Source organism: Zingiber officinale, chromosome 8A (genome assembly GCF_018446385.1).
Source record: "Zingiber officinale cultivar Zhangliang chromosome 8A, Zo_v1.1, whole genome shotgun sequence".
Taxonomy (NCBI): Eukaryota; Viridiplantae; Streptophyta; class Magnoliopsida; order Zingiberales; family Zingiberaceae; genus Zingiber; species Zingiber officinale.
The window spans coordinates 12330220-12462571 of NC_056000.1; the positions used below are offsets into that span (position 1 = coordinate 12330220).

General features: G+C 41.0%; 8 protein-coding genes, 3 long non-coding RNA genes and 1 other non-coding gene across 13 annotated transcripts; 5 read left to right on the top strand and 7 right to left on the bottom strand.

Moving 5' to 3' along the window:
- Nucleotides 1-12174: 12174 nt before the first annotated feature.
- On the bottom strand, nucleotides 12175-13365 carry LOC122008025. Its single transcript, XR_006119166.1, has 3 exons — nucleotides 13318-13365; nucleotides 12473-12586; nucleotides 12175-12280 (listed from the first exon to the last, which is right to left on the bottom strand). It is a non-coding gene; the product is annotated as an uncharacterized LOC122008025 (long non-coding RNA).
- Nucleotides 13366-62392: 49027 nt separating this feature from the next.
- On the top strand, nucleotides 62393-63015 carry LOC122011762. The gene is made up of 3 exons (XR_006120027.1): nucleotides 62393-62445; nucleotides 62540-62626; nucleotides 62734-63015. It is a non-coding gene; the product is annotated as an uncharacterized LOC122011762 (long non-coding RNA).
- Nucleotides 63016-64874: 1859 nt separating this feature from the next.
- LOC122011727 lies at nucleotides 64875-66558 on the top strand. The gene is made up of 5 exons (XR_006120016.1): nucleotides 64875-64906; nucleotides 65018-65134; nucleotides 65265-65429; nucleotides 65560-65615; nucleotides 66504-66558. It is a non-coding gene; the product is annotated as an uncharacterized LOC122011727 (long non-coding RNA).
- A 9987-nt stretch (nucleotides 66559-76545) lies between these two features.
- On the top strand, nucleotides 76546-76854 carry LOC122010522 (zinc finger protein 7-like). The gene has a single exon (XM_042567054.1). It carries the CDS (start codon nucleotides 76546-76548, stop codon nucleotides 76852-76854), a length of 309 nt encoding a protein of 102 aa, XP_042422988.1.
- Nucleotides 76855-77601: 747 nt separating this feature from the next.
- Nucleotides 77602-84619, bottom strand: LOC122012499 (26S proteasome regulatory subunit 4 homolog). Of its 2 annotated transcripts, none has more exons than XM_042569066.1 (7): nucleotides 84033-84619; nucleotides 82028-82273; nucleotides 81090-81259; nucleotides 80777-80993; nucleotides 80525-80665; nucleotides 78862-78970; nucleotides 77602-77799 (listed from the first exon to the last, which is right to left on the bottom strand). In XM_042569066.1, exons 1-6 carry the CDS (start codon nucleotides 84510-84512, stop codon nucleotides 78887-78889), a joined length of 1338 nt encoding a protein of 445 aa, XP_042425000.1. In that variant the 5' UTR covers nucleotides 84513-84619; the 3' UTR covers nucleotides 77602-77799; nucleotides 78862-78886. The 2 variants fall into 2 exon arrangements, with proteins under 2 accessions (XP_042425000.1, XP_042425001.1); XM_042569067.1 differs by having other exon boundaries at nucleotides 77602-77813.
- A 488-nt stretch (nucleotides 84620-85107) lies between these two features.
- LOC122012500 (ubiquitin-NEDD8-like protein RUB2) lies at nucleotides 85108-87417 on the bottom strand. Its single transcript, XM_042569068.1, has 3 exons — nucleotides 87262-87417; nucleotides 86467-86726; nucleotides 85108-85366 (listed from the first exon to the last, which is right to left on the bottom strand). Exons 1-3 carry the CDS (start codon nucleotides 87352-87354, stop codon nucleotides 85255-85257), a joined length of 465 nt encoding a protein of 154 aa, XP_042425002.1. The 5' UTR covers nucleotides 87355-87417; the 3' UTR covers nucleotides 85108-85254.
- A 602-nt stretch (nucleotides 87418-88019) lies between these two features.
- TRNAI-AAU lies at nucleotides 88020-88093 on the bottom strand. Its single transcript has one exon. It is a non-coding gene; the product is annotated as a tRNA-Ile (tRNA).
- A 100-nt stretch (nucleotides 88094-88193) lies between these two features.
- Nucleotides 88194-90934, top strand: LOC122012501 (60S ribosomal protein L23-like). Its single transcript, XM_042569069.1, has 4 exons — nucleotides 88194-88338; nucleotides 88416-88700; nucleotides 90377-90418; nucleotides 90642-90934. The coding sequence occupies exons 1-4, from the start codon at nucleotides 88206-88208 to the stop codon at nucleotides 90722-90724; spliced, it is 543 nt and encodes a 180-aa protein (XP_042425003.1). The 5' UTR covers nucleotides 88194-88205; the 3' UTR covers nucleotides 90725-90934.
- Nucleotides 90935-98172: 7238 nt separating this feature from the next.
- On the top strand, nucleotides 98173-98970 carry LOC122012504 (molybdopterin synthase catalytic subunit-like). The gene has a single exon (XM_042569072.1). It carries the CDS (start codon nucleotides 98257-98259, stop codon nucleotides 98776-98778), a length of 522 nt encoding a protein of 173 aa, XP_042425006.1. The 5' UTR covers nucleotides 98173-98256; the 3' UTR covers nucleotides 98779-98970.
- A 150-nt stretch (nucleotides 98971-99120) lies between these two features.
- On the bottom strand, nucleotides 99121-104648 carry LOC122012503 (ethylene-responsive transcription factor 3-like). Its single transcript, XM_042569071.1, has 2 exons — nucleotides 103669-104648; nucleotides 99121-99515 (listed from the first exon to the last, which is right to left on the bottom strand). Exon 1 carries the CDS (start codon nucleotides 104339-104341, stop codon nucleotides 103685-103687), a length of 657 nt encoding a protein of 218 aa, XP_042425005.1. The 5' UTR covers nucleotides 104342-104648; the 3' UTR covers nucleotides 99121-99515; nucleotides 103669-103684.
- Nucleotides 104649-105418: 770 nt separating this feature from the next.
- LOC122012502 (protein trichome birefringence-like 19) lies at nucleotides 105419-107011 on the bottom strand. The gene is made up of 2 exons (XM_042569070.1): nucleotides 106411-107011; nucleotides 105419-106334 (listed from the first exon to the last, which is right to left on the bottom strand). Exons 1-2 carry the CDS (start codon nucleotides 106999-107001, stop codon nucleotides 105510-105512), a joined length of 1416 nt encoding a protein of 471 aa, XP_042425004.1. The 5' UTR covers nucleotides 107002-107011; the 3' UTR covers nucleotides 105419-105509.
- Nucleotides 107012-108296: 1285 nt separating this feature from the next.
- Nucleotides 108297-108883, bottom strand: LOC122012508 (dehydrin Xero 1-like). The gene is made up of 2 exons (XM_042569074.1): nucleotides 108664-108883; nucleotides 108297-108582 (listed from the first exon to the last, which is right to left on the bottom strand). Exons 1-2 carry the CDS (start codon nucleotides 108841-108843, stop codon nucleotides 108385-108387), a joined length of 378 nt encoding a protein of 125 aa, XP_042425008.1. The 5' UTR covers nucleotides 108844-108883; the 3' UTR covers nucleotides 108297-108384.
- Between the last annotated feature and the right edge of the window lie 23469 nt (nucleotides 108884-132352).

Genomic DNA, 132352 nt, shown 5'->3' on the forward strand with positions numbered 1-132352 from the left:
TAAACAATCGCTCCCCCTTCACCTATGCTCCCCCTCGAGCTAGGATTTCTTGCAAAGGTGTATAGGTTTTCCACTTAAACCTAAAATTCTCCCCCTTTGCCATACATCAAAAAGAGCTTCAACAATATCCCAATTGTTGAAAACATGTCATCCAAATTGACCCTAAACTCATGTATTTATCTCCCATGGATCTCATACATTTAAACGAGTTGACACGGTCAAGAACAACGTTGAAAAACACGTTTAGGCTGGTATCAGTCGACTGCCCTAAGTGCCAGTCGACTGCCCCCTTCGACAGAACCTTACAGAAACATTCTGTAGTCGAAATCTACTGTTACCAGTCGACTGGTCTTGGCACCAGTCGACTGACCTCATAAAAATGAGCTTACAGAGACATTCTGTGCTCAAAAACACTGTTACCAGTCGACTGGTATCTGCACCAGTCGACTGGCACCCTATTTCTGAAAAAATCAGCCTTTTCTGACCAACTTCAGAAATGCACCAGAAATTCTACAGACCTCCAAAAAATCTCAAATTTTGTGGAGAGGTCTATTTTAACCTTGTCTACTTGGGGAAAAAATATATAAAAATATATTTATCACAGATCCTAAGATTGATACAAAATTCAAAACTAGCTAAATTGTTCAATTGAACCTTGGCCTAAAGTCCTAGTTTTGGCTTCCTCTTGATGTATCTGCCCATACTAAACCACAATACTTTCCTAGCATGGGTTTATATGGCATCTATATATAAAAAACTAATTTTCATGCAATATGAACCCAATTCATATTTCCATGCATAAAACTTAACTCAATTGTGCCAACCAAGTATAGTAGAGACTCAAATCTATCTCTAATCCCTTTGGCACATCTTGGTTCACTTAAAATCATTTACCATATGTCCCAAAGACTCTTTGAGCTCCCCCTTGAGCTCTTAATCTTATCCACCTCCCTAGGTGACTCATTTACTATGACTAGGCCATTTTGGTGCATCTCAGGTGACACTTGGCCTACAAGACTCACCTTCTTAACCTTAGACACCTTGTCTTTGGGAATTTCTTCTTGTCCTTAATCTTGGACACCTTATCCTTGCTATAATTATATGCTACCCTAGCATATTCCTTCTTATTGGCCTTGGATGACTCTCCGTTGTCCTTGGTAACACCTCTCATACCAATGTCATGTGCTACCTTAACACTTGACCTCCTTTTGGTCTTAGAAAAGATTTTTATGTTTCCAAAGCGTAACTCCCCCTAAAAATATGGTCAAACTTTCATCATTGCACCAACAATGACTTGGGGTTCCTAAATAATTAGGAAAACCAAAACTTGAAGTTTTGAGGTTCAAAATTCAATAATGAAACTAAACCTCAACCGAAACTTCACTTTGATTTTTCTTAACCAATCCATACTTGTTTTCATCATGAAAACTCATGTAAACATTATTTAGGGTATACTTTATCAGGGAAAAATAGTTTTCTATGAAAATACTTCCTATTTTCAAAGATTGACACAAATTTGAAAACTCTTGAAAACTTTAATGTTTTCTCCTAATTTGTATCTAACTTTCCAATGATGATTACTATCAAAAGATAGTCTTCACCAAGGTTTTTCAAAAGTATTTTGAAATCTTTTTCAAAACCAATATCCAACCACGTTCTTTGGACTCAATGCACATGACTTGTACATTAGCTTTCCCAATGATTGGAAGACACATAACTATGTGTTTTGATGAACCTAAAACTTAACAAGATGCACTAGATCAACATCTTGAGTTTAGTTCACCATCTTAACATCTCACTTGTATCTAACATGTATTAAAACACATACAAGTCACCTTATAGTTCTTTGTGAGATGTATATTTGGTCTTGCCCTAAACTAAGGGATCATGCATATCTATCTAGGCATTATGAAACTTGTGATCATCCACCTAGGATGTCATTTGTTATAATCCCACTTGTTGGGATATTTACCATTCTTAATAAATGACTTTTGTTCTTAATTACAAGGAAATTAAAATAATACATGATGTTTTATGGCATACATCAAAATAAGTAATTTTTAAAAGAAAAACATGCTATAACTACATGATGTATGTATGACATGATATTTTTGTGTTTTTCATAATAAAGATGAATGAAAAAAAAGGATATGATGTCATGACATATGATAGGCAAACAAAACATGACAAATTAGTATACATAAGATACCTAGATTACCTATCTAAATGTCCTTAAACCTAGCTAACTCAAAATTTAACTCTAGATTGCCCATGATTTCTCATGAAAATGCCAAAACCCCAACTTGGCATTTCTTATCCTTTTCTAAATGTGTCAATTTAAATTAAGTTCAAATCGTCAACGTTTGACACATTTTACTCTTCCAAAGAGTAAACATTTTACATTAGGACCTAGATTTCTCTTAAATCACTAAGAAGATACCAAAATCCCAACTTGGTATTTCTTATGATTCTCCAAATTGTGCCAATTTAATTCAAAGATAGTTCCTTAAGATTTGGCACATGTTACTCTCTCCAAGAGTGATAATTTGGATTAAGGTTTACATTTCCCTTAATTCCATAATAAAATGTCGAATTCCAAATTTGGCATTACTTTTGCTTCTCTCAAGTGTGTCAATTTAAATTAGATTCAACTCCTCAAACTTTGACACATTTTACTCTTTCAAAGAGTAACACTTATCATCCTTTTCATTTTCAAAGGTTAACAATAACCTTGAAAATACTCTCAAGTGTCAACTTTAATAAGGTTAGGTTAACTACCCTTCCAATTTGAGTTGACACTCTCTAAACCCATGTAAGGTCTAGAGAATATGCTCCTAGGAACTCAAAACCTATTGGTGCTCCTTGGATGCTCTAGGTACTCACTAGGGATGACTTCCATAGATACCTTCCTAAGGACCTTTCTAGGCTTCTTAGAAGCCTTGGTCACTTCCACTAGGTCACTTCTAGGGCTAACTCCCCTTGTAACCTTATTTGTGACTTTGTTTGGCCTTTTTGGAGCCTTAGTCACCTTTACTAAGTCAACTCTAGGGATGACCTCCCTTGTGACCTTCTTTGTGACATTATTAGACTTCTTGGAAGTCTTAGTCACATTGGTCTTTGCAAAAGTACTCTTAGGGACAACTTCCCTTGTACTTTTAGCTTGACCACTAAACCTAGGGTTGGTTCCATAACTATATGGAACCCTATGAAAGGAAGTCACATCCTTCTTGGCTTTAGGTTTGTATCCCAAACCTATATAGCCATTGGATGGCTCTTGTCTAGCTTTTCCTAGGTTATGCTCATTTTGACCCCTAAGAATATTTTCCATTCTTGCTAGGGTTCTTTCTAAATTATCAAGTCTTGACCTCAAGACTTGGTTTTCCATCATTGAATCCATAGACTTGAATTTTTCTTGACCCCTATGAGCATTTCTATATCTAGACATATATCTATAATCCTTAGAGTTATTGCCTAAATTGTTATTTACCTTCCTAGCCTTAGGTGTGATAAATCTAGCATGAGGAGGGATATATTTATCCTTAGATTTATCATGCATTCTATTTTCATGATAAATAGCATTATAACGATTTAAATTTGAACTAGCATTCAAGTTAGGGTTTACCTCCCTTACCCTTGAAGCTCTCTTCTTCTCCCACTTCTTCAAGTGCACCAATTTCTTGAGCTCTCCTCTCCTTGGACACTTTGTGTGGTAGTGACCCCACTCACCACATGTAAAGCACCTAATGTGCTTCTTCTCCTCCTTCTTCTTCTTCCTACAACTCACATTAGTTTCTAAATTAACTTTAGTGAGTTTAGGGTTTACCTCCTTTACCTTCTTGAGTGAAGGACACCTACTCTTGTAGTGCCCCATCTTACCACACTCAAAGCATTTGATGTGGTCCTTTGTGCTCTTCTTGGTAGTTGAGGTGGAGGGTTGAGCTTCCAAGATCTCCTCTTTCTTGGATTGCTCTTCTTCCTCTTCACTTGAAGATGTCGATGATTCCACTTCTTCCTCCCTTGAAGATGTGGATGATACCTCCTCATCTTCCTTCTCCTCCTCGGATGTTGACCTTATGTCAACATCGGATTGGTCCTTCTCTTCTTGGACCAATGAGCCCTTCTCCTTGGACTCCTCTACTCCTTGGAATTGTGACGGGTCTTCATGATAGGCAATGATCTTTTTCCAAAGATCACATGCACTTGTGCATTCACCTACACTCACAATGATATTAGAAGGTAGTAAATTATGCAAAATTCTCGTTACCTCCTTGTCCGCCTCCGATTGCTCTCGTTGCTCTTCGGTCCAATGCCGAGGTCGGAGGCGTTTACCCTTCTTGTCCGTAGGAGCTTCAAATGGGTCACTCAAGACAACCCATTGATTCCAATTCATTTGGAACCATGTCTCCAACCGCTTCCTCCAATAATTGAAGTCTTCTTTGTCATACGGAGGTGGAATTCGGATATCCCATCCGAGCGGTCCTTTGGACTCCATCTTCTTCTTCCTCTAGCTTCTTGCTCTCTTGGCGGTTAGTCCGTAGAAGAGCGACCTCGCTCTGATACCAATTGTTGGAGGATCGGTGGCCGCTAGAGGGGGGGGGGGTGAATAGCGTCTCACCCAAATCGATGGCTTCCTACGTATTTGTTAGTGCGCAAGCGGAATAATACAATACAAATTACGAATACAAAAGCTAAAGATAAAGAAAAGAACAAGCAAACCAATGCACGTCGATGTAACGTGGTTCGGAGATGATGCTCCTACTCTACGGCTGTCCGTAAGGTGGACGATCCCTCAATCCGTCGGTGGATTAGTCCCCGGAAACTCCGGCTAGCTCAAACCGCTCCTTGTGGGTGGAGAAACCTCACCACAACTTCAACCAAGAACACTTGGACACAAGAGATCCTTGAGCACTTTGGTGACTACTAATTAGGCTTTAACCAAGTCTAATTTCGTCACCTTGGCCGGCCATACCAAGCTCCTTCTTAGAGCTTGGAACAAATCAGAACCTGATTTGCCCGTTACCAGTTGGCTGGTCCTTCCACCAGTCGACTGGTGCCAGCCCAACGGCTCTCTCAACGGTTATGCTATAGTGCATCAGTCGACTGATCCATCACCAGTCGACTGCTACAGTGTGCTACAGTAACTGCTACCGTGCGCTACAGTAACTGCTACAGTGCCGCTACAGTAAAATCCTAAAACTAGGATTTTACTCCGAGTACAATCTCTCATGCACTCGTACCCTCACCCTTATGACTCATTTGACGCTTTCTTTGCAGCTTTGACCTCTTGCCTTCAAGCCTACTTCCTTTGGCTCTCGTCCCTCGGATGCATCCAAGCCCGCGGCTTGTCCCCAATGCCATCCTTCGCGTATGCCTCGAAGTCATTTCCCTCGGCCCTTGTCCTCGCTGCCTTGTCCACGGTCCCTCGGATGCTCCATCCTTCACCGGACCCGAAGCCGTCAACCTGAGTCACATGTGTCACCTGTAGTCCTGCACAACTCAAGTACACATATCAAATAACGAGGGTAATCCTAACTTAAACCCTTTGCCCAAACACCAAAACACATGGTCCCGCGGACCATTGGGATTGCTCCAACAGGGTTTGCCGCCACTAATTTCGCCAACTATAACTAAGTTCCCAAAATCATCAATCGACTGCCCTCTTGTGGAGATTCGACCGGTACATTCCAACGACTCTATACCAGTCGACTGGTAAAAGTACCAGTCGACTGCTCCACACTGACAAAGAGAACAAAAATATTCTGTTCGCTCCCAGTTGACTATCAAATCGACTACACCAGTTGATTGATAAAATCACTAGTCGACTGGTACTCGAGTACACTTCACTCAGCACTCGGACCCTCACCCTTACGACTCATTTGACGCTTCTTTCACAGCCTCGACCTCTTGCCTTCAAGCCTACTTCCTTTGGCTCTCGTCCCTCAGATGCATTCAAGCCCGCGGCTCGTCCCCAATGTCATTCTTCGCGTATGCCTCGAAGTCGCTTCCCTCGGCCCTTGTCCTTGCTGCCTTGTCCACGATCCCTCGGATGCTCCATCCTTCACTGGACCCGAAGCCGTCAATCTGAGTCACATGTGTATCCTGCAAACCTGCACACTCACATAGACTTATCAAATACAAGGGTGAACCTAACTTAAACCATTTGCCCAAACACCAAAACACATGGTCGCACGGACCATTGGGATTGTTCCAACAATCTCTCCCTTTTTGATGTTTGGCAATACGTTTAAGTTAGGGAAAATAAATAGCAAATAAACATGCTAAAAACAATGGACTTATGATGGTAAGGCTACACACTTACACTTACACCGGCGAAAGACTTACGTTGGCAAGGCTACACACTTGGACTTACACTGCCGAAAGGAAAAACAATGCAACATGCATTTGAACCTATCCCAAGGTTCCCCCTACACCTATACTCCCCATTGAGCTAGGATTTTTACCACAGGGCTTTTTAAGAACCTATCACTATCACAAGCCCCCCCCCCCACACACACACAAAGGCACTAAGGTTCTCTCCCTTTCTCCAATAATATCCTAATTGCTGAAAACTTATCATCCAAGCTGACCCTAAACTCGTGTATTAATCCCTCATGGATTTCACACACTTACATGAGCTGACCCGGTCTCAAACCAATGTTGAAAATAAATTCAGACTAGCATCAGTCGACTGCCCTTATCGAAATCAACACACAGAACCATTCTGTGCTCGATACACACTGTTAACAGTCGATTGACACACTATTTTCAGTCTATCCTACATTCTGAATCCAATTTCAGAAATGCGCCAATAATTCCACATGCATCCAAAAATTTCTAAATTTTGTGGAGAGGTCTGTTTTATCCATGTCTACTTGGAAAAAATACATTCAAAAATGTATCTATCATAATCCCAAGATTGACACAAAACTCAAAACTAGCTAAATTGTTCAATTGAACCTTAACCTAAAGTTTTAGTTTTGTCTTCCTCTTGATGTATTTACTCATACTAACCTACAATGCATCCCTAGCATTGATTTATATGACATTTATACATCAAAAACCAATTATCATGCTATATGACCCCAATGTCATATTTCTAAGCATGAAACATATTCCAATTGTGTCGATTCCCTAGGTTTGAGACTTAAGTCTGTCTCCAAACCGCTTGACACATTCCATGACCCAACCTAAACTCCCAAGTAGTACCCACCTGAGATCCATTTTTCATGGGTCCCAACTTGACTCTTAGAGCTCCCCCTAGAGCTCTTAATTTTAGCCACCTCCCTAGGTGACTCATCCACAATTGCTAGGCCACATCGGTGCATCTCCAGTAACACTTGGCCTACAAAGCTAACATTCTTAACCTTAGACATCTTATCCTTAGTTAACTTCTTCTTATCATTAAATGGCTTTCCCTTGTCATTTATTGACTTCTCCTTGCTATAGTCATATGCAACCCTCACATAAGACTTTCCCTTAGCATTGGAGACACTAGATCGGTATCCTAAACCCGATCTATCATTGTTGGGTCTTTAACTACCCAACACCATACCTAAACCCTTAGATCCAACATTGAGGTGGCGTTTGGTTCTCTCTTAGGAATGGGAATGGGAATGAGTATCATAGTATTGTGGAATGAGAATGAGTATGAGTTTGGGTATCATTCCTAAAAATAATGTTTAGTTAGTTGAATATTTTCAATTGGAATGAACTTAAATTGCCTTTTTTACTCTTGGAGGAAAATAAGAGAAAAAATTAGATGGAAGATAAAGTTGAATGTGAGAGAAACATATGATGAGAGAGAATGATCAAAGAGAAAGTGTGATGAGAGAGAAAGTGTGATGGGAAAAAATGAAGAGAGGAAAAGTGTGATGAGAGAGAAAGTGTGATGGGAAAAAATGAAGAGAGGGAAAGTGTGATGAGAGAAAATAAGGAGAGAGAGCGTGATAGGAGAGATTGAGAAGAGAAAAAGTATGATGAGAGAGAAAGTGTGTTGAGAGAGAAAGAGTGATGGGAAAAATGAAGAGAGAGAAAATATGATGAGAGAAAATGAGAGATTGAGAAGAGAAAGTATGATGAGAAAATGTGATGAGAGAGAAAGTGTGATAGGAAAAAATGAAGAGAGGGAAAGTGTGATGAGAGAAAATGAGGAGAGAGAGTGTGATGGAAGAGAATGAAGAGAGAGAAAGTGTGATGAGAGAAAATATGAAGAGAGAATATGGTAAAAGAGATTGAGGAGAGAGAAAGTATGATGAGAAATGAGGAGAGAATGAAGAGAGAGAAAATAATGAGAGAGTGTGTGTGTGATGAGAGAGAATATAGAGAGAAAATGGTAGAGAATGTGTAATGAGAGAGAATGAGGAGAGAGTGTGATGGAAGAGAATGAAGAAAGAGAAAGTGTGATGAGATAAAATATGGAGAGAGGGTATGGTAAGAGAGATTGAAGAGAGAGAAAGAATGATGAGAGAGAAAGTACGATGAAAAAGTGAGAAGAGAATGAAGAGAGAGAAAAATGAGAGAGAGTGTGTGTGATGAGAGAGAATATAGAGAGAAAATAGTAGAGAATGTGTGATGAGAGAGAATGAAGAGAGAGGAAGTATGATGAGAGGGAGAGAGTGAAATGAAAAAAAATGAACAAATATACTAAGGGTATTTTCGTCTAAAACTTAATTTTTATTCTCATTCCATCAAAACCCAAGGGAGGGGGTGGGTTTCATCCATACCCAAATTTTTGGGTTTCATTCCAAAATCTTGATTCTATTCCCATCAACCAAACACAAGGTTTGGGAATGAATCCATTCCCTCATTCCCAAACCTCTAAACCAAACGTCACCTGAATCTTTCTAGGGTTTTCTCCAATTTATCAAGCTTTACCTTCAAAACTTGATTTTCCCTTTATAGGTTCCTAAACCTAGAGTCAACATGTCCACCATGGACATTCCTAGACCTACGCATTTTTTTAGGCATATGTCTTCCCTTCTTTGGATTTTTGCCTAGATTCTCCTTAGGTCTATCATTTCTAGCTTTATCATGAATTGGTCTCCTAGGGTTATAATATACATTTACCCTATTTCTATCATGATATCTAAAGTCAAAATTTTTCATTGCTACATAATGATTATCATTATTTTTCCTAGCATGCATGGAGGAATTTAAATTTGACTTCAAATTTAAACTAGGGTTTACCTTACCCTTTACCTTTGGAGCTCCCCCTTGACATGAGCCTCCATTCTTCCTCCACTTCTCCTCCTTCTTCAAATGCACCAACTTCTTGATTTCTTTCTTCTTTGGGCATTTAGTGTGGTAATGACCCCGTTCACCACACGTGAAGCACACTATGTGCTTCTTCTCCTTCTTCTTCCTACAACTCAAATTAGATTCAAAATGAATTGAATTGAGTTTAGGAGATTCCTCTTTCCTATCCAATGAACATCTACTGTTGTAGTGCCCCTTTTCATTGCACCCAAAGCATATTATGTGGTCTTTTAACTTTGCACTACAACAAAAACTGCAAACGACAACGGATATTATCCGTTGTCGTAGGGTAAAAAAAACCGTTGTAACTGAGGGTGTTGTAGAATGTATTGCCCTACGACAACGATTTTGAATCCGTTGTCTTTGTAGGCATTTGACAACGATTTTTATCCGTTGTTGTTTATATGCTCAAAATTTGGCTACGAAGGATACGACAACGTTTTAAAACCGTTGTGGTAGATAATTTCAACAACAGAAATAAACCGTTATGGTAGATATGTTTTACAACAGATATAAATTGTTGTGGTAGATAATATTTGACATGTTTTGTTTTTTTAACAACAGTTTTAATATATTTTACAACGGATAAAATCATTGTCTTTTATCACTTTTTACAAAAAAAATTCGTTGTGGTTTACCTAGTTTTTACAACATTTTTACCTGTTGTCTTTAATGTTCATTAATACCAAATAACCTATCTTATTTTACTATAAGCAAACCACCAATACAAAACTAAATATTTACTACATTAAATCCAAAATAAACATCCATATATAATTCATCTTGTAGCCACATATACAAAAATATACAAAATGAGTTGTTACTCATCAAAATACACATGTTTTCCATTACTCTCCATATACACTAAATCACATGTTTTCCCTTTGCTGTTCTCCATATGGATTTTAATTTACAAAATAGCAAGGCAAGCTACATCTAATAAAGCTCACTTCTTGCATCAAAAAAACTCAAACCGCCTCACGAATTGGCAGACCTGCAAGAGAAAAATAAACAATGCTAATAAGTAAAAATAGAGAACTCAGACTTTTGCTAGGGAAGTTCTGATGCCTGAGGAACCTATCAAGATGTCATCTATGTCTCTCTTAAAATATAACAGAAAAGAGAATTGTAATAACTGCATGAACTGTAACCAGAGAAAACAAGAAGGTTTCTTCTCTTCTCATCCAAAATTAGTATAGTATCATTTTCTAAGTACTTAAGAAAGAAAATATCAAAATGTAGTAGCATTTAATAGACGTATAATCAGTAACAAAATTGTTAAACTATTCTTGGAACTCAAAAATTACCATCCTCCTTGTTTCCACTCTCCCCATCCCAATTTGGATCGAACTCAAAGCCACACAAGCGAATCTTTTTCTCTTCTCCTTTGTCTGGATAGAGAGAGTTGGCTTTCAACTCCCTGGAACCAGAACCTTGTGCTACCACACTAGTTTCCATTTCTTCAGTAGGGATATTGGATGAAGAGTCAATGTTGGATCAAACTCATCCTTATACTAAGCTGACATGACTTTTCTCATCAGTAAATTAATGTTTCTCCACAGCAAATGCATTGCTAGAGTCAATCAAAGGAAAAAAAAAATCAAAATACAAAGAGCATCACCAAGTGGAAGTTTCAGTGTTTCAATAAACAAAGTGGAAAAATACTAATAACAAAAGGAGGACAAGATTAGTACCACTTAACAGAAAATCCAACTTTGTTTGCAAATAAATGTGAGAATAAGAGAGCATATCACTTGAAATCTTAAAAGGTGGAAAGCTAGAGATGCATTTGTGTAGCTCCACAACTTTATCCTACCAATTCAATATAAAACAAAAATGGGAAAGAAACTTGTTTTTTGCTTACCATGCTTAACATCTTGAAGCACTGGTCTACTACGACAGGTTGATTGGCCTCGTACCTAGTAAAGTTAGAGAAATAATAGTACTTATGCAGCTATTTGCATAATCACACACATGAGTGTGAATCAAAGAGGAAAAGAAGTATGAATATTATAAATGCAGATGATAAGAGAGTGACTTAAAGGTACACAACCTAATTTTGGTCGAAAAAAAGAGAGAATATAATGAGTGGGTAGTGATGTAAGTAAGTATTAACAATGTTGATAATATCATAAAATATCTTCTTTAGAACCAAAAGCAAAGGATTGCCTATGAGTTAGTTGCTAAGCTCTATGATAGACAAAGACAAGCCAATGAATAAGAGTTGAACAGAAAATTTTCAAGAATATTAAACTCGATTGTTAAATGTATGTTAAATGTATTCATGGATATTAAACTCACAAAGGGACAACCAACTTCAGTATGTTAAATGTATTCATGGAGCGCTATATTTAAAGCAATATTTCAAGATAGCTAATTATCATAGTACAGTTTCATGAGTTCATCTTCAGTAACTTTCATTTAGGTCAAAGACTATTCAAGCACCCTAAGAGATGACCAATGAGGCCCAACTATAACAAGCAGATGTACAGACTAGGTAGAGTTCAATGTGTTACAGCTCAGGCAATTAAAGAAGGCAGAAGTTGCAACCAACATAAGGATAAACTACAGTAGCTTCAGTGCTTCACTCATAATATTTATGGGAAAGATAGCAGGTGATGTAGATTTATAGAGATGCAAGCTGGAAATGATTAGCTTATTTCGTTGTATTCTTACAGTACTGAGTGAGAGGGCAGGAAACCTGTGGACCATCTCCCGTGTTCTAATTACCTCTTCTAACAGAACACCTGTGACAAAAATCTTCCATGAGTTACAAGAAGATAATTCAGGTCAAACTTCAAATGATTAGGTATTCTATTATTGAGGTGGATATATGCTTGCTCTCTGTTTGCTTTAATGGGGATCCAACCAATGCCCCTCATTATCCTAAAAACCTGCAAAAGTACCATGGTTCTGCATATATTAGTTGATACTTTGCTAGAATTTGAGATTAGTTAAAAGAGCACACATGAGTATCCACTGGGAAATCATCTTGCTGAAGCTTGAACATTAGAATACACGCTACCTGGCATGTAGAAAGTGATTAAAACATGATTGATAAATAAGGACCGTTTTGATTACACAGAATAGAACAATAACAAATTCGATGAACTTGAGCTCACAAAGTTACAAGATTTGTAGTTACAAAATGACATGCTTAGGCCATCAACGATTTTCCTAATTGCTTTGTTCTTTGTGTCAGCAACATAAATGTTACCCTTGCTATCGACTGTGAGCCCTGTTGGATGGTTCATCCTTGCTTCACGTGGTTTGCCATCAACATGACCGCTCCAACCTTTAGCTGAACCAGCAACAAGCTTAGGCCTGTTGTCTATCCAAAAAATTCACAGTGGAAGTCAGTGATAATATCAAAGAGATTTAGTTATTCAACAAACCACAATAAGAGCGCATTTAGAACAATCATATTCAAGAATGTATCTGGAACAAATGCTTAAAAGATTAACTAAATTAAAAGATTAAAAATACAATGTCATATTCAAAGTGCCAACATCAGCATAGAAATTCTGGAATCAAACACATCGTGTTACTTATTAGTAGTTATCTTCTTTGGCCCCTTTCTAATGGAAGACAATCACAAAATTGGATCGTCATGGTATCAGAACAGTGAAACCATCATCACCAACCAGCAACTATTGCTGATATTTTTCAGAACAACTTAGGCTGCTCCTCTAGACCATCACTTGGCTTCACATCTAGTAACTTTAAGACCACTCAAATATTCCACTGTCAAGATATCAATCTCATATCAGACAAAATCAAACAAGTATCAGTCATAAGTCCCTGGGACTAATAGATTCAGTAATTATTTTACAGAAACCATTTAACATCTTTAATTTATATTCACATCAATAGAAAGTTTGAATGGCTACTTAGAGCATTGAACATGGATATTGAGGAGATAGATGAAGAGTCTAAGCATTAAAATCCTTATGAAATTGCACATTGTAGGCCTCATTCATGGTGTTTCATGTGGTATCATTGGTTATATTTGTGTCATGCAAATGGACACTTCGATCTTTATGAGAGGATAAACACACTCACATTTAGACAAGGGCAAAGAAACCTTGTAGATGTTACTGTTCTTGGAATCCAATACCAGAAGCTCCCCTCCCGGCGTGACTTCGACCGAGAACGGCTCGATTCCATGCTTACTCCCATCAGAAACAGTCTCGATGTCGTATCCACTCTCAATCCTCACAATCGAGGGGCTCAAGATCGTTGATTAATCCAAAACACCAAATCAACTAAACAAAAAGAAGAGAGAGAGAGAGAAATCAATCTTCGAGTCTTACCAATCCTTGAATCCAATGTCGCCGACCAAAGCCGCCGCAGAAGGGCAGAAAAGAGGTTGAAGAACAACATGCTTACTAGCCCTAAAAAAAAAAGTAAAACAGAACGATCAAAGCTCAACAGGGAACCCATGAAACCCACAACCTCTCCCCTCCCTCACACTCGTGCACACACACACAAACATCAAAATCCGCGCTCACTAGCTAGGGATGCAGCAGATATGCAACAAAACACCGAGAAAAATAGGAACGAAAGGAGCAACACCACCATCTTCTTCCACCTCATCACTTCCGATTCACCCTGTACCTTGACCTTATGATGGATGTGGTTTGTTTGGTCAGATGCAACTATTCGATTCTGACAGGAAGAAGAAAGCGAGCCATGGGAGGTGCTCGCTTCGTCGTGGAGGAAGATCCAGCGATCGACAGGATGGTGTGAAGAGATTGTATGAGGAGAGGAAAGAAAAATGACTTAGGTTTGAGAGCGCGAAGGGGAAAAGAAGGCGCCGAAAAGATTTGCAGAGAGAGGGAAAGCAAAACTGCGAGGGGGAAATGACGAAACGAGTAAAGTCAAAGACAACGGTTTTATTAAAACCGTTGTCGTAGACGCTAAAAAAGCGCTTAAAGACAACGGATTCAGAAAACCGTTGTAAAAAGTGTTGTTGATTCAAAAAGAAATCACTCAATGACAACAGTTTTCCCAAAACCGTTGTCTTTTATATTTAATGGGGAGTTCAAAGACAACGGTTTTGGCAAAAACCGTTGTCTTTGAGCAAATACGCAACGCTTTCTCTTAAAACCGTTGTCGTAGGGGTGTTGTCTTTTAACATTTTTGTTGTAGTGTTGCTTCGGTGGAGGTGTTCACTAGGTTGACCTCCAAGACCTCTTCTTCATCCATCTTGGATTCTTCTTCAACCCTTGAGGATGTTGATGATGCTTCATCTTCCTCATCCACACTTGTGGATGACCTTTCTTCATCCTTCTCCTCCTCGGAAGTTGAGCATGAATCAACTTCCGGTTGCTCCTCCTCTACTTGAGCCACATCTTCCTTTTCTTCGGATTTTCTTTCTTCTTGTGTAGCCATGAGTTCTTTCCCTAGGACTTTCTTCAATTTGCTCCACAATTCATGGACATTATTGTATTCACCTACATCACTTAACACGTTAAAAGGCAAAATATCTACCAAAATTGATATTACCTTATCGTTTGCCTTTGACCATGTGGTTTGCTCTTCCGTCCAATGTCGTGGTCGGAGCTTCTTCCCTTTCTTGTCATTCGGGACTTCGAACGGCTCCTTGATCACCATCATGGTGTCCCAATCTATATCAAAAAACACCTCCATCTTCATCATCCAATACGTGATGTCTCATAAGCCTCCGTCTTCAAACTTCGGCGGTTCAATCAAGCTGGTCATCTTCTCGCATTTGCTCTTCTCTGCGATTAGTCCGATGAAGTGTGACCTCGGCTCTGATATCACTTGTTGGGGATCATTGGCCGGCTTGAAGGGGGGTTGGATAGACAACCCCCTAAATAATCGCTTCCTACACTATTGTTAGCTTGCACAGCGGAATAATACAAAAACAAACAAGCTAAACACTAAAAGAAAGAAAAACAAGCAAACCGCTAACACGTTCGTTTAACGTGGTTCAGAGATTAGGGCTCCTACTACACGGCTGTCCGTAAGGTGGGTGATCCCTATCCGTCGGTGAATTAGCCCCCGACAAACTCCGACTATCTCAAGTCGCTCCTTGTGGGTGGAGAAATCTCACCACAACACTCACAAACACTTGAGAACTAGTAGACTACTAATTAAGGTTTACCACCACTAATTGCATCAACTATAACCAAGCTCCCAAGGCTTGGTTATATAGGCCACGAGTTGAAAACCCCGCCTATCAATCGACTGCCAAAACCAACAGTCGACTGCCCTTTTGTAGAGATTCGATTGTTACATCCCAACGGCTCTATACCAGTCGACTGGTAAAAATACTAGTCGACTGCTCCACACTGGTTGAGCGAACAAAAATATTCTGTTCACTCCCAGTCGACTACACCAGTCGACTGATGAAACTACCAGTTGACTGGTACCCAAGTACACTTCACTCAGCACTCGGACCCTCACCCTTACGACTCATTTGATGCTTCTTTCGCAGCCTCAACCTCTTGCCTTCAAGCCTACTTCCTTTGGCTCTTGCCCCTCGGATGCATTCAAGCCCACGGCTCGTCCCCAATGTCATCCTTCGCGTATGCCTCGAAGTCGCTTCCCTCGGCCCTTGTCCTTGCTGCCTTGTCCACGGCCCCTCGGATGGTCCATCCTTCATCGGACCCGAAGCCGTCAACCTGAGTCACATGTGTATCCTGCAAACCTGCACACTCACATACACATATCAAATACAAGGGTGAACCTAACTTAAACCATTTGCCCAAACATCAAAACACATGGTCTCACGGACCATTGAGATTGCTCCAACACTATTTTGTGAACTTGAACTCCATGAACAGACTAACTCAAAATAGGTCGAGAAAGGAATTGCCTTTTTTGTAGGTTCCTCTAAAGACAAGTCAAGTACCAAACCTGAACCTGAAGGTGAGTTTGACCAAGACTCAGAAAATGAAGAATACCTGGTGAATTTGGTAAGAAAAATGTTCACCAGGAGAAAGAAGAACTTCATCAGAAATGACCTACAGAAGATCAACTCCACTACCGATCCTAACAACAAAAACGTGACCTGCTTTAGATGCAACAAGAAGGGGCACTACAAGAACATGTTGGGACCGAAATGTAGCTAGAGGGGGGGGGGGGGGGGGGGGAATAGCTCGTCGCGTGCTAGGTGGTCGGCGTTGCTTGTTTCTTCAAAGATGTGCAGCGGAAATACAAGAAACAACTATAACAACGCTAACAAATGAATTTTACTTGGTATTCACCTCACAAGAGGTGACTAGTCTAAGGATCCACGCACACACACACACACCTCCACTAATAAACACTCCTTTTCGATAACTACCAAAAGCGGAGAAGCCCTACGAGACTCTCAATACAGAAAGAAAGGAAAGGGAACAAAAATATAAGCAAAGCTTACAATGAATACAAGAAACCCTAACCCTAGTTTTCTTCTTCTTGCTTTTGACCCGTCTCTTGACTTGGAAGAACCTCCAAGAACCTTCAAGAACTGGCGATCTGGAGCTTAGAGAGAGCTATGGAGTTCCTGTCGAGGATATGGAGTGAATCGTGCATCATCTACAGAAGGAATCGCACACCTGCAGCCTTTATCCGCGCTAACGGTCGGATCCCGATCGATTGGATTGCTCCCAATCGATCGGGGAGGCTTTGGATCGATCGGTCGATCGATCCAGAACGCCTCTATGCTCTGTGGGAAATGTCTGGATCGATCGGCCAATCGATCCAGCCTTTATCGCGTAAAAACGCGCCACCCCAATCGATCCACCGATCGATTGGGGTCTCTGGATCAATCCACTGATCGATCCAGAGGCGTTCTGTGCGCTCTGCGACTTGCCCACTCGAGGCTTGTCACGGGGATCTTCCCAATCGATCGACCAATCGATTGGGCATCAGCCAATCGATCGGCTGATTGATCCAGACTTGGTTTTTGCCCAAAGCGAAGTCCCAAGCCTCCAAACCAACATCCGGTCAATCCATGACCTGTTGGTTCATCATGCCTAGCATCTGGTCACCCTTGACCTGCTAGGACCCTCTCACCAAGTGTCCAGTCAATCCCTTTGACTCACTTGGGCTTTTCCTCATAGTGCCAAGTATCCGGTCACTCCCTTGACCTACTTGGACTTTTCCCTTCTTGCCAAGTATCCGGTCAATCACTTTGACCCACTTGGACTTTTCTTCCTCGTGCCAAGTATCCGGTCAATTCCTTTGACCTACTTAGACTTTCACCAGATGTCTGGTCAACCTTGACCCATCTGGATTTCCCCGTGCCTGACTTCACTCACCAGGACTTCCCTTTTGCCTAGCTTCACTCACTAGGATTTCTCTTCTGGCTGGCTTCACTCACCAAGACTTCTCTTCTGCCTGACTTCACTCACCAGGTATTTCACTTCTGCCTGACTTCACTCGCCAGGTCTTTCACTTCTGCCTGGCTTCACTCACCAGGTCTTTCACCTAGCTTCACTCACTAGAATTTTCCTTCTGCCTGGCTTCACTCACCAGGTCTTTCACCTAGCTTCACTCATTAGAATTTTCCTTCTGCCTGGCTTCACTCACCAAGACTTTCACTTGGATTCACTCACCAAGATTTTCATATTGCCTAGCTTCACTCACTAGGACTTTTCATCTGCCTGGCTTCACTCACTAGGACTTCCACCTGGCTTCACTCACCAGGATTTTCTTCTGCCTAACATTCCAGTTAGGACTTTCCCAGTCAAGTATCCGGTCAACCTTGACCTACTTGACTCTTCTACAACCAAACTGATCAAGCCCTGATCAGTGGAGAATTTCCCCACATGAACAACTGTACCTGCATTGTTCATGTGTTGTCTGCATGTATTGGCAAACATCGAAACCATGACCAAGACTCAAGCTTGGTCAACCAGGTCAACCTTGACCTGAGGGATATTGCTCCAACAATCTCCCCCCCCCCTTTTGATGTTTGACAATACCTTTAAGTTAGGCTAGTCTCATAGCCTCAAACCCCTTCATGCCACTAGGTAATGAAGACGTAAGTTAAACCCTACATTCTCTCCCTACGAAGGCAAACTCCCTCTTAGATAATGAAGGCCTAACTTAAACCCTTTCATTCTCCCCCTATTAGCACACATCACAAACATTCCCCATCTTTGGGCACACATCAAAACAAACTCTCCCCCTGAAGAGTTACTCACCGTTGTTCACAACTTCACTCGTTGTGATCAACTCGATAATGAAAGTCCCATACCTTTCATTTTCCTCTAACCCTACATTCTTCCCCCAATGTAGGCAAATGCCCAACCTTGAGCATTTTTAACTTAAACAATGGAGATATCCACTCTCCATTATGAACAAATGCTCAACCTTGAGCATTTCTATGACAGAAGGTTAACCACCTTCCAAGGTGTATGAAAAATAATTTTCATGTCCTTAAAGAGTAACTCCCCCTAAAGACATGGTCGTACCTTCTTTCATTGCACCAACAATGACTTGGAATCCCTAAACATTTAGGAAACCCAAATTTAGAAGTTTTGAGGTTCAAAAATTCAATATTGAAACCAAACCTCAACCTAAACTTCAATTTAGTCTTCCTCAACCAATCCATCCTTATTTTCAACATGAAAACACCCTTTTTATGTATACAAATATATTTTGATGGGTTTGGAATGGTTACCTAGACTAACCATGGTTCAAAAATACTGAAATCAGGCTTTCCCAGCCAAAATCAGCAGCTTCGATCGATTGGAGTTGGGTCCCAATTGATCGGACCATGCTGAATTGATCCACTGATCGATTCAGGAGGGCTGGATCGATCAGTGGATCGATCCAGGAAGCTTCTATTCGCGAGAAGCTTGCTCTCAATCGATCTCCCGATCGATTGAGACCCTTCAATCGATCGGATGATCGATTGAGGTCTGATAGTTGCTGAAATTTCATTTCAGTCAACTTCAGAAACCCCTAGAAAATTCTACAAAATTCTAAAAATTATAAAAATTCGTGTAGACATTTCTTAGGGTATATACTATCAAGGAAAAATAATTTTCTAAGAAAATATATCAAATTTTTAAAGATTGACACAAACTTGAAAACTTGTAAAAACTTTAGTGTTTTCTTCAAGTTTGTGTTCAACCATTCAATGATGATTACTATCAAAAGATAGCCTTCATCAAGGTTTTCTAAAGTATATTTAAAATCATTTTCAAAACCAATATCCCACCATGTTCCTTGGGCTTAATGCACATGACTTGTACATTAGCTTTCCCAATGATGGGAAAACACATAACTATGTGTTTTGATGAATTTAAAACTCAAAAGAATGCACTAAATCAACATCTTGAGTTTTATTCATCATCCTAACATCTCACTTGTATCTAATGTGCACTAAACACATACAAGTCACCTTATGGATCTTTGTGAGATGTAGATTTTGATTTTGCCCTAATTTAGGGATCATGCATCTCTACCTAGGCATTTTAGAGGTAATGAGCATCCACCTATGATGTTACTTGTTAATACTTGTTGATAAATATCATTTGTCCTTAATTTTAAGGAATTAAAGTTAATGCATGATATGTTATCACATACATAAAAAAGAAATAGCTTTCAAAAGAAAGATTCCTATAACTACATGATGTATGTATGTCATGACATGATATTTTTTTTTGTACTTTTCATAGTAAGTCATGAATGCAAAATACAAAACTAAATATGATGTCATGACATATAGTGAGCAAACAATCATGGCAAGATTTAGCATAAATAAAATACCTAGATTACCTATCTAAGTGTCCTTAACCCTTAGCTAACTTAAAAATTTAAGTCCTAGATTGCCTACTATTTCCCAAGAAAATGTCAAAAATCAAATTTGACATTTCTTTTGATTTTCCTAATTTGTGCCAATTTAAATTAAGCATATTCCTCAAATTTTAGCACAATTTACTCTTTTAAAAAGTAATCAATAAAGTTAAGGCTTAAATTTGCCTTTAACTTCCTAAGAACATACCAAAATCCCAACTTGGTAGTTCTTATGATTTCCCAATTTGTGTCACTTAAAATATCTTCCAATTTATCAAATTGTGACACATTTTACTCTTATGAGAGTAAATAAACATCTCCTCATTTTCAAAGGTTAACAATAACCTTGAAAATGGTCCTTGAGTGTCAACTTCATCAAAGTTGGGTTAACTACCCTTCTAATCGGAGTTGACACTCTCTAACCCATCTATGGGGTAGAGAAGATGCTCCTAGGAACCCAAAACCTATTGGAGCTCCTTGGATGCTCTAGGTATTCACTAGGGATAACTTCCCTAGATACCTTCCTAGTGACCTTGTTTGGCTTCTTAGAAGTCTTGGTCACTTTCACTAGGTCAACCCTATGGATTGCTTCCCTTGTGACATTCTTTGTGACTTTATTAGACTTCTTAGAAGTCTTAGTCATGTTTGTTGTTGCAAAGATACTTCTAGGGATAACTTCCCTTGTATCCTTGACTTGACCTCTAGACTTAGGGTTGATTCCATAGTTATATGGAACCCTATGGTAAGAGATTTTATCTTTCTTAGCCTTAGGTTTGTATCCCAAACCTCTATGTCCCTTGGATGACCTTTGTTGTCCTAAACCTAGATTTTGCTCATTTTGCCCTTTAAGGATATTTTCCATCCTTTTTAGGGTCTTTTCTAGTTTGTCAAGTCTTGACCTCAAGACTTGATTTTCCATCACTAAATCCTTAGTTTTTGGTTTTCCATTAAGTCCATGAGCATTTTTGTTTCTAGACTTATAGTTATTGACCTTAGTGTTCTTGCCTAGATTTTTATCTACATTCCTAGCCCTAGGTGTAGTGGTTTTAGCATGTAGAGCCATATGGTTTTCATTAATGTCTCCATGCTTCCTATTCTTATGGTAAATAGCATTAAAATGATATAAGTTAGAACTAGCATATTTTTTACCATAATTTAAAGGGGTAGGCTCAATAAAAGTTACCTTTCTTTTTACCTTGGAGGCTCCCCCTTGAACTGAGCTTCCTCCTTGAGCCTTGACCACCTTCTTCCCCTTAGAGCATTGACTTCGATAATGCCCTCTTTGTTGACACAAGAAGCACACAATGTGCTCCTTGCTCTTCTTCGTTGTGGGAGATGGTCTCCTTGGGCTTCTCCTTGCCCTTGGGTGCCACTTGGCCCTTTTTCTTGGCCAAGTTAGGATATTTGCTCTTGTAATGCCCATTCTCCCTACACTCAAAACATATAATATGATTTTTATTATTAATTGAAATACTTTTACCTTCACATGTAGGGATGACACTTGGTCCTCTATGGGATGTGGATGTAGTGGCTTCCTCTTGATCTGATAGTAATGCTCCTCCAATAGATTTGTCTTGACTTGTGGAGGTGGAAGCTTCTTCATCCTCTTCTCTTCTTGACCCGGATGTGGAGACTTCTCCTTCTTCTTGACCCGGTGTCACCAAAAATTGCTCCCCCTCAATCCTAGAGGTGGAGGCTTCATCATCTTGTACATGGAACAAGGAGTATGCTCCCTCCTTGTTCCCTTCATTGCATTCCCTCGAAGATGAAGCTTCTTCTTGGACTTCTTCTTCGGAAGTTGAGCATCTCTTCTTCCTTCTGCCTGGCTTCACTCACCAGGTCTTTCACCTAGCTTCACTCACTAGGATTTTCCTTCTGCCTGGCTTCACTCACCAGGACTTTCACTTGGCTTCACTCACCAAGATTTTCATACTGCATAGCTTCACTCACTAGGACTTTTCATCTGCCTGACTTCACTAACCAGGACTTCCACCTGGCTTCACTCACCAGGATTTTCTTCTGCCTAACATTCCAGTTAGGACTTTCCCAGTCAAGTATCCGGTCAACCTTGACCTACTTGACTCTTCTACAACCAAACTGATCAAGCCCTGATCAGTGGAGAATTTCCCCACATGAACAACTACACATGCATTGTTCATGTGTTGTCTGCATGTATTGGCAAACATCGAAACCATGACCAAGACTCAAGCTTGGTCAACCAGGTCAACCTTGACCTAAGGAATATTGCTCCAATAGAACAAATGCCCAAAGCTGAAGAATGACAAAACCAAGAAGAAAACACTCAAGGCGACGTGGGATAAACCATCTTCGGATGAATCGAACGCCAAAGAATAGAAGCACCGAAGTTACTTTGCACTGATGGCCTGTAAATTACAATCAGAAAACGAATCAAAAGAAGGGTCTTAACCCGAATCGAGCCATGAGTCCGTACTCGTTTCCGAAGGTTCCGATGAGGTATACCTTAATTTAAGAATTTTTTTTTTTAAAATCATTACATGCTTAAATAAAAAATTATTCGAAAATGAAAATCAAAATAAAATGCTCCTTGAGGAAAATCAACATCTCAAGGAATAGATCGAAAATTCTAATCCAAATCAAGTTGTAAAACTTGAGGAGGAAAACTCAACATTAAAAATTGAAATTAATAAACTTAAAGAGTTGTTAGAAAATTTTACAACTAGATCTGAAAAATTGGATCTAATCCTTAAAAATAAAAAAGTTGTATACAACAAATCTGGGCTTGGATACAAGTCTAGTTCAACAAATAAATCATTCATATCACTCGTAACTCAAAATAAAATACAAACTAAAGCTTGAGTTCCAAAAGCTTGCCTAACCACGCAAGTAGGAATTAACCAATACTATATACCCCAAAACAAAATATATTATGTAAAATCAAATAACCCAAATCAAAATCTAAAACATAAAACTAAATCAACTAAACCAAAGACAAATCATAGAAAGAATTACAGAATCAACCCAAACCCAAATTATCATCAAGTCTATTATAATTACAAAAGTAACCGACATAAACCCAAAACCAAAACTTAAGAAATCCAGATCAATAATTCAGGGGAGGCTCCAAATTAGTTGACACATCCAAAAATAACCTACCCGGCAGGGTAATTAGGATTAGAGTAAAAAAGGATAAAAGTTTAACTTAACCTACGGTACTGGTAAAGTTTTGGATGATAGTAGGTTAGGGAAGCTCTGTCTATGCATGTCTAGGAAGATATGACTTCGACCAAGTGCATTTGGCTTAGTAGAACTAACTGAAGCTACCCCTTACGAATCATAACTAGTTAAACTAAGGTTTTGTACTAAGTTCAGTAGATGTGACTATTTGGAAAATCTCAAAAACATGGTTACTCTAATGATGTCCAGGTAACTCACCATAGCCCAGAAGATGATCGAAAGAATGTCTGTTTATTGAACCCAAAACTAAACCTGAATTTAACATAAAGTTAAACCAAACTCTGAAATTGAACTTAACTCATCTTATAAAATTACAGGATTTCCTAATTGAAAACATAGATCGGGTAAGATGACTAAGAACTTAAAAATTAAATTAAACTTAAAATTTAAAATTAAATTAAACTTAAAATCAAAAATTAAATTAAACTTAAAGTTTAAAATTAAATTAAACTTTAACTTTACTTAACTTAATCTAAAACTTAAATTAAAATTAAAAGTTAACTTAACTAAATTAACTTAAAATTAAAATTAACTTAGATTGACTTAAATTAACTTAAAATTAAAATTAACTTAAAATTAAAATAAACTTAAAATTAGTTTCAAATTCAAATTAAATCAAACTTAAATTAAATTTACTTAAACTTAAAATTAACTAAATTAAATTAACTTAAATTTAATTTAAAATTAAAATTAACTTAAAATAAGACTAATTTTAACTTCTACCTGTGGTAGAAAACTAAGTGAATATTGGATAGTAGTTGCTCCAAACACATGACTGGGGATCACACCAAGTTCACTCAATTAACCTACAAAAGATTAGGAACAGTTGCCTTTGGAAACAACGACAAATTCAAAGTAATTGGGATAGGTAATATTGAACTCAAAACTGATTTCATTGTTAAGAAAGTATTACTTGTTGAAAAACTCAAATACAACCTTCTTAGTATAAGTCAATTGTGTGATTCTGGATATAAGGTTAGGTTTCTTACCTTTGAATATTTAATTAAGCACTTAGATAACCCCACTATAAGCCTAAAAGGGTTTAGAAAGGATAATATCTATGCAATTAACCTAACCTCTTCCTTACTTAAGTGTTACTTAACACAAAAAAAAGAAACCTGGTTATGACATAGAAAAATATTACACATAAATTTTAGAAATCTAAGTAAATTAAATGGATTAGTAAGAGGTCTACTAAAATTACCTAACTTAGACTCAACAATCTGTAATGCTTGTCAACAAGGAAAATAAACAAAATCTTCTCACAAATCAATTAATCAACTTTAAACATATTCAATACTAGAACTATTGCACTTATACCTATTGGATTACCATGGGTCAAATCAATAAATGGAAGCCTATATTACCTAATAATAATAGATGACTACTCTAGATTCACCTGGGTAAAATTTTAAAAAAATAAAGATGAAACATTTAAAATCTTTACTAATTTTTACAAACAAGTTGAAAATGAAAAGGACCTAAAAATTAAAAGAATTAGAAGTGACAACGGAGGTGAATTTAAAAATCATAACTTTAACCAATTTTGCCTTGAAAATTGTTACCATCACGAATATTCATGTCCTAAAATATCTCAACAAAATGGAATAGTAGAAAGATAGAATAGAGCCCTACTTGAAGCCTATAGGACAATGCTAAATGAGTATAACCTACCAAAATACTTTTGGGTAGAAGCTGTTAGCACAACCTGCTATGTACAAAACCGAACTACAATAAATAAAACTCATAATAAAACTTTATTTGAAATATATTATAACAAACAACCTAATATTAAATAATTTAAAGTATTTGGATGTCCAACCTATATACTAAATACAAGAGAACACTTAAGAAAATTTGCATCAAAAATAGAAAATAGGATCTTTGTAGAATACTCATTAAACAGTAGAGGTTATAGAATCTATAATAAAATTACACTAAGAATTGAAGAAACCTCAAATGTAAAATTTGAAGAGTCCAACCAAAACTTAGAACAAACCCAGATTCAACCAATTGATTTTGTTCAAAGTAACACTAGTCAAGGGGGAGCCAGTAAAAATCTAAGTCAAGAAGAAGAAGATCAACCTCAAATGAATAAACCTACTAGAACCATAAGAGTCAACCCAAATCATCCAATTGACTAAATAATTGGTGACTCAGACCTAAGAGTTCAAACTAGATCATCCTTCAGAAACTTAAGTCAGATATCCCTAATCTCAAAAATTGAACCCAAAATAATAGCTAAATCTTTACTTGACTTAGACTGGATCATAGCTATGCAAGAAGAGTTAGCCCAATTTGAGAGAAACGAAGTATGAGACTTAGTACCACCAGCTAAAAATAAAAAAATAATAGAAATAAAATGGGTATTCAAAAATAAATTAAGTGAAAATGGAGAGATTATTAAAAACAAGGCTAGACTAATCGCTAAAGGGTTTAGTCAAGTAGAGGAACTTGACTATGATGAAACATATACCCCAGTAGTCAGACTAGAGTCCATTAGAATACTACTTAGCTATACATCCCATAAAGGATTTAAACTTTATCAAATGGATCTAAAATCTACCTTTTTAAATGGGCTAATAAAAGAGGAAGTTTATGTTGGTCGGCCACCTAGGTTTGAGAGTTTAGATCATCCTGACCATGTATTTAAACTTAAGAATGCCTTATATGGTCTTAAATAAGTACCTAGGGTATGGTATGAAAGGTTAACCTCTTACCTAATTTCTAAAGGGTTCAACCAAGAATAAATTGACCCAACTCTATTTGTCAAATCAATCAACCAAGATATTTTTATAGCTCAAATATATGTAGATAATATAATCTTTAGGTCAACCAATTTAGAATTTTTATAAGAATTTATTACCCTAATGGAACAAGAATTTGAAATGAGCTTAGTAGGTAAACTAACTTATTTTTTAGGGTTACAAATTAAATAAACAAATGAAGGCAATTACATTTATCAACAAAAATATATTAAGGAATTACTTAAAAATTTTAAAATAGAAAATACTAAAGAAATAAAGACACATATGGCAAATAACACAATCTTAGATTATGACCCAAATGAAAAATTAGTTGACCTAAAATACTATAGGAGTACCATAGGTACCCTTCTATACTTAATTGTAAGTCGACCTGGTATTTTATTTGCAATTAGTATGTGTGCTAGATACCAAACTTGTGCTAAAGAATCACATTTGACTAACGTCAAAAGAATTTTTAGATATCTCAAAGGAACATTAAATGTAGGAATCTGGTATCCTAGAACACTCAATTTTGAACTCATAGGCTACTCTGACTCATACTATGCCAGCTGTAAACTGGACCGTAAAAGTACAATTGGTGGGTGTCAGCTACTTGGCTAATCACTTGTCAGCTAGTTTAGTAGGAAGCAACACTGTGTTGCCTTATCTACTATTGAGACAGAATATATAGATATAGAAGAATGTGTTGTCCAATTATTATGGATGATGCACACTTTAAAAGACATCAATTTAAACTTTACAAATACAAAAGTACTAATTGATAATGTCAGTTTAATTAATTTAACCAAAAATTTTGTACATCATTCAAGAACTAAACACATCGAAATTAGACATCACTTTATCAGAGATCATGTCACTAACAGTGACATTGAACTCAAATACATTGAGTCCAAGTCAAACCTAGCTAACATATTCACTAACCCCTCCTTGAAAGTGAATTTAGTAACTTGCGTCAACAATTAGGAATGTGCTTAATAGACTATGACTCTTAATTTCAAAATTACTTTAAAAAATTATTCTTTAAAATTCTAGGATAAAATTCTTTATTTATTTTTCTCAAAATTTCCATTATTTTTAGAAATTTCAAAATTATTTTTAGCGTTAGTATAAATTAAACCATTAGAAAGCATGCTTCTATAGATCTAGGACTTGAGCATCTCACCAATACACTAGGACTACCTTATTTGTGTATTGCTAAACTTAGAAAGGAGTGAGATGCATAGACAGATTACTTGGACTTAAGATGCTTATATCAGTGCATCAATATAAGTCTGGGCATTAAATACCAAACTAACAGTAATCAGATTAAGTTTTTTTAGCTTAGTCAAACACTAACTAGATAAATTAACTTAACCTGACTAACCAAGTGAAAATTACTATTTTCTGATAGTTAGTAAGTAACTAATGGTTAGACAGTTAAGAATATTTTTTAGTTATCTATTTTGAAATAATGTCTGGTTCAGGGGGAGGATTAATAACTTAGATATTGTTTTGAAAATTTGTAAAGTTTCTAAACCCTTCAACTTTATCACCCTTAGTGTTTTTAAATGATAGCTTTGTAAATCAGTTTGACCACTATTTAAGTTTTTGAAATATTATTTTAAAAGACATTTAAAAAAACAAATTTCAAATGTTTTCAAAAGTTATCTTAAAAAAAAACCTAGCTATTTTAAAAATATTTCTTGTTTTTTTTTGAATTTTCTAACCTTAAGTTATTTTTGCAAAAAAAAATTTCTTTTGAAAACCTTATGAATAATTAGTAGATTTTGAAAATAATTTCAATTTTTCTAATCTTTAAAGTCATTTTACAAAAATTTAGAATTATCAAATTTTTGTATCTTTTGGAAATCTTATATTTTAAAAATTGTGTAGATTTAGAAAATAATTTCAAAGTCACCTTATTTTTGAAAATCCTGATGATATGGGTTATAAGGAGTGGAGTCCGTGTAATAATGTGAAAGGGGATATAAAGAGAAGAAAGAGGAAGTAAGGAGGTTCGGTCACAACAAATGCACTCGGTAAGCAAATCTTGGTTGTCCACTTTGGACAGGCTGGGATAAAAATAACAGAGCACATGATATAAATAGGTATATGAGACCGGACAAATCCATATGGGTGGAGTACTAGCAAGTGCACCTACGCCCAACAAGGAAGTCTTGATCAAGCAGGAAATATCGACCGAGAATGTAAGTTTGGTCGAGAGTATAAGCCAGATCGAACTATAACAAACGAAGGATTAGCGCGTGTTGATACGCTCGGTAGTAGACGGACGACCGAGCATAAATATAAGCTAAGTTAAAATAACAGAGGGTCAATAAACCTAGGAGTACTTAGCAAGCAAAGCTCCGCTGAGTTTAAAGATGTACATCCCTAAGCAATCTCTATAGTCGGTCTAGCAAAGACCGATTACCTGTCATAAGGCACAACATGACTTGATAGGCAAAACCCGCGCGAGCATAAACATAATACAAACATATTTCGCTCGGTAGTAGAATCCTGGTCGAGCGTATACATGTCTCGTTCGGCAAACCGAGACGGTTAGAAGGGGTTCGACTCGGAAACATCTGGTCAGACATAGATATGACACGTCCAGTAGTATAAGTTCGGTCAAGCGTATACATGACTCGTTTGGCAATAGAATCTCGGACGATCAAGCAGACATACGAACCGAGACAAGCAGGAGGGACCCGGCTTAACATGCTCTGTAGAATAAGCCCGATCGAGCATACTCATAACTCGTACGGTAATATAATCACGGGTGATCAAGCCGACATACAAACTAAGGTTGTCAGGAGAGACCCGGCTTAACATGCTCGGTAGAATAAGCCCGATCGAGCATACACATAACTCATACTGTAATGTGATCTCGGGCGATCAAGCCGACATACAAATCAAGGTTGTTAGAAGGAACCCAACTCGAAAATATTCGGTCGAACATAGGCACAATACGCTCGATAATATAATCCCGAGCGGATATACCAATACGCACCTTTATGAGGCTATTAGTGTGACATCGACCCGGCAAAATCTGACCAGACATAAAGACACTCGCATTCATTAAGTCTCATAAACATAGCCAGTAAGGAGTAATATAACTAAATATAAGTGATGTATGGATAATATACAATCATATGACAATTTGGCGGGAAACGACTCCTAGAAACTTCTGTAGGTATGCTAGACTGCAAAGAAGGTATATCTGGAGTACGAAAAAGATTTCTTAAACTATTATTGCAAGTACTTATGCCATCTCATAACAAACTCTAACAAACCGGAGTCCACTTCATGACTAAGAAAGTTATATGAAGTGGTATAAAAAGGAGAATCCTCTCAGTTGGCTAGGTACGCGCACAACACCACCACTGAAACTCTAGTTCCATTCCAGTTCACTATACTTCTTCTTCTTCCTGCTTGGAACAGAGAGGACTGACTTAAGCACTGGAGGGCCTAGCCAGAGATTCCCACCCCGGTCTTAGGTCACTGACGTTTTGTCGGTTGGCTTCATAGTGCGCAAGAGGTGATAGCATCTGCAGGGGCATTGATCCGTGGACTCCCTTTGACGCATTATTCTCATTCGCTGGAGTCTCTGCTCTGGATCAGCTTTGGGTTTCTCCGATTCAGTTTTGACTCGCTGCTCTTGCTGCTAGGAGGTATTCTTGATTGGATTTCTTTGGGATCTACTTTGGTTTTCTCAGATCCATTATTATTCGTTTTCCTTGGGAGTTGTTGCCTATCCTTTCTCCAGAGTGTTCATGTCCCCATCTCTTCATCGTATCAAGCTTTCAGACAGGATCACCTAACATAAAGTTTTTACTTTTAAAAATCACTTTCCAAGTTGTCTTTAAAGATTCTCTTCATGTTAATTAACTTATTTTCTAAAGCTATTTTCAACTCCCCCAAGTAACCCTAAAAATTTTCTATTGTCGAAGTTTTTTTGGTTACTTTACTTAGCAAATTTTTTCCATGTATTGTCTATTCCTATTTTTTTGATGAATGTCAAAGGGGGAGAGTTCGGTGGATTAAGTTAGCAAAATACCAAGCATAACATCAAAACAAGACTAACTTAAAAATCATGTCATTTATTTTTGCATTTTATTTTTTTCTAACCTAACCCAAGTTGTCATTGCATCAAAAAGGGGAAGATTATTGGTGTAGGTTACACTAACAGTCTAACTCAGGTTTTGATGAATGACAAAGTAAGTTAAGTTAGATTTAAAGTGATCTAATGATTTAATTAAGTGTGCAGGAGAAGTCCAGATAGGTCAACGGGCTGACCGAATATCTGGTAAAAAATTCAGCTAGGTTGACGGGTTGATTGGATAGCTGGTATGAAGCCCAGATAGGTCGATGGGCAGACCAGATATCTAGCACGAAGTCCAACTTGATTAATGGGCTGATTGGATAGCTGACATGAAGTTCAGACAGGTCGACGGGTTGATATGATGTCTGGCAAAGCGGTAAGTTAAGGTAAGTCACTGGAGGAGAGTGACTTGGTGAGGACGCATTCCCCATTTGAGGGAACAATAAGCGTCAATCCAACTTAGATCCATTTGAAAATTCTAAGTTAAGATCTTGACTAGATTCTGGTCTCGAGGAAACAATATCTAATTACTACCCTTGACTATAATTGTACTAACACTTATTTTGTAGGGTAGGATAAGTTTTATTATCTCGAACTAACTTTATTTTGTAGGAAATAAAAGCAACTGGAAAAGTTGATCCGGGCACCTGGAGTGATCTGGGTGCCCGGAAGCGGTCTGGGCACCTGAAATGCCCAAAATCGATTTTCTCACCAGCTTGGAGCGTGTTGATTGGATGGCTAATATCATGATACAGGCGCCCAAAACTTTCTATATAAGAAGCCTTCCACCAGGAGCAAAAATAACAACTTCTCTCTGCAACTGCTTTCTTGTGCGCTGCTCCAAAGACGCTCCTACGACGCTGTAAAGCTTCTCCGACAACCTGTGACTCAGTTTTTATTTTCCTTATTGTCGGTAACTTTACTTTTCTTGTACTTACTGTGTAACACTTTTGTAAACTATTAGTGGATTACCCAACGAAAGTATTCTCACGTGCGGGCCTTGGAATAAGAGTCGACGAAAGCTCCGAACCAAGTAAAACTTAGCGTGTTAGTATTATTTTTGGTATTACTTTCCGCTGCATACTTTGACTTGATAATGATTTTTCAACGATCGCTATTCACCCCCTCCCCTCTAGCGTTCTTTTCAATCCAATAGGTACTATTGCTATAACTCTATTACTATAATACTCTACTATTTCATATCAAATTATTTAAGGGGAGGGCCCCCCCCCCCCCCCCTTCTGGAGCCTCCCCTGACCTTGAGGCTACCATGCATTATCCTTTATGATACGACAAATAGGGTACGATCCTCAAAGTGGGGGCCGAAGTCAATAAGGTCAGTTAATGTGGCGGTCAAAGTTAAGGAGATGTTAACACTCAGGGATAGCACGGTAGTATGACTCAACCAGCATGGTCCAGTCGATTGGATTGTGAGTCCCCCGACTTGATAGAACCAGTTGCCATATTAGTGTCATTCGGAGCTGAGTCCTCTTGGTTTGATCAGATATGATAGACGTACGGCCCGACTGGACTCCTTGGCCCAACAAAGACTGAGCCCTCAAGGTGGTCAACATTCTTTAGTAGCCTCGACCCCTGTCCGAGAACAAGGGCCGACTAGACTCCTTGGTCGAGCAGAGATCGAGTCCTCAAGGAGGCCGAGTCCTCAAGATGGTCAATATCCCTTAGATGACTCGACTCCATCTGATAACAAGGTATGAGTGGACGTTATAGGGGATTTAGTCGGCCTACTATCAAAGCGTATTTAGGGTTTACCAACCCAATGATCTAATATTCCTTTTTAACATTATGTATAACGATTGTCAGAGAATCAAGAGAATATTTCCTGTGCAATCCGTACGAAGGAAGCTTCTACCCTGCAAAGCATAAAAATGGTGGGTCTATTTTATGAAAGTTGTCATAATGCTAGAATAGTCGGTCCTTTTTTAAAAATGCATCAATATTCATGCGCAGAGAAAAATTAGCACTATATAAAGGGTCTCCCCTAAAGGCGTGGGTACATAAAATTATGCACTTGGATCTCATTGCTAATTTTTACTATTTGTTGCATTCCATTTTCCTCCTGATCACTTGCTTGAGTTGAGCATCGAAGTGCCTATCCTAAGAACCCCTCCTTGTCTCAGTTGCTAACATTTTTTCCCCTCTATATTCTTTTTTTTTTGACACACAGGATCACTCAGCGCCATCTTCCTCCAACCCAAAGTCTTTTCACAGTCAACGTCGAAGCCACCTAGCAAGCTGTCTGTCTTCTCCAATTTCAAACAGGATCAAATTTGACACCATCTGTGAAAACTTCACCTGAATCTGAAACGCAAAGATGGAAGAAGCTAAACGATTCACAATACTTTCTTTATCACAAGAGGACTTGGAGTTACTTGTAGCTACCAGAGCATAAAAGTTGGTGCAATAATAGCAAGCAATAGCCAAATATCCTTTGTTGAACGACCCAGCTATATCGATGGCAAGCCCGTACACCAAGCGAGGGACCTGAGTGGAAGGGCTAACTAGGCTCCCATCGGTTCCTCCTCCTCTAGTCGGCTTCATGCAGGCACCTGCACAACCGATTAACCTTCAGCCCATGTCCTCATCCCCGCTTGCATATCACAAAGTGTTGTTTGGCATGCCCTTCAATGATATGGGTTGAGCGGAGAGGCCCCAAGGATCAACTTTTGGAGATACATCCGCTCAGGATAATCAGAAGGGGAAAGCTCTAATGCCAGTAGCTCACCTGAGTAGATAAGTATATCATTCTCCTTGGAAATATTGGAAGATAAATTGTCAAGCCAGTTCTGACCGTTGGCGATCAAGGAGTATGGAGGAGAAACTGACTTGGAGGACTATCTGCTAAATTTGAAAATGCAGCTACCCTTCACCAATACACGGATGACATCAAGTGCTGAGTGTTCTTAACTACCCTGTCTCGCTCTGCACAAAGATGGTTTAACTGGCTTCCGACCAACTCCATTTGCTGCTTCAAGGATTTTCGTAAGGCGTTCCTCCACCACTTCACCAGCAGCCAAAGGTACCACAAGACCACACTAAGTTTACTTTTCCTCAAGAAAGGGCTTAAGGAGACACTGAGGGCATATATTAAATAGTTCAACCAAGTGGTTATAGACATCTCTTTAGTCACTGTAGAAATTTTGGTGAGTGCTTTTTTCCAAGAGCTCACAGATGGAGATTTCTTTCAGTCCCTAATCAAGAAGACCCATATGAATTTTGACAATCTATTAAAAAGGGTGACCAAGTGTATCAACATGGAGGAGGCTTAGTCCACTCAGAAGAAGGAGGTAGCTACACTAGTTCCTATCACTACCTCAAAATGCCAAGCTCCTCTTCCTCCTCTTCCACACAAAGAACCCTGATCGGGCCCCCTGCCGCATTCTCACGAGCAAAGGCCAAACATGGTCCAACATGTGGAGACCGATCGAGTCCTGTTTGTCGAGCCCCATCAATGGGTCCAGGGATTTTATATTTAGCACCGAACCATAACCCAAAGCACTCAGGAGTGTTATAGGTACAATCAGGGGAGGTGTTGAACAACCAACCAAGAGTTTCAGATGCTATTGTGGTCTCCAAATAGACCACATAGAAGAGACATCCGAGATGTCAATCAACCCTGGCAAGTACCCCAACACCGAGAAGATAGAGCTCGACCCTTGTCCGAGTCGAGCCCCTTCGTCAAGAAGAAAACCACATAAATGCCGCTCGAGGGGACATAGATATGATAGTGGGTAGTCCGACCGACGACGATTTCAACCTAGCCAGAAAGTCACACATTCGTTGACTGGAAATTTACGTAATTGGATGTAGCCAAGAGCAGGCATATGGGTCGAAAATCAGCTTTGATCCTAAGGACCTAGAACGGGTGGAAGTACCGCACAATGATACCTTGATCATTAAGGCTATTATAGCTAACTATAATATATATCGTACTTTTGTGGATACTGGAAACTCTGTCAATATCATATTGAAAAAGGCGTTCGATCAATTGTAAATAGAGAAGTGTGAACTTCAACCCATGACAACACCCCTGTATGGATTCATCGGCAACAAAGTGCAATAGATCGGACAAATTCGATCGGCTATCTCTTTGCAGGAGGAGCCCCTGATGAGGACCCACCGATCGACTTTCATTATGGTGGATGTGCCCTTAGCCTACAACATGATTTTGACTAACTGGTGCTAAATGAGTTCTGAGTAGTTGTCTCCCCCTTCTACCAGAAGATTAAGTTCCTGGTCAATGACTCGGTGGGAGAGGTGAAGCGGGACCAACTAGTAGCACGCGAGTGCTAGGTGGATATAATCAAAACCAAATCTCATACAGCTCTGAAGATCTAATGATTGGAGGTGAATGTCATTCATGAAACCTCCCAATACTAATTTATGAAGAGAAGGAAGAGGTACAGATCCAGCCGAGCCAATCGAAGGCCACCACTCAAATAACAATCGACCTAAGCCCAGAATTCAAGGTTAATATAATTGTGTCTAACGTGTAATAATGACGTGTTTGCCTGGACGCCTTAGGAGATCACTGGCATCTCACCAAGTGTTATGGAACATGTGCTCCATGTCCTCCTAGCCACTCAACCTATCAAGCAAAAGAAGAGAGGCTTTGGAGCCAAGTAAAACAAGATCATCCAAGTGAAGGTTGATAAACTGCTGAAAGTCGGGTACATTCAGGAGGTTCAGTTCCCGAGCTAATTAGCCAACGTAATCCTAGTATCCAAACTCGAGAACAAATAGCGCATTTGTGTGGACTTTAAGGTGTTAGTCCCTTGGCGGTTGGCTAGAGGGGGTGAATAGGATGCACAATAAAAATAGAAAAAAAATACCTTTCTCGACTTTATAGTTTAATAATTAACACTTGCATACAAGAAATAAGAAACTAAAAAGAAAGGAAGAGGCACAAAGGTTTACTTGTTATAATCTGGAAGGTTGTTAATCCAAGGAAGATGTAAAGTTCACAAGTGTCTCCTTTAGACAGAGAAGTCTCTTACAATAGTTAAAGCACTCAAAATGCAAAGCTAAACTCAAAGGAAATCAATTACAAGTGTTCTACTTTACTACTGGGATAAGGGTTGTATTTATAGCCCTAGTCGAGGCACCTGGAAAAGTTCCAGGCGCCTCTAAGGGGATAAAACTTTATCCCCATCGCAACGGATCGCGACGAACGTGATCTGGATGAAATTCATAGTTTGGGCACCTAGACTCAGTCCGAGTGCCTGGACCTAAGTTAACTTTATGTTAACTATTTGGTTCGAGTTCTTGCTCCGGCTCCGCTCGTTTAGGTTCAAATTTTCCGCTTCGGCTCCTCTCGCTTGGGTGATCTCGGCCATCCGGAATAGGACTCACCCAAACCCAACTTCCGGCCTTCAAGCAATCTTCTGCTCTAGCTTCTCGTCCCTCGGAAATGTCGCGCACCTCCTTCTCGTCCGCCCGCGTACTCTTCCGCTGCACCACGTCCCTCGGACGCACGGAGCCCGTCAGCTCTCTCATATGTCGTCATTCTCGCTAGCTGCGTCTTTTGCTCGACTTCCTGTACTCCTAAGTTCCTGCACACTTAGACACAGGGGTTAAATACCAACATGACCTAATCTGACTTGGTTAATCACATCAAAACTACCTTGAGGTACTTACAATCTCCCCCTTTTTGATGTGAGCAACTCAAGTTAAATTAGGGTAAACAAATATAAAAAGGAAATAACAAGGTAATAAATTTACAACTCAATAATGTATAAAAATTAAATTACCCTCCCACTAGACTTAATCTTCTCTTCTCTTCCTTTGATCACATTAAATAGGGTACTTAAAATGACTTTGGACAATCTAAATTTAAAGTCTAAGGGAAAATAAAAAAAATATAAAAGGTTAAGCTTCACAAACTCTAGTTTTATAAACAGATTTTGAAAAAAAAAATTGAAAAAAATCCTTTAATTGTTGAAAATTTTAACAAGGGTCGTGCAGGCAAAAAAAATTTTCACAAAAAGTTGAATTATAAGCAAAAAAAAAAACATTTTGATAACTAATTCATAAAAATTTTCTAACAGAAAAATTTTTAAAAATTATTTAGATAAAGTTTCATAGAAAAATAAATTTGCTAAAATAACTCTAACAAATATGATTTTTGTTAAATAGATTTTAATGATCAGAATTTTTCTAACTGAAATTTTGACAAACAATTTAAAGCATTAGTTAAATATTTCATAGTAAGTTAATTAAATATTTATTTTAATAATTGACTTCCAGGCTGTGGCGAGACACTAGGCCTTCTTGGTTATTGGACAACAACAACTACTTCTAGATAAAGTCATTTAAAGAAATTAAATATTTAATTTTCTTTCTGAAAGCTCTAAGTCCAAAAAAATAGTCAATTTACATATGATTTTGAAACCCAAAATAGATTTCTTTATACAGGATTAATCAAGAATTTCTTAGAAATATATTTCTATGATATTTTTTTGATTTGACCCTTATGTTATTTAAAGTGTCAATTTAATCCATTGTATTTTCTAACATGTTAACTATTTGAGCATGCATGATTTTTTAATTTCTCTATTTCTGCTTTCAGTTTTTCATTTTTTTTTATCAAAGTCTTTTAGTCGACAAAATGTTGCTAAAATTTCTTTTAGTTCATCATTTTCCTTATTGAATTTTCGAAATCTTCTTGTAATTTATTATTCTCAATTTCTAATTTATAAGACATTTTAGTTAGAAACTTTATAAATTTAAATAGCTTATTAGACGGTAAGGATCATACCTGACTTATCTTGTTGATTTCAGCATTTGAAACTCCCCCTGTAGAGTTGCTCTCTTCTAATATTACTCCCCCTTCATCAATGCTCTTGATGCTTATTGCGGAAGAGCTTGCTTCGTCCTCTTCTTCTTGGTGACACGCCATTAGCGTGATTCCGGCGTAGACCTCGATTTTTTATTCTAATGAGGTTTCGTCCCAGGTCATTTTTAGGTTATCGTGTCTTTTCTGGGTTGGTCTCTTGTCCGTGCTTGTGTCCTTTTTCTTGTCCTTGCTTTTTAATTTTGGGTAGTTGTCCTTTACGTGCCCTTCTTCATTACAGTGGTAGTATTTTACCTTTCTTTTTCTTCTCTTACCCTATACTTGATTAAGCTTATTGGATTTAAATAATTTTTTAAATATCCTTATCATTAACATCGTTTCGTCATCATTAAGTGATGTCTCAGAATTTGGTTCGTCCATTTTTGCTTTTAAGGAAATGTTTTGCCTTGATTCCTTCTTTAGACCTGCACATCTTGACTCATGGATTTCAAAAGTTGAAAAAGGTTCTTCTAAAGTGCTTACCTCTAAATCCTTAGAGATGAAATATGCATCTACTAAGGTCGACCTATCACGCCCCAGATGAGTCCCTGCCAGACAAAAATTCGGCAACATCTCCCCTGTACGGGGGACAATCTGAAGCATTACTACATACAAAATATACATCAGCCACACTCAGCTGGAATATATACACAATAAAAACAACATAACCACGCAATTTAATATACTCAGTCTACCCGGCTGGACAACAAAGAAATAAACACACAACCACACAGTATAATAATAGCCCACACGGCTGGAACAAAATAAATATAGCGAAAAACACAAAATAATACGAGCGTAAGACCAACAACGACACTAACAAAAATACCTGCAATCACCAGACTTGACTCCAAAATTCACATCGACTTATTGAAAAGCAAAAAATACACAAAATCAACATATCACCCAAACGATAACAAAACCCAAAAAGAAACTATCCTCGAGTGTGACGTGGGACTGGCAGCCGAGACTCTCCAAGCAACTTCTCAATCATCTACCTGTTACCTGGCGAAAGAAAACCAAATTGTGAGGTGGTGAGTATTGGAACTCAGCGTGTAAAGGAAAGATAGTGCATGAACATAACATACAAATAGAGAGTGTCAACAGTATACAGTCTCATAAGGAAAATAGCAAATACTAAAATAAAATCATAATAAATACTCATACCTGGAACCATATTCTAGGCTAGTAATAGAAGGTCAGAAGTAGTACTAATTTGCTATAGTACTGTTCATAGCTACAGAGGTAATAAGCAAGGTATATATAAATTTTCAATGAATAAACCAATGGCTAAACATCTACAATGAGAGTATATCTCAACATAAGTAAGCATATCAGCATACGTGAATAACAGCAGTAAGTAAGCAATAACAGTATATATAAACAGCAGCAGCCAAAGCAAGTATAATAACAAACAGCGTATGCACGGATGGTCACTCCCGCCCACCTCTCTGCACCATGACCCCTGTATGGTCGAGAGGCCGGGTCAGTGACAATTGCATAGTAGCTAACTAGCTACATCTGCGACGGGGGTCCCTGCTGCTCGTAACTCCAGCTACCACTACCCATGAGTGGCCGAGTACGGCATGACAGGACAAGCGGTATCAACTCCAGCTACCACTCTCTTGAGTGGCCGAGGATGCGGCCCTGGTCAACGACTCTCTCGACCGTAAGGGAGAATTGGTCGTTGACATGCATGTCATGACATGATGCACCAAATGCAACAATCAACATACAAATATAAGTAAAAATTTTGTTATGCTACATGAAGCCAACATGCTCAATATAGTACATAAATAAACAACAGTCAAAGTATACAAACATGGTATCTAGTATCTGCTACTGATCATGGACAACAACAAGAGACTATATAGATATGAAAACGAATTTCTCAAAGGTCGCGTGGAAGTATCAAATGCAGGAAAATAAGAGTGGAGTCAAGGTAAAAATAATTTCTTATCCAAAATAGTTCATGCACCAAGGTCAAAGTACTAAAAGAAGCAAGGCAAGAAGTACCCGCCTTTATCCGTCGGTCGTATAAGATTAAAACCCACGTTGTGACGCTCGTCTCGAATCAACGTCCTGCAAATCACGTGATGTACAATTTAGCTAATTTCATAAACAACATCTAACTAAACCCAACTATGAACCTCGATTCACCCCCTATCAAGAATTAACAATCTTAACATTCCATTCCTAACCATAACCTCCAAATCTAGCAGAAATAAAATAGGGTCAACCCATCATTCAGAAACAAAATCAATATCAATGAACTTTTACCAACCGAATCTATCCTAGAAAATTCGGTGCCAAAAGAAAACAAGAACACCGAAACTCGACATCTATAAGACCAAGCGAAATCTTTCATTAAATCCAAAAGAGTCCAGCAACTAAAACACAAACTATTGGAAAAGAAAAGACAACAAAACTTATGGTTCACCAGTATAACCTCAACCACCGCAACACCTACCAGCCTACATAAGAAAACCTCCCAATTCCTAAACCTGCCCACCAATATATGAGCCAAGAAGGAAATCGAGCACAAGAACCGATCTCTAGAGGAAAATCGTACATACATGCGCATAACTCACAAGAAAGTCCAACGAAAACATGGGATTGTGTACTTCCGGCAAAATCCGAGGCAACCGAACATATCATAGACAAGCACGAACACCTTAGGTCCTACCCATACCTACAAGGAAGTACACTTGCTTTGCTGGATCAATTAGGGCTCGACTCAGAGAGGAGAGAATCGACGGCTGTGGCTTCCGTTGGGGGTGAGTTCGCCAGCTGTGATGCCCGAGTGAGGGAGAGAAGGAGATCAGCGCTGCCGTGGTGCTCGCGTGTGAGGAAGAGAGGAGACCGGCGACCATGTGGCTCGTTGTGACCGGCGGTGGTGTGGCGTCTCGGGTGCTAGTGCAAGGAGGAGACGCCGACGGCGTCTGAGAACTCGAGAGAGGGAAAGAGGGATGGAGTCGGCGGTGGCTTTGGGGAGAAAAATCACGAGAGGGAGAGGCTCGGGGAAGAAGAAGCCCGACGCCGTGTGGGGAGCTAGGGCACGGGCAAGGGCAAGGGCAAGGGCAAGGCAGGGGTTTGGCGCTGAGGGCTCAAGGGAAAATCGGGAAATCCAGCTTTTATAACTTAGGCTTTTAAAATTTAACCGTAGATAAACCTCTTAATCAATTCCCACTTCCGGGTATTCCAAACAGGTCGTTATTGGGCCCATTAGTACATCCCCTCTGAATACGTCATACGAGCTCCAATTAAATCCAGAAAAATTTTCAAAAATTCCTAAAAATTCCGTTAAGATTATTTCTCAAATAATCTTATTTTTAATTATTATTTTGTCGCCATATTTTACACGACCATTCCGAAGTCCTAGGAAATGCGTCAAGTGTGTACCTTAGTGAATCTCGGTTGGTTACCTTTTCTCTAAGATTTGTGAGTCTGGTGATAAACTCCTTGATTCTTGAGTAGAGGTGTGCGACGGTTTTGCCTTCTTCTAATCGAAGGTTGTTGATTTAGTTCTGGAGCAGGTCCTGTCTTACTAGTTTTGCCTCTGAGGTCCCTTCGTATAGTTCCAGAAATTTCTCCTAGAGCTCCTTGACTGACTCGTAGGCTCCAATATGGTTGACTTCTTGAGGTGGTAAAACGCTAAGCAAATGAACCTCTGCTTTGCTGTTTGCCATGAAGTCAGCTTTCTCCTTCTTCGTCCACTGATATTCTTCTTTGTCTTTCGGGGTTACAAAATCATATTTCATAATGATTAATAATTTAAAATATATTTTAAAAAACACCTCCATTTTTTCTTCTAGTTCGCAAATTCCCCCTTGAACTTCGGCGAATAGATGTTTGGTCCTGCCACTTCGTGTGCTTCGTTCGGCGGTTAGTCCTCCTGAAGCGAACCCGCTCTAATACCACTTGTTGGTCCCTTGGCGACCGGTTAGAGGGAGGTAAATAACTTGCACAATAAAAATAGAAAAATACCTTTCTCGCCTTTATAGTTTAATAATCAACACTTGCATAAAAGAAATAAGAAACTAAAAAGAAAGGAAGAGACACAAAGGTTTACTTGGTTACAACTGAGGAGGTTGTAATCTAAGAAAGATGAAAAGCTTACAAGTGTCTCCTTTAGGTGAAGAAACCTCTTACAGCAGTTAAAACACTCAAAATGCAAAGCTAAACTCAAAGGGAATCAATTACAAGTGTTCTACTTTGCTATTGGGACCAGGGTTGTATTTATAGCTCCGGTCGGAGTGCCTCGAAGGGTTCTAGGCGCTTCTAGGGGATAAACTTTATCCCCGTCGCAATGGATCGCGACGAACATGATCGGGATGAAATTCATGGTTCAAGAGCCCGGACCAAGTCTGGGTACCCAGAGCTAAGTTAACTTTATGTTAAATGTTTGGTCCGGGTTCTTGCTCTAGCTCCTCTCACTTGGATCCGGGTCTTCCGCTTCGTCTCTTCTCGCTTGGGTAATCTCGGCCATCCGGAATAGGGCTCATCCAAACCCAACTTCTGACCTTTAAGCAACCTTCCACTCCGATTTCTCGTTCCTCGAAAATACCGCGCACCTCCTTCTCGTCTGCCCGCGTACCCTTCCGTGGCACCTCGTCCCTTGGACGCACCGAGCCTGTCGGCTCTCTCTCGTACCGTCCTTCTCACTAGTTGCATCTTTCGCTCGACTTCCTGTGCTCCTAAGTTCATGCATACTTAGACATAGGGGTTAAATACCAATAGGACCTAACATGACTTGGTTGATCACATCAAAACTATCTTGGGGTACTTACACAAGGATCTGAACAAAACGTGTCCAAAAGATTGTTATCCCTTGTCCTACATTGACCAATTGGTGGACTCGTCCTCTCGTTGTGAGCTAATATGCATGTTGGGCGCATATCAGGACTTTTATCAAGTCTCATTGGCCAAGCAGGATCAGGAGAATGTTAGTTTCATAACTGCTTAAGGAATCTATTGTCATAATGTTTTGTCGTTCGGACTAAAGAATATAGGGATACATACCAACTGCTTATGAACAAAGTATTCCAAAAGTAGATCAGACGAAACATAGAGGTGTATGTGGATGATATCCTGATCAAGTCCCTTAGAGCAGATGATATATTTGTAGACAGAGATGAAACTTGCCGAACATTGAGAGAGTATGGACTTAAGCTCAACCCTAGCAAATGCTTGTTCAGAGCCAAGAGTGGGTGTATCCTTGGCTATATAGTGATATACGGGGATTGAGATGAACCCAAGCAAGGTACAAACTCTCCGGGATATGGCTCCCCTGCAGAATTTGAAGGAGATGCAACGGCTGACTGGACAGATCTCAACGTTTGTCCCGTTTCATTTCGAGATTGTCTGATTGGAGCCTACCCTTCTTCAAAATACTCCGTCATACTACCAAGTTCCAATGGGATGCCAAGTACGACATAACGCTGGAGGAACTGAATGATTACTTGTCCACCTTACCTGTACTTGTTAAACCAATAGTGGACGAATCATTGTAGGTGTACTTGTCTGCCACTGTAAGTGTCGTTGGATTAACACGGTAGGAGGATAAAGAACAACAACCAATGTATTTCTTAAGCTATTTATTGAAAAATGTTGAATGCCGCTACACCGCTCTTAAAAAGTTAGCATATGGGCTAGTCTTAGTTGCTCGGAGGTTATGTCCCTATTTTCTCTCTCATCCAATCATAGTATTAATCAATAACACTTAGGTCGAGTGTTCATCAACTCAGAAGCTTCAAGAAAATTAATCAAGTTGACTACGGAGCTCAGCGAATATGACATACAGTATCAACCTTGAATGACTATTAAATCTCAAGCCTTAGCCGATTTTGTGATTGAAATACAAAACCTGGAACCAAAAGAAACATGAAAAATCTATGTGGATGGATCACCCACTCAGCAAGGCAGTGGGGTGGGAATTTTTATGATATCACCCTGCTAAGACAGGCTGTAGTTATTCGTTCAACTATATTATCAAGCAACTAATAATGAAGCAGAGCACGAAGCATTATTTAGCCAGTCTGTAAGCCGCGAAGTGATGGATCGAAAGCGCTAGAGGGGGGGTGAATAGCGCTCGTGGCTATTTTAACGTTTTTCAGAAATCGTAAAAGAGTTACGCAGCGGAAAGTAAAAGCAAATACAACAAACGCAGATGTTTTACTTCGTTCGGAGCCTATGGCGACTCCTACTCGAAGGCCCGCGGTCCTTGATCGCTTTCGATGGGCAACAACTATAATATCGGAAAGATTACAATTTGAATTACAATTAATGCAATAAGTAAACTAATACCGACAACAAAAGATCGAAGAGTCTGAGCTTCGGGTTGTCGACGTCGAGTAGTAGCGCTTCAAGGTCGTCTCGTTGGCAGCACTTCACAGAAGAAAGCTTAGAATTCTTGTGCTTGAAGCTGCACCTCAACCCTCTTTTTATATGAGGTTCCGGGCGCCTGGAGTGTGACGTGGCCAGCCAACTAGGTTGCTCCACGTGGTGAAGTCGCGCAGGGGATAAAGTTTGGTCCCCGGCGCCCGGACCTGTTCCGGGCGCCCGGACCTCCGAGCGCCCGGATCCATTCCGGGCGCCCGGACCACCTTTTTCCAGCAAGTTCCTCTCCTGCAAAACAAGGTTAGTCCGAGCAAATACCCTGCAAGACAGTGTTAGAATCTGATAAAACATAGTAAAGAAAAACTGACAGTCTTCGGACTGTCCGAGTCTGACTTCGGATTCCCAACCAGAAACCCTAGGTCGACCCGACGCCTACTGTTCCCTCTACGGGGAACGCGTCCTCACCTACTCCCCTCAGGAGAGATTACCTGATGCCAGTCCGGTCCTCCAAACCGACTGGACTTTCCGCCTAGGGTTACCACCCCCTAGGACCTAGGGTTACCGCCCCCTAGGGTTTTCCTCCACCTAGGGTTACCGCCCCCTAGGACCTAAGGTTGCCGCCCCTTAGGGTTTTCCCTCACCTAGGGTTACCGCCCCCTAGGACCTAAGGTTACCACCCCTTAGGATTTTTCACCTGCCTAACCGCAGCTAGGACTTTCCTGAAACACTTATTCAAACATGTTAGATCACACACAAACTTAACTTTGAATCCTTTGCCATTATCAAAACTAAGGTTCGATCGTCGGATGCTTCCCGCACCAACACGAAGCATGTTGGATTCTCAGTTGGTGGCTCAGTAGTTGTCATGAAACTTTGAGATCAATAGTTAGGGCAGTGCAAAAAAACTGGCAAACCGAAATCGGTAGCTTACCGGTTCCGGTTTACCGGTTCCGGTTTACCGGTTAATCGGTTAATCGATTTTAACCGGTTCCGATTAACTAATTTTTACCGGATTACTGGTTAATTCCCGATTTTGGATTTGTTTTTATCGGTTTAACCAGTAAACCAATAAAACTAGGAGCGGATCATCTTCAGCCTTCCTTCCTTCCTCCCTCCTCCTCTCCAGGTCACCTCTTTCAATTCCTCCTGTTTCCTCTCTTCGCGTACACCGGCCGCATGATAGTTTCGTTGTCAGATGACGCCAACAGTTGGTTTGAGACCAATCTGATTTCCGGTTTGAAAATGATTTGAGACCAATCTGATTTCTATGCACGTGTCCTCTTCATATTCTTCAGTGCTAATGGATTATAACAAAATACCATGTACTTGTCAGAGCTCAATGCAATTCAAAGATGGCATATATCAAGCAGGTCAGTTCAATAATAAGATGTTACAAAAGAAAGGAGAAGAAAGTCAATCTAAAAATAAAAAGGATAAAAGAGAAGAAAGTCGATCTAGAACTAACTGGATGACAGTATTGCTGCTGGATCTTTACAAATGGGAAAATTTTATCGATTCTCAGTTGGAACCGGTTAACCGACAAGAACCGGTTCAACCGGAACCGGTAGAACTGATAAGATATCAATCGGTTAATCGGTTTTAAATAAATCATGGTAAATCAGAATTAACCAGAACCGATAAACCGGTTAACCGATCGGTTGAACAGGCCTATCAATAGTGAACAACTAAGGTTGTACGCAGAGGCCTTTGAGAAATTGAAAGTAAAATTTCAAGAAGTGGCCTTGCAGAAAGTCCCATGAGCGAAAAATCAGAAGGCTGGTGAGTTAGCCAAGTTGGCTAGCTCCTTAATCCCTTGGACTCTAGACAAGCCTGTGGAGCAAACGTTGTTGATAGCTTACATTGAATGGCAGGCCGAGCTAGAATTACAGAACGATTGGAGAGTGTTGTTAATTTCATTCCTCTAATAAGGAAGTTTACCTACTGACCCAAAAAATCATATATGATCAAGAAAAGGGTCAGTCAGTTCACATTGGTTGGAGATCACTTGTATAAGAGGGTTTTATCTCATCCTCTACTCAGATGTATCAGGTTGAATGATGTGTAGTATATTTTACAAGAGATTCATCAAGGTTCTTGTGGAAGCCACTCGGGAAGCCATTAGCTCGCTCGGAATATTTTGCTAGCCGAATATTTTTGGCCCACTCTGCAAGCTGACTCAGCTCGGATGGTAGCCACTTGTTTATCGTGTCAAAAGTATTTGAACATCTAGCACCACCCTACAAAACTGCTGAAGAGCTCAAATGTTTCATGCCCGTTCGACCAATGGGGGATGGATATTATACGACCCTTCCTGATAGCACTTGCTCAGAAAAGATTCCTTTTGTGGTCGTTGATTATTTTTCCAAGTGGATGGAAGCTAAGATGCTGGAAAAAATAACTAAGCAGATGGTAATGAAATTCATGTGGCAGAACATCGTATATTGGTTCGGAATTTCCTACAAGCTCATTTTGGATAATAGAAGGCAGTTCTAGGGTTGGAAAAATCTAGGAATAGTGCTCAAGTTATGATATCTTGCAAGCTTTCATCTCTGTGGCATATCTTCAAAGTAACGGTCAAGCGGAAGTTACTAACAGGAAAATCATCAAGGGACTCAAGACTAAGCTAGATTATGTTGGAGAAAGTTGGGTGGATGAGCTGCCAGTGTGTTGTGGTCCTATCACACTAATCCTCGAGAAGCCACAAGTATAATGTTTTTCCATCTAGTTTATGGTGGAGAAGCAGTCATCCCGGTTGAAGTCGGCTTAGAGTTCGATCAAAAGCAACTGTATGATGAAGACAACTCTGATCGGTGCCTTATGGAGCTCGATCTGATAAACGAAACCAGAGATAAAGCTAGCGCTCAGTTGATAGCATATTGTTGGAACCGAAAAGTAGCTAGAGGGGGGTGAATAGCCCTTCGCGTGCTCATCGTCGGCGTTGCTCGTTTCTTCAAAGTGATGCGCAGTGGAATACAAAGAAACAAACTACAACAATGCTAACAATAGGATTTTACTTGGTATCCACCTCATAAGAGGTGACTAGTCCAAGGATCCACGCACACACACACACCTCCACTAATAAACACTCCTTTTCGGTAACTACCGAAGGCGGAGAAGCCCTACAAGACTCTCAATACAAGTAGAAGAAAGGGTAGTAAAGAATAAGCAAAAGCTTACAAGAGATGCAGTAAAAACCCTAGCTTCTTCTTCTTCTCGTTGCAACTCGCCTCTTGACTTGGATGAACCTCCAAGAACCTTCAAGAACTGGCGGTGAGGAGCTTAGAGAGTGCTGGGGAGGAGCTGTGATGAATCTGGAATGAATCGGTGAAGGGATGGAAGCCATCGCTCGCCTGCGGCTCAAATACGACGCAACGGTCGGATCCCGATCGATTCGAAAACTCCCAATCGATCGGGAGGCTTTGGATCGATCCACGGATCGATCCAGAGCGCCTCTGTGCTATGGAAAGATCCAGCGCTTATCGCGCGAACCAGCAGCGTCCCAATCGATCGGCTGATCGATTGGGACCTCTGGATCGATCCACTGATCGATCCAGAGGCTCTCTGTTCGCTGGGAAAGGCCTGGATCGATCCATTGATCGATCCAGCTCTTGGTTTTTGCCCAAAACCAAGTCCCAAGCCTCTCAAACCAACATTCGGTCAACCTTGACCTGTTGGTATATCATGCCTAGCATCTGGTCACTCGCTTGACCTGCCAAGACTCCCCACCAAGTATCCGGTCAATCCCTTTGACCCACTTGGACTTTTCTCTTTGTGCCAAGTATCCGGTCACTCCCTAAGACCTACTTGGACTTTTCTTCATCGTGCCAAGTATTCGGTCAATCCCTTTGACCTACTTGGACTCTCACCAGATGTCTGGTCAACCTTGACCCATCTGGATTTCTCTTGCCTGGCTTCACTCACCAGGACTTTCCCAATTGCCTAGCTTCACTCACTAGGTCTTTCACCTGGCTTCACTCACCAGGACTTTCCTCCTGCCTAGCTTCACTCACTAGGTCTTTCCTTCTGCCTAGCTTCACTCACTAGGTCTTTCACCTGGCTTCACTCACCAGGATTTTCCTCCTGCCTAGCTTCACTCACTAGGTCTTTCACTTGGCTTCACTCACCAGGATTTTCCTCCTGCCTAGCTTCACTCACTAGGACTTCCCAGTCAAGTATCCGGTCAATCCTTGACCTACTTGACTCTTCTTCAATCAACCTTGCATTGTCAAACATCGAAACCCAAACCAAGACTCAGGCTTGGTCAACCAGGTCATCCTTGACCTGAGGGATGTTGCACCAACAATCTCCCCCTTTTTGATGTTTGACAATACCAACACTATCACTTACAATACCACATGTAAGTTAGGCTAATCCCATAGCCTAAACCTTCTTCATGCCACTAGGTAATGAATACATAAGTTAAGCCCTTCATTCTCCCCCTAAGACGGCAAGCTCCCTCTAGGTGATAAAAGCCTAACTTACTCCCTTTCATTCTCCCCCTATTGGCACACATCAAACCATGCCCCATTTTTGGGCACACATCAAACCATGCCCCATTTTTGGACACACATCAACAAATTCACTTGTTGAAAACTCTCCCCCTGAAGAGTTGCTCATCGTTGTTCACAACCTCACTCGTTGTGATCAACACGATAATGAAGGTCCCATACCCTTCATTATCCTTAACCATACATTCTCCCCCAATGTAGGCAAATGCCCATCCTTGAGCATTATCCACTTGAAGCCACTTGAACAATGAGGATATCCACTCCCCATTAAAGTTCAAACGCTCAACCTTGAGCATGTTCTTAACGGAAGGTTAACCACCTTCCAAGGTTCATAAAAAAAAAAAATTTTCATGTCTTTAAAGAGTCCCTCCCCCTAAAGACATGGTGGTAACTTCTGTCATTGCACCAACAATGACTTGGAATCCCTAAAACTTTAGGAAACCCAATTATAGAAGTTTTGAGGTTCAAATATTCAAAATTTGAAACAAACCTCAACCTAAACTTCAACTTAGCCTTCCTTAACCAATCCATCCTTGTTTTTCACACGAAAACACCCTTTTTATGTATACAAATGTATTTTGAGGGGTTAGGAATGGTTACCTAGACTAAAATAGGTTCAATATGCTGAAAATAAGCTTTCCCAGTCAAAATCAGCATCTTCGATCAATTGGAGTTAGGTTCCAATCGATTGAACCCTGCTGAATCGATCCACCGATCGATTCAGTCTTCTTGGATCGATCGGCTGATCGATCTAGCGAGCTTCTGCTCGCTAGAATTGCCTTCTGAATCGATCCACTGATCGATTCAGACACTCCAATCGATCTATGGATCGATCGGAGCTCTGATAGTTGCTGAATTTCAAATTCAGCCAACTTCAGAAACCCTTAGAAAATTCTACAAAAATCCAAAAATCATGAAATTTCGTGTAGACATTATTTAGGGCATACTTTATCATGGAAAAATAGTTTTCTATGAAAATATATCATATCTTCAAAGATTGACACAAGCTTGAAAACTTGCTAAAACTTTAGCGTTTTCTTCAAGTTTGTGTCTAACTATTCAATGGTGATTACTATCAAAAGATAGCCTTCACCAAGGTTTTCCAAAAGTCTTTTAAAATAATTTTCAAAACCAATATCCCATCACATTCCTTGGGCTTAAAGCACATGACTTGTACATTAGCTTTCCCAATGATGGGAAAACACATAACTATGTGTTTTGATGAACCTAAAACTCAAAAGAATGCACTAAATCAACATGTTGAGTTTTGTTCATCATCCTAACATCTCACTTGTATCTATTGTGGACAAAACACATACAAGTCATCTTATAGGTCTTTGTGAGATGTAAAATTTGGTTTTGCCCTATTCTAGGGATCATGCATATCTATCTAGGCATTTTAGAGATATTAGACATCCACCCAGGATGTCACTTGTTAATAAGTGTTGTTAAATGCCATTTGTCCTTAATTACAAGGAATTAAACTTAATGCATGATTATGCTATGGCATACATCAAAATGAAATAACTTTCAAAAAAAAGATTCCTATAATTACATGATGTATGTATGACATGACATGATATTTTTTGTATTTTCATAATAAGGTATGAGTGCAAAAATAAACATGATGTCATGACATATAATGGGCAAACAATCATGGCAAGATTCAGCATAAATAAAATATACCTAGATTATCTATCTAAGTATCCTTAGGCTTAGCTAATCCTAAAACTTAAACCCTAGATTTGCCCAAAGTGCTTCAAGAAAGTGTCAAAACCTAATTTGACATTTCTAATTCTCTTTATTACTTTATACCAAGTGAAATTAAGCATATTCCCCAAGTGTTGGCATATTTCATTGTTCCACAAGAGAAGCACTTTAATTTAAGGCTTAGATTTGCCTTAAATTATTAAGAAAATACCAAAATCCCAACTTGGTATTTCTTATGTTTTCCTTAATTTTGCCATTTTTTTTTAAATAAAATTAATACTTCTCAAATTTTGACACATTTTACTCTTCCAAGGAGTAAATGATAATTCCATTTCATTTTCAAAGGTTAACAAAAACCTTGAAACTGCTCCTTGAGTGTCAATTTCCTCAAGGTTGGGTTAACTACCCTTCTAATCGGAGTTGACACTCTCTAACCCATCTATGGGGTAGAGAAGATGCTCCTAGGAACCCAACACCTATTGGTGCTCCTTGGATGCTCTAGGTACTCAGTAGGGATAACTTCCCTAGATACCTTCCTAGTGACCATGTTGGGCTTCTTAGAAGCCTTGGTCACATTTTCTAGGTCAACTCTAAGGATAGCCTCCCTTGTGACCTTGTTAGTGACTTTCTTAGACTTCTTAGAAGTCTTAGTCACTTTGGTTGCAAAGATACTTCTAGGGATATCTTCCCTTGTATCCTTGACTTGACCTCTTGACCTAGGGTTGGTTCCATAACTATATGGAACCCTATGGTAAGAGATTACATCCTTCTTAGCCTTTGGTTTGTATCCCAAACCCCTATGGCCATTAGATGACCTTTGTGCTCCTAGACCTAGGCTATACTCATTTTGCCCTTTTAGGATATTTTCATCCTTTTTAGGGTCTTTTCCATTTTATCAAGCCTTGACCTCAAGACTTGATTTTCTATCACTAAGTCCTTAGTTTTTGGTTTTCCATTAAATTTATGAGCATTTTTATTTCTAGGCTTGTAGCTAAGGTCCTTAGTGTGATTGCCTAGATTTTTATCTACCTTCCTAATCCTAGGTGTGGTAGTTTTAGCATGGTAAGCCACATTATTTTCCTTAATTTTACCATGCTCTCTATTCTTATGATAAATAGCATTAAAATGATATAAGTTAGAACTAGCATGCTTTTTACCATAATGTAAAGGGGTAGGCTCAATAAAAGTTACCTTCCTTTTTACCTTAGAGGCTCCCCCTTGACTTGAGCTTCCTCCTTGAGCCTTGACCATCTTCTTCCCCTTAGGGCATTGACTCCGGTAATGCCCCTTTTGATTGCAAGAGAAGCACACAATGTGCTCCTTGCTCTTCTTTGTTCCGGGGATGGTTTCCTTTGGCTTCTCCTTGCCCTTAGGTGCCACTTGGCCCTTCTTCTTGGCCAATTTAGGGCACTTGCTTTTGTAGTGCCCATGTTCCCTACATTCAAAACATATAATATGATTCTTATTATTAATTGAACTATTTATACCTTCTTGTGTAGGGGTGGCACTTGCTCCTCCATTTGATATGAATGTAGAGGCTTCCTCTTGATCCGAATTCGATTTCCCTCCAATTGATTTATCTTGACTTGTGGAGGTGGAAGCTTCTTCATCCTCTTCTTCTCTTGACCCGGATGTGGAGGATTCTCCTTCTTCTTGATCCGGTGTCACCAAGAGTTGTCAATCCTAGAGGTGGAGGCTTCACCTTCTTCTTCATCCTCTTGTACATGAAACAAGGAATATGCTCCTTCCTTGCTCTTTTGATTACACCCCCTTGAGAATGAAGCTTCTTGGATTTCCTCTTCTTCGGAAGTTGAGCATCTCTCAACTTCGGAGTCCTTCTCTTGATCTTGCTCCAATGAGTCACCCTCTTTGGATTCTTCTTGGTTAGGTACAGTGGAGGGGATCTCATGAGCCTTTTCCAATTTTCTCCATAGCTCTTTGGCATCTTCAACTTCTCCAATTTTCTCCAAGATGTTGCTCGGCAGTAGATTGACCAAAAGCTTGGTCACTTTGTCATTGGCCTCACATCTTTGGATTTGTTCTTGGCTCCATTTACTCCTTTTGAGAACTTTGCCCTTTGAATTCCTTGGAGCCTTAAAACCTTCCATTAGAGCAAACCATTGCTCTATCTCCATCATCAAGAAATTTTCAATTCTTGATCTCCAAGAATCGAAGCTTGTGGATGTGTATGGTGGAGCCACCCTTGTATCAAATCCAAGTCCATCTTGGAATTGCATCTTGAAGTTGAGCTTCTTGAATTCTTTGACTTTGATGAATTTGCTCCAACTTCTTCACCCTCTAGCTTTGCTTGTTATGCTTGACCCTTCCGGCGATGATTCCGGTGAAGAGCGGCCTCGCTCTGATACCACTTGTTGGGACCGAAAAGTAGCTAGAGGGGGGGTGAATAGCTCTTCGCGTGCTCGTCGTCGGCGTTGCTCGTTTATTCAAAGTGATGCGCAGCGGAATACAAAGAAACAAACTACAACAATGCTAACAATAGGATTTTACTTGGTATCCACCTCACAAGAGGTGACTAGTCCAAGGATCCACGCACACACACACACCTCCACTAATAAACACTCCTTTTCGGTAACTACCGAAGGCGGAGAAGCCCTACAAGACTCTCAATACAAGTAGAAGAAAGGGTAGTAAAGAATACGCAAAAGCTTACAAGAGATGCAGTAAAAACCCTAGCTTCTTCTTCTTCTCGTTGCAACTCGCCTCTTGACTTGGATGAACCTCCAAGAACCTTCAAGAACTGGCGGTGAGGAGCTTAGAGAGTGCTGGGGAGGAGCTGTGATGAATCTGGAATGAATCGGTGAAGGGATGTATTGCAGCCATCGCACGCCTGCAGCTCAAATACGACGCAACGGTCGGATCCCGATCGATTCGAAAACTCCCAATCTATCGGGGAGGCTTTGGATCGATCCACGGATCGATCCAGAGCGCCTCTGTACTCTGGAGAAAATGCCTGGATCGATCCACGGATCGATCCAGCGCTTATCGCGCGAACCAGCAGCGTCCCAATCGATCGGCTGATCAATTGGGACCTCTGGATCGATCCACTGATCGATCCAGAGGCTCTCTGTTCGATCCACTGATCGATTCGCCTCTGGATCGATCCACTGATCGATCCAGCTCTTGGTTTTTGCCCAAAACCAAGTCCCAAGCCTCTCAAACCAACATTCGGTCAACCTTGACCTGTTGGTATATCATGCCTAGCATCTGGTCACTCGCTTGACCTGCCAAGACTCCCCACCAAGTATCCGGTCAATCCCTTTGACCCACTTGGACTTTTCTCTTTGTGTCAAGTATCCGGTCACTCCCTAAGACCTACTTGGACTTTTCTTCCTCGTGCCAAGTATCCGGTCAATCCCTTTGACCTACTTGGACTCTCACCAGATGTCTGGTCAACCTTGACCCATCTGGATTTCTCTTGCCTGGCTTCACTCACCAGGACTTTCCCAATTGCCTAGCTTCACTCACTAGGTCTTTCACCTAGCTTCACTCACCAGGACTTTCCTCCTGCCTAGCTTCACTCACTAGGATTTTCCTCCTGCCTAGCTTCACTCACTAGGTCTTTCACCTGGCTTCACTCACCAGGATTTTCCTCCTGCCTAGTTTCACTCACTAGGTCTTTCACCTGGCTTCACTCACCAGGATTTTCCTCCTGCCTAACTTCACTCACTAGGACTTCCCAGTCAAATATCCGGTCAATCCCTGACCTACTTGACTCTTCTTCAATCAACCTTGCATTGTCAAACATCGAAACTCAAACCAAGACTCAGGCTTGGTCAACCAGGTCATCCTTGACCTGAGGGATGTTGCACCAACACTTATCACCAGTAAATGAAGCAAAATTATAATCGGAGAGTCATCCTAAGATTTTTTCAAGTGAGTGACCTAGTTTGAAAGCGGATCAAGTCAGTCGAGGATGTTAGTAAGTTGGAGCCACAATAGGGCGGACCATATAAGGTAGTGCAGAAGCTCGCCTCGAGTTCAAACTTTCTTCAAGACGTTGAAGGGAAAAACTTGGATCAATCGTAGAGTATGAATCATCTCTAATCTTATCTGACCTAAGAATAGACTTGTAATGCGTTTATATATCCCGTTGAATATTCACGCTTAATGAATGCAGGCAAATTCAGCTCAAGAAATTCCATTCTAAACTCTCGAGCCTTAGCGCTAAGTTATTAGTGGATTTCTCCGTTCCTTAGACTATCCAATCAAAGGTTTAATTCTAGACTCTCGAGCCTTAACGTCGAGTTATAAGTCAGTTTCCCCGTGCCCTTCGAGCATCTGGCCAGAGGTTTAATTTTAGACTCTTCGGCTTGTGTGCCAAGTTATCAGCGAGTTTCCCCTTGCCCTTCGACCATCTTATCGAAAGTTTAATTTCAAACTCTCGAGCCTTAATGCCGAGTTATAAATGAGTTTTCCTGTGCTCTTCGAGCATCCAGTAGGAGGTTTAATTTCAGACTTTTGGGCTTGGATGCTAAGTTTTAAGTGGGTTTCCTCGTGCCCTTCGACCATCCGGTAGGAGGTTTAATTTCAGACTTTTGGGCTTGGATGCTAAGTTTTAAGCGTTGAAGGTTACTCTAAAGCATTCGTGCCGAGTTATAAGCGGATTTCTCTATGCCCTTCGACCATCCAATCGGAGGTTTAATTCCAGACTCTCGAGCCTTAGCGTCGAGTTATAAGCGAATTTCCTTGTACCCTTCGACCATCCGATCAAAGGTTTAATTCCAAACTCTCAAGCCTTAGCACCGAGTTATAAGTGGATTTCTCCATGCCCTTAGAACATCTGGTCGGAGGTTTAATTCCATACTCTTAGGCTTGGATGCCAAAGTTATAAGTGGGTTTCCCCGTGCCCTTCGACCATGCAGTCAGAGGTTTAATTTCAGACTCTCGAGCCTTTTGTGCCGAGTTATAAGCGAGTTTCTCCGTACCCTTTAATCATCTGGTCAGTGGTTTAATTCCAGACTCTCGAGCTTTAACGTTGAGTTATAAGTGAGTTTCTTCATACCCTCCAATTATCCGATCGGAGGTTAAATTCTATACTCTTGAGCCTTGACACCGAGTGATAAGTAGGTTTCCTCATGCCCTTCGACCATCTAATTAGAGGTTTAATTCCAGACTCTCAAGCCTTAGCATCGAGTTATAAGCGGGTTTCCCTATTGCCTTCGATCATCCAGTCAGAGGTCTAATTTTAGACTCTTCAGCCTTAGAGTCGAGTTATAAGCGAGTTTCCCTGTTCCTTTCGACCATCTGATTGGAGGTTTAATTCCAAACTCTCGAACCTTAACGCCAAGCTATAAGCAGATTTCCCCGTGCCTTTCGACCATCCAATCAAAGGTTTAATTCTAAATTCTCAAACTTTAGTGGTGAGTTATAAGAAAGTTCCCCCGTGCCCTTCGACCATCCAATCGGAGGTTCAATTCCACTCTTGAGCCTTAGTGTCGAGTTATAAGTGGTTTTCCTATGTCCTTCAACCATCTGGTTGGATGTTTAATTCCAGACTCTCATGCCTTAGCGCCGAGTTATAAACGAGGTTCCCTGTTCCTTTTGACTAGTCAGTTGGAGGTTCAATTCCCAACTCTTGTAACCTAACACCAAGTCATGGGTGGGGTCCTCCGTACATTTATATAGAAATCCTGAAGCTGCTCACTCAGCACCATGCAGCCGCTCTCACTCAGTATGATTCAACCGCTCGCTCAGCACCATTCAGCTACTCACTCGGCATGATTTAGCCACTCGCTTGGCATGATTCAATCATTCACTTTGTGACATTTAGTCGATCTCTCGACGCCACTCAACCGCTCTCTCAACACCACTCAGTCGATGGGTTGGATAAATTGATTAAGGTCGAAATGCTCGAGGGATATCTATTTATTATTCACTTAGTCAATATTTCATCAATAAACCTCTAATAAGACAGTGAAAGGAGGTCAGCGGATAGCCACCTTGCCAAGGGTTACACGCACCCACTAAAGTACAAGGTTTTTGATCAGTCAGGGTGATGCTTAGTTGTGCGACAACTATTTTAGCACTACTAGAATAAATTGTGGGCATAAATTGACACAACACCAAGAAAAAAATGTATGACACAAAGCTAAGGAAAAAAAGCAAAGCTAAAAAGTAGTAGAAGAATATATATAGTAAAGTAACACATGTTCTGACACTTTTACAAGGAAAAGGGGAAGAAACCCTGGAGGAAAAAGTTCTCCTAAGAATATTAAGTGAAGTCCAAGAAAGCATCATCTGAAATGTCCTCCAAAATCTTCTGGTGGCGGGTGAAATTCTTGGGGATGTCCACTATCAGATAGCTAGCTTCCCTAAGTTGCTTCATGGCTCCTTCCACAACATAGCCAAACATCTTTGAGGTACGTTGATCAAGCAATATATTGAACTACCGATAGCGCAAGTAATCCAATTTGTAAGCTTCTAGCTGCTCGGACTCCCTAGCCTTGTAATCTGCCAGCTCGGCCTTTAATACCTCCATCTCAGTGTCCTTGGAATACAAGGTACGTTGTCTCTCTTCAAGCAGAAGGCCCTTAATAGTCAGTTTGGCAGCTTTGTCGACCAGCTCGGAAGTAAGGGTGGTCTCTATTTCTTTTAGCTTCCCAGCAAGGGCTTGGTCTTTAGTGTTCTTTAGGTACCCATAGTTTCTGAGTGGTCTCCGATCACATGCGGGACTCGGAAGTCTGTAGTTGTTTCTAGAGCTTGTATATTTGCCACGCCTAGCTGAGTCCTGTATCCTTCTATTCAATAAGGGTCCGATTGGGTCTCAGCAGTAGCTCGGCTTGGCTCTCCAGCTCTTTCATTAAGTGAGCCACTTCATCTCGAAGTCGCTCGGAGGAGCCCTGAGAAGTTCTTGCTCCTTTCATTGAGCCCTTCAGGGTCCGATAATGATTACTTAGCTCAGCCATCTTTTGGCAAAGAGACAAGCTAGTCACCCAGAACTGACGAACTAAATGATAAATTAAAGCGAAGCACACAAGAAAAAATATTATACAACAGTGGAGAAAGTTTACTCCTGTGACATCTTAAGAGAAGTGATCAACCAGCTCCTCTAGGGAGCACTCGGTTGTGTGTGCTCAAGAATTTGTCCAAGTATGTGCCAACAGGCCTTATATTTTTATCAGGTGATTGGGGGCAAGTGGCTTGAAGGGGTTTGCACAAAGCCACTCGTGATAAGACAGCCTGAGTGTAGCGCTGACTTTCTTGGGCCACAAGCCTTATGAGCTAGACTTGGACTTAGACTTTGATTTGGGTGTCGAGTATATTTTTGAACGTGGCCCTGATGGTTCAATCGACAGAGGAAGTAAAAAGGAAATTGATAATGCAACAATCGTTTCGGCCGATAATGCAGGGTATGGTGGTGTCTGCTCAGACGAAATAGGAGTCTGACAGTCAGCTCCGAGTTCAAGAGGAATTGACGAGGAACTCTCTCCCCGCTCGAACAATGGGAGAGGTGCTAGCACTACGGTGGAAGTTTATTATATGGGTGTAGCTGAGCAGCGTCTCTTACAACGTTGACATTGAAGCAGGGACTCGTCGGAGGCAGTGGACTCAGAGGGAACTTCTACGACCATCATAAAAAACCAAGGAGGCGGCAATTCCTCAGTGTTAACGACCGCGTCACTCCCCGTGAGTTAGTTAACACCCTCCTCACTTGTCGGCTCCTCGATTGAGCCCACCATCCAAAGTCCACGGCTTGCTAGTTCAGCCTCACCATGTTCGTCCATTTCTTCATCGTCCAACTTGGTGGAATCCCTAGGCAGGCTATCCATATAGTTTTAGTTGCAAAACAGAAGAAAAAATTAGCCAGATACAACAGTTGAGGGAGGTCGAATTTCTCACTAAAACTGTCAAGCAGCCTAGTTTGGAAGGGGATGAGTCCGAAGATAGACAAAACACCCTCCAAGAGTAGTTGGTGAATGTTGAACTTTAGATCAGACAATTGACTAGAAACAGTGAGGTAGACCGGCTCCCAGCAGAATCCACTTAGGTCTAGAGAAGGAGGCAATTCCATTTATCAGCCGGTCTGGAAGGATACTAGAGGAACCGACTGGATGTAAAAGTAATGAGACTTTCAACGTTTGTTGGAAGTGGACATTTTATCGAAGAAAATAGAGTTTGCTTGGGTTTAGAGGATAAAAACACCTGACTCAGATTTCTTGAGAGAATAAAAATAATGGAAGACTCGGGGTATAAGAGGACTCTGTTAAATGGAAGAGGATGATGACTCCACACAGTAATCTAATGGAGTTGGGGACTAACTGTTGGAGCAGAATATGGAAATATATATAGACTTCGAAAAAAAAGGGTGTAATGGGAAACGAAGGCCGCCCAAAATTTGATCCTTAAAGAAAGTTAGGTAGCTAGCAAGGGGAAGGTGGGGGCAATCATGACCAGAGGGTATGATGATGTGGTGGTCGTGGGGGAGATTATAAGTAAGTCACATCTAATCCACTTCCCCGTCGTTGAAGTCAGAGGAGGTAGAAGTGTATTAGAGACCATGGACGGCGGTGGGAGGAGCAGTGGCCATGAGGAACAGGAAAAGTGAATAGAAAAGGGGTGAAAACGAACTTACGACGGAAAGATGAAACATAAAAAAAATCACTGGCGGCAATGACGGAAGTTGAAGAAGAAGTCGAGGAAGAAGACAAAGATGAAAATAAGAAAATGATAGAAATTGCATCAAAGGTTGTAAACCTTAAAAACCCTAGCGGCTCCCCACTATAGTTGTTTGATCATGGGAGTGAAGGAGAGAGGATTAATCAACACCGTAAAACTTGAACTGCTAGAGGTCACATCAAATCTCAACAGTAACATATCATTTTAGATATTCTTTTCACAAACGTGCTCCACGTGGCAGTAAGATATAGGCTGCATTTGTTATGATGAGAGGCTGTAAGCATGCTTATGAATAAAAAGCGTTCTCATTATACTAAGCATTAATGGTGAATGATGTGCTATGTTTTCAAGGGACGAGTATGACGTCATCTCAAGTCAAGTGACGGATCAGGGACCAAGCGTCCAATTGGAATATGAGAAACACAAAAGGACATAAATGTCTAATCAGTCGGGCTTGCAGCCTCCTTTGACTAGACTTGAATGGGAGATTTGTAACAGTGAATTAGATAGGTCCCCGAAGTGGGGGACAAAGTCAATAAGGTCGGTTAATGTGGTTGTCAAAGTTAAGGAGGTGTCAACACTCGAAGCTAGCATGGTAACATGGCCCAACCGAGTGGTCCAGCCGATCGGATTGTGAGTCCCTCCCGACTCGATGGAACCTTGAGTCATATTAGTGCTATTTGAAGTTGAGTCCTCACGGTTTAATCGGATATGAAAGACATATAACCCAACCGGAATCCTTGGCCAACTAGAGATCGAGTCCTCAATATGGTCAACATTCCTTAGCTAATCTGACTCTTCTCTGAGAACAAGGTCCGATCAGACTCCTTGGTCGGGCGGAGGCTGAGTCCTCAGGGAGGTCAAGTCCTCAGAGAGGCCGAGTCCTCAGATGGTCAATATCCCTTAGATGACCCGACTCCATCCGAGAACGAGGTCTGACCCGATGTTAAAAGGGAGTCGGTCGACCTACCATCAAAGCGTATTCAGGGTCCACCAATCCAACAGTCTAATATTCCTTCTTGGCATTTTGTAGAATGGTTGTCAGAGAATCAAAGGAATATTCCATGTGCAATCCGCATAAAGAAAGTTTTTACCCTTTAAAGCACAGAAATGGTGGGTCTATTTTAGAAAAATTATCAAAATCCCAAAATAGTCGGCCCTTCTTTAAAAATACATCAATATTCATACACAGAGAAAAACTAACACTATATATATAAGGGGTCTCCTCCTAAAGGTGCAGGTACGTAAAATTATATACTTGGATCTCATTGCTCATTTTTACCATTTGTCGCATTTCATTTTCCTCTTGATCACTTACCTGACTTGAGCGTCGAAGTATCTGTATCAGGGACCCTTTGCTGGCCTGTTTGTTGATGTTTTTTCTCTCTACATTCTTTTTTTTTTTGACATGCAGGTTCGCTTGGCGCCAGCTTTCTCTACTCTAAAGTCTTTTTACGGTCAATATTAAAGTTACCTAGCCGGTTGTCCGTCTTCCTCTGATTTCATAATGAATCACTTTAGAGTGTATTAGTTGGAACAAATACTACAGTTTGATCATGACAACCACGATGATGATTGATTAGCTTGTATGTTTCCCTTGTTATAGTGTATACTAAAAACCTAACTTTTGTATAAACATTTATTTAGAAATAAAGAATCACAATGGTCAAATACCTACATTTATTTGTTAAGTGTAGTTGTTCAATTAATTTATATTGTAGATAACATGGTGTGTGGTGTCACACACAGAAGATCATGTTATCAGTTCTTTATAAATTATAAACAGTTGCTCACGACTAAGATGGAAAGGAACAAACCATTGGAATAGTCGTAGTGTAATTAGGTATTAGTTTATCTTGACTAATAAATTACACTAGTACACTTTAAATGTATTGAGTAGGATCATTTTAGGTAAGTTCTTTTTATAATGACTTGATAAAAGAACTAGACCTTAGTTATTATAGAAGTGCGTGCTCTTAATTCTAATATAATAACAAACACATATGTTTAGTATTTATTTCTTTGACTTATCAATGGGTGAGATTTAGCTCGATAAATCAATAAGCCCGATAAGTTGGGAAATTATATTACTTATAGTGTGTGTTGTTAATTATAAAAGAAAACTGTGTCCTAGTAATCTAGGTTGATAATGTCCCCAAGAGTAACTCATAAGGATTGTCATGTTAAACCCTGCAGGTGGTCTTAGTCCGACATGACGATGAGGTTGAGTGGTACTACTCTTGGACTAAGATATTAATTAAGTGAGTTGTCAGTAACTCATTTAATTAGTGGGCATTCGACATCTTAAACACAGGGAGACTAACACACTCATAATAAGAAGGAGCCCAAAATATAATTTGAGATTGGTGCGGTAGTTCAATAATAATTCTTTAGTGGTATGAATTATTATTGATGAAGTTAAGTTGTGTGTTCGAGGCGAACACGGGAAGCTTAATTTCATCGGGAGACCAAAACTAATTCCTCCTCTCGGTCCCTATCGTAGCCTCTTGTAGAGATTTATACCCACCACATACCCACTTCTTACCCAACCCAAGGGGGTCAGCCAAGCTAGCTTGGAACCCAAGCTAGGGCCGGCCAAGACCCAAGGATAGAGCCAAGATTAGTGGTCGGCCCTAGCTTGGAGTCCAAGCTAGGTGTGGCCGACCACATAGAAAATAAAAAGGGATTTTTATTAAAACTATTTCTTATGTGGATATCATGGTTTTAAAAGAGAATTTGAAATTTAAATCTTTCCTTTTATAGCTTTCTACAAAAGATTAAGAAAAGATTTGAAATCTTTCCTTATTTGTAGATTGAAAGGTGGATTTTAATTTTAAGAAAACTTTCCTTTTTAATCATGTTCATAATCTAAAAGAGAGTTTAAAAATTAAATATTTCTTTTATAAGTTTCTACAAAAGATTAAGAAAAGATTTGATGTCTTTCCTTATTTATAGATTAAAAGGAGATTTTAATTTTTAGAGATAACTTTCCTTTTTAGAAATCATCCACATATTTAAAAGAAAGATTTTAATTTATAAAATTTCCTTGTTATAATCCACCATGAAGGAAAAAATTATTGGAGAAATTTTTTATAAATTTTCGGAAACAAATTAGGAAGTTTTAATTCTTGTGTTGATTAAAACTCTCCTTGATTGGGATTAGAAGGTGGCCGACCATTATAATTAAGAAAAGGATTTTAATTTTAATTAATTAATTTTTTCCTTTTCATGGAAAAAGAATTAAGTAAGTTTTTATTTAAATTTTCTTATTTGCCAAGACCAAGGATTATAAAAGAGGGGGTAGAGGTGCTTTCATGGATAACTACTCTATTCTTTTCTTCCTCTCTTTTCCTCCTTGGTGTGGTCGGCCCTAGAGGTTCTCCCTCTCCTCTTCTCTTCTTCTTTAGTGGCCGGTTTCATCCCTCTCTTGGAGCTCTTGTTGGTGACCGGTTCTAGCTAGGAGAAGAAGGAGAGAAAGGAGGCTTTGTTTCTTGCATCCCTTGGAGCTTGGTGGTGGTGGCCAGACCTCTACTTCTCTTGGAGAATTGATGGTGGCCAAATCTAGCTTGGAGAAGAAGGAGCTTGGTGGTTCTTGTCTCGGAAGATCGTTGCCCACACAACGTCCGAGATCAGAAGAGGAATACATTAGAAGATCAAGAGGTTATTTGCTTACAAAGAAAGGTATAACTAGTAATTGTTTTTCGCATCATACTAGTTTCCTTTGTATAGTTATTTTTGGAAATACCAAACACAAGAGGCATATGATTCTAGAGTTTTCGGTTTTGTTTCGGATTTGTGTTTCTTTTGTTTTATTTTTCGAATTTGTGATTCGATTGTTCTTTTTGGTTAAATCTAGAGTTATATAAGGAAATTAAATATTAACTTTCCTTAAAAGGCTTTGTCTAGGCGATGGTGGATGCTCCCATACCCAAGAAGGTCATGTGCCTCACCATGCAGTCTTGGAAGTCAATTTTGAAAATTAATATTTAATTAAATTTATAACATAGGTGGATTTGGATCAATAGTGTTAAGTTCCGCTTGTGATCCAAGTCTAAACCATTAAGAACAGATAAGTTAAATTTGGAATCAATAATGTTAAGTTCCGTTTGTGATTCCTAATTTAATTTTTAAAGAACATAATAGGTTGTTTAGGAAACAAGTGAAAAACGATAACTATGCTGCTGATATTGCTTCCATAAGGGAGGCGAGAGTCCGTATTGCTCCATATATTCATGAAACTCCAGTGCTTACCTTGAAGTCTTTAGATTCTATAGCTTCCAAATGGTTGTATTTCAAGTGTGAATGCTTTCAAAAAGGGTAGAGATCCTATCTTGAATAAGGCAATTATCTCGAACAATTTATGAAGAATCAGAATATTTAGTAGTTAGCAACTTTATCAATTTTATTTCAGAGGAGCCTTTAAGATTAGGGGAGCTTCAAATGCTATATTCTCCCTTTCTGATGATCAAGTTGCCAAAGGCGTTTTGACACACAGCAGGTTATCTCCATATAATTTCAAACAATAATGTGATTTATTTTTAGTATGCCTTTGTTTTTTGTTATTCTTGTTTTTTCTTAGGTCGGTAATATAGTTTTTTATTGCAGTGGTAACCATGCTGCAGCAGTGGCTTTGGCTGCAAAGCTCCGTGGAATCCCAGCATATGTTGTCATACCGAAAAATGCTCCAAAATGCAAGGTTGAGAATGTCAGGCGGTATGGTGGTCAAATCTTCTGGAGTGAATCAACGATCCAATCAAGAGAGAGTATTACTGAGAAAGTTCAGCAAGATACTGGTGCAATTTTGGTTCATCCTTTCAACAATAGATTCACCATCAGGTTTTGTATTTGTCATTGACCACTTGATCTAATCTCCATTGTAACTTTGGTGTCACATTTTGTACATTGTATTTTGTACTTTGTACATGGTAAAAAGTCAAACTCTTTGACTACCTCCTTAATGTCTCCTATTATTGATATTTCAAGTCCCGTTGTGTCCATTACTATTACTATGAAGAAATTGAAAGGAAAGAACTACGCTTTGCGTGCTGCAATAGTTTGAGTTTGGTTTGTGGTTCATGATGTAATCGGCGATCTCTTCCAATTAAGATAAGACATTGGGATAGTTACTCACATTGGTTGACTTTAGATTTTTGAGTTGACTGTAGTATTTTATAAATCACTTCAATTGTCAAGGTCATTTAGAATAGTTCTGACAAGGTCTTCACTATTATGTGCCTTCATATTGTTTGCTCTGAGTTAAAGCTAGTGAATGCTCAGATTTTGGGAGCCCCTTCCATTCTACTCCCGTCAGATGTGTAGATGTGGAGGATGTTGGCATTTACCATAGTGGCACAAGTTGGTGTTGTCCTAGATCAAATAATTCGGGGAACTATTGACTAACACCATCAAACATATTTAAATTGATTATAATTGAATTATAATATGCTTCATTTCTGTGTTACTAGTATGTTCCAATTTACCTCTAGAAGTTTGTGAACTTTGTTTGATTATTTATTGTCTGCTATCTATATATTGTATTGCCATTTCTTTTTGGAGAAGTGTGCTTCAATTTTTTTCCCCCTGATGAAATCATCATTGTATTTGTACCTCCCTATATGCATTCCTGAACAAATGGTTTAGAATTTAAGCTTGTGCTATCTGTAAATATTCAGTTTTTTGCTGCTAAATTGTGTTCGAAGTTAACACTTTTATCATGTGTATTTCTATACACAGGAAAAACATAATCAGGAATTTCACTGGTAGCTAAGATCTGTTATTTTGACAATGAGGTTAGTACTAGTTGTAAGACCGTGCGCGGACAGACAACACGCAAGGCACACTTAAGCGGTACGTTACCCCCCCAGCCCCCTCGGGGGGAGCCGGACCGAACAAAGACACAAACAATAGTAGGAGTGGGAGCTTACGCTCTGCTACCCGCACCAACACTAGTAATGCGTGATATTTACCTTTTCTTTTGTCTTGGCCTTGCTAGATGTTGTCTGTTTAAACAAAATTTCAAAAAATTGTTTTCGTAAATTAGTTGACGCTATTGCAACTGGCCTGAAAATTCACAAATTCCATAGTTCAGGACCTTTTAGCTTTTCTTTGGGAGTTATCAGTAACATCAAGAAATTAAATGAAGCAAAAGCGGTTTCTTTACGAGTTATCAGTCATGTTTCACGAGGAAGCATGGTTTTATAAATTCTCAGTTTATATCTTAAAGATTAATCATTTTTCAGTTTCTGGAATGTCTGGGGCTGCAAGTGAGAAATTGTCCTGATAATTTCATACTTCAAATCCTTGAATGGCTTATCTTTTTCATTTCAAAGGAATTATGCTACTCCATCTTGTCCTGCATTAGCATCATTTTCTCATATGACTGACAGTTACATCTGCTTTGACTTCGTTGTCAGTGGTTTATCAAGAGGCAAAAGAGAACTCTTTTTGAAGTTCTTGAGAAGGTGAAAGCCGGTAAAACCAGAAAGTTCATACCTAAATTGGAGCACTCTTTCGACGTGCATGGTATCCGGAATAGATGAATTACTGTAACTCTGTGATCCATTGTGGTTTTCGCAGAGTTGATGATTCTCGGCTTCATCTCCTTGCTGTTGACATTTAGTCAGGACTAGATCGTGAAAATCTGCGTGCCAAAGGAAGTTGCAGATTCTATGCTGCCATGTCGCCCTGATGCAGAGTCAACTGGCAGAAATAAAAGGCGGCTGCTCGCGCTAGGCGTAGGATTTTAGCTGCTGATGGTTCAGTGGTTGAATGCCCCCCAGTGAGTAGTGCACAGCAACTTCCAATTCTCTGATTGTTTGGTTGAAAATAATCTATTGTAAACAAAATCTAAGAAGCTTTCACTAAAATGTTCAGTTGCGATCACTTGTAGGAAAAGGAGCAACTGATTACTGCCACAGGCTTGCACCAGTTGCACATTCTGATCTTCTTTTTGGCTGTGTTTCATGTGGTAAATAGTGCTCTTATAATGGTCCTTGGAAGAGCAAAGGTGAATCTGCAGTGACAGAGTAGTGGATTACATTATGTATCATTCTGAATAATTCCATAGCATTGCCTGAGGATGATTTAGTTTAGCTGTTGCAGTATCCACTTTGCATTGATAATCTTCTCTTGGGAAGATACACAGACGGAAGGACTGGGAAAAGGATACGACATCGGCTGAGTATGCCTTCACGACTGGTATATATATGTTCACTATTCTTTGTTTTTTTGTCCCAAATTTGCATCCTTGGATCCTAGTTTGAGTGGTAAAAGTGCAGAACCAGTATATCGTGATGCAAAAGGTTTGAGTTCTCTGACACGACATTGAATTTGAAATTTTTTCATGTACATTTGGAAGCCCAGATTCTACCGGTTTTGTAGTTTTATATTTGCATGTTTCTGACTGCTGAGTGACTGAATTATTTTCTGCAGGGAAAGCTATTTCAAAGGAAGAGCTACTGAAACCAAAGGAGGAAGAGAAACCAAAGGTATTTTTCACACACTTCATCTTTGATTTGGTGGTCATGTTTACCATACGTGTCAGTTAATTCCCAAGAGCTATATTTTTTTGTTTCACTTTTATTGTTAGCTATATGAGCACAACATGCTATGCTTTTGATTTATTATTACAGCTATTTATCAGAAAGGAGAATTATTGGTACACTTTTGATTGTTTAATTATAGGCTCTCTTAGTTGGAAGCAAGTGTAGTGTTGATTGTGTAGGAGTGATTTGTAACCCTTATTATTATTTATTAGTTTTTGCATAATTTTTTATGTTGGATCCATTGCTGTCTAGTTGATTTTCATTTGCTCTTTTTGTTTCTTTAAGTTCACTTCCATTTGCAATCTCTTCATATATTAGTGACTAATGGTTGGTTGCTGTTCATGGATTTGTTATAGCGCTATTGGTTGTTTCTACTAAAGAAAGTTAACTTTTATCAGGAATATTCTTCTGTGATCTTCCTACACAATTGAGAGACTTTGTAAAACCAAAGTAACTAATTTATTAGGTTGAAATGATAGATGAGTGATCTCAGTCTTGGCATGACTAACATTTTTTTTTTTTATGTTCAAAACCTTTCATTTTGTTTTGTATGGTTCTCTCTAAGAGCATGGACCTAGTTATCTTTTGACAGCTGAATATGATTCTTTTACTTCATTTGTAACTGCAAATTCAACTTTCTGATACCTTGTGAATCACTGAAGATCCTTATTGCAAACATTGAAGTAAGCATTGATGTGGTTGAGATAAATGATGAATAGGTCTCTTTTTAAGCATTCAAATTAGTCATCTTGTTACCTGGTGCTCTTACTACTTTTTCAACTATGATTTTTTGTCTTGATTTACTAATATATTATTTATGTGTTTTTACAGTTTACAAATCTCAAGTACTCCAGAGTTGAAATTGATGAAGTGCGGTTCGAGTGGGTTGAATGCATGCTAGATTACATTTTTTGGTCTTGATTTACTAATATATTATTTATGTGTTTTTACAGTTTACAAATCTCAAGTACTCCAGAGTTGAAATTGATGAAGTGCGGTTCGAGTGGGTTGAATGCATGCTAGATTACATTTGAGACAGTTGTACCTTAATGTGTTAACAGAATGTTATACTTTGATTTTGATATCTATTAGTTAGCTTTTGATGTAAAAAAAATATTTGGGTATTTTATGGATATTGTTGTAAGAAGATTATTTATATAATTTGTGAATATTTGTGTATTTTATGGATATTATTGAATGAAGAATATTTGTACAATTTGTGAATATTTGTGTATTTTTTTTTTGTTATTGTCGGTTTTAAAATCAAATCTGTGCTGTTAGAAAAAATACATATTACATCGGTTTTCCACCGACGTAAAACCGGTGTTATAAAGTAATATTACATCGGTCATTTATCGCTGCCAAAACTGGTGTTATTAACATACTATATTACATCGGTTTTACACCGTGTATGAAACGGTGTCGTTAAGTGATACTACACCGGTTAATAACCGATTCGAAAACCGGTGTCGTTAAGTGATACTACACCGGTTTTAACCCGATGTCTAAAATGGCAGACTTTTAACATCGGCTTCATAGACATCGGTCGAAAATCAAATAGACACCGGTGGAAAACCGATGTCTATGAGCGATTTTGTTGTAGTGAAAGGTTTCACACTTGTACAAAATTTTTATACAGTGGAACCGGTACGATCTTCCTAGGACCAACCAATAATTGGTATCAGAGCTAGGGTTTGCCTCTGTGTGTTTGGTTTTCAAATAGATTATGCACATGTCATACATAATTTAGGCAGGATAATAGTAGGATGTGCTAACTTTGTTGTTGCAGGCTCCAACTATTATGCCATATATATATTGTGTGTGATTGGACTCTTGGACATGTCAAGGGCATTTTATTGTGTGTGCATGATTGTAAAATTAAATACAGCAGGAGCTGTATTAGTTATTAGAATTTTATATTTTTGTTTTGATCTAGATTACATGTACATTCCTTTATGCAATATAGGATCGATATATGTAAAAAATTCTATTTTTGTCGCGGATCGTATCCTTGCGAGGCATGGTGTTATCGGAGGACTAGAGGCGCAGCGAAAAAAGGAAGCTCAATGGACCCGACGGCATGAACCTGAGGGCTGGTAGCACGCAATGGACAGTGATGGAAGAAGCTATAATAGTTGAAAAATTAATTTCCATATTTTTTGCTTTTATTTACTGTGATGTGTGTGTGCATGTGATGTATGCTAGCATAGGTTAAAATTCCTCACCATAAATAACTAAGTGGGAGAGGGATTAGTATATGAATCCCATGGTCTCCATTACTGGTTTGTAAGTGATGCAACAAGCTTGCGCGTTGGCTCTGAGTGCCTTCCTCCATATCGGATGAGTTTGTTTGCGGATCACTAGATCAAACTTCCATTTTAGATGGTTATAGGAAATTAATTAAGAGCGTATGATCTTCTCCATCGGAAGGGGCATAATATTATTTAATGGACTAAGTATCAAGTAATGGTATACACTTAGGCTCATTTAATAGTATCCTCCCCATCGGAGACACTGCTATTATTTGTGTGACCGAAGGAAAATCAACTATTAATTTGTCATAAAGATAGGTTGACAACATAATAAAATTATAACCCTCCTCTTACAAATGTTGAGATTTTGTATACATCCACACTATCGTGGCATACAAAATTCATGAGGATTTTAAGGTGTTAGTCTTGACAAAATATTTTTGTGATTCTTAGGATTTAAAATGTTGGTAAATCCCCTAGCTGTTATACTATAGGATAAACTTAGTAGTCCCAATTATAATGATTAGAAATAAGACTTGGACATTAAGGTGGACTGTCTTCTTAGAACTAAGAACAATAAAGGTGTATTTTATTCATTAGTTATTACATGTTTAGTGGAGTTATCTACCAGTACCTGGTGTGTAGATACGGGAACCACTGATCATGTCTGCAATTTATTGCAGGGGTTCCAGGAAACCCGATAACTATATGAAGGAGAAATCACCGTCTACATGGGTACTACTACAAAAGTAACAACTGTTGCAGTGGGAGATGTTTATCCTCTAATAGGAATAAAAAGTGGATTTTGAGAAAATTGTCTTTACATACCAAGTTTAGAAAGAACTTGATTTCGGTTTCTAAACTATCAAAGAATAGATATTCTATCTATTTTGATAAACTTGTTATCAAGAAAAATAGGAAAGTTATCTGTTCTGGTATGTTGGTTGACAATTTATAATCCAATAACTCCCACGATGCAATAAATGGAAATTAATAACACATCTTCTAACTTTAATAAGAGGAAACAACCTTCGGAAATGAACCAATCATATTTTTGGCATCTAAGGATAGGTTATATTAACTTGAGTAGGATTCAAAGGATAATAGTCGATGAACTTTTGGGTTCATTGGTAGTGGAAACCTTTTCAACCTGTGAATCTTACTTGGAAGGAAGAATAACCAAGAAGTTTTTAAGTATAAGGGGTATAGAGTCAAAGATGTGTTGGAATTAGTTCATTCTTATTTGTGTGGATCTAAGACTATTCAGGAAAAAGGTAGTTTTGAATATTTCGTCAATTTTATAGACAACTATTCAAAATATGGGTACATTTACTTGATGTGCTGCAAGTCTAAGTGCTTTGATAAGTTCAAAGAGTATTAGGCTGATGTGGAGTAACGTCAAGGAAAAAGTATCAAGACACTACGCTGAGATCGTAGTGGCAAGAACCTCTTGGGAGAATTTAGGAGTCACTTATCAGAAGACAGGATTCAATCACAACTAACTGCACCTAGTACACCCCAACAGAATGGTGTAGTAAGAAGGAATAGGACTCTTATGGTAATAGTTAGATTAATGATGAGTTATTCAGAATTACCAAATTCGTTTTGAGGATATATACTGGAAACGGAAGTGAACATAGTACCTTCTGATAGATCGTTTGAAGCGATAGAGGGGGTGAATATCGCGCTTTTAAAACTATTCTTTTCTTTCAAATCAAAGTCATGCACAGCGGAAAGTAAATAGAGACAGTTTGTTTACTTCGTTCGGAGCCTAGCTTGACTCCTACTCGAAGGCTCGCGGTCCTTGACCGCACCGGTGAGCAAACCACTATAACTCTTCTTTCCGAAATTCTTCGGAAAGAAGCAAATCGTACAATGGAGCAAGATAGTCACACCCTACTATCTTGCTTAAATGAAATAGAAATGCAAGTTTAAAATAAATTTTACTGACAACTTAAAATGAAGATATAGCTTAGGTCGGCACTTCCGGATGGTGTAGCTTGTTGCACGAATGAGGACGAGTTGCTTGCAGAGCAGGGATTTTTTATCAGAAAGTTGTTACCCTGGCCTCTGTCTTCGAGCCTGATTTTATAGATGTACTGGAGGTTCGGTCAACCGATCCCACTGTTCGGTCGACCGAACTTGCTCCCTTCCTTTCTGGCTGAAGTTCGAAGCTGGCTCGATCTTTTACATTTACTGGTCTTTAATGATTCGGTCGACCGAACCCCTTTTTCAGTCCACCGAACAAGCTTTTTCGTTGTTCGTCAGAATCTGCCATGATCTTAATTTAATGCAGCTTTAATGTTGATTGGATCAGTCGACCGATCTCTGGATTCGATCGACCGATTAGCCCATCTTTCCTTTGCTGCTGATCGGTGCTAATGAACTGGCTAGGCTGAGTCATCATGGTTCGGTCGACCGATCTTACAGTTCGGTCGACCGATCAGGCTTTAATCCGATTCTGGCTCAGTTCTGATCTGGACTGACTTATGTGCTGATCTTACTTGGTTCGGTTGACCGATCCTCTGTTTCGGTCGACCGATCCAACGTAACCTGCAAGACAGTGTTAGACTAAAATAACATGCAACACAGATGTTAAATCAAAACAACCTGCAACACAAATATTAGCACAATAGTATAATAATGAGAAATAAAAGAACAGTAGAACTGTTCTTGATCTCAACTTGGAAACCTTCCCGGTTTCTTCAGTTGGATCAGTGACCTAAAGTTGTTCCCTTCGGGAACCCGACCTCACTGTCGCTCCTCCAGTTTATTTACCTCAACTTATCTGCCAAACTTTGATCCTCCAGATCTAGTTTGGACTTTTCACTCAGCCTTGATCGGCTCCCCAGGACTTTTGCTTCGATCTTCGGTCCTCCAGACCTCTCGATCACTCTGCCAAGCCTCGACCCACTTGGACTTGCACCTGGGTTCCACGACCTGCTAAGATTTCTCCGCCTAGCCTCCAGCTAGGACTTTCCCGGTTGAGTAAACATCCTGCACACTCAGTCAACTTGTTAGATCATAACAAGACTTAACTTGAACCTTTGACAACATCAAAACTCAGGTTTGATTCTGGTGCAGCTTGCACCAACACCTTCTAAGTCAGAACTCTCTACTCCCATAGAATTGCAGAATGGGTGTAAGCCTAGTCTGAAGTATATTCAAATTTGGATGGTCTAGCACATGAGAGACACTGATAAGTTGGATAGGAGTTTACTTGTTTGTAGGTTATCCTAGAGAAACGAAAGGAGGTTTATAGTCCTAAAAATCAGAAGGTCATTGTTAGCACCAATGCACATTTTTTTAGAAGAGAACTATGTAATAAATCATAAGTCCATAAGTAAATTTGTTCTTAAGGAAATAATAAAGGACACATCTAATCTAGTACCAACTGTACAAGATAAAATATCACAAGAAACTCCAACACGTATCACAGATGATACACAATTGCAGAAAGTGCCTCGTCATAGTGGGAGGGTTGTTAGGCAACCTAAAATATTCATGTTTTGGGAGAGTCTTTGGACTTGATCCCTGGTGAACATGAACCTAATTCCCGGACCTATGACAAAGCGCTCCAAGATAAAGATGCATCATCTTTATAAAGAGCAATGAATACAGAATTAGAATATATGTATTCTAATAAAGTCTAAGAGCTTGTAGAACCACCAAATGGTGTAAAAGTCATTGGGTGTAAATAGGTCTACAATAGGAAAAGATGGATAGACAGGAAGGTGGAAACTTTCAAAGTAAGGCTTGTTGAAAAAGGAAACTTTTTCGCCGGTAGCCATGCTTAAGTCTATCTGGATTCTTTTATCTATAAGGACTATGAGATTTGGCAAACGAATGTCAAGACAGCTTTCCTTAATGGAAGTCTTGAAGAAAACATCCATATAAAGCAACCAGAGAGGTTCATTGCAAAGGGTAAAGAGCATCTAGTATGTAAGCTCAATCGGTCTATGGACTGAAGAAAAGCTTCAAGGTCTTAATTCATCTGATTTAATGAAGTAATCCAGACCTGTGGATTTATTCAGTGTCCAGATGAGTCTTGTGTATACAAGTAGTGTGATGGAAGCATGGTGATATTTCTTGTACTATATGTAGATGACATTTTTGGTAATTGGAAATAATATCAAAATGTTGTCGGAAGTAAGGGTATGGTTGTCCAAACAAATTCGATATAAAGGACTTAGGAGAATGCACATATTCTTGGGATCAAAGTAATAAGGGATCGCAAGAAAAGAATATTGTGCTTATTCCAAGCTTCATATATCGAAACAATCCTTGCTCATTTTAGCATGCAAGACTCCAAGAAAGATTTTCTACCTTTTAGGCATGGAGTAACTTTATCTAAAGAAATGTCTCCGAAGACATCAAAGGATATAAAGGACATGAAGGCAGTTCCTTATGCTTCGGCTATCGGAAGCCTAATGTATATAATACTATGAACGAGACTGGATATCTGTTTTGCTCAAGGCATAGTTAGCAGATATCGAAGTAACCCAGGACCAGGACACTAGACTACTGTAAAGCGTATTTTAGAGAATATATGCTAGTTTACAAGGCAGATAATTTGATCCCTGTGGGTTACACCGATTTTGACTTCCAATTGGATAGGGACAATAGTATGTCGACCTCGGGGTTTTAGTGTTTACTTTAGGAGGTAAAGCCATAACAATGGAGGAGTGTTAAGCATAGATGTTTTTCAGTCTCGACCATAGAAGCTGAGTATGTGGCAGCCTCTAAGGCAACCATAGAAGATGTATAGCTCAGAAACTTCATGATGACCTTAGATATGTTTTCTGGTTTGTCCAAAAATTATTGCAATTTATTGTAATAATAGTGGTGCAGTAGCAAACTCAAAAAAAACATAAATCCATAAGACAAGTAAACACAATAGAGCGCAAGTACCACCCAATACGAGACATCGTATAACGAGGAGAAGTTGTTGCCACCTAGATTGCATCAGGTGATGACCTGTAGATCCTTTCACTAAGGTCCTTAAGGCAAGAGCTTTTGATGGGCATGATGATGGGTTGGGAATCAGATGTATGGCAGCATTTATGGCAGCATAGTCTGTTAGTATAAGTGGGAGATTGTTAGAGTGTATACTAAAAGCCTAGCTTTTGTATAAATATTTATTTAGAAATAAAGAATCACAATGGTCAAATACCTACATTTATTTGTTAAGTGTAGTTGTTCAATTAATTTATATTGTAGATAACATGGTGTATGGTGTCACATACAGAAGATCATGTTATCAGTTCTTTATAAATTATAAATAGTTGCTCACGACTAAGATTGAAAGGAACAAACCATTGGAATAGTCGTAGTGTAATTAGGTATTAGTTTATCTTGACTAATAAATTACACTAGTACACTCTAAGTATATTGAGTAGGACCATTTTAGGTAAGTTCTTTTTATAATGACTTGATAAAAGAACTAGACCTTAGTTATTATGGAAGTGTGTGCTCTTAATCCTAATATAATAACAAACACATATATTTAGTATTTATTTCTTTGACTTATCAATGGGTGAGATTTATCTCGATAAATCAATAAGCCCGATAAGTTGGGAAATGATATTACTTATAGTGTGTGTGGTTGATTATAGAAGGAAACTGTGTCCTAGTAATCTAGGTTGATAATGTCCCCAAAAGGAGCTCATAAGGATTGTCATGTTAAACCCTGCAGGTGTACTTAGTCCGACATGACGATAAGGTTGAGTGGTACTACTCTTGGACTAAGATATTAATTAAGTGAGTTGTCAGTAACTTATTTAATTAGTGGGCATTCGACATCTTAAACATAGAGAGACAAACACACTCATAATAAGAAGGAGCCCAAAATGTAATTTGAGATTGGTGCGGTAGTTCAATAATAATTCTTTAGTGGTATGAATTATTATTGATGAAGTTAAGTTGTGTGTTCAGGGCGAACACGGGAAGCTTAATTTCATCGGGAGACCAAAACCAATTCCTCCTCTCGGTCCCTATCGTAGCCTCTTGTATATAGAGATTTATACCCACCACATACCCTTTTCTTACCCAACCCAAGGGGGTCGGCCAAGCTAGCTTGGAACCCAAGCTAGGGTCGGCCAAGACCCAATGATAGAGCCAAGATTAGTGGCCGGCCCTAGCTTAGAGTCCAAGCTAGGTGTGATCGGCCACATAGAAAATAAAAAGGGATTTTTATTAAAATTATTTCTTATGTGGATATCATGGTTTTAAAAGAGAATTTGAAATTTAAATCTTTCCTTTTATAGCTTTCTACAAAAGATTAAAAAAAGATTTGAAATCTTTCCTTATTTGTAGATTGAAAGGTGGATTTTAATTTTAAGAAAACTTTCCTTTTTAACCATGTTCATGATTTAAAAGAGAGTTTAAAAATTAAATATTTTTTTATAAGTTTCTACAAAAGATTAAGAAAAGATTTGATGTTTTTGTAGATTGAAAGGAGATTTTAATTTTTAGAGATAACTTTCCTTTTTGGAAATCATCCACATGTTTAAAAGAAAGATTTTAATTTATAAAATTTCTTTTTATAATCCACCATGAAGGGAAAAATTATTGGAGAAATTTTTTATAAATTTTCGGAAACAAATTAGGAAGTTTTAATTCTTGTGTTGATTAAAACTCTCCTTGATTGGGATTAGAAGGTGACCGGCCATTATAATTAAGAAAAGGATTTTAATTTTAATTAATTAAACTTTTCCTTTTCATGGAAAAAGAATTAAGGAAGTTTTTATTTAAATTTCCTTATTTTCCAAGACCAAGGATTATAAAAGAGGGGGTAGAGGTGTCTTCATGGATAACTACTGTATTCTTTTCTTCCTCTCTTTTCCTCCTTGGTGTGGTCAGCCCTAGAGGTTCTACCTCTCCTCTTCTCTTCTTCTTTAATGGTCGGTTTCATCCCTCTCTTGGAGCTCTTGTTGGTGACCGGTTCTAGCTAGGAGAAGAAGGAGAGAAAGGAGACTTTGTTTTTTGCATCCCTTGGAGCTTGGTGGTGGTGGCCGGACCTCTACTTCTCTTGGAGAATTGATGGTGGCCGAATCTAGCTTGGAGAAGAAGGAGTTTGGTGGCTCTCGTCTCGGAAGATCGTTGCCCACACAACGTCCGAGATTAGAAGAGGAATACGGTAGAAGATCAAGAGATTATTTGCTTACAAAGAAAGGTATAACTAGTAATTATTTTTCGCATCATACTAGTTTTCTTTGTATAGTTATTTTTGGAAATACCAAACACAAGAGGCATATGATTCTAGAGTTTTTGGATTTGTTTCGAATTTGTGTTTCTTTTGTTTTATTTTTCGAATTTGTAATTTGATTGTTCTTTTTGGTTAAACCTAGAGTTGTATAAGGAAATTAAATATTAACTTGCCTTAAAAGGTTTTGTCTAGGCGGTGGTGGATGCTCCCATACCCAAGAACACCATGTGCCTCGCCATGCAGTCCTAGAAGTTAATTTTAGAAATTAATATTTAATTAAATTTATAACATAGGTGAATTTGGATCAATAGTGTTAAGTTCCGTTTGCGATCCAATCAGTCTAAACCATTAAGAACAGATAAGTTAAATTTGGAATCAATAATATTAAGTTCCGTTTGCGATTCCTAATTTAATTTTTAAAGAACACAATAGGTTGTTTAGGAAAAGTTCGACACTTGTATAAAATTTTTATACAGTGAAATCGATACGATCTTCCTAGGATCAACCAACATCCCTAACGAAAGTAATCTGGCAGGCACATAATTAAAGGCAGGTTGCAATTAACCTCGTGCATGCATTGCATCCTCCCAACAGGATCAGGTCTTATTGATGCATCAGCCAGCGGTCAAATGCGTGCATAAATGGCAGATATTAAAGTTACTCCGAGGGAGTTGTTCCAAAAGCTGAGATACATAGAAATTCAAGAATGTCAAGTTTTGGATGCTTGTTCGGTAGTTGTCACCAGACATGATGGAATATTCTCCTCCGAGTTGCGATAGATACATGGAATTATCTACAGTAGCAAATCAATCTACTGTTTGGAGCACAATTTACACGTCTCTGCCTAATTAAATTAATACGTTGTACCTGCTTAAGTAGGGCTGCAAGATGTTCAAGTTGACAGAGATCGATGATCTTTTTGTCGGTTTAAATGGGGTCCTGGGGCTAAGAAAAATTAGATCATTTTTTTTGTAGTTATTCTTGGCATGGCAATGCATAAGAATTTGACTACTGAACCACTTGATTGTAAAACATATCACAATTGTGGTGAAGCAATTAAGTTAGTCAGGTTTGGGTTTGCCACCAATAAAAACCACGTGAACATCATGAGTTTTACTAGCGGGGCATTAATTGACATGTGGATTTCCAAGTGCCAGGAGCTTTATTGAGTGGGTGGTTAAGTGTATACACATTCTTAAACAAGAGAATATCTACAGTGTAAAACAAAACATATGCATCGAGAGGATAAAAATGTGCAGCGCATTAAAAGCGTGAGGAAGATGATCAGAAGTTATGCATTGCTTTGCCATTCCCAGTCTAATCGGAGGATTTCAGCTCATCAATTAGTGCACCTACTTCTTCCTTGCATATATGAGTATGGGTTACCCACATAATGGTAACATTCATTGGACCTATGGAGCTTGAAAGGAAGAGGACTAACAATGATGATAACCGGAATCTGGATGCAGAGTTGAATCCAGAGAGGATGTTCACCTGCAGCTACTGCCCGCGAAGGTTCTTCAGCTCTCAGGCATTAGGCGGCCACCAGAATGCGCATAAGCAGGAGAGGCAAAATAGAAGGTTGAGAAGGGAGATACCCGTCGCCACGCGCGTTCAGTCTCCTCAGCCATCTGTTGTGGCAGGATCACCAGTTGTAGTGGAAACTCAGACGAGTAACGGAGAGGAGCTAGTAGAGGAGCTCGACTTGACTCTAAAACTGTGAGTAGCTCATGTACTTTCTTTCCTATATCGAATAAGGTAAACAACCATTATTTTGGTATTTTACATAGAATAATGAAAATTTTGAACATTGATTCTGGATCGATATGAGCTTAGTTTGTCTATACATAGCACAAGCTTGCCGTGTTTTCTTTTCCCGAAGACTAATTTTCGGCCTCCCTTACTGATTAATTTGAGATGAGATCCTCTCTCCCAAAAATATTGTATCCTCGTATCCTAATGTTGATCAAACGAACTAAATCACATCTTAAGGATGCAATGTACATCATACAAATATCATAACCGTCCGATCGATGCTGAGACATGGAGACATAATATTTTCAGGACAGAAGATTTCATCTCGATTAAATTTTCCTTTTTAACTTTCAGTTTATTCGAATAGATCAATTTTTAACCAACAATTAAAGGAACTAATTTTAAATGGTTGAACCATCGTGCCGCCGATACTGCCAATATCTTAATTAAAAGAAAGAAAATTACCAGCCACTCCAAAGCAAAATTTTATTTGATTCAAGAATTTCAGTAGAGGAACGAATTACGTTTTCACGAAATGTAAATAAGCACAAGGGCAGTCAATGCAGTTGCAATTATTTATCTAACAAACAAACCAACTAAAGTAGTGCTTTCAAAATAGAACGTCGAAATGGTCGTTCCGAATTGCCCTCCGGTTCCTTGGCTACATTTGATTAATCAGTGGGTCCAATATTTGAAAACAAAAAACACCAATAGATCGTTTTCCTCGGGTCCTTTTGAAGTTTCCTTATCAAATTTATGCAAATACATAAAGTTTAAGTACATAAATACGTTCATTCATCGAAATACAAATTACAAATAAAAATAAAAATTCAGCGGATTTGAAATACATTTGGTAAGGCATTGGACGGTGCCCTTGAAAACAGCATTGCTCCACGCGTGGGGGATATCCTACCTGCAGCCGAAGTGCTGAAATCAATAGGTGTTAAATTTCTTTGCAACAAAAGTAGAATGTTGCAGCTGTTTCGTTTCACAATATGGATCCTACAATTGAGGTCATATTCTAAATAAAGACAAGGATAGCCAAGTTGGCGGCAAATGAAACCAAGTGGATTGGACAAAATATTTCTTGTTGGAACATTTTGATATATAGTGACTATTCATTGTCTATTACTTGTACAATTTCGACAAACCAAATGATGAAAAGAGGATGAAAATTACGAACCAAGCTATAAAGTACACATTCAATATCTAAGAAATTTCATGCCATGAACAAACCAAAATAAGACTACATATATTCCTCTTCCATTCTCACTCATCCCTAAAAATAACTATTTCGTTCCTTGTTAATTTCATTCTATAATGCAAACCATGTATAAGTAAATTATTTAAATGTTAAGACATGATTTTGAATAGAATTTATTGTTCTGCCATGGGAAAAACATTTTTAATAGCCCAGTGCAGAGAGTTTGCAGACAAGGATAAGACCTCTAATGGCCTCACTTGCCATACTAAGCTTGAAGCATACCATATATATAGAAAATGTTGATTAATTGGTCACTTATGCTAACAACAAAAGGATGCAACACATGGGAAATGAAAGCACTTTTCTAGCATACAATCAGTACTAGAATTGGTTCCTGATGTCTAGTTGATGCAATGAGAAACAAAAAACCTCTACTGCAGTTGATGGACTATAGTTAATTTTATGTTTAAGAAAGGATGTAACGTCTACCATATAGTCTGTGTTTCTTATTCATCCTCTCTTAGACATCAAATTGTGTATAGTTGATCAACTATAGCAGCTAGGACATCAGCAAGAACTACCATGACATAGATTTGTCTCTCTCAAATGAAGGTATACATTTGCAGTTTGAATAAGAAAATCACCAAATTTTACTTCTAGCAAGACCATAAATCCAAGCTGTTTATTTACCCATTTGCAGATATCAAGGTCAATGAAAAAAATAAATAAAAGGTTGAATTAGAATGATAAAAAGCAACAAATAATATTAACCTTCCAGTCCAAGAGGATCAGTTTGTCACATGTAGAGTCCCTCCGGTACTCCTTCCTTCTTTTTAAACATTACTTTATCTTTGGCCTTCTTGAAGTCTGCATGAGTAACCTGGGAAAAGATGATGTCATAAAGAGTTGCTGATAAGCTAGTACTGTCTGTGACGTTCAGACGGGAAAAAGAGCAAACAATTTGGCATTCCATTAACCCGTCAATTGAATGCAGCTCAGCAAGATAATGAAAGAATGCATTCTATGTAGGAATCCAGCTGGCAAATTTTCTGTGCTATATGAACAAGCTTATTCTATTAGTATAATTGGATAAAGCACAGCTAAAATATTTCGGCTTGGCCCCTTAAAAATATATTGCGGAAGCCTCAGTGATAGGCCTCCATCACTTTCACCACTCTAGCAAGATACAACAAAATCAAATAGAGGAAAGAGAAAATCATGTGAAAAAAGGAGAGACAAACATCTGTGGTGAATTAAGCATGGTTATATTCTTCCAGTCAAGGCTAACATCTGTGATGATAAGCATGATTATATTCTTCCAGGCAAGACAAACATCTATAATGATAAGCACGATTATATTATTCTAAGGCAAGATGGTGTATAAGAGGAAGAGAACCCTATGAACACTATGTAGTGTCAATTTTGTATTACTTGAAAAACATGCGTGGAGAGTTCCAAAGAGAAGCAAGTTTTTTGGTTGTAATAATCAATCATAAAAAGAAAACCTAGCATGAAGGTAACATGAATTTTTATTCAAAAACAAGCAAATATGCCACCAAAAATTTTTGATAGCCTTTATTTACAATGCAAGTACATCTCATCAACGAACAATTTTCACTTTATTTAGTCAAGGAAATATAAAGACATACTAAAATATCTAGTTTTAACAAAATTAAATTTCTTCACTTTCAAAGATATAAATTAACTAACTGTACTAGGAATTCCATGTAGGTGTTGGGAGTTGACATACTTGTCCAGACGTAGGAGTTAAACATTACAGAATCTTAAAAAAAGCAAACCACTAAAGCAAGTATGCTCAAATCTGTTAGTGAAAAACATATAATCAAGTTTCACATGAACCACTAGATGGAAACTACTACCGTAAGTCACCAGAATAAGATAGAAGAAAAAAAGGGCATAATTATGTCAATTTGCCCTGTAAAAAATCTCCAAAGTAATATGCACCAATTATATATCAATTAGGTTTGGAAAACTTGGATAGGAACAGATGGAAACTACAACCATCAGCCACCAGAATAAAATAGAAGAAAAAGGCATAACTATGTAAATGATTCGGCTTGGAAAACTTGAATAGGAGCGGATGGAAACTACAACCATCAGTTATCAGAACAAGATAGAAGAAAAAGGCATAACTATGTAAATTTTCTCTGCAAAAAATCTCCAAAAATAATATGTACCAATTATATATCAGGATGATTAGGTTGGGAATCTTGGGTATGAACAGAAAAAAAAATCTAATGGTCTCTTTCAGAAATAGGTGGCAAATATTTTAACAGATAAATTAAAAACATGTGCGCATATGGAAGCAAAGGTATCTATGAATAACAAAGTAGCATCTGGTGACACCAGACTGTAAACATTCGCCTTACTTTCACTTTCAAGTAAAATAGTAACCACTAGAAACATAGGTTACCTTCATTCTACGCTCTCTCAAAGCATGCAAACCAGCTTCAGTACAGATTGCTTTGATATCAGCTCCAGAAAATTCATCCTTTGTCATGACAAATTCCTCCAGGTTGACATCATCTGCCAGTGTCATTCTAGTAGTATGTATCTAAGCAATTGATGGCAAAAGATCAGCAGGTCCCAAAAATAGGGGCATGTGCACAAATAGGTATATTGCATTGAACGATAGCTCTATAATTAGTCAAGAGAAATAACACACTTGAAAAATTCGCCGCCTTGTTTTAATATCTGGCAGTGGGAATTCAATCTTCCTATCTATCCGACCTGGACGGAGCAAGGCTGGATCCAGACTTTCAATTCTGTTAGTTGCAAGAATAACCTTAACATCACCCCTTGAGTCAAAACCATCTAACTGGTTCAGCAACTCCAACATAGTCCTCTGTATTTCGCGCTCACCACCAGAATGAGCATCATATCTAGGAAAATAATGCGATTATTTTTTTTTCAAAATAACATCATCTTTACTCATACAGAAAAAGAAGTGCAGACTTTTAATTCCCGTTTAATTTTACCTTTTGGTTCCAACTGCATCTATCTCATCAATAAACACTATTGAAGGAGAAAGTTCATCTGCTACTCTAAATAATTCTCGAACAAGTTTTGGGCCATCACCCAAATATTTTTGAATCAACTCACTACCAACAACTCGCAAGAAAGTGGCTGATGTTGAGTTAGCTACAGCCTGCAATTTGTCCATTATAGCATGGTTAAGGAGTTATAGATGCTGTCAATCATAGCATTAAAGTGACTAAGAGTATAATAATTTCAACAATCTAATTATTTGTAAAAGGAGTACAATCAACTAGGAGACGCCATGTTTCATTACAATAAATTACAACAGTTATATTCTTTCCTATAATCATATCTCTGCATGTATTGTTATCCCTAACAAAAGCTGAGAATTATACTAATAAGGGTTTTGGTGAGACATTATGTTCCTTCCTATGGTGGAACGCCGGAAATGGACAAGACCAAAAGGCAACAATTTCAATGGTGATGGCTCCAGCAAACTTCTAGGTTGGTTTTTCTTTCTCCTGCTTATCTTCCTCCTCATCAACATCATGCTTCTATGGTTTGGAAGTTCTCCGTGCCTCCTTTTCCTCATTATGCTGCTAGCATTCTGCAGCAGCTCCCCAGCCCCTTCAGTGTTGCTCGGCACAACATCAGTGTGGTTATTTTTGACAGAGGACAACTAGCCCAACTCAGAACACAACTTTCAACCTTGATATTATTCCATTCAACTCATAAAAAAATGACAGGGATGCAAATTTGTCAAAGAGAAGACCAATTAATTGTGCAAATATAATTACACAAAATTATTGGTCAAAAGTAAAACATAGACAGAAAAATAAAAAGAAAAGGCAAATGGAAAGATCCAAGCAATGCAAAATGACATGATAGTTTGTGAGTCACAAAAAATGAACAGAATCAAAATAATACAATCTCTCACCTTGGCAAGCAAAGTTTTTCCAGTTCCAGGCTCCCCATATAATATGACACCCTTAGGGGGCCTAATGCCAATATCTTCGTACAGCTCTGGATGAGTCAAAGGAAGTTCAACAGCTTCTTTAATTTCTTGAATTTGAGAATCTAAGCCACCTATATCAGCATATGATTCCAAAGGTGCTTTCTCAACTTTCATAACAGAAACCATAGGATCAACTTCGTCCTGAAGAAGGCCAACAACCGATAGGACCTGCAGAAGGCATTCTGATTTAATTAACACTAGATACACAGGAAAAATAATAATATTGGGCAGTTAAGATTCTCACTTCAAAAAAAAAAAAACAAACACAGCTAGTGCATTTGTAGTGACAGCTATATGGACACTTGCATGAATTTTTTGTTAACAATTAGATGTTTAAACAAGTACAAAGTATGATATTCCACTTAAAACAGATCTTCATTTCAAAGAAAAGAAACACAGGTAGTACAGTTACAATGCAGTGATACTCGTCAATAATTCTCTACATATTTTTTTCATATTTTAAAGAAGAAATGTGTAACATGTATTCACTAATTGATAAAAAACACAGAACTAAAGTATTTTACCTATTGTATGATTAGAATTATACTCACATATAAGGTTACTTGGAATATTTCGCATGTGGTACGTGAACTCATTGCATCTGGAAATATTTTTCTCTAACCTGATAGTTTGCTCTAACTTATTGCTTTAAATTGGATAGAGTATTACATTTTAGGACATGCTATGTGCTCTTAATTAAACTTAAGCTGCAGTTAAAATTATAAAATAGCATATACAAGATACAATATCTTAAATATGTTATAGGATCTTGCAATCCTAAGTTTGCGGACCCTCGACTGTCCTCAAAGAAAGATTGTATAGGCAAGTTATTTGTCTACAGAATATAAACTTTAAGGGTATAAGGAAATAAATAAATTAAATGCCACTTTGTATACTAAATTAGTTCTAAATGTAATGATTTGTAATGTTTGGTATACCAACCATTACATTCTTTTTAAACAAGCTTTACATAAATATTATTCTTTATTCTTTTACAAAGCCATTAATCTAGCTTTTAGAAAAAAAAAAATAATGATTTATCATTACATGATTGCTTACACACTAAATGAATTTTCTTATTTTATCGAGTAAACATGAACTTCTGCATACTATATCAAAAAACACAGAAGAATAAGTAATTAGAATGGTTTAAAGAGAAAAATCTAGAGGGTCAAGGTAGCACAATGAGTATCAGAATTCAAGTTATAAACATGAATGGGGATCCGTCAACAAAAACAAACAGAAAGAAAGATTTTCTTCTTATCCACACTCTCCTTCCCCTCCCACTTCTTACTCGACTTCTGCCAGCTCCATGCCTACTCCACCAGAGAGGTCGTCTTCACCCGTTCATCATCTCCAGCGTACTTGTTCCTTTGATCCAAGTTTTGTTTAATCTAGTGCCTTGAGCTGGTTCTAAACGGCAGCCTGGTACACGAAGCTCCCACCAATACGGGTCCTAGGGAAGGGTCTCCTTCTGAGACTTGAACCGTGACCTCTAGGTTATTGTTGCGCCAAGACCCCCTTTACTGTTATGCTGGTCCATATGACCATAAAAAGTTAACAAATAGTTCATGCAAACTCAACTATCCTAAGAGCCCTATGATCCTAGGAAAGGGGTAGTGAATAGAGAACATGTAGTTCCACGGCTTGCATACAAGGAAAAGACAAATTTATAGTGATTGCAGAAAGAGCCAATTCTAGGTGTTCATTTAAGCAGAGGATCTGAAGTCAGTCCTAAAAGAATCCAACAAAAGGGAATAAGGTCCAAAAAAAAGACACTTTATCATTCGTTTCGACAGAAGAAGATGCTCCAACGTAGCAGCCTCAAATTTTCATCAAAAATACGAAAGGTTAGCGTCGATCTTACAGCGGAAAAAAGTGCTAACACAAACCCTAAAATGGAGAAGCGATCAAGAAAAAGAATGACCTTATTGTGCATGAGGATGGCACAACCAGGTTCCAGCTGGTCCTTATCGACAAAGGAAAGGATGCTGACGTAGTACTCCGGCCCGACGGACGAGGAGACGATGGCATGGTTTTCATCAATAAGCTCCTCAAGATTCCCCACGCTCATGGGCGAACCCCGGAGGTCGTCTACCTTGGATCGGTCCTCCTCGTTCTTCTCCTCCTGGGGGCGGAGGCGTTCCTGGTTAGCGACGAACTCCTCCTCCATGAGGAGATAGTCCTTGATGCGATCGAGCTTAAGAAGGCGGAGGCGGCACTTCGAGAGGGGGGTAACGGTGGGAATTCGTGCAGCGGCATCGGGACCTTTCTGCTTGCGCTGCTTGCGGCCGACACGAGATGGCGGTGCCGCCGGCTCGAACTTCTTGTCCTTCTTATCACCATCGTGCTTACGATCGCCAGGGTGTCCTTGCTTCCCCATCCCGCCGGGGGTTCCCTGCCCCATCGATCCTAGGGTTTCAAAGATTCCGCCGGGTTTCGGAGACGGTAAAACTAAGCAACAGGCGAAGCAAACCGCAATCTGAGGATCGACGACTGCCGTTAGTAAAAGGAAGGGGCAGATACTTGCGCTTTATTTGAGGCAAGTTTCTGTTGGGCATAATTGGGCCTCCAATTCTACAGATGATCAGGCCTTGTTGGACTCTCCTATAACTGTGTGCCCATTAGGATCGTGGAAATTTATTCTTCGTTTTTTATTTTACACCCTATAGTTTGCAAAATAAAAATAAACTACGTCTCACCTTAACATTGTTTCTTCTCACATGTTGCACGAGTGACGATAAACTTAAATGTATGTTTTACAACGCAAGTTTACATAGGTTTCCTAAATAATCAGGCATTTACTTTTCAAATTACTAATTGGTGTATCGGTTTATCAAAATACTCCTTTGTCAATCTCTGGGAAAAAAACAGACGCCGCCTTTCAAATAAATATCTTTGATGTCAAAGAATTATGAAGAGCAAAGCCTATGATCTTGAGTACCATTACCACGAAATTTAAAGTATGTATTTGGAATAGACTTCATTGATACAAGAATGCCTAATAGCAAAGCCACTTAGATTGAGACTATCATATCTTAAAATATATCTAAAACAACCTCATTTGATGTCGAAAGTCACAAATAACAGTATAACACCTTCATTAAAAAAAAAAGAGTCACAAATAACACATCCCCAGCATACTGGAATTAATACTTGCCACCCCTCAGAGCAAGCACAAGGTGGAGAACAGAGCCACCTTCAATATTGTATTCCTTGGCAGTCTTGTCATCAGCTAGCTGTTTTCCAGCATATATAAGCCTGTACCGAAACAATATAAGATACCTGTGAACTCAGTGATAAGGACAAAATAAAACTAAACCCAGTAATTATTGGACAAAATAATACTAAAACTCCCAGCATTATATTTGACATGTAAGACGCTCCACACAATGACCAACAATTGGCATCCACAGCAAGATCAATATTAGTAAAACGGCACCAAAATCCAGTTAGCATCATAAAAAGATATTAAGCAGACGAGGTAACAAATTAACAACTTCACACATTAAAACATCAATGGAGGCCAAGTTCAAAAGAAATTTAATAAATCTAAACAATCAGGAGTAACTCAGATTAAAAAAGAAACAACTACATTTGAAGCTTCTGCTAGCAATTTTATCTTCGAATCCAAAATCTTGCAAGGACAACAAATACAGAAGTTCGGCAAAATTTGAAACATAAGCTAATATAATCACACAGGTTTTGACACAAAAAATTCAGTGAACCAAGTCTCTTTGGCAGTAATTCTTTTTTCTTTAATGGTTGCTTTTAACAATTGATATTTACAATTAAAACATTTTGTTCCCAAATGATACTTCCAATTCCACAGGTTGTCTGTCTCAAAAGTACTGAACTATCTACATATCAAAGTAGAAGATTATAGCTAAATTGAAATTTCTAACAAAATGATCATGAGATTCTAACGATATGATAAGGAAATGAAGAAACAACTATGCTGTTTTATTTCCTCTAAGCACTGTTTTGATAATGAAAAGACACTAACAGGTAAGCAGGTTCAGTGGATCAACTAAGGACAAAATTGTATAAAATTTGGTGTCAAGATTGTCAACCATATCTTTTCACTATCACTTTTTCAGCGTTGGACTGATTAAATTATTATTTCTACGAAATGGAGGTCAAACCAATTCACTCGACAATCCAATTCTAAAACGAAAGCATTCGAGTAAAATCCTCTGAAAACACTTCACGGAAACTCTTGAAGAAACAATATGAGCACCCTCATCCATTTCGAAGAGAGAGTGAGCTTTTGAGGATTTTTAACACGTTAGAATAAATCTGAAATTGTCAGATAGATTCAATCTCATTAAATTTACCATTCAACAGAAAAGCAAACAAACCTTTGCTGGACAGGTGGGATCCCTTCTTTCTCCTCGACCCGTTCCTTTATCCTATCAATTGTATCAGTGGGCTCAATGTCAATCTCAATTTCTTTCCCAGTTAAGGTCTTCACTTTGATCATCATTCCACCACGAAGCCTGAGAACCAAATGAAGTGTTGACTCTTTCTGAATGTTGTAGTCTGCAAGAGTTCTACCATCTTCCAATTGCTTCCCTGCAAAAATCAATCTTTGCTGATCTGGTGGAATGCCTTCCTTGTCCTGCATCATCAATAAGTGATCATTCAGGAATATTTTTAGAGTGGTTAATCAGCATAGAAGTTCAAACTTAAATAATCGTTGATGCTATTTTATTATATTTTATTTTATTGTGATCGTTATGAGTTCAGGCCGAATCAACTCGAAAGGTTAGTCAGCCGTACCTAAAACCCTAAGAATAAAAATCAAATGATGAATGCCGTATGATCATTAATTTCACAATTGCAAAATCGCGTGCTTGATCAAATAATGCGTTGCATAAGTTTTTGCGGACTGAGAACTGTTTTGCGGCCAAAGAATTGCATTCTTTGTCCAAGCCCAACCATAAAAGCTACAATACCAGTTGGCGGAAGCTTTATCAATCCTCCGCTATGAAGAACCGGAACGAGCAACTGAAAAAGAAAAGCATACAGGAAAAAACATAGAACAAAAACCATAAAGCAGCCGAGTTGCGTACTGCCTGCTCAAGAAAACCCTAAATTGGACCACGAAGACGAAACCAACAAGAGGTTGAGATCCAAGGAAAGGCAGGGAACACCTGAATCTTGGCTTTGACATTGTCAATGGTGTCGCTGCTCTCGACCTCGAGGGTGATCGTCTTCCCAGTTAGGGTTTTCACGAAGATCTGCATCCCTTCCCTCCTCAGCCGAGCTAGCCTGGTTCTTTGTCGGATTAAGGAAAGGCTAGTTGATGCTCCTATTTATAGCTTTTCGCATTTTTTTAATCTTCTTTGTATATTTCAAACTTTTCCGATTTAAAGAATCAATTTACTTATTTTTATAATGCCTTTATTTTACATTTTATGATTTTCTGATTCTATTCCAGCTTGCAATTAACGTAGTTAATTCAATTATAAAAAAATGATCGAGTTTTTTTTAAAAGGAATGTATTCAAACATGGTGAATGAGATGAGAACAGCGACGTGAGTAATTTTCTTGGTTCAGCTCTCGCTCTAATGGAATTTCCTTTATAGTTCTGTTTGTTGACCTTGAAGATGCAAACGTTATTTGTTGAGCTTGATGCTAACTATAATAGATACTCAATATTTTTTTTATATTTTCCTCCTCCATAATGATAGCTAATAAAAAAAATGTAATAACATGTTTTTTTGTATATAGTAGTAGAGAGAAAAAAAATACTAATTTATCAAAACATTATTAGAAATATAATTTTCTATATAATTTAAGGGGAAGAAGCAACCCATGTACTAAGAGCGCTAATTTTGCGTAAAGGCCCATTTGCAGCCCGTCAACAAATATATCGGAAAATGAGGAAAAAAGGGAAAACTGATTAAAATGGCCCATGCAGGTTTCGAACCTGCGACCTTCGCGTTATTAGCACGACGCTCTAACCAACTGAGCTAATAGGCCAGACAATTAAGGTTTAGAATATTAATGTATTATACTAAATTAAATGTTCTTATAATTTTAGATCTATTGTCCCCGTTAGATTTACTGGTCTAATGATTGGGCTACATTTTTAATGCAAACCCAATCGCCATTTTCTTACACCCAAGGGGTGCCGCTTAATTTCCCACAAACCAAAACCCTAGAGCTTCTTGCTTTCTTCCGAGAGCGGCGTTGTCAGCTCTGCACCTCCAAGATGTCGAAGCGAGGTAATTCGTTCCCTTTTTTTTTCTCCGTCGTGCTGGGGTTTGTGTTTGATTTAGATCTGCTGCATTGGAGTTTACAGGACGTGGAGGAACGGCAGGGAACAAGTTCCGGATGTCTCTGGGTCTTCCGGTGGCAGCGACGGTAAACTGTGCCGACAACACCGGGGCTAAGAACCTTTACATCATCTCCGTCAAGGGGATCAAGGGCCGGCTCAACCGCCTGCCCTCCGCTTGCGTCGGGGACATGGTCATGGCCACCGTCAAGAAGGGGAAGCCTGACCTCCGGAAGAAGGTCATGCCCGCCGTCATTGTCCGTCAGAGAAAGCCTTGGCGCCGAAAGGACGGTGTTTACATGTACTTTGAAGGTTGTATCTGCCCATTACCAAATTGTTTTTCTCTCTCTCTCGTGTTCCCCCATGATTGTGAATCTCCGCTTTGTATATCATAGCAGGTTTATCATTCAACTTCTTTGATAATTATGTAAATGCAACTGATGTGTGATGATGACATCGATTAGAGTTAGCTTTCATAGAAGTGGATTGCTGCCTGACCCAGTTCATGTAGCTTTGCATGTAGGGAATTACAGCCTGATTCTGTTCAAGTTGATCTCTTAAGACTTGCTTAGGTAACACATATCACTGCTCAAAGGAAGCTTAGAAGATTGATTTGTATTATAACTGATTGCTTTGAATTGGAAATAAGTGGGCCCTTAATAGATTTCAGTCTAGGGTTTCCAATGTTAAGAAAAAGTTCCCTTTTATAGCTATAGTTGACATACACATCGCTCATGGTAGTCTGATTACTTATCTTTCAAGGCGCTTTTATTTTTTCAAGGTTTGTTGGCTTTCATATAGTTGCTTGCTGCTTGAAGGCTAATTTGTTGTCTATTTTCATGTAAGAATGATTTTCATCTTAACTTGCAAAGAGGTTTTTAGGATCAGTTTTCTTGATATTATATTTTTCATGAACATCATCCTCATTCTCTACTAACTAGTCACTAGTCAGTGACTGAAATACACTGCTGAGAACATGAAAATCTTTGGATGGTAAATACCTAACGTCACCATATCCAGCCCTTAGAATGCCACCCTATCTAGCAAGTGTCAATAATTTTCTTGGAAAACAATGTCTGAAAGCCTTATTTTTGTGCTCTTAAAATTCCTTGTATTTCCTTGCGAGTGTTACTAAATTTGATGGAAGATAAATTTTCTGAAAGTCTTATTTTTGTGTTCTAAAAATGCCTTTCATATTATCTTTACAGACAAAGTTGTGCCTGCCACAATACAAAAATGTTTATTATCTTTTGTGCTCTATTTCAATAGTTTATTGAGTTTCTTATGATGATAAAAGATGGGAATGAGGATTGTTTGTCCTCTTTGACAAAAATTTCTAGGAGTGTGCTTGTTCCAACTGTTTGGAGTTGGGTACATGGATTTCATGTCTCCATTGAGCTCTATGTATAGTTATTATCATCAGTTAACTTTTTGTAAAATATTTCTTGTATCACTACTGGTAACTAATTAATTAGTGTAGTTGAATTTTGTCTTCGTAATAAAGAATCCTTTTCTTATTATGTGTGCAAATATTGTCCAAAGTCCTTGATTACTCATTTCTTCTATAGAGTTTTTTGCTTTGTTTTTTTTTCACTTCAAGAATATAGTAGCCAGTAAGCTGCAGTTTGACCTTTGGATGACTATTATAAACGTTCAGTAGTTGGTATGTCTTTTTTGCATTAGCCTCACTATAAGTGGCTATGTCACTTTCTACAAACTTGACCTACATGTCTGGGTTTTTTGTGTTCCTGGTGTCAAATTTCAACATATGTTATAAATATATTACATGTACCAGGTTCCATAAAAGTATTCCATTAGATGGAATAATCATTTCCAATTTTCCATAAGTTTGATATAGAATTCTTACCCTTCATGATTGCTCTCATCACTTGTTGCTAAGCAACAGCTAGAAGTTCTCTTCATATGTTTTCTTACATCTGTTTATGTTTGTATACGAGTCTAATTTCTTTATCACTCGAATTATGCAGATAATGCAGGAGTGATTGTCAATCCGAAGGGTGAAATGAAAGGTAACCAAGACATGGAGTAGGAAAAAACTTTATTTTCCTTTTTCATCAAGTCTTAGTCATCTATGATATTACGTAGACTATGGTCACACCAGAGTTGCATTTCTTGCTGTTATTGCTTGGGCTGAATGATTAGTTTACTTGAGTGGATTAGTTATACACCTGAGTAAATAAATCTCAGCAAAAAAGCCTTAAAAACTCTTGCTGATCTTCATGGTTTTCACAGGATCTGCAATTACCGGACCCATTGGAAAAGAATGTGCGGACCTGTGGCCAAGAATTGCTAGTGCGGCAAATGCTATTGTGTAATGTCATATTACTGGTGTCGGAGTTTTTGCATTATGTTTCATTTGCTTCAAGAACTATTGAGGTCCAAAGTTGTTTGTTTAAAACTTGATTGCCTAGTTGTTTAGTTCGCTCACATTGCGAGCGTTTTTCTATTATCTCTCTGTTTGATGCTCGCGTTCTTGGTGAACTCTTTTCAAGTATAAACAAATGTTATTCCTCTGATTTTATTTATATCTTTGGTTTAAAATGAAAGTGACCAAATGCACAGGTAACAATAATACTTTATGAACTATGAATAGTAAACGACCAACAATAAAGATATATCATTATTATTAATTTGTATCTAATGTTTTTTATTTACATTTATTTTCTTCATTAATCCTGTAACACGCACTTCCTTAGAAATAATAAAAAGTAATATATTTAATTTTTTCTAATAATATTTTGGTATGTATTAAAAGTTGTTACTTTTTTGGGAACATCTCTCATTTTTTTATTACCATTAAAATGACATCTTTTTTTAAATATATTTATATTAAAAGACATTCTGTTTATTTTTATTTTGGCATAGTTTATCAACTTAAAATAAAAATATAATAAAGTGTTTTTTAAAATATTTTAAATAAGACATCTTTTTGACTGATTGACGCAAGATCTATATTACCTTTTAGATAAGATGAATAAAAAGTATAAAAAATAAATTAAGAAAGAAGACAGACAAATATTCTGAGAGAGAAGGATTTACTGGTCACGCACCTTAAAGGAACAAATCTCCAAAATCAAATGAAATCTGCAAATTAATTCGCGTGTCGCAAAAAAAAAAAAAAAAAAAAAAAATCCGAGAGAGAAGGATTTACTGGTCACGCACCTTAAAATCTGCAAATTAATTCGCGTGTCGCAAAAAAACAAAAAAAAAATCAGAGGGAGAAGGATTTACTGGTCACGCAGCTTAAAGGAACAAATCTCCAAAATCAAATGAAATCTGCAAATTAATTCGCGTGTCGCCAAAAAAAAAATAAAAAAATCCGAGAGAGAAGGATCACTGGTCACGCACCTTAAAATCTGCAAATTAATTCGCGTGTCGCAAAAAAAACAAAAAAAAAATCAGAGAGAGAAGGATTTACTGGTCACGCACCTTAAAGGAACAAATCTCTAAAATCAAATGAAATCTGCAAATTAATTCGCGTGTCGCAAAAAAAAAAAAAAAAAAAACCTAATTTTCAACTGTTATGACCTTATGTACAATTTCAAATCAAAGAATCGGAGAAGAAAGACTCGGAAAGAGTCACCAGATTCTTCAGGCATCAACGACTCCAGCGGACGCAGGGTGAAAAGGTGAAGGAGGGAGGCGGGACAAGAAGGCGTGATGCAGCAACTCGCCTCCAGAGGCCTCGTCGTCGCCGTCTCGCCCCTCGTCGAAGTTGAGGGCGTAGCTGAGGGGATCATAACCGAACTTGCGGCGGGAGTGGTGGCGCCGCCTGATCCGAGACGCTAGGATCCGGCATTTCCCTCCGAACTTGAGCAGATCCCGCGCCTTTCGCTGAATCCAGGTGGCAGATGCACGAATCATCACGGCGGGCTGCTCGTCCTCTCCGTCTCCTCCCGTGCCACCGCCGCCGGCGAAGCAGCACGACAAGTAGATCGAGGAACGGAGCTGGTTCATGAGGGACGGAGGCGAGGAAGCGGAGAAGTGATGGTCGAATCCCATTTGGATTTTTAGGGAAGGAGCAGAGTTTTTGTGGCCTCGGAGTGGTGCGACGATAGTTAGCGGGCAGAGTGGTATACCCGTATTTATCGGATCTTGAAATCGGGCTGCGTGGCGGGTACTCCTGAGTTGGACCTCCGCGTTTGCTAGAGAGCCCGCGTCGCTGGCGAGTTGCGAGTGGAAGATGCGCGTTTGCATGGATGGGAACTTTGAAACCGTTAAATTATTTAATCAAATTTTAATAATTAGAAAATGTTGAGAAAAATTACATAATAGTGAATGTAGGAAAAAATTCAGAGTATGCTTGCTTTGTAGGAAACGTAACAGGAAATGTAATATAAGCATTTACGATGTAAATTTGATTTGACAATTTATCAAATCGCACCTAGATATCTTAATTGACCAAAAAGCATATACTACTTTAGTATTTACCAAAGGACGTACTTTTTCAAGTGCACTTCCCTTTTTGTCCTTCTGACCAATCAAATTTTTTTTTTGTCATTTTTCTTTTCTCCCTCTTCTCTTTCCTATCTCCTCTTTCATCAACGACATTTAAAATTTAGTTAATTTTTTGATAACATTTTAATACATTTAGATAAGCTAAAATAAACTATGAATAGTAAATTTGAACTCCTTGCAACATCAGGAATCTACAGGAACTGAAATGAGTGTAATCTGAGGTGGACCTAGAGAGCTCCGATTGCACCCATTTCAGTTTCTATGGATTCCTGGTGTTGCAAGGAGTTCAAATTTGCTATCCATTATTTATTTTGACTTTTAGAAGGTGTTAAAATACAAGAAGAAAGAATCAGCAAAAAAAAATTCATATCAGGCCCACGTTGGGTCTGATATGAATCATATCAGGCCCAACGTGAATCTCACTCTATTAGGAATGCTCAACTGTTTTAGGAACTCTTCATTTCATAATGGATGTGTTTATGAGTGCTCTAAGTAGAAAAATAGATAAGGGCATCAATGCATATCCTCCTACATAAATGTTTCAGCTAGTGATGAAATCAAGTGGAAAAAGGCAGTAGCAAAACGTTGAGAGTTCTCTGATAAATTAGAGAATGTATAATGTTTCATTACCTATAAGAAATACATATGCAAACACTTAGAACAAATAGTCATAGTATAGTTATTGAAAAAAGAGAAGATACGTATAATTCCAATAAATAGAATTGACACAATACCAGATAGACCTAATTCTTCTATTAGCATGTAACTGCAAATAAGTCATGACTCACTTGTTAGTTGCTACTCGGAAAACCTAGAGGTTCCACTGTACAAAAATTTTGTACAAAGGTCTGAACCTTTTCCTAGCTACCATGTGTTCTTTTAAATTAAATTTTGGATCGCCTGCTAAACTTAACACGTTTGATCCAAAACTTAATCTATTTGTTCTTTTAGGTTTTGACTTGGATCTCCTGCGGAACTTAACACGTTCGACCCAAGTCACATTAAGTTATTAATTCCATTAAATATTAATTTCCATAATTAGTTCCCAGTACTGACGTGGCGAGGCATATGACCTTCTTGGATATGGGAGCAACCACCACCAACTAGACAAAACCTTTTATGGAAAGCTAATATTTAATTTCCTAAAATAACTTTAGGTTAACCGAAAAGAACAATCAAATCACAAAGAAAAGAAAAACAAAAGAACACTATATCGAAAACAAATTCGAAACTCTAGAATTGTATGCCTCTTGTATTCAGTATTATTTCCAAAAACAACTAGTATGATGCGGAAAGAAAAAATACTAGTTATACTTTTTAGAAAAACCTCTTGATCTTCTACCGTATTCCTCTTCTAACCTCGGACGTTGTGTGGGCAACGATCTTCCAAGATGAGAAACCACCAAAGCACCTTCTTCTTTCTTCAAATTTCGGCCAAGCACAAAGCTTCCAAAAGATGAAGATCTTTTCCACCAACCAAGCTCCAAGGGATGTAGGATTTCTCTCCTTCTTCCTCAAGCTAGATTCGGCCACCAATTAAAACTCCATAAGCATGAAGAGGTTCGGCCACAAAGAGAAGAAGAAGAGAAGAAGGAAGGGCCGGCCACACCACCAAGGAAAAGAGGAAGAAAAATAGAATAGAGTCGTTCACCTTGAAGCCTCCTCTACCCCCTCTTTTATAATCCTTGGTCTTGGCAAATAAGGAAAATTCAATAAAAATTTCCTTAATTCTTTTTCCATTGAAAAGAAAAATTATTTAATTAAAAATAATTTTCTTTTTCAAATACAATGGCTGGCCACCTCAAGCCCCAAATCAAGGAAAGTTTTAATTAAAACAAGAATTAAAACTTCCTAATTTGTTTCCGGAAATTTATAAAAATTTCTCCAATAATTTAATCCCTTTATGATTGGTTTATAAAAAGGAAATTTAATAAATTAAAATCTTTCTTTTAAACATGTGGATAAAAAGAAAGTTATCTCTAAAAATTAAAATCTCTTTTAATCTACAAATAAGGAAAGATATCAAGTCTTTTCTTAATCTTTTGTAGAAACTAATAAAAGAGAATTATTAATTTTTAAACTTTTTTTAAAATCATGAACATGGTTAAAAAGGAAAGTTTTCTTAAAATTTAAAATCCTCCTTTAATCAATAAATAAGGAAAGATTTCAAATTTTAAACTCTCTTTTAAACATGTAGATGATTTACAAATAAGGAAAGTTTTTACCAAAAATTAAAACCATCCTTTTAAACTACAAATAAGGAAAGAGATTAATCTCTTCTCTTAATCTTTTGTAGAAAGCTATAAAAGGAAATTTTTAATTTTTAAACTCTCTTTTAAAATCATGATATCCACATAAGAAATAATTTTAATAAAAATCCTTTTTAATATTCTAGTGGCCAGCCACCTAAGCTTGGGACCCAAGCTTTGGCCGGCCACCTACATGGCTCATCCACTTGGTCTTGGCCGACCCTAGCTTGGGTTCCAAGCTAGCTTGGCCGGCCCCATTGGATGGGTAAGAAGGTAGGTATGCGGTGGGTATAAATCTCTATACACTAGAGGCTACGATAGGGACCGAGAGGAGGAATTGGTTTTGGTCTCCCGATAAAATTAAGCATCCCGTGCTCGCCCCGAACACACAACTTAATTTTATCAATAATAATTCATTCCACTAGAGAACTATTATTGATCTACCGCATCAATCCCAAATTACATTTTGGGCTCCTTCTTATTATGAGTGTGTTAGTCTCCCTGTGTTTAAGATAACAAATGTCCACTAATTAAGTAAGTTACTGACAACTCACTTAATTAATATCCAGCTCCAAGAGTAGTACCACTCAACTTCATTGTCATGTCGGACTAAGTCCACCTGCAGGGTTTAACATGACAATCCTTATGAGCTCCTCTTGGGAACATTCTCAACCTAGATTACTAGGACACAGTTTCCTTCTATAATCAACAACACACACTATAAGTGATATCATTCCCAACTTATCGGGCTTATTGATTTATCAAACTAAATCTTACCCATTGATAAATTAAAGAAATAAATATCAAATATATGTGCTTGTCATTATATTAGGATTAAGAGCACACACTTCCATAATAACTGAGGTCTTTGTTCCTTTATAAAGTCAGTATAAAAGGAACGACCTCAAATGGTCCTACTCAATACACTCTAAGTGTACTAGTGTAATTATATAGTTAAGATAAACTAATACCTAATTACACTACGACCTTCCAATGGTTTATTCCTTTTCATCTTGGTCGTGAGCTACTGTTTATAATTTATAAGGTACTGATAACATAATCTTCTGTGTGTGACACCACACACCATGTTATCTACAATATAAATTAATTGAACAACTACATTTATCACAAATGTAGACATTTGACCAATGTGATTCTTATTTCTAGATAAATGTTTTATACCAAAAGCTAGGCTTTTAGTATACATTCTAACATCACTTATTTCTTCTTTCTTTGTAAAAGAAAATTAATCCAGAAAATGAGATCACTTACGAGAAATAAGGGAAAAGGACAAAGAGACATCACTCCAAATTCTGAAGGCTGAAAGAAAAGTGTGTCAATTATTTAAATGGGAAAAAGATACCACGCAAAAGGTAGAGGAATTGCAAAAATCATTACTTTTCAAAATCCAATCCAACATATTTGAAGAGGTATTTAGCAGTTAAGGTTTTTCCTCATAATTTTTCAAACCCCCAACAAAGACATACATCATGAACTGAGATTTAAGTCAAAATAAAATGCTACATTGGAAATGAAGAGTTCCTAAAACAATTGAGAATTCTTAATAAAGTGAGATCCATATTGGGCCTGATATGGAATCATATCAGGCCCAACGTGGGCCTGATATGACTCATATCAGGCCTAACATTGAGCCTTTTTGCTGATTCTTTCTTCTTATATTTTAACACCTTCTAAAAGTCAAAATAAACAATGGATAGCAAATTTGAACTCCTTACAACATCAGGAATTTACAGGAACTGAAATGGGTGTAATCTGAGGTCTCTAAGTCCATCAGTGGGTTTCGATCAAAACCCACTGATGGACCTAGAGAGCTCCGATTGCACCCATTTCAGTTTCTATGGATTCCTGGTGTTGCAAGGAGTTCAAATTTGCTATCCATTATTTATTTTGACTTTTAGAAGATGTTAAAATACAAAAAGAAAGAATCAGCAAAAATAATTCATATCAGGCCCACATTGGGCCTGATATGATTCATATCAGGCCTAACGTGGAGCCTTTTTGCTGATTCTTTCTTCTTATATTTTAATACCTTCTAAAAGTCAAAAATAAATAATGGATAGCAAATTTGAATTCCTTGCAACACTAGGAATCCATAGAAACTGAAATGGGTGCAATCGGAGCTCTCTAGGTCTATCAGTGGGTTTTGACCGAAACCCACTTATGGACCTAGAGACCTCAGATTGCACTATGTTGCAAGGAGTTCAAATTTGCTATCCATTGTTTATTTTGACTTTTAGAAGGTGTTAAAATACAAGAAAAAAGAATCAGCAAAAAGGCTCCACGTTAGGCTTGATATGAATTTTTTTTGCTAATTCTTTCTTTTTATATTTTAACACCTTCTAAAAGTCAAAATAAATAATGAATAGCAAATTTGAACTCCTTGCAACACCAGGAATCCATAGAAACTGAAATGGGTGCAATCGGAGTTTTCTAGGTTCATCAGTGAGTTTTGACCGAAACTCACTGATGAACCTAGAGACCTTAGATTACACTCATTTCAGTTCCTGTAGATTCCTGATGTTGCAAGGAGTTCAAATTTGCTATTCATAGTTTATTTTAGCTTATCTAAATGTATTAAAATGTTATCAAAAAATTAACTAAATTTTAAATGTCGTTGATGAAAGAGAAGATAGGAAAGAGAAGAGGGAGAAAAGAAAAACGAAAAAAAAAAAATTTGATTGGTCAGAATAATAAAACGGGAAGTGCACTTAAAAAAATACGTCCTTTGGTAAATACCAAAATAGCATAAGCCTTTTGGTTAATTAAGATATTTAGGTGCGTGAACATACGTCTTTTAGTTAATTAAGATATCTAGGTGCGTGATTTGATAAATTGTCGAATTTGATGTGATAAAAAAATAAATTGAAATATGATTGGGAAAAAATAATTTAATTCGGTAGAATGTGTTTTTTTTTTCCTTGGCTGTGAAGAGCCTTCAGTTTCTGGTAATGAAAGATGGGAACAACTGACAATTGACAATTGACAATTGACAATTGACAACTGACAACTGACCAACATACAATTGTCCCTGTCAGTGTAATTATACCAATCCTGCTCCGGTCGATGTTCACTGGGGTTATTATATCCCCCCAAAAGTAGGGCAAAATCGCCTCAATATCATGGCTTCGGCGGCAGCGGAAATGGATCTGGTCGATATACTCGACGCCTCCTCCGGCCCGATCGACATCGCCAGGTACGTCGACTTCGTCCGCGACCCCGCGGCGGGCGCGATCGCCACCTTCGAAGGCACGACCCGCGACACCTTCGAGGGCAAGCTCGTGGAGGAGCTTCGGTACGAGGCCTACGTGCCGATGGCGGCGCGTCGCCTCGCCGCTATCTGCGCAGAGGCGCGGGGTTCCTGGCCGCTCCTCCGTCTCGCGGTGGCGCACCGCCTGGGGACGGTGGGGGTGGGGGAGGCCAGCGTGTTCGTGGCAGCGTCGGCTGTGCACCGGGCGGAGGCGATGGAGGCGTGCCGCTATTTGATCGACGAGGTGAAGGCGTCGGTGCCGATCTGGAAGAAGGAAGTGTACGAGAACGGGGAGGTGTGGAAGGAGAACAAGGAATTCCTCGAGAGGAGGGCGGCCCATCACGAGATGGACCCAGCCCACGAACTTAAGGAGACCTCCAACGGCGAAGAATAAGATGAAGCAACGACCGTCTGATGCGTAGTGGACGATTGCTAGAATTTGTATCGACAACGAAGAATCAAAATAAACTCCACCGTAATTTTAAATTATCGTGGAGATTAGACTCCTTTGTTTAACTATTTTTAAGCGGTTATTGATTGCAAGATTTTAAAAAAAAAATGAATTTAAGTTCGATATTTAGGTCAATGGACTAGATTTGCGGCTCAATTGCTAAATTATTACCAAAGACATTCTCTAAGAATCGAAATAAAATACTCCTAGCACAAAAACATCATCCAAGTAAATTGCTAAGGTAATCTAAACTAGGTTTTTGTTGACTAGATAATTGGATAGGCATTAACCAAAACCAAACATTGACCTTCATACTCTGTCCACAAGCTAATGAGAAGTCAACAATGCCCTACCCAAATGGTAAACTTGCATCACTAATAAGAAGCCAACAAGGCATTGACAAGGAACAGGTACCAACCAAGCAGCAGGACGATTTGATTGATGGTTTTGACTATAACCTCTCACATTTAGCATTTCCAGCTTATGGTCAAACCATAAAAAGAAGGTTGATTCTCCTCTTCTCGTGCTGTCGACTTGTTACCGTTGGCATTCTCACCTTCCTTGTCCATACTTTCTAAACTTCCTGTTCATTGTTTTGTTGTGTCGATTAAAGTATCTGAATGCCTTAGCAGAACTGAACTTCCAGGCCATGGGCGAGAAGATTGGGATATCTTTAGAAGCTGGAAAAAAAAAATTACAGAAATGAATCTAACAGTAGTGAGATTATGAAAACTGGCAGAGTATTAACAGCCAAAGAAAACACAAAAGTATCAGTCGAAGAAGTTTACACCTCGCTCCCTCGTAAGAAATTTACTCAAAGCTACATTAGAATTGTCAGACCTATAACATGAAAAAAAAAATGGACCTAAAAAAGAACAGAAAGTACATGGACCATTCAGTGCTAGCCCAACTAATTAGGGCTGACAGGAATCTTTTCCTTCCATTGAATAGTACAAATAAAATGAATAGTGAGAATTTTAACTATCTAGGATATATAACATCAGCATGAGAAAAATTGTATGAAACATAAGGTTTGCAAGGCATATACCATGTTACAAATGAAAATAAGTAAAAATAAAAAAATAGACTGTCTCACAAAAGAATTAAATGCAATTTATTCAGGAAATTCCTATACGTAAAAAAAATGATGAAGAAAAAGGCCATAGTGAACATGATTCCTACTCATGTGAGGACTATCTCAGTTACTAATCCTTAGCCTTGAGTGATGGAAATGTAATAGCGTGCATCCAAATGATAGTAGACTTCTATCGACCACATGCCGAATAGATGAGATCAATTGAACAAAGAAAAATATGACACTTTATCTTTTTCATACTTAACAAATGGAACCCTATGGAAGAGATCAGAGGAAAATATGTGATGGGCACATGGAAGGAAAATTTGGATATAATTGTCACAGCAACAAATAATTATATGCAATTTATTTGACTAAAGACATTATTAACTAAAGGATCCATGAATCTGTAGTAGATACCAAACTATTTATGTGTACATTTGGGCTTAATCAGAAAAAAGAAAAATATGTATATCCTATAAATCGGAGCATAATCAATAAATGAATTTCAGATGATGAAACGATGCTCAAGAAATAAATTAGAATCTTATGGGCAATTTAAGAGAACTTGAAACATATTTTTTTGATTTCATATAATTTAATATAAAATTATACTGTTTCATGATATGATATTATTTTGGTAGATACAACACGTAAAAGAATAAATACTAAACTAGAATCTCGACGAAAAATGTTAGAAATAAAGAGTAAAGATAGAATATATGAAATTTAAATTTAGTAATATTAGACAATTGGCAAAACAGAAGTGGATCAATTAGCTTTAAGTATTTAGGATTATTTTTGTAAAATGATGGAGGAATTGAGATAATTGTCTTACATAGAATACAAGTAGGATGGTTGAAATAGAGGTTAGCGTCGAGTGTTTAATGTGATCGTAAAGTACCTCTAAAACTTAAAGAGAAGTTCTAGAAAAACAATGGTTAGACTTGCTTGTTATATGTTGTTGAATATTGGATTATAACTTAAGTATATAAGCAGAAGATGAAAGTTATAAAAATGAGGATGTTAAGGTGGATGTGTGGACATACGAAGATGTATAGAAAAAATATGAAAACATTAGAGAGAAAGTCAAAGTTGCATAGGGAAAAATTGGAAAGACACATTTAAGATAGTACTTAGACGACCAATAAATGTACTAGTTAGGCAATTTGAAACTATGAGAAATGCACTCAGCAAACGGGGAAGAGAAAGGTAAAAAAAATTTAGTTATCAACAATAAAATAAAATATATTTAAATATAGATAATGATATAGTAGGGGATAGAGTCCAATGATATAAAAGGATCTATATGATTGACCCTACCTAATAGGATAAGACTTAGTTATTGTTATTATTGTATGTAATTTAATACAAAATATTTGTTAAATTTTTTAAACATATGTTTTGTCCCTCCTTTAAAAATAAGTGTAACTTGGTCCCCTCTACTTTATCCTCCATGCGCCACAGCCTCTAATGATACTAAAACTTTTGCGAATATAAGACGCAATAGATAGAACAATCAGAGATAAGACTTTTGAATTATGCCATTCATCATCCAAAGTGACAGTTTATAGGGATATAACAGATAAGATATAATTTTGAGTAACAAATAATTATACTAAATATAAAAAGATACAAATTTCTGATTATTGCACACATGTCAATTTAGTTAGTGACCTATGAGCTTATCCCAAATCTATGTGGTTTCTACAATAAAATTGCCAAAACAGCAAGCCATCATAGCAGAAAAAATTTAACAAAGTTTTAAAACCACAAACTTGGTGAAGGATCAATACACACAAGAGAAGATATAGAAACAAATTATTCAAACCATACAATTGGAAGAAGCGATTCTAACTTAAAAAATATGGGCATCGGACAAGTATTTGAGGAACAATAAAAGCAACTAAGCAAGATAACTTAATACAAAATTATCGTGGTGCATAGTATTTACATATAATATTATTTTGAAAGATGAGACATGTGAAAGAGTAAATCCTAAACTAGAATCTTAACGGAAAACATTAGAAGTAAAAGGCTTTATGTTTAGCAGAATAAAAACATAATATATGAAATTTAAATTTAGCAAAATTAGACGTAATGAGATAATTGTTAAGATAGGAGATGACGAGTTGTCTGAAACTAGAGTTTTAAGTATTTAGGATTATTTTTACAAAATGATGGAGGGATTGAGAGAGATGTCTTACATAGAATAGAAGCAAGATGATTAAAAATGGAGGTTAGCGTCAGGTGTCTTATGTGATCGTAAAATATCTCTAAAACTTAAAGTGAAGTTCTATAAAATGACGGTTAAACCTACTATGTTATATGGCGTTGAATGTTAGGCTATGACTCAAGTACATGAGTAGAAGATGAAAGTTGCAAAGATGAAGATGTTAAGGTTGATGTGTGGACATACGAGGATGGACAGAATAAGAAATGATAGCATTAGACAGAAAGTTGAAATTGCATCTATTGAGAAAAAAATTTTGAGAGACACATTTAAGATGGTATGAATATATACTTAGACGACAAATAAATATCCTAGTTAGGCGATGTGAAACTATGACAAATACGTACATCAAACGAGGAAGAGTTAGGTCAAAAGAAAAATTGGTTAGCAACAATAAAATAAAATTTATCTAAATATAGATGATAATACAGTAGGGGATATAGTCCAATGGCGTAGAAGGATCGATATACCCGAGCCCACCTAGTGGGATAAGGCTTGATTATTGTTGTATATAATTTAATATAAAACTTTTGTTAAATTTTTAAAACATATTAAGCCTCCTTAATGTTTTGCCCCCCTCCCCCTTAATGCTAATATCATAAGCAATAGATAGAACAATCAGCGATAAGACTTTTGAATTATATTATTCATCATCCAAAGTGACGGTTGATAGGGATATAACAGATAAGATCTAATTTTGAGTAACAAATAATTATACTAAATATAAAAAGATACAAATTTCTGATTTGCACACATGCCAATTTAGTCAGTGACCTATGAGCTTATGCCAAAACTATGTGGTTTCTACAATAAAATTGCCAAAACTGCAAGCCATCATAGCAAAAAACATGTAACAAGGTTGTGTAATACCACAAACTTGGTGAAGGATCAATACACACAAGAGAAGATATAGAAACAAATTATTCAAACCATACAATTGGAAGAAGCGATTCTAACTTAAAAAATATGGACATCAGACAAGTATTTGAGGAACAATAAAAGCAACTAAGCAAGATTCATCAAGAGGCTGAACTAATAATCACACTCACCTAAGGTCCTGAACAACTAAACTAAAATATAGAAAGCCAAGTGAATCCTCAGGCAGCAGTCCTTGGCAAAAATTGCCAAAAAAATTACGAATATTCTCGGTGCACCTCATCATACTGACCTAGTTTTTTCCTCTACCTTCATGTAGCTAACTCTTCAGATTAAATAATCTAAAAGAAGATTGAATGAATAACTATAAACTTGATTGTTCTTCAGTCATTTCTTCTTTGTGGGTGGAATTCAGTTCGTAAGAGAGATTTCACTACTATATTGTTTATATATGGTAGATCCAACTCAACAGTCAAAGTTTTCTAGTTCAACATAAATCAAAGAAGATCAGATAGAACAGTTTAATTAGATACCGCTAATATGCATTTTGATCAAATGAAATCACTGCCATAAATATATAAAATGGCGAGCATGTAAGAAAGCGCATGCAACGATCGATAGTGCTAAAGAGATAAGGAAACAAACGGACTCGTGTAATCAGGATGTCAAAAGCAGAGAATCGTGGCTTGGATGTCGTCATCGGGGGAAGGGAGAAGGTTAAGATCAAACGGAAGTGTCTGCCGGTATGTGGAAGCGATGTCACGCTCGTCGTCAACGACGGAGGCCGACGACCCGCAGTCACTGTGGCAGTTTTCGTCGTTGTCTGGAATTCTCTGGGGAAGTGGTTTGGCCTGCTTCTCTAGCTGCGACACACATCGGTGGCTCAGCGTCGCGAACGCAGGCGCAGGAAGACGTGGCCCGCCGAAGTACTCCACGGTGCTGCTGTGGCTGCTCGACGTCGGCCGTTGCAGAGAGGACGGCGGGAGGTCATGGTGGTCGTCGCAGAAGGGAAACCGGGCGGAGGGAGGGCAGCGGAATGCAGGAGTACGGGTGGGAGACGCGGCGGCGGCGGCGGCGGCGGCGGCGGCGGCGGCGAGGGGAAAGTTGGTCTTGGCCTTGGAACCACGGAACGCGCGAGCGGCGGAGTCGTAGGCCAGGGCGGCAGCCTCGGCCGAGTCGAAGGTGCCGAGCCACACCCTGACCTTCTTCCAGGGGTCCCTGATCTCGGCGGCGAACCGCCCCCACGGCCGCTTGCGCACGCCGCGGAACCGCGTCTCCGCTACTGCCGCCGCCGGCTCCACCGGAACTCGGCCTTTCTTCATCTGGCCAACAGATCGACGGAATGAAAAGGAACAAAAGAAGGGGGAAGAGGGAGCGAGAGATGGGATCAAAGGAAGAGGAGTGCTGATTTCGCCATGTCGAATTGTTCAAAATTGGGGAGATAAATTGGCTGGTTGCTTCATCGGTTGCTATCGATCGCCCCCAAATAAGGAAGACGAATTGTTTGTATGCCCCGTAAGGTCACGTCTCCGTCTACATCTCCGTCTCTACCCTGGCCTTCCTTTCCTTTCCCTTTTCCTTCCCCTTCCCCTTCCCCTTCCCTCCTCCTCCCCCTCCCCTTCCCCAGCCTTTTTTCTTTCAGGATGATTTCTTTTATTCCCAATCACCTTCCTATAGGAAATGACCAACCTACCCTCATTATAAATTGTGCAGTTTGTTGATCTAACAAAAAATGCTTAATTATTGACATACAGTAAGGCCGATCTTTCATGTGGCGATAAGAAGGCGAAATGTTGGGCTCTTGGGCTGGGCTTTGGGGACATCAACAACGAGTTACTATCTCCATTCTCCGTTGGGGTTTTTGCGGTGAATCCGGCGTCGAGCAATGGATCCGGTGGAAGTCGGTGCTCTTCGCACAACAGGCAATCCCGGCGACGGGCGACGGGCGACGGGCGACGGGCGACGGGCGACGGGCGAGTGTGGTAGAAGAGGATCACGACGGTGATTGTTCAGCCATCTGCACCGTCTGCGAGAGTTGAACGAGCGACGACAGCTCTGGATGTTGGGCGTCGATATATTCTGGCCAGCGACGTTCGGCGATCGAGTCGTGGGTCAACGTCACACTGAATACAGCTGTAGAGGTAGGGTTCTTGCCTTAATTTGTTTTCTTGAGTTCATAGCTTTCGTGACGCTTTGGGCGAGCCGTTGTGGCTTCTGCTGGCGTTTTCTGATCTGAGGGTTTGGATCACTTGATCTCGATGAGTCTATTTCTATTTGTGGTTATTCAAAAATAAACTTTTTGGTTGTCATCGATTGCGTTTGCGATGTCCTATCGGATAGTTGAATTGAATCCTTCTCGTTTTTTTTTTTAAAAAAAAATTACAGCTTGGAAAAGTAGATAAATGAAAGAGCAGAGCCTCTTATATTTACCAATCAAATTAACATTATGCAGAATTAAAATAAAGAAAGAAGGAAGAATCTTAACTTAATCTATTTGATTGTGGACTTCCTGAGGCCCCACGACCTCCTTCCTGCGGCGGCTCCCCGTCCGCCCTCATTCTTCAGCATCTGAAGCAAGAAATCATTCCACGTGTCGATGGGCCCTGGCAGGCACCAGTGGACGCAGTCGTTGTACAGCGTCACGTTCTCCTCCGCCCGGTGGCCGTACCGGCTTGGGTGGCCGTCCGGCCTCAGCAGCGTCGCGTCGGTGGTGTCCAGCAGCCGGAACTGCGCCCGCCCCGCCCTCGTGGCCTCCGCGTACTCCTCCAGCTGCGTCATGTACATCTCCAGGCTGTAGCCGTCCAGCCTCGTCTCGTTGCTCCGGAACGGTCGCTGGCGCACGCAGTTGCCGCCCTTGTTCCACTCCCCGTTCTCGAAGTGCGACGGCGCGAAGGTGCGCAGGAATACGAGGCCCCTGAAATTTCCGGCTTCGGCGAGGTCGTTGAGGACCCGGAAGGCCAGCCGGAAGGCTCGCCGGTAGCTGTAGTGCATGGTGAGGTCGGTGACGTTGGGGTCGAGGCAATAGTGGCAGCCGACGAAGTTGCGGCTCTCGTAGAACATGCTCGGCCGGAGGAACCAGTGTCCGGCTGAGATGATCACGTAGTCGAACCCGCTCAACTGCGTCGTCCAGTTAGTGTCCGGTTCGTCTAGGTAGAGATTGAAGAGCCCTGTCCGCGTTGGCCCGTTTGCGTTCGCCTCTTCTGACCGCACCAGGAACGGCGACCAGAAGCTGGCGATGGTGAAGTTGTGCGTAGGGAAATGGTAGCGCTTGAACCTATCGTCCTTCGTCGGCGACGCATCCACAGAGTAAGTTACCTGTATCTTACCGAATTTAGCATCATTTTTTTTACATAATTTCTATTTAATCCGGTAAGGAAATACATTTAATTACCCTGAGAAGGAAGCAGATGAGGGATTGCATTTGGTTTCTGCCGACAGAGTCGCCGACGAAGGCCAGGGACTTGCCGCGGACGAGCTCCAGGAACTGGCCGGGGTTGAAGACGGGGAGGTCGCAGTCGTTGGGCTTCCACTTCCACTTCATAAACTCGTTGTCCGGTCTTCCAAACTTCATGCAGTTCTGGTGGTTATGGATTGCCCAGCAGCTCTCGTTGGTGTAGTAGGGCGCGCTGGGGTTGGGCACCCATTCCCCTCGAAAGATATCGCATCTCGACGACGGATATCTCTTCCCCACCAGTCTAATAGCACTCGAACGGGAGGACGAAGACGAAGCCGATGGGGGAGAGGATAAATCCGACGAAGTGGATGCGAGCGAAGTGGCGAGCAACGGGAAGAGGTACAGAGGAATGATGGTGAGGAGTACCAAGGAGAAGGTAAGGAGCAGGACAATCCTTGGGGTGTTCTGAAGGCTTGCAATTTTGCTTCCTGCAGTTTGGAGCTCTGAGGTAGGAGGCTTTGAATTCATGGTGTGGTGTACAAGAACACAATTAGGTGCAACAAACTTGTGCACTACATTTGAACACATATATTGACCCTCCCTCAGCTTGCAAATTATTTGCAAGAAGAATTAAATATGAAATAAAGATGCTGCTGGTGGAAGGTTAAAGTCATGAAGTTGCCAAAGCACCTACTCGTTTCATTCCACAATCTCAAAGAGGAAAAACTACGCAAGAAGTAGACTTTACTCTCCTTGAAGTATATACAAAGGAAATTTAAAACAATATATATCCATGTAAAGATTTCAACTCTACTACCTTGAAGTTGGAAAGTTCTGCATGCAGTAATTAAATCATCCAAAATTCCACGTCCGTGGTGGCAATTCTTTTTTTTATTCATTTATTCAATCCCTAAGCACAAATACTAGCTAAAAGCTACAACTTGTAAATAAACAATAATATTAATCTCATTAGGTTATGCTAATTGCAAGCCTTCTTCTAATTATTGAGCTAACTACCTATATAATGAAACAATTTCTGAAGAATCTTGCATAACGCATGCAATTTAATCATGGAACTTCTCTATTCACGCTTTGTTTGAAAATTGAATTGAAGTTTTTTTAATAATAAAATTAAATTAGTCAATAAAAAAAAAGTAATTCAAACCAGGTGCTTTATAATTCTTAAATAACACTGTCTGTTGAAAAAACAATGCATGAGGATTATGCAGCTGCTGCCGACAGTTCGCAGTGATATAATACTTTGTGTCAATCAGTTATATTAGACAGGTAAGCGGTTCATATCACCTGTGTTTGGTGCACCAGCTAGCATCAATCCATCACCACCGTCAATTTTATGGGATATATTTAATTATATTACAAGGAGATAAAACAAAAAATTGATAAGAGAGCTGGTGACAATGAGCTCTGAACGGAACAATAATGCCTCGTGCTGTTAGTTGCTGCATGGATTAGACTAATTCTAACAACTCATAGTTCATAACTATAAGCAATATAATTCGTGTGTTAGAAGATATTAGAGATAATTTGATAAAAAATTAAAATTTAAATATATTCTATCATATTATTCTATATAATTATCTCATGCTAATCTGAGTTTTACTTAATTGCTCTGTATTACCCTTTTAGCATGTGCACTACTCACTTTGTATATGCATATATAGTGTCAACGCTCCCGGGTAGAATGTGATTGAGATAGTACGCCATAATTTTATAAATTTTTTCTTCAAATCTGACCACGTAACCACGTTGAAATCAATTAGGATGAACATTTAATATTACCAAAATATTTTTAAAAAATATTATTATTAAAAATAGGTAAAACAGAGCATTTTATTAAAAACATTTGATTTATTTTTAGACAACATTTATTAGTTTAAAAACTAGCTTGCCCCCTTACACTGCCAGGTAACTAGCTAACATGAGAGCTTTTCAAGCACAAGGTTGCAAAATCTAGTAGTCTTTATGGGTGCCAGGCAACTTCTCCTTGATCTTCTCCATGAATCCCTTCTTCTCGTGCTCGTGCTCGTACTCTCCGTCCTGCCTCGCCTTCTGTTCTTCACTCTTGTGAGCACCCGGTAACTTCTCTTTGATCTTCTCCTTTAGTGCCTTCTTCTTCTTCCGCCTCCCGCCCATCCCATCATCCTCGGACTGCATGCGTATTGTTCGTAAATCCATGTCAAAAGCTCCTACACATTAATCTTCAGAATTAATTATCTAAAATGTACTTACTGAGCTGGAGCTTGAACTGCCGGAGCGATGGAGGATTCCCGTGATTCCGGCGCTCTGGTGGTGCTTCTCCTCGCCGGCGCTGACGCCGCCGTAGCCTTGGCTGACGGGGGTGCGGATGGGGTTGCCGTATGCGTCCGTCTGCGGAATCATGTCACTGTGCTCCTCCCTCTTGTATTCCATTGCTGATATGATCGACCTTCCCTTCGTCGTTATTCCGGCGAAAGTTGCTTTTGCGGAGATGATAATTAAGGATATAAATAGATCGGTGATGTCCGGTGACTCATCGCCGTTCTCGCTACGTGGAAGGTTGCCCGCTGGCACACGTGTGTTGTGGAGGTGGTGCGACGTCGTCGAGCTGCATGGGCGACACATGCGGCGGGTGGATGGTGAATATGCAGGCAGGAAATCGTATTAAACTCGGTTGATATCGGGAAAAAAAAAAGTTATCGCTCATTTTTTATTATTTAACGTAATAAAAATTATAATTAAATTATCTTTTATTAGAAGTTCTAACGAAGTTAATGTTGGTGTAATTATTCTCAGTAAGATAGATGAGTTTAATTAAATTTGAGTTAGCGTAAGTTTGTTATGATATTGGACAATATGTAAGAGAGCAATTTAAGTAAATTAAAAGAGAATCAGATAACTAAGTCTTAATTCAAAATTAGGTAATATAAAATTTGAACTAGAAATTAGAGAATGAAAATTTTAACGGGAGGTTAGATAATAGAAATTTTAAACGAAGGTTAGGAAATAGAAAATCCAAGTGAGATTAGACAGTAAAGACATAATTAAGAATTAAATAATGAAAATCTTCGCGGAGTTAGCAGTAAAGATCTAATTGGGAATTAGGCATTGGAAGTCCTAACGAGATTAGGCAATAAAGACCTAGTTAGGAATTAAGCAACAAAAGTCCTAATGGGGCTAAACAGTGAAACCTAGTTGGGAATTAAACAATGAAAGTTCTAGTGGTGCTAGGTAATGGAAAAGTTCAAGCGGGTGAAAGATTGATCCGATGCTTTATGATATGAAATCCTAACGAGGCTATGAGAAAGTCCAAATAAGTCAAAAAGACACTTGGTGAGGAAGTCCTGGCAGATCAGTCAAGGTCGACCAGATACAAACTAAGGTAATAAGAAGTCCTAACAGCTTAAAATTGACTGGATGTTGGGCAAGGGAACCCTACACTTGGATCAAGAGAGTTAGGGTGGGGCAATTGATTAAGGTAAGTAATCGACTGGGAATCTCTTCGCGAAAGCACAATAAGGATCCGAATCGATTAAGACAATCGATTGGAGTGTTCTTCATGAGAGCATATAAAGTGCTAGGAATTATTGGCTAATCGATTCTGCACATCAATCAATTAAGATAATCGATTGGAGAGGTTTTTCACAAATAAATAGAAGGTTGTTGAATCAATTAGGTTAATCGATTCAACATGGGTTAATCAATTGGGCTAATCGATTAGTGTTGGTGCAATTGACTTCTAGAATTTTGATATTTATTTAGCAATATGTTTATTGGAGTCTAGTCAGGTTAAAGTTGCTTGGATGACTAGCAAAGTGATGAGAAGTCTTGGAGAAGTGAACTCCAAGGAAAGTGAAAGTTCTTATAAGTGAAGCTAGGCTCTAATAACCGAAGCTAAATGATGAAAGTCCTAATAAGTAAAACTAAACTCTAATGAATAAGCTAAATGGTAAAAGTCTTAGTGAGTGAAGTTAGACAGTGTAAAACTTTAAATAATAAGAAGTTTTAGAAGAGTAAACTCCAAGCAAGAAAAGTTAATCGGACTAACGGATTTTGATAAACCTAAGTATAGTTTTACCAATACTATTTTGCATTACTATTCTTATTGTTGTACTAATTTAGTATTACAGGAAAAATCTTAATGGATCAGGCAATCAGACAATAAGCAAAGAAAGTCCAAACAAGTTTGAAGGAATAGATGTTTAGCACGTGAGTTAAGGTAAACTCCTCGAGGAAATATAGTGAGGTTGTGTCTATTGGTGCAATATTCCCTAGGTCAAGGTTGACCTAGTTGACTAAGCTTGAGAAGGCTCAAGCTTGAGTCTTGATGTTTGGGTTTCGATGTTTGACAATACATGGAGACTGATAATACATGGAGATTGCAGGTGCAATCATTTATTTGGGGAGATTGTTGGTACAATTCTCCTCTGGTCAAGGTTGACCAGTAAGATGGAAAGTCCTGGTGAGTGAAGCCAGGCAGTTGGAAAATCCTTGTGAGTGAAGTCAGGTGAAAGACCTAGTGAGTGAAGCTAGGCAGTATGAAAATCCTAGTGAGTCAAGCTAGGTGAAAGTCCTGGTGAGTGAAACCAGGCAGATGGATAGTCCTGGTGAGTGAAGCCAGGCAGATGGGAAGTCCTAGTGAGTGAAGCTAGGCAGAAGGGAAGTCTGTTGGTGCAATCGACCTATGCTTAATTGGTATGATCATGGTTTTGATGTGTGTGTCAAAGAGTTTAAGTTAGGCTTTCATATGTGTTTGATATGTGTGTTTGGGTATTGCAGGACTTGGTGAAACACACATGAGAAGCTTGGTGCAGCTAAGCTTGAGAAGATCACCCTAGGGCTCAGATCCTTAAGTCGGTGAAGGATGGTGTGGAAGACATCCGAGGGACCGCCAGATGAGGAGCAACGGAGTGGAGCTGAGGGAAGAGGACTTTAAGGCAACGTGAAGGTTGGCACAGAGAGGAGTCGCGGGCTCAGGTGCATCTGAGGGACGAAGGTCGAGGAAGAGGACTTCAAGAGCGACTCCGGAAAGGATGAGTGTGAGTGTGTAACAAGGTGCAGTCCAGTCTGTTGTAACTTTTAACAGTCAACTGCACCAGTCACCTGCATATTTTAACAGTCTACTGCAAGTTTTAGTAGTCGACTGGCAGCGAACAGAATCAATCTGTTCGCTCAGTCGGCAGCAACCAGTCGACTGCTAAAACTAGCAGTCGACTGGTAAATGACCGTTGGTGCTACGAAGTAGCCGTTGGCTACCTCCAAAGGTAGCACCAGTCGACTGATGATTTTTCCAGTCGACTGGTGCCGAGATGAGTTGATATGATGATCAACTCTCTGCTCTTATTTATAGGAAGCTTTGGGGCCTGAAGGAGGTTACTCATGCTTGTTAAATAACACCTTAGCAATTGTCCAAAGCTTCCAAGTCATTCTCTTCCTCCTAATCTAAGTCTTCATCTTGTAAGAGGAAAAGAACTTTGTGAGAGGTTATACTCCACTAAGAAGTCGCCTGATCCTTTGCCCGATCGTCCACTTATCCACATGTTTATTTCACTCGACATCCTGGTGGTCGTCAAGTCGGCATTTTACGGTCACCGGGCTGACATTTTCTCGGTCACTCATTCGACATCGCCCGCTCGTTCGTCAGGTCGACATCTTTGCGGTTGTGCGGTCGACATCAGCCACCCCGCATCTATCCAGACATCCTTCCAATTGCCTGGTCAGCATCTTACGATCGACTGGCCGACATTTTCTCGATTACTCGCCTGGTCGCTCGGCCTGCTCGGCATCCCGCGTGTCACTCGGTCGACTATTATTTTACTCGTCGCTTGCTTGGTGGTCTGCTGCTCGCTCGGCATCGTTCCAGTTGCCGACTTGGCATTATTTCTCGCAGTTAGTTTGGCATCACTACAATCTCCCGCGCAACGCTCTCTCGATTACTCGGTTCACATTTTTCGGTTGCCTGATCGGCATCTTCTCGGTCACGCGCTCGTCTCGATCGCCCGTTTTTCAACCTGGTCAGCAATATCTTTGTTGCCTGGAACGCACTATTTCTCATCGCTCGCTTGATACTACTTGAGTCACTTGCTCGGTATTATCACAACTACTCGTTCGACGAGACAAGACGAGCCTAGTGTTCCGATTTCGCGTTCGGTAACGATTCTACTTTGGGCTTGGTCTAGTCAGTCAGACTCACTCCTCCTTCGACTAGACTTGAATGGAAGGCTTGTGATACGGTGATGAGATAAGGAGGGGCATTTTTGTCATTTCCTCTTGGGAGGGTTTGGTGTTAAGATGAGCACTGTTCACCTTAACAAGGGGAGGGGGGCTTCGTGCAGGACTCTGGCCGCCGCCGCTGAGCACAGGGAGCAGGAGGGTTCTTCTTCGTATGGGCTTCTCCGCCGCCATCAGGGGAGGGGGGCTTCGTGCAGGACTCTGGCCGCCGCCGCTGAGCACAGGGAGCAGGAGGGTTCTTCTTCGTATGGGGCTTCTCCGCCGCCAGCAGGGGAGGGGGGCTTCGTGTAGGACTCTCACCGTCGCCGCTGAGCACAGGGAGCAGGAGGGTTCTTCTTCGTATGGGGCTTCTCCGCCGCCAGTAGGGTAGGGGGCCTTCGTGCAGGACTCTCGCCGTTGCCCCTGAGCACAGGGAGCAAGAGGGTTCTTCTTCGTATGGGGCTTCTCTGCTGCCAGCAGGGGAGGAGGGGAGGAGGAGCTTGGATGATGGTTTCCGCCGCTAAGAAGAGGAGGTCGCCGCCAAGGAAGGGAGGCCACGGCCAGATCCCTGTCGTTCTCGCGAGTCCTCTTCCCGACATCACATTTCCGTCCTCGTCGTCTTCTTCGATCCGCTTATCTGAGGTTTCCACTCTTCTCTGCGATCTCCAGCTACCGATCCCTTTATGTCTTGCCTCCTAGGCCCAGCTGCCGAGTAGCAAAGTTGCCGCTTCTTCCCCATTGGTGAGCAGAAGCAAGAAGGGACATGGTTTCCTCCCCTTTCCTGTTCGTGAACACAAGTCTGCAATGGTGGAGTTTCTTCTCCCTATTCTCACTTGGCGCCAGCCTCTGTAATCCATTGCTTGGTTGGCTCTTCTTATCCGCAGACTGACAGTAGGCAAGGACGAAGGCGAGCAACAATACTTCACCTGCGCCAAGGATTCTGATCCACCACTAGGGATAGACCAGCGACATCGCTGGTCGCACATATCGCCACTGCCGGTCGCACACCTCCTCCATCGTTGTTGGTGAGCCCTTGCTTCCCTCCTCTGCTTCCCCTCTTCGCTGCCTCCCCCAGCGGCCGCTTGCCCGTCTCGCCGCCGCCGCCCTCCGATGCCACATCCACTGTCGGTCGACCCATGACCTCCATGACTGGTATTGTGCTTTGTGTGTTGTGTTCTGACCATCAAGCCGCTGAGTTATTGGTATTATCCTACCTGCGTGTCGTCCGTTGGCCTGCGAGTTGTTGTGGTATTTCGGCCTGGGTGTCGTTGTCATGTCTCGGCTTGCATGTCGTCTTCTGGATCCATGTTGCACCAGATTCTGAGTCATCGCTCTTAGATCCGGCTCCTCAGCTGGCTCACATCCATCCATCCGTCAGGGCCGTGACGACTCGATCATCGCCGCGATCAGCTCACCGAGCCATCTGAGGGCGCCCTCCGGGGCCAGGGTACATTCTCGTACTCATTACTTATTTTATTGCTCCATTATATGCGGCTACTTATATATTCGTGGGACCCACCTCGAGCGTCGGGGTCCCAGAGACCGGGACAACCTGGTCGCTGGCTACAGGTACGATTGACCAGAGGACTTCTGACGACCTCGTTAACGTAGAAGACAGCTCACCACCGGGTCATAGGGATATGGTCAACCTTCCAGACACGTCACACCGGCAGGTCCATCTTCTCAACTTCCCGACAAGATTAAATTGGCGTCGTCTGTGGAAAAGAACCTGATTTGGAACGTGAAGATGGACGACTCCGGAAAATTCTACCATCCTCATGACCTCAGTCAGTTTTTGCGTTATCTTTTTTCTTTTAGTTATATGATTTGTCCTAGTTCCTCGATTGAGGAACCCCGTGCCGATCGGTCGGACGTATATTATCCGAGCCATGGGCTCGATGTCGAAGGCCTCGTGTCGATCGGTTGAGCGTATATTATTCGAGCCACGGGCTTGATGTTGAAGACCCCACGCCGATCGGTCGGACGTATATTATTCGAGCCACGAGCTCGATGTCGAAGACCCCGTGTTGATCGGCCAGGCGTATATTATCCGAGCTACGGGCTCGATGTCGAAGGCCCCACGCTAATCTGCCGGGCGTATATTATCTGAGCCACGGGCTCGATGTCGAAGACCCCGTGCCAATCGACCGGGCGTATATTATCCGAGTCACGGGCTTGATATCGAAGGCCCCGTGCCGATTCGCCGGGCGTATATTATCCGAGCCACGGGGTCGATGTCAAAGACCTCGCGCTGATCGGCTGGGCGTATATTATTTGAGCCACGGGCTCGATGTCGAAGGCTCCACGCCGATCGACCGAGAGTATATTATCCGAGCCACGGGCTCAATGTCGAAGGCCCCGTGCTGATCGGTTGGGCGTATATTATCCGAGCCACGGGCTCGATGTCGAAGACCTCGCGCCGATCGACTGGGAGTATATTATCCGAGTCACGGGCTCGATGTCGAAGACCCCGCGCCGATCGGTCGGGTTTAAGTTATGCTAGAAGACCGTCGAGCGGTGACGTTAAACGCCAGAGCCGAACCGGCGGCTATAGATACTTGGCTTGAAGACCGTCGAGCGGCGACGTTAAACGCCAGAGTCAAACCGGTGACTATAAATACCTGGCTTGAAGACCGTCGAGCGGTGACGTTAAATGCCAGAGTCGAACCTGCGACTATAAATACCTGGCTTGAAGACCGTCGAGCAGCGACGTTAAATGTCAGAGTCGAACCGGCAACTATAAATATCCGGCTTGAAGACCATCGAGCGGTGACGTTAACCGCCAAAGTCGAACCGATGACTATAAACACCCGGCCTGAAGATCGTCGAGTGGCGACGTTAAACGCAGAGTCGGAGCAGCGACTATAAAAACCCCGCCTTGAAGACTGTCGAGCGGCGACATTAAACCCGTGTCTTCACTGACCAGTTTATCAGATCTTCTATCTCCCCCATTTGGGGTCGAGCGGTCGTCACTAGTCATGGACCAGCGTATCGGATATTCTATCTCCCCCGTTCGGGGTCGAGTGATCGTCACTGGTCTCGGGCCAGCTTCGAGTATTTTATCTCCCCCGTTCGGGGTCGATCAATCTTCACGAGCATTTATCTCCCCCGTTCGGGGTCGAGCAGTCGTCATGAGCATCTATCTCCCCCGTTCATGGTCGAGCGGTCGTCACTGGTCATGGACTAGCGTATCGGATAATCTATCTCCCCCGTTCGGGGTTGAGTGATCGTCACTGGTCTCGGGTCAGCTTCGGGTTTTTTATCTCCCCTGTTCGGGGTCGAGCAGTCTTCACGAGCATTTATCTCTCCCATTCGGAGTCGAACAGTCTTCACGAGTATCTATCTCCCCCGTTCGGGGTCGAGTAGCATTCACGAGCATCTATCTCCCTCGTTCAGGGGTCGAGCAGTATTCACGAGCATCTATCTCCCCCGTTCGGGGTCGAGCAGCCTTCACGAGCAACTATCTCCCCTGTTCGGGGTCGGGCAGTCTTCATTGGTCGCGGACGAGAGTATCACCACTAGTTTCATACCAGAATAACTCATAGGCGCTGTGTTCGTTCGACTCACGACTCTTGCTTCCATGCGCATTCGACTCACGGGCTACACTCTAGTTCAGCTCACGTATGATGCACCCGTTCGGCTCACAACTTCCGTTTTTGTGCACATCCGGTTTCGTGGGTGATGCGCTTGTTCGGATCACGACCCTCGTTGCTATACGCATTTGATTTCACGGGCTATGCTCCCACTCAGTTTTCGAACCTCACTCCTGCTTAGCGTTGCTTCGTCTCTCGCTTGACATTTGTCTAGGCGCTCACTTGACGTTCGTCCGATAGCTTACCTGACAATCGTTCAACCCTATTTTTTCGTCGCTCGGTCAATACTTTAGTAGTCGCCTGATCCTTTGCCCGATCATCCACATAGCCACATGCTTGTTTTCACTCGACATCCTGGTGGTCGTCAGGTCGGCATTTTATGGTCACCAGGCCGACATTTTCTCGGTCACTCGTTCGACATCGCCCGCTTGGTCGTCAGGTCGGCATCTTCGTGGTTGTGCGCTTGGCATCAGCCGCCCGACGTTTATCCAGACATCCTTCCGATTGCCCGGTCAGCATCTTACGATCGACTGACCAACATTTTCTTGATCACTCGCTCGGTCGCTCGGCCTGCTCGGTATCCTGCGTGTCGCTCGGTCAACTATTATTTTACTCGTTGCTTGCTTCGTGGTTTGCTGCTCGCTCGGCATCGTTCCGGTTGCCGACTTGGCATTATTTCTCGTAGTTTGTTCGGCATCGCTACCATCTCCTGCGCGACGCTCTCTCGATTACTCAGTTCGCATTTTTTCGGTTGCCTGATCGGCATCTTCTCGGTCGCACGGTTGGCTCGATCACCCGTTTTTCTACCTGGGCAGCAATATCTCTGTTGCCTGGACCGCACTATTTCTCGTCGCTCGCTTGATACTACTTGAGTCACTTGCTCGGTATCGTCACAGCTACTCGTTCGACGAGACAAAATAAGCCTAGTGATCTGATTTCGCGTTCGGTAGCGATTCTACTTTGGGATTGATCTAGTCAGTCAGACTCACGCCTCCTTCGACTAGACTTGAAGGGAAGGCTTGTGATACGGTGATGAGATAAGGAGGGGCATTTTCGTCATTTCCTCTTGGGAGGGTTTGGTGTTAAGATGAGCACTGTTCATCTTAACAAGGGGAGGGGGGCTTCGTGCAGGACTCTGGCCGCCGCCGCTGAGCACAGGGAGCAGGAGGGTTCTTCTTCGTATGGGCTTCTCCGTCGCCATCAGGGGAGGGGGACTTCGTGCAGGACTCTGGCCGTCGCCGCTGATCACAAGGAGCAGGAGGGTTCTTCTTCGTATGGGGCTTCTCCGCCGCCAGTAGGGGAGGGGGGCTTCGTGCAGGACTCTGGCCGCCGCCACTGAGCACAGGGAGCAGGAGCATTCTTCTTCGTATGGGACTTCTCCGCCGCCAGCAGGGGAGGGGGCTTCGTACAGGACTCTCGCCGTCGCCGCTGAGCACAGAGAGCAGGAGGGTTCTTCTTCATATGGGGCTTCTCCGCCGCCAGCAGGGGAGGGGGGCTTCGTGCAGGACTCTCACCGTCACCGCTGAGCACAGGGAGCATGACGGTTCTTCATCGTATGGGGCTTCTCTGCCGCCAGCAGGGGAGGAGGGGAGGAGGAGCTCGGGTGATGGTTTCTGCCGCCAAGAAGAGGAGGTCGCCACCAAGGAAGGGTGGCCACGGCCAGATCTCTGTCGTTCTCGCGAGTCCTCTTCCCGACATCGCATTTCCGTCCTCATCGTATTCTTCGATCTGCTTCTCTGAGGTTTCCACTCTTCTCTGCGATCTCCAGCTACCGATCCCTTTATGTCTTGCCTCCTAGGCCCAGCTGCCGAGTAGCAAAGTTGCCGCTTCTTCCCCATTGGTGAGCAGAAGCAAGAAGGGACATGGTTTCCTCCCCTTTCCTGTTCGTGAACACAAGTCTGCAGTGGTGGAGTTTCTTCTCCCTATTCTCACTTGGCGCCAGCCTCTGTAATCCATTGCTTGGTTGGCTCTTCTTATCCGCAGACTGACAGTAGGCAAGGACGAAGGCGAGCAACAATACTTCACCTGCGCCAAGGATTCTGATCCACCACTAGGGATAGACCAGCGACATCGCTGGTCGCACATATCGCCACTGCCGGTCGCACACCTCCTCCATCGTTGTTGGTGAGCCCTTGCTTCCCTCCTCTGCTTCCCCTCTCCGCTGCCTCCCCCAGCGGCCGCTTGCCCGTCTCGCCGCCGCCGCCGCCGCCCTCCGATGCCACATCCACTATCGGCCGACCCACGACCTCCATGACTAGTATTGTGCTTTGTGTATTGTGTTCCGACCATCGAGTCGCTGAGTTATTGGTATTATCCGGCCTGTGTGTCATCCGTCGGCCTGTGAGTCGTTGTGGTATTCCGGCCTGGGTGTCGTTGTCATGTCTCGGCTTGCATGTCGTCTTCTGGATCCATGCTGCACTGGATTCCGAGTTGTCGCTCTTAGATCCGACCCCTCAGTTGGCTCACATCCATCCATCCGTCAGGGCCGTGATGACTCGATCATCACCGCAATCAGCTCACCGTGTCATCCGAGGGCACCCCCCCGGGGGCCAGGTACATTCTCGTACTCATTACTTATTTTATTGCTCCATTCTATACGGCTACTTATATATTCGTGGGACCCACCTCGAGCATCGAGGCCCCAGAGACCGGGGCAACCTGGTCGCTATCTACAGGTACAATTGACCAGAGGACTTCTGACGACCTGGTCAACGTAGAGGACAGCTCACCACCGGGTCATGGGGATGCGGTCAACCTTCCAGATACGTTACACCGACAGATTTGTCTTCTTAGCACTTTATTTTGTAGATTAAATATTATCTGTGCTAATACTGTTTTATAGGAATTGAGTATTTCCGTCGACGGATAGGATTGTTCAGTTGACGGATCCTTAAAATGTTATGTCGACGGATCATGCTAATTAGTCGATAGATCAGGGATTTTAGAGATAAGCAAGATCCAGTGAAAAGGAAAGAGAGGTTCAGTCAGTTAACGGAATAACATGATTTCTGGGATCGGGCGGATTAGATAAGATCAAACAAGGAAAGGCGCGGGATTCAAACGATGGATAACTTTGATCAGTCAATGGAACAACATGATTTCTGTGATTAGACGAATTGGATCAGAGCAAACAAGGCAGCATGGGGATTAGATAGCAGATAGGATGATCAGTCAATGGAACATTGGTTATAAAAAATGACATCGAGTTTCGAGCCTAGAAGACTTACTCATTGCTTCATTCGTTACAACTGCTTCAGATCGTGCAAGTTCTGCTACTTTATGCTAAAGTCTACTCCGACAAGAAAGCTCCGATTTCCAATTCTTTGACTTGTCGGTTGATCCTGTCCGAACCAGAAGTCAACAAACGTTGGGCACGTGGCGCTCTCCGACTCGCTGAGGTAGATCTCCAACTAGTGGCGCGATGCTCCGGCTAACCTGCACAGAAGTCGGAGCCGGGAAGGGGGTTCCCGGCGGCGACCCTCCAACGCTCAAGTCAGGTAAGCAACGATGAAAAAGGTGGCTCCCAAAATCTCAGAATGCGTACCTCCAGCGAAGTCTGAGACTCTTTATATAGAGTTGTGAAGGGTTAGGGCATGCATACCGAGGTGCATATGTGTCCTCTGTCCTTTCCTCGGTATGCGGTTGTCAGAAAGCTCACCTGACCCATACCGCTACAGTCAAAGCATGTCTTCGATAGGACAGCAGAATCCCCTGTCACAAGATTTGGGGCATGGCCTACAAGTGAAACATACCTGCTGTCAGAAAAGACCTCCCTTGTCCTTTTCCCCTTTACTACAGATCTAGCGTCCGGCCGGACAGCTCCCTCAACATCCGGCCGGACATATGCGGTGGTCTACTTAGGGAGATTCTCCATCACATGCTTTACGGGGACTATTAGCAGTGTTACCTTATCGCTTTGGCCGAGCGTGGGGTCCGTTCGGCCCACGACCTTTTCAACTGAGCGTCGGAACCCCGATTTGACAGGGTGCCTTCCAACCATAAGTGCGAGCCGGCCAGACCCATCCGAGTATTCGATTCCATCGGCCGACCGGCAATCCGGTCGGACCGGCCGTCTACGGCCGTCCGTCCGGTCGGACCACTCTCCCCGGATGGGCGGCTGCTCCGGTGACTTCCACTTGGCGTTGACTTTGCAGGGGGGCCCGCTCTTACTACCGGATCACTTGCCTTCCCTTCAAGTCTAGTCGAAGGAGGCGAATAGTCCGACTGACTGGACTACTCTCCGCCCGGTCAGCCGTAGAGATATCCTTGAATGAATCAATGATGGCCTTCACCGGATTTCCTCGTGTTCTGCGCCAATCTTCGACATCAAGGTTGATCATACCTTCATTAAATGCTCCGAATGATTGACTGCCACGTGGAGCAATGCCATCAGAGTACGGAGGCGGTGGCATGATATTTTGATGTGATCGAAGCAATTCGAAATAAACGGCTAGATGCATGCTTTGATTCCCGTGACCTGGATCCGACGGTGGAGGCCGCCCGGCCCTCACCCTATAAATTCTTCGTTTCCTTCTCACCTTCACTCGCCTCCGTTACCTCTACTGTTGCCCTCTGCGCTTTGGAGCTCCGGCGATCTTGTTTCTGCCCTCTGACGCTCTTCGGCGCCTTTCCTTGATCCCTCTCCCCTCAGTAAGGTTTTAGATCTTTCCTTCTTCCTTTCCGGTATCTAATTCGAATTTCTTCCCCTAGCTCCAGTCTTTGAAACTTCTTTTTTGATTTCTTCTGTCCGGATCATGGCCAGTTCTTCTCATCCCGAAGAACAATCCCTAGGCCCATGGTATACTACCATGCGGTCCCGTTTCGAACAACGGGATTTTGATATTTTGGCTGACAATTTCGAAATCCCCGAGGATTTCGAAGTTCGCCTAGCTGGTCCCGCCGCTCGGCCACACAGACCGCCGCGCGGCGGTTTCTGTGTCTTTCGCGACCAATTTACCGCCAGTATGCGGTTCCCCGTGCATCCTTTTATAGTAGACGTCTGTAATTATTTTGGCGTGCCGCTCGGAAGTTTAGTACCAAATACCTTCCGTCTCCTCTGCTTAAGATTCACAACATTCCCCTCCGACCGGAGGTCTTCTTTTATTTCTACTACCCTAAGCAAGCCGAGCCGGGCACCTTTATGTTCCAAGCTCGACCCGGCTTGGTCTTCTTCAACAAACTACCCACCTCCAATAAACATTGGAAGGACTATTATTTCTACATCCGCATGCCCAATCAGCCGAACTTCCCGACCCAGTGGCAGGTCAGTCTGCCTCCTCTTCCCGAGTTGAAGAAATTTAAGACCCAGCCGGATTATCTTCACGCCGCAAATGTACTAGCCGGTCTGCGGCTTGACATCAACAAACTTCTTCACGAGGGAGTGATGTACATTTTTGGGCTGAGTCTTATACGGACCCCACTTCCGACCGGCTTCGGTAAGAATTTTGCTTGGGCATTTGCTTTAATTGCTAACTGATTTCTTCTTCTTTTCATGCAGCTGACATCGTCATGGACTCGGTGATGGCCGGCGTTCTGAAGAGAAAGGCAGCGGCGCTGGAGGCCGCTGCGGCTAAGGAAATGGAAGCGTTGGGTATTCAGCCGGTCGGTTCTCACGAAGGAGAGGCGGCACCAGTGAATCGGCTCGAGCCTCTCAAGCAGTGGTGGCGGAACTATCCTCCGGGAACCAACGGACCACGAGGAAGGTCGCTCGGGAGGAGCGGCCCTACAAAAGAGGCGGGTGGAGACTCATTGCGCTCGGCTACCTCATGGTCCAACCTCCGGCCGGCCGTGATTGCTAAAGGCAAGGCGCTGTGCGAGACCATTTCGTCCGGACGCCGAGACGAGCTGGCTCGGTTGAGGCCACTCCGTCGACACTCTCCCCCCTCGTCGTTCGGTCCAACGCTCGACCATCCATTCGCGGTTTCTGGCCAACCCGATCGGTCGGGCGATCCACAGTCGGTTGCTGTCGGGTTACTCTTCATCTTCCATTGAAGAGTTGCTACGAGCCAAGCCGTGCTGAGCACACCATTACTTTGAAAGGGCCCTCGCCGAGATGTGGGCTGACACTCGGGCGCGCCTCGCGACTGAGCCACATCCAAGCGGCTACGGGGTAAGTTTGTTGTTTTTTTTTGAAGTTTTGCCTGAATATTTCCGCTCGGCTTTTAACAACTGCGCCTTCTTGCTTCAGAGATGGGTGGAAGAGATAGCAGTTTCCAGCCGCCTGGCTATGGCGGACGAGGAGATAAGGCATCTGTAGGCGGCAGGCGGTCCGAGCTGCAAAAAGAGCTGAAGAAAGCTCAAACTCTGCTGGCTGCTGAGCAGAAGAAAACAGCTGACCAGACCCACGCCCTAGCCGAGTCCGAGCGACAAGTCAAGTCGCTTGACACAAAGATAACTCTGGCCACCACTCAGAAGAACACAGCCATCTCCGATCTGGAGAAGAAAAACGTGGAGGCCCGGGGCCTGGAGTTGAAGATAAAGGAGCTGATGGAGCAGCTCGACCGGGAGAAGGCAGGCCGCTCGGCCGATGCGGAGAAGATTGAACATCTGAATGAGGCCCTCACAAGCTCCCAGGCTACCTTCAAAGAATACCAGGATGCCGAACCGAGCCGAGTTGCCGCTCTCCGACAAAGCCATATCCGATCGCCTGAGTTCTCGGAGAAAATTTGCGAGCCGATGTACTCAGCTTTCGACTTGGCCATTACGGCCACTATGACCTATCTGAAGTCGGAGGACCTTCTTCCGGAGTCCACCAATATTCCAGCCGGCGATCAGGTGGAGCTCCTGAGCAACATTCCGAGGGACCTCTACGACTACATCGAGTAATTCTTGTAATTTCGCCGCTCGGCTGAACATGAATCTTTTTGTACTTAGGCCACTCGGCCTAAGGTTTTAATTTCAATGAAATGCTTTCCTTTCGTGTACTCTATCTTTTTGCACTGTCCCCTTGCTAATACTTGTGCTGCCCGCTCGTCTACTATTATACCTTTGGCATTCGGGGTGCATTCTTACAAGTGTTTTCCCCAGCCCTTCCGTTCGGCCGAATATCATTCTGTGATGCTAGCAAGAATCGCTCGTTATAAGCCGATCAGAACCTTTATACCTCGAGTCTGAGCGGAACTTAGCGTTGGTCTAACTATCGGCGGAGAATACGGATAATTGCAGTGTCGACGATATTCCGCTCGGATTATTTATAGACGCCGGCTCGTCTCTCGATCTTTAACGACGGAGCTCGTCGGCGCGGATATTTATAGCCGGTCGGTGCGGCTCTACGGTTTAACGTCTGGGCTAGACGGTATTCCGCTCGGAGGATTTATAGACGCCGGCTCGTCTCTCGATCTTTAACGACGGAGCTCGTCGGCGCGGATATTTATAGCCGGTCGGCGCGGCTCTACGGTTTAACGTCTGGGCTAGACGGTATTCCACTCGGAGGATTTATAGACGCCGGCTCGTCTCTCGATCTTTAACGACAGAGCTCGTCGACGCGGATATTTACAGGCGGTCGGCGCGGCTCTACGGTTTAACGTCTGGGCTAGACGGTATTCCGCTCGAAGGATTTATAGACGCCGGCTCGTCTCTCGATCTTTAACGACGGAGCTCGTCGGCGCGGCTGTACGGTTTAACGTCTGGGCTAGACGGTATTCCGCTCGGAGGATTTATAGACGCCGGCTCGTCTCTCGATCTTTAACGACGGAGCTCGTCGGCGCGGATATTTATAGCCGGTCGGCGCGGCTCTACGGTTTAACGTCTGGGCTGAGGGTTTATAGACGCCGGCTCGTCTCTCGATCTTTAACGACGGAGCTCGTCGGCGCGGTTATTTATAGCCGGTCGGCGCGGCTCTCGATCTTTAACGTCGGAGCTCGACGGTATTCCGCTCGGAGGATTTATAGACGCCGGCTCGTCTCTCGATCTTTAACGACGGAGCTCGTCGGCGCGGATATTTATAGCCGGTCGGCGCGGCTCTACGGTTTAACGTCTGGGCTAGACGGCCTTCAAGGCTAACTCCTTACCAGGTCGAGCGACCTTGGCCTTCATAACTTATCTCGCGCTTGAACAGTCTTTATGCCCGGCCGAACAGCACGGGTCATTTGCTTGCGAATCTAATCGGCTGGGAGGCCTTCGCTATTCGGGCGCTTGGCTCGGATAATCCATATGCCCCTTCCACCCAGCTCGGAGAACGTAGTCCTGGCCGAACGGCTCAGGGTCTGCTTCGTCGAGCATTGGCTCGGATAATTTACCTCTGTCCGGAAGGTACTGGGTCTTCGATCCTCGAGCGCTTGGCTCGACCCATTTACCTCCGGCCTAACGGTGCGGGGCCTTCGTTCCTCGTTGACGATGCCTTATATTTGTTCTCTTGATTTTTCATTTCTGCATTTCAAGTATTCAGTCGAAAAAAGTACACAGGATGATTTACATTGGCACACCTTTCACCCCGCCCGGTAAGGCTGGAGGTGGTTCGCGCTCCACGGTCTATCTAGCTGTCGGCCGTCCTCATCCTCCAAATAATATACGCCCGAGCGGAGCTTTTCGATGATTTTGAAGGGGCCTGCCCACGGAGCAACGTCGCCGACCGGTTTGACTTTCTTCCAGACAAGGTCGCCGACCTGGAATGATCGGGGAATGACGCGGCGGTTGTAGTTTTTCTTCATTCATTGACGGTATGCCATCAGCCGAACGGATGCCTTGGCTCGCTCCTCGTCAACCAAATCCAGCTCCATGTTCCTCCGTTCGGCGTTGTCATCATCATAGCTCTGGACTCGGACTGAGTTGCACTTCACCGGAATAACCGCCTCACCGCCATACACCAAATGGAACGGTCGCCCGTTCCTTCCTTCGGAGTCGTTCGGATGGCCCATAAGGCGCCTGGCACTTCATCCGCCAATTTCCTCCCAAATGGTCGAGCCTAGCGAGAATATGAAGAATTTCCCGATTGGCTACTTGACCGTTGCTTTGGGATAAGCCACGGACGTAAAGTGTTGCTCGATCGTAGCTTTTGCACCAATCCTCTAGCACCTTCCCCGTGAATTGCCCATTGTTGGAAACCAATCGGCGAGGGATGCCGAACCGACGGATGATGTGTTGCCGGATGAATTTTTGACCATCTGCGGTGATCTTTGCCAGTGACTCGGCCTCCACCCACTTGGAAAAATAATCGACCGCCAACAAAAATTTCGGTCGCCATTGGAAATGGACCCACGATATCCATTCCCCATTGATCGAACGGACATGAAACGGTTGATGCCTTCATCTCCTCTGCCGGTCGGTGGGGGAAGTTGTGATACTTCTGGCATGAAAGGCACGTAGATACTATCCGAGCGGCGTCCATTTGTAAGGTCGGCCAAAAGTATCCAGCTAGCAAAATCTTCTTGGCTAGTGATCGTCCGCCCGGATGTCCTCCGCACGATCATTGATGTACCTCTTGGAGGATGTAAGCCGAGTCTTCCGAGCTCACACACTTCAACAGCGGGCGCGAGAAAGCCTTCTTGTAGAGCTGATCGCCGATGAGTGTGAACCGACCGGCCCTCCTCCTGAGCAGCTGGGCTTCATCCCGATCGGCAGGAGTGGTGCCCGAGCGCAAAAACTCCATGATGGGTGTCCTCCAGTCGTCCAGAAACATGAGGCCTTCCATCCGGTCGACGTGTACCACCAGCAGTACTTTTTCAATTGGTTGCTGAATGGCGACCGGCGTTATAGAACTTGCTAGTTTGGCTAACTCATCGGCTGCCTGGTTCTCCGTTCGGGGAATCTTCTGAATAAGAACCTCTCGAAAAGTAGCTTTAAGTTTTTCGAAGGCCTCAGCGTAGCGTTTAAGCCGAACGCTGTTGATTTCAAAGGTGCCAGAAAGTTGCTGAGCGGCCAACTGTGAATCCGAATAGAGTGTCACCCGACCGGCTCCCACATGCCGTGCTGCCTGCAATCTGGCTATGAGGGCCTCATACTCTGCTTCATTGTTGGTAGCTTTGTAATCCAGCCGGACGGATAAGTGCATCTTTTCTTCTTGGGGTGAGAACAGCAATATTCCAATTCCACTTCCGAGCCGAGTGGAAGACTCATCCACATATATTCTCCACATAGCTTCCGGCTCTGGCCTCTGCACTTCCGTCACAAAATCAGCCAAGGATTGCGCTTTGATCGCCGAGCGGGGCTGGTATTGGATATCAAATTCACTCAGTTCTGTCGTCCACTTGATGAGCCGTCCGGACGCTTCTGCATTCAACAGTACTCTCCCTAGTGGACTGTTCGTCCGGACAATGATGGTGTGAGCCAAGAAATATGGTCAGAGGCGCCGAGCGGCTAGAACCAAAGCAAAGGCCAACTTCTCGAGCCCAGTGTAACGAGATTCGGCATCTTTTAAGATGTGGCTCAGAAAATACACTGGCTGTTCCTCGCCGCTGGACCTTACAAGTGCTGAACCTACAGCATGCTCGGTTGAAGACAGATAAATATAAAGTGACTCACCCCCGATCGGCTTGGCTAGTATAGGCAGAGAATTAAGATATGTCTTCAATTCTTCGAATGCTCGGTCGCATTCCTCGTCCCAGTGAAATTTAGTTGCCTTGCGCAAAATTTTGAAGAAAGGGAGGCTCCGGTCGGCAGTTTTGGAGATGAATCGGGACAATGCGGTTATCCAACCGGTCAAACGCTGCACTTCCCTTGTATTTCTTGGAGGCGGCATGTCTTGTAGAGCTTTCACTTGCTGGGATTAGCTTTAATTCCCCGCTCGGTCACTATATACCCCAAGAAACGCCCTCCTTTTGCTCCGAACAGGCACTTTTGGGGATTTAGCTTGACTCCATATTTGCGTAGCGTTCGGAAGGTCTCTTCCATGTCCTTGAAGAGATCGGCCGTTCGGACTAATTTGATAAGAATGTCGTCCACATAGACTTCCAGATTCCGCCCGATCTGCTCCCTGAACACTTTGTTCATCAAGCGTTGATAGGTGGCCCCGGCATTCTTCAATCCGAACGGCATCACATTGTAGCAATATGTGCCGTCGGCAGTCACGAAGCTAACTTTTTCTTTATCTTCACGGGCGAGCGGCACTTGATGATAGCCTTGGTAGGCATCGAGCATACATATTAACTCGCAGCCGGCCGTAGAGTCCACCAGCTGATCTATCCGGGGCAGAGGATAAAAGTCCTTGGGGCATGCTTTGTTTAAGTCCCGAAAGTCGATGCAGACTCTCCACTTGCCGCCCGGCTTGGAGACTAATACTACGTTAGCCAGCCAGCTCGGGAACTGCACCTCGCGTATGTGGCCGACCTCCAGGATGATGGCATTCTGCTCGCCACTGAAATCCCTTTTTCTCTGCTTCACTGGCCGAGCGTCCGGTCGGACATGCAACTCATGCTGCGCTATGCTCGGCGAAATTCCGGGCAACTCATGTGTCGACCAGACGAAGACATCATGATTTCGTTGGAGGCATTGGATCAGCTCCTCCTTCTGCTCCTTCTCCAGATCAGAGGCGATAAAAGTCGTGGCCTCCGATCGGGTCGGATGGATCTGAACCTCCTCCTTTTCATCATAAATTAAAGCAGGAGGTTTCTCGGTTATGGCGTGTACCTCGATCCGGGGTGCCTTCCGAGCGGAACAGGCTTCTGCTCGGATCATTTCTATATAGCATCGCCGAGCCGCTAACTGATCTCCCCGTACTTCTCCCACCTTGTCTTCGACGGGGAACTTCATCTTCTGGTGGAAGGTTGAGACGACCGCTCGGAATTCACCGAGCGCCGGTCGTCCCAAAATGACGTTGTAGGACGAGGGAGAGTCGACCACCACGAAATTTATTGTCCTGGTCCTCCTGAGCGGCTCTTCTCCCAGTGAGGTAGCCAACCGGATCTGGTGAACCCGTAGAGCGGCGTTGTCATGGGTAGCAGCTCGGCTCGATCAATTTGCAGCTGATCGAACGCCTTCTTGAATATAATGTTGACCGAGCTCCCTGTGTCAACAAATATGTGGTGAATAGTATAATTTGCTATTACCGCTTTAATGAGCGTCGTGGGGCACTTCTACTCCTTCTAAGTCTCCGGGCCCGAAGTGATTTCGGTCCACTTGCCCGCTCTTGGCCACAGCCGACCGCGTGGACCCGCCTTTCTGGCTCGGTTTGAGTCTCCTCCGGTCGGCCCACCGAATAACGTTGATCTCACCGGAAGTATTGCATTTTCCTCTTCCAGCGGACGGCCGGATCGTTCTCTTGCGCTCGGTGATTCTCCCGCCTGAGATCGATGCCGGGCGTCGATGTCGCCTCTCGGTGCGGGTCCGGTCGGCTTCATGGGTCCTTTGCCTCCCGTCGATGGAAGGAGACCGTCGTTCGGCCTTCCTGGGAACAGGATGAGCCACGAAGGGAAGACTTCGGCAATCCCTTGTGTTGTGCGTATCCGTCCAGTGGAAGGAGCAGAACATCGGGGTCCATTTCTTCTTTGGCTTGGGCCGGGCGGCAGCTACCTCTTGCACATGAGACCTGGCGTGGGGGGATCGGATTGCTTCGGCCCTTGGTCCTCTAGGCGGCTGATGAGCGGCTTGCTGCTTCCGCTCGGCTGGAGGAGCCCGCTCGGCTGGAGTTTCCTTTTTCCTTGCCGCTTGTGCTTCTTCCACGTTAATGCATTCGTTCGCCCGGTGTAGCATGTGATCATAGTCTCGGGGCGGCTTTCGGATGAGCGATCGGAAGAAGTCCCCATCCACTAGGCCTTGTGTGAAAGCATTCATCATGGTCTCTGATGTGGCCGTTGGAATATCCATCGCCACTTGGTTGAATCGCTGGATGTAAGCACGAAGCGATTCTCTTGGCTCTTGCTTGATGGCGAACAAGCTGACACTTGTCTTCTGATAACGCCGACTGCTAGCGAAGTGGTGGAGGAAGGCCGTTTGGAAGTCCTTGAAACTTGTGATGGATCCGTCCGGCAGCCTCCGAAACCACCGTTGAGCCGATCCCGAGAGAGTGGTAAGAAAGACTCGGCACTTTACTCCATCGGTGTATTGATGGAGCGTGGCTGTGTTATCAAACTTACCCAGATGATCATCCGGGTCCGTTGTTCCATTGTACTCGCCGATTGTCGGAGGGACGTAGTGCTTGGGCAGAGGGTCTTGTAGAATAGCCTCCGAAAATTGGCGATTGATCCGCTCGGGAGATGAGTCCGCTCGGGGAGCTTTCCCCTTTCTGTCATCTCACCTAGGCATCTCGTCTGAAGAAGATCCTCTATCCCTTCGAGCTGGTACGGCTTCAGGGGTACGGAATAAGGCTCGATGGAATGCGACAGTGGCTGGAGGTGCTTCCGCTCGGCCACCCGACGCAGACGTTGCTTGTTGCTCCGGTCGTTCGGCTGCTGCTTTCTGTTTTTGCTCCACAAGCTTGGCGGCCCTTATCTCGACCAGAGCGTCCAACTCTTCTTGTGAGAGTGCCACGGTATGTATTCTTCCAGCCTCGTCCATTGCCTCTGCTCAGATGCAGGTGCGTTCCCACAGACGGCGCCAAATTGATCCTGTCCGAACCAGAAGTCAACAGACGCTGGGCACGTGGCGCTCTCTGACTCGCTGAGGTTGATCTCCAACTGGTGGCGCGATGCTCCGGCTAACCTGCACAGAAGTCGGAGCCGGGAAGGGGGTTCCCGGCGGCGACCCTCCGACGCTCAAGTCAGGTAAGCAACGATGAAAAAGGTGGCTCCCAAAATCTCAGAATGCGTATCTCCAGCGAAGTCTGAGGCTCTTTATATAGAGTTGTGAAGGGTTAGGGCATGCATACCGAGGTGCATATGTGTCCTCTGTCCTTTCCTCGGTATGCGGTTGTCAGAAAGCTCACCTGACCCATACCGCTACAGTCAAAGCATGTCTTCGATGGGACAGCAGAATCCCCTGTCACAAGATTTGGGGCATGGCCTACAAGTGAAACATACCTGCTGTCAGAAAAAGACCTCCCTTGTCCTTTTCCCCTTTACTACAGATCTAGCGTCCGGCCGGACAGCTCCCTCAACATCCGGCCGGACATATGCGGTGGTCTACTTAGGGAGATTCTCCATCACATGCTTTACGGGGACTATTAGCAGTGTTACCTTATCGCTTTGGCCGAGCGTGGGGTCCGTTCGGCCCACGACCTTTTCAACTGAGCGTCGGAACCCCGATTTGACAGGGTGCCTTCCAACCATAAGTGCGAGCCGGCCGGACCCATCCGGGTATTCGATTCCATCGGCCGGCCGGCAATCCGGTCGGACCGGCCGTCTACGGCCGTCCGTCCGGTCGGACCACTCTCCCCGGATGGGCGGCTGCTCCGGTGACTTCCACTTGGCGTTGACTTTGCAGGGGGGGCCGCTCTTACTACCGGATCATCGGTAAAGTATTATTGTACTTTTTTATTAAGGAGAGATGTAAAGGTTGTTACACTATCCTTCATTTGTATTCGATTTTTCCTTGCGAAGTTTTGAAGAAGATCTTTAGTGAATTGCCCAATGGATATGATCCAAGGGATCATGAGTTTTGGAGTAGGAGCCAACTGCTCCGAACTAAAAAAAAGATTTGTCTTTTGACGTCTTGAGTTTTTCGAAAGGTTTTGTTAAAGAAAAGAAAAGTTTTTAAGCGATGAGATTAAATCCCCCCCCCTTTCTCTCTCGTTCTCAATGGCCCTACAACTAGGAGTATTTCTTTCACGAGAAAAGAAGCATTAGAATTGATTAGGTTAATCAATTAAAAACTGGTAATCGATTAGTATGACTCAATAATCGATTAGACAAGCGAAAAAGAGTTGTTCTGCAAGTGTTTGAACGATCGTCTAACGTGATAATCGATTAGGAGTAAGTCTAATCGAATAAGATACATCGAGGTAACTCTAAAAAAGTGTTTTCATGAAGATTTGAAGCATAATTGTTCATGTTGTTCCTGAGATTTGGGCGACAAGCGTTGTTGTACTTTTCAAGCATCAAGAGGCTAATCAAAGCAAGAGTAAGTAAAGCAAGGTTCATTGTTGTAAAGTCATTTTTTGCCCCCGGAGCTATGGCGCACCGGTAAGGTGCTCAGTAGTCTCCCAAGCACCCATGATTCAATTCCCAACGACGGCGTATTTGTAGGGATTTTTCTTCTAAATGAGACTTGCACCTAAAGGATGCTGGGCTTCTGGGCTGTCCGCCGCAAGTGCTTCCCGATTTATCATGGTTGTTGGTGAAAAACTTGTGGGATCGGGCCGGTCACCCCAGGCTCAATGTTACCCAACCTAATTAATCATTTTATCCCCAGGACTATGGTGCAGTAGTAAGGGTACTCAGTTGTCTCCCAGGCACTCACGGTTTGATTCTTGGCTATGATGTTTTTGTAGAGATTTTTCCCCTAAATGAAACTTGCAACTAAGGGATGTTGGGCTTCTAGGCCACCCGCCGCAAGTGCTTCCCGATTTACCCTGGTGGTCAGTAAGAAACTTTTGTGGGTTCGAGTCGATCACCTCAAACTCGACATTACCTAACCTGATTAATCATTATTGTAAAGTCATTTTTAATTTATTGTGTAATCTTATTTATGTTTGTTGTTTGTACTCTTATATTTGTACTTGTATCAGACTTCTCCATATCTAAGGAGGTTTTATAGTAGAGCTATACGTGAAAAACGAATATTTGAATTAATTATCTCAAAGAGATAGATATCAAATAAAATTGACCATCTAAATTGATGCGGCGATATAGGGAGACCCACCTAACACAGGGTTAACTATTAAGGTGGAGGTCAAAGTCAATGTGGTCAACACCAGGCTATTAAAGGGTCAAACAGAGGACAATTGCAACGGTCGGTCAGGGCATTCAGTGTCCGGCCGACGGGAGACATGTTTGAGCAGACCACCTGTCCAGCTCGGGGATAATATGATAAAATAATCCGACGTTCAGTATGGAGAAGTGGGACACTGAGGAGACCGGATAGCTTGTCCGAACGGGGGAGGACATGTTACTACACAGTCACCGTAAGGAAAAGCAACTGAGGCCAATAGAGCGGAGGAGTCCCGGCCGAGTGATTACCCCGCTCGGCCAAGCAGCAGGACCTGACCATGGACGGAGCGGAGGAGTCCCGGCTAAGCGGTTACCTTGCTCACCCAAGCAACGGGACTACTATAGTATCTCTCGACATCCTTTTGGAAAATAGTACCGTTGACACGAGGCATGGTCGATAGG

Bases quoted from the DNA above. Each gene is read 5' to 3' on its own strand.
- LOC122012501 (XM_042569069.1), top strand. From the start codon at position 88,206: ATGCAAACCCAATCGCCATTTTCTTACACCCAAGGGGTGCCGCTTAAT. The intron at 88,701-90,376 runs GTTGTATCTGCC...CGAATTATGCAG, and splicing joins TGTTTACATGTACTTTGAAG to ATAATGCAGGAGTGATTGTC. The intron at 90,419-90,641 runs GTAACCAAGACA...TGGTTTTCACAG, and splicing joins TCCGAAGGGTGAAATGAAAG to GATCTGCAATTACCGGACCC.
- LOC122012499 (XM_042569066.1), bottom strand. From the start codon at position 84,512: ATGGGGCAGGGAACCCCCGGCGGGATGGGGAAGCAAGGACACCCTGGC. The intron at 81,260-82,027 runs GTGAGAGATTGT...GACAAATTGCAG, and splicing joins GAAAAACTTTGCTTGCCAAG to GCTGTAGCTAACTCAACATC. The intron at 80,994-81,089 runs GTAAAATTAAAC...TTATTTTCCTAG, and splicing joins GATGCAGTTGGAACCAAAAG to ATATGATGCTCATTCTGGTG.
- LOC122012503 (XM_042569071.1), bottom strand. From the start codon at position 104,341: ATGAAGAAAGGCCGAGTTCCGGTGGAGCCGGCGGCGGCAGTAGCGGAG.
- LOC122012508 (XM_042569074.1), bottom strand. From the start codon at position 108,843: ATGGAATACAAGAGGGAGGAGCACAGTGACATGATTCCGCAGACGGAC. The intron at 108,583-108,663 runs GTAAGTACATTT...ATACGCATGCAG, and splicing joins GCAGTTCAAGCTCCAGCTCA to TCCGAGGATGATGGGATGGG.
- LOC122012500 (XM_042569068.1), bottom strand. From the start codon at position 87,354: ATGCAGATCTTCGTGAAAACCCTAACTGGGAAGACGATCACCCTCGAG. The intron at 86,727-87,261 runs GTGTTCCCTGCC...TTGATGATGCAG, and splicing joins ATGTCAAAGCCAAGATTCAG to GACAAGGAAGGCATTCCACC. The intron at 85,367-86,466 runs GTTTGTTTGCTT...GTTTCGGTACAG, and splicing joins ATCCCACCTGTCCAGCAAAG to GCTTATATATGCTGGAAAAC.
- LOC122010522 (XM_042567054.1), top strand. From the start codon at position 76,546: ATGGAGCTTGAAAGGAAGAGGACTAACAATGATGATAACCGGAATCTG.
- LOC122012504 (XM_042569072.1), top strand. From the start codon at position 98,257: ATGGCTTCGGCGGCAGCGGAAATGGATCTGGTCGATATACTCGACGCC.
- LOC122012502 (XM_042569070.1), bottom strand. From the start codon at position 107,001: ATGTGTTCAAATGTAGTGCACAAGTTTGTTGCACCTAATTGTGTTCTT. The intron at 106,335-106,410 runs GTAATTAAATGT...GGTAAGATACAG, and splicing joins TCATCTGCTTCCTTCTCAGG to GTAACTTACTCTGTGGATGC.